Source organism: Gouania willdenowi, chromosome 20 (genome assembly GCF_900634775.1).
Source record: "Gouania willdenowi chromosome 20, fGouWil2.1, whole genome shotgun sequence".
NCBI lineage: Eukaryota > Metazoa > Chordata > Actinopteri > Blenniiformes > Gobiesocidae > Gouania > Gouania willdenowi.
The window spans coordinates 11,097,421-11,204,521 of NC_041063.1; the positions used below are offsets into that span (position 1 = coordinate 11,097,421).

General features: G+C 36.9%; 6 protein-coding genes across 6 annotated transcripts; 5 read left to right on the top strand and 1 right to left on the bottom strand.

Moving 5' to 3' along the window:
• Positions 1-1,345: 1,345 nt before the first annotated feature.
• On the bottom strand, positions 1,346-40,967 carry dnajc13 (DnaJ heat shock protein family (Hsp40) member C13). The gene is given in 57 exon segments (XM_028434221.1): positions 1,346-2,415; positions 4,570-4,669; positions 4,736-4,879; positions 4,960-5,100; positions 6,346-6,525; positions 6,602-6,775; positions 7,307-7,349; positions 8,381-8,550; positions 8,627-8,739; positions 8,827-8,901; positions 8,997-9,096; positions 9,174-9,265; positions 9,345-9,522; positions 10,328-10,444; positions 10,520-10,633; positions 11,282-11,677; positions 12,434-12,553; positions 12,635-12,709; positions 12,800-12,984; positions 13,081-13,216; positions 13,293-13,371; positions 13,497-13,612; positions 13,693-13,894; positions 14,001-14,155; positions 14,241-14,286; positions 15,568-15,722; positions 15,819-15,903; positions 16,002-16,204; positions 16,356-16,460; positions 16,780-16,881; positions 16,963-17,025; positions 17,101-17,257; positions 17,340-17,443; positions 19,140-19,293; positions 19,413-19,495; positions 20,309-20,326; positions 21,009-21,149; positions 21,909-22,004; positions 22,092-22,167; positions 22,293-22,414; positions 22,502-22,558; positions 22,639-22,794; positions 22,879-22,986; positions 23,085-23,184; positions 24,104-24,273; positions 24,355-24,434; positions 25,039-25,205; positions 25,298-25,389; positions 25,558-25,653; positions 26,611-26,786; positions 26,789-26,816; positions 26,922-27,122; positions 27,207-27,248; positions 28,036-28,185; positions 28,778-28,853; positions 36,795-36,875; positions 40,635-40,967. Coding segments are annotated over 56 exon segments (6,780 nt in total). The 5' UTR covers positions 36,863-36,875; positions 40,635-40,967; the 3' UTR covers positions 1,346-2,317.
• Positions 40,968-45,536: 4,569 nt separating this feature from the next.
• lztfl1 (leucine zipper transcription factor-like 1) lies at positions 45,537-61,785 on the top strand. Its single transcript, XM_028434559.1, is given in 13 exon segments — positions 45,537-45,794; positions 47,913-48,037; positions 50,187-50,381; positions 53,354-53,404; positions 55,243-55,249; positions 56,649-56,720; positions 56,823-56,888; positions 57,857-57,934; positions 58,165-58,291; positions 58,294-58,343; positions 59,277-59,348; positions 59,350-59,369; positions 60,046-61,785. Coding segments are annotated over 13 exon segments (885 nt in total). The 5' UTR covers positions 45,537-45,791; the 3' UTR covers positions 60,065-61,785.
• Positions 61,786-68,474: 6,689 nt separating this feature from the next.
• On the top strand, positions 68,475-71,305 carry LOC114454546 (homeodomain-interacting protein kinase 3-like). The gene is made up of 9 exons (XM_028435094.1): positions 68,475-68,602; positions 69,144-69,319; positions 69,429-69,564; positions 69,739-69,919; positions 70,041-70,164; positions 70,292-70,408; positions 70,496-70,588; positions 70,781-70,955; positions 71,052-71,305. The coding sequence occupies exons 1-9, from the start codon at positions 68,590-68,592 to the stop codon at positions 71,303-71,305; spliced, it is 1,269 nt and encodes a 422-aa protein (XP_028290895.1). The 5' UTR covers positions 68,475-68,589.
• Positions 71,306-85,001: 13,696 nt separating this feature from the next.
• Positions 85,002-92,531, top strand: LOC114454547 (homeodomain-interacting protein kinase 3-like). Its single transcript, XM_028435095.1, has 9 exons — positions 85,002-85,101; positions 85,224-85,347; positions 85,474-85,599; positions 85,677-85,769; positions 85,961-86,135; positions 86,232-86,466; positions 91,779-91,953; positions 92,063-92,239; positions 92,373-92,531. The coding sequence occupies exons 1-9, from the start codon at positions 85,043-85,045 to the stop codon at positions 92,529-92,531; spliced, it is 1,323 nt and encodes a 440-aa protein (XP_028290896.1). The 5' UTR covers positions 85,002-85,042.
• A 6,563-nt stretch (positions 92,532-99,094) lies between these two features.
• On the top strand, positions 99,095-100,373 carry LOC114454548 (homeodomain-interacting protein kinase 1-like). The gene is made up of 4 exons (XM_028435096.1): positions 99,095-99,126; positions 99,667-99,842; positions 99,950-100,126; positions 100,260-100,373. Exons 1-4 carry the CDS (start codon positions 99,114-99,116, stop codon positions 100,371-100,373), a joined length of 480 nt encoding a protein of 159 aa, XP_028290897.1. The 5' UTR covers positions 99,095-99,113.
• A 40-nt stretch (positions 100,374-100,413) lies between these two features.
• On the top strand, positions 100,414-101,905 carry LOC114454549 (homeodomain-interacting protein kinase 3-like). The gene is made up of 6 exons (XM_028435097.1): positions 100,414-100,439; positions 100,562-100,685; positions 100,812-100,928; positions 101,016-101,108; positions 101,298-101,472; positions 101,571-101,905. The coding sequence occupies exons 1-6, from the start codon at positions 100,414-100,416 to the stop codon at positions 101,903-101,905; spliced, it is 870 nt and encodes a 289-aa protein (XP_028290898.1).
• Positions 101,906-107,101: the final 5,196 nt, after the last annotated feature.

Genomic DNA, 107,101 nt, shown 5'->3' on the forward strand with positions numbered 1-107,101 from the left:
GGCGTGAGACTGCGTCAAATTGCGTGACTGTCACACTCAAAGGGTGAGGCTTGGCCGCTCCGCTTAAAACCTGATTTAAAAACAGACCGACACAAAACCCCATGCTTATAAATGATACCATATTTAGGGTACATCATGTTTAGTGCTAATGATTAAGTAGAAGTATCAGATGAGAATAATGAAAACATGACTCACCCTGTGCTATGCGGTCCATGGTCTCCTCCTGGTCTGGTCCGGGTCTGAAGTTCTTCACTGGTTCTGGTAAAAAAAATTAATAACGCGCAGGTTTCCCACGGACCCTGAACCTATCACCATGATCAAAAATGATCCTCAGAAAATTAACAGTCAAAATTAATACGAAACATTGTGTTGAATATTAATTAACTACAGATGTGTAAGCCAAAGAACTGTAACATGGTCCCTCACGCTTGCGTTTAATCACATTGTAATTGACCATTTTTTTTAGCTCGTTCAAGGCAATTACAATTAAAAGTCAATTATCGGTACTAAATTACAATTCAATTATGATTGCAACAGCATAATATTTTTTCAATTATGATTACAATTATAATTACGTCATAATAGTAATTAATTAGCAATTACAATTATAAATGACCCCAACCCTGGTATGCGTTCATGAATAGCAGAATTCAAAGATAAAACACATTATAGTGTCATTTTATAAGACTGTTTTAAGCAGCAAATGATAATTCTAGTTGAAATTAGTGGGACCAGAGCAGTCTACTGAGAAGATACAAAATGCAATAAAATAACCATTATTGACACCCATTGACAATCAATGATTTTGTGTTGTCTGGATAAATAAAACTTTCATTCTTTATTTTAAAATATTATTGTAATTATGTCATTCACAGCTAAGATGAATTATTTTATAATCAGTAAAGCATGTTATTGTTTGTATGGGTCAAGATAACGGGTCATTTCCAAGTTTGTTTCATTTGAGAAAAAAATCTTGTTTTTTTCAACACACACAAATAAGTCATAGCCCACAATACAAGTGGTACCACATTTAAGTTATAGCGTAAATTAATTAGCACATATTTTCCATATTCTATGTGATCCCTATTGATTTGATTCTTGTGGGCTAAATGTCCGGTATTATTTGACGGGGTTACAGGGTAAAAAACAAAAGGAGAAAGTATTAATGTTGGATTTATAAGTAGGCTAAAAAAAAATACTAATTAAAAATGTATTTCAAAAATCCTTTATAATGGTTTGTCATTTACAAAATTATCCCTTTAAAAAAGGGTCAAACCAGTGTTTTCTCGAATGCGCCACACAAATACAGCACAATTCTTTCAAATAACAGTCATGAATACAAAAGGACAACACTGTGGATTCCCTTTTATTCTTAAAATTTTATGTACAAGTGAAACTGATTTTCTACTTTTTTTTCTTTCAATATACATTCATAATAGAAAGTTTATATACGTAATATAACATTGAACAGTTCACAAATTGCACTAGTCTTTCACGTAGATCCGTAATCAGAGCTATGTCATGTCATGTCATGTCAGCAGGAGCTCATTCCTGGTGATGATTATTCACTTGTATAAATATTCTAGTGCTTTTTGCATCCTGACAAGAAGGGAATTGTTTTTAAAAATGGAGGCAGAAAAAGACTGCCTTCACAGAAGGAGGCAAAGAGAAAAAGTGAAGGTGGAAATGGAATAGAGGGGAATTAGAAGAGCTGATTCTGGACAGAAACAGGATAGTAGGTCAGCAACAAACTGACACTTAAAGTGACTATGCTATTGTTTTGAAATGGATCAATGGGATTTAATGGCAGACTAGCTTTTATTACTTTTATTTTGGAGGTGAAGAGGTACAGTGCACAGATGTGTCCCAAACAAGGTCAAACTCTGTTAGATGTGAGGAGGGGGGGGTCAAGTATAGCCAATTATAACAAGATGAACTGTAAAGTTTTTAAATGAGTCTCAGCCCATTCAGTAATGTGAAAAAAAAAAAAAAATCAAGTAGAAAAAATATGTCCATACAAAAAGTAAACATTTTTTTTTTGAGTGGCAGAAAACCAAAGACAAATTTTCAGACAAAAAAAATAAATTTGATCATTTGTTAAAACGAAGTGATTTTGAAGACTCGAGTGCTATTTTAGAGAAGGGGAGTGATGCCACAGGTGGTGTTGGTCACAGTCAACCACAGTTCACTCCTCCACCTTTGATTCTACTTTTCCTCTCCCTCTGCCCACTTTGTGGGTATCTGAACCATCACTCTGAGCTGTGGCTGTGAAGCTCCGGGGGGAGGCCGGGGGTCAGAGTGTGACTGCCACAGTGACTCAGCCTTGTTCTCCGCTGTCGTTGTCCACGGGGGGTGGGACGCTGGGCATCATGGTGGTGCTTTTTCCTGCTGTGAGGTAACCTGCTACTCCTGGGCCTGCAAACGGAGGAGAGGACAGGCTCGGGTGTGACACTCAAAGATGGAGATCAGCAACAGAAAAACTAGTGTGAAACTAGCATGAAGACAGGGTGATGACAATGGTTGGATTTAAGAAATTTCGTTTTTGCACACGAGGAGGTGTTGCTTTATTTTACCATTTCTTTAAAAGAAAATGTAACTAATGTGTAAACAATCACATCTAAAAAATTAAAATACAAAGACGTGTCATCTGCTGGCAAATAGAGGCCCAAAGTATCTAGTGTCAGGGTTAAGCACTTTTATTAAGTTTTGTTTATTTCATATCATACAATACACCATGCATAGGAATGTGTATGAATTTTGTTTTGCTTCAAAATAACAAAAAACTGTTAAATGACAAAAAATAGTTCTCTTTCTTAACTCATTCACTGCTATTGACGCATATATGCGTCAATTGTGTTGTTTTTCAGCTGGGGTTGCTAGGAGACAGTGTGACGGAGTTCTCCTGTGAATATCAGGCTTGTACTATGGTGTAGTGACCAACTGGATGCATGTACAGTAGGTGGCAGCAGCGCACCTTTGGATGAGAGATTATCCGTGATTAACACCATCGATGGGGAGGCACACACAGGGATGAAGCAAAAAATGGCACTATGAAGGAAGACGGTGAAGCTCCCAGCAGCTCACACTCGACCAGAGCATGTGTGAAACTAACTGGACTATTGACAGTGTTGCAATCAGGAGACAAAACGATCTACAAACGGGTCGACTTTGCATGTCCGGGCAGAGGAGGAAATGGCGTATGGGTGAACCGGGGGGGGGAACAAATCCATACGATTCCGACCCAGATAACATAATGATAATATTGCCATCAAAAGCATCAAAAGCCTGGTCTCAGTGTTGTTTTTGTTGTTTTATAGAAGGAAACCAATGTTGAGGTGTCACTAAAGTAAAAAAAAAAAAAAAAAAAAAGTTTCAAATTCACTGACAGGTTTTCCCAAAAAAACCTTTTCTGAGCTTTTTGTCAGAAACTGGCAATTTGTGTGAAACTTGCCTCTATTCAACTGCTGATTACAGAAGAACGAAACGAGCTATAAACAAAAGATTTTTTTGATGAAAGTCTTTCAGAATCTGTTTTCCAATTGTCATAGTACAAAATATTCTGTGGGTCTTTAAAAAACAGTCAAAATGCTTAAAAATGGCTTTCAGTGAATGAGTTAATCCCTTGCTGCTGTTCTTTAGGATTTGCTTAAAACACTTAACACATGAAACACTTTTACGGCCCGGGCCATCAGAACCAAAACCGAACCGTGACCAAAAATCCGAGGTGCGCATTGAACCGTGGGCTGATTGTTCTGTTGCATCCCTACTTTATATCAACCATGTTTGCTGAGCGCGCAGCTACTGACGTCATTAAGCTCGTATGTGTGCAATGCTGTGTTCAAGTCTGGCATTTAAAATCACCTACTCTTCCACTCGCTCACGGTCACAAGGATGCGTTTAGGTACCGAAACATAGCACCATTTCACTTTTGGTGAATCGGTACCCGGTAGTACCAAGGATTGTGGTAGGTACCTATAAAAGTAGTGAATTTTGTACAAATCCCTGTTACACCTTTTTTCTTTTTTTAGATACGAGTGCTGATCTGCGTTAAAATTGAAACTATCAAACACAAAAATGTGACAGTGTTAGTGAATATGGACGAGGACTGCATGAAATGAGGTGTCATGTTTAGAGCAAAAGGGAAAAATGAAAGGGAAATGTGAGACAAGGATGGAGGTAAAGCAGTGAGGAATGATGGTGAGATCCAGGTTATCGTCTACCTGTGTCAGAGCAAGAGAAAGGAGGGCAGCGGGGGCCCTGCTCAGGAGTCTAAAGCCCACCTCGCAGTGGGCTGCTGGCGGCCAGGAGAGAGGGAGTGGAAACCCCTGAGGAGGAGGAGGAGGTGGAGGAAGAGGAAAGAGGAGCAGAGAGCAGAGCTGGGAGGTTACAGAAAACTAAATGCCTGCTGGGATTGCACAAGAACAGGAATCAGCCATGAGGTGGTTTTTAGAGTAAAGCAAAGCTTTGAGATTCTTCACATGTTCGGAGATGTGAGGCGGCTTTTTTTTTTTTTTTTTTAAAGGTTTAGCTTTTCAAATAAATGAAATAGACGGTCGGGGTTGAGCTCACCTGTCAGGTATCCTGCAGTCTGAGACTCTGAGATGAACAGATCATGTTTCTGGTCTTTGAAGGCACTCCACACTGAGGACCGCGCTAGAATTTCATTTACCTGCAAAAGGCAATTGGTTAAATAGTTTCAAGTCAGCTCATCAAACAGCGCGTCATTCCCACAAACCTGCTCTCCGTACTGAAGGCTGCGAGTCATGGATTTGAGAGCTTTGACTATCTGAGCCTTGATGGCTGAGGGATTATCTAACGTCTCCAGACCGATTCCTTCCAGAAGCTTCAGCAGGTAAGGAACCAGCTCCACTCTCAGAGCCTGTGGAGGTGAGGCGGAGCTTTAATGGGTCACAGCCGGGTAGGTAAAGATAGAAAATAAACAAAACAAAAATGATGTACCTGGGCGACCAGCTCCGTCTGCTCTTTTTGGAACATGCGGTTGAGAGCTTCACATGCTAAACCAGCCATGTCCGTCCGTGATTTCATTCCAGCCATCAAGGGGCCGATCGTCTCCACGGCGGACATGGAACGCACACATAGCTATTGAAAAAAAACATAGATTTAGTCATTACAAACACTAATAAATACAGTGATTTATAAAAGTGAGCTATCAAACACAGCCTTGTTAGACTCATGGTATTCTCATGTTAGGTTAATTCAACAAAAAGGCCAAATAATCGATAAAAAATGTTTTTCTACTCAGAAAATGAATATTGGCAAATGTTAATCCACATCACTGAATAACTTCAAACAAATATTTCCTGGATTTACCAAGATCAAGAAAAGTACTGAGTAGACTTTTTCAGCTGCACTATTACTAGAGGTGGCCTCTGCTGTGCATTCACTATGTGTAATTTAGGTTTAGTTATTTATTTATTTATTTTTTTAATATGATGAGATCTTCACCCTTCATGGTTGTGCAGCCATTTGTGTCTCCCTTTAGGACCATGAAAGGAAACAGCTAAGCAGAAATGTAATATACACTGCCAGAAAACATCAGAAACTGTGGCAATTACCCAACCTTCAATGCAACTGTCAAACACTAGTTGAAAACAAACCAGTCATGCACCAAAAGATGAGATTGTACTTTTATCTTGGCCTCTTTTAACTCGTGACTGTTGTTTTTTTTTAATGTAAATACTATATGTGATATCATATTTTCTGTCATCAGTCAGTTTAATGTTTGTCTCATTGTGTGAAGTTGTTTAACTGTATGTTAAATGTTATTGTTCAACTGTCATTTATACCACATGTACCAGCCTTAGGACAACAGATGGAATTTAGCTATTGTGCCAACACTGGCATATTTATGTCGACGCTGTTTGCTGACACATTAATTATTATATAATGTCTTAATTCAAATAAATAAATAAATACATGAAATAAATGAAGCCTTCCAGGTCACTCAGTGAAGGAAAAGTGCAATGTCTAAGAATGGGAAACAGGCAGTTCAGACAAGAAGAAACGGGTTCAAATTAAATGTTATTTAAATAGTGAAATGGGAATTCCAATTCGTTGGCTGATTTAGACTTTTTAATGTCAGCGGCTAAGTTAGAAAAATATACAGTAATAATCCCTTTGCTCTAATTGATTGATAAGAAGGTATATTTACAGTAAAAAGCACAAAAGCTAATAGAGACCAGAGTTAATTACACCACAAGAGCAAATTTAAAAATGAAGCTTAAAACAATATTGAATATTAAAACATCACTGAGCTAAGGTTTTAGTTTTTAATCTAAGTAAAAAAAAATTTTTTTTTTTAAATGACAGGTTTGAAATCCGAACCTCATTGTCTGAAAGCACGTGGATGAGACGTATGGAGCTCTTGGGCACAGCGTTGTTCTTGTGTTTTAACGCTGCAATGATGCGAGGCAGGTGGCCCAGAGGAGGCACCTGGTCAGCCAGCTGGCTCTGAGTGCTGAACAGACACACTGCTGCTGTGGTGACGGTCTCCAGTGCCTCACCCTGCAAGAAGTCCCACATCTTTATCAGGGAACGTTCATATGGTTTGTGTATTTTAATGGGTTTATAAGCAGCTCACATTGGGGTTGTTCTTCTCCAGCAGCTCCGTCATTGTTTCCAGAAGAGAAACCAGGAACTCTCGTGGTTTCCGTAGCACCCAGCCAGGCTGAGCAATAAAGATACGTAGGAAGACTCCGCCCACTTCCAGCTCGCCTTGCCCGGCTCCATACGCCATTGTGAAGTCCTCTGGCAACTGAGAACACAGATCATAACTCATTCCACTCTAAACAATGTTAAATTGTTAAATGCAACTTTATAACATCTTACATTTGAAAAAAAATCAATTTGAATCATTTTTGGGAAGAAATTCTGAAATTTATTTGGTAACACTTTACTTGAAGTTTTATACATAAGGCTGACATTACGCTGTCATTAGCATTAATAAGGTGTCATGGAGGCTGTCTTTAAGTGTCATTTGCTAAATTATGACACCTTTGGAGCTATGTTGGTATTTTTTGGGTTAGGTGAAGGGATCTAGTGGGTTAGGTAGGGTTATGTTAACGAATAACACTTAATAATAGCCTTCATGACACCTTATTCATGCTAATGACAGGTGACATGTTATAACAATGATAGCGTAATGTTAGCCTTATGTATAAAACTTAAAGTAAAGTGTTACCATTTATTTAGTCTCTTAGGGTAAACTTTGTTTTCATTTTAAAAAATATTGGTTTTAAAACAAATTTTCATCACCCATTAAGTAAGATCAGGGTTTCATACTTACTTTCCAGTTGACATCAGGATTATCCTTCTGCTGTTTAAAGTGCCTAAAAAAAGATTTTACAATATCTCATTAAAATCAGAATAATCCCAAAAAATAAATAAATAATAATAATAAAATAAAACAGATTGTCTTCAAGGTTTCTTTGCCCTTAACTCATTGACTGCCAAAGACGTCTAAAGACGTCAATTGTGTTTTTCGCCTGGGGTTGCTAGTAGACAGTGAATATCCTGTGAATATCTAACTTGCACCATGATGCAGTGACCAACTGGTGCCATGTAGGTGGCAGCAGCGCACCTTTGGATGAGCGATCACCCATTGTGGGCAGAGCTCAGAGGAAGAGGAAAGGACTTTACGAGACAGAAAATGGCGCTACAAGAGTTGATGCTGAAGTTCCCAGCAGCTCACACTCGACCAGAGCATGTGTGGAACTAAGTGGACTATTGAGAGTGTCGTGATAGTGAGAGAAAACAATCAAAAAACGGGGCAAGCGGTGAGACTCCGCATGTCCAGGGTGAGGAAGTTGTTGTGTGTGGAGAATGACGGGGGGAGAGACTTGGAGGACGGCCAAAATACAGTAAGAAATCCATTCAACTCTGACCTAGATAGCAAAATAATAATAATGTTACCATCAAAAGCCCTGTCTCAGTGTTGTTTTTGTAGTTTTATAGAAGGAAACCAATGTTGAGGTGTCACTAAAGCAAAAAAAATTGTGTCAAAGTCACTAATAGGTTTTTTCAGAAAAAGACGTTTTTCTCAGCTTTTTGTCACAAACTGGTGATTTGTGTGAAACTTGCCTCTATTCAACTGCTGATTATGGAAGAACCAAACAAGCTAGAAACACTTTTTTCTGATGAAACTGGAGAGTCAAATCTTTCACCTGGTCAGATTTCAGATTGTCATAGTACACAATGTTTAAAAACAAATCAGTGAAAATCATCTAAAACGCCTGGCAATGTGGGGTTGGCTGCTCTGAAAAAAGCTGGCAGTGAATGAGTTCAATTTAAGTCAGCAAGTCAAGTGAGGCATTCTTGGTTTGTAAAGCTGAATATCAAAAGATGGTTTTGTGAGACATACTCAAGCATCATCTCCCGGACAGTGGTGGACACCTTTTCCCGAGAGCTGTCATTCCAGATGAGCTCTGGGTTTTCGTGTGTGCCTTCGAATATGTGAACTGCTGCCTCTGCGTTGTCTCGCATGGCGTCCATAAACACACCGGGCAGGAAGCGCATCAGTGTCAGACGCACCTAGAGTAAAAAAGGAGAGGTGGTGATGCTTTAGAGCTTTACTCACAAATAGATGAAAGATTTAGTTTGTGCTTACCTTTGGTCCAACTAGCTTGTCTGATGTCATCTTGGAGAAGAGCTCTGCTGTCTGTGTGCGAACCTGCGGGTGTGTGCAGTTACAGAAAAGGTCCAGCAAATAGATGAGAGCACCTGTGACACAACAGACAACATCAGCATGTGTTCATCTAAGACCAAATCAGCAAAAACAAACTTCACTTATTATACTGCATCACTGACCTTTGGTCATAGCCTCTTTGACAATCTTTGTGTTGGAGGTCAGTGCATAGAGGGTTTCCAGAACCATTTGCCTACCTAAAAAAATAGTGTGATATTTCAGTCCATAGATTCACATATGCAACAAAAAAAAAAAAAACCCAGAAGGATCGTATTTCTGAGTGATTACTCACTGGAGGGGAGCGAGTGCAGCAGCAACAAAAGGTTGGACAACACCAAGGATTCTGCTATGTTGCCTACACATTCTTGGTTTGAAGTCACTGTATTTACAACCTGCAGAGGGACAGAAAATGAGGATCTGAAAGGCAGAAACTTAGAACTCTAGATTTATACGTGTCAGGTGTGTTTACCTCTAAAACCAGCTGCTGCACTCGACCAGCACCGTTAACTCGCAGCAAGGAGAAAAGCAGCTTGAAATGGCCGATGCACTCGGACTCCGAGCCTGTTGAGCCATTAATAAGGACTGCTTAGATAAACACATGCATTAAACAAAACCAGTGAGAGAGGAGTGGAAATCTCACCAGGGTTATTCTTAATAACATTGCGCAGAGCCTCTAAAGCCATTTCAGCAAAGCGGAGCCTCTCCACGTGCTGCTGGGACTCCACCTTGTTGCTCTGACTCATGGCCAGCAGAGTGTGCAGGTATTGAGCCTGAGAGCCCACGTAGTCCAGCAGACTGGCTGCAAATGCTTTGGGATACTAAACACAATCATAAGTGCTTTAATAAAACTACTGAGTTTGGGGAAACATTTTTATAATTGAAGCTTTATTAGACCAGATTTATTAAAGTTTATTAAAGACTAGAATACAACTGTTAAATTAAACTGAATGTTAGGAAGCTATTTCATCTTATGTTTAAGGAATGCCAATTAAGTGAAGATAGTTAATTTGCTTATCCTTCTATTTAAATTTTGATTAGTCTTGAAGCTTAAATAAACTAATGCATTTTAAAAGCAAATATGTGAGAAAAGAATGGGTAACTAAAATGTTTAAGGGCTGACATTTGTTTGTTTTCTGTTACAATTTAAGGTTTTTCACCTGAGAACCCTCGACTTTTCAATGTTAAAATCAACAAATTCATCAACTCAGAAATAAAGCAACTTTAATGAAAATCAACTGCTTCATTTCTTGAGTGGAAGATAGTTTTGAAACTCCGGTAGATGCTGAAAAAATTTTCAAGCTGGGATTTAAATCAATAGGTTGACAAAACCATTCAGCCTTTCTTTATACTGCAATACTATAAAGATAAAGGTCATTAAACCACAACAATGTGCATCACATATTCGTTAAGTATGAAATAATGCAAGCAGTCGGTGTGTAATGATTATATTAAAATGGTGCTTTACAGGTAACGTATTTGTGTTATTTATTTAGTCATGATAAGTTTCCTTTTTCTACATAATTTGTTAAACTAAAACCCAACATTTTTTCTCTCCCAGAAAAGAAGAAAACAATAAGTCACATAAAAGGAGCGACTGAAATACGGTGTGATACAAACACCCACCTCCAATGGGAAGGACGGTTGCTCATTGTAGACTCGAACAAAAATCTCCCCCACGATCAGCTCTTTGCTGTGATCTTCAAACACAAACTCAGCACCGAAGCTTTCGTCGTTCTCTCCCTGAAAGGAAAGAAGGAGAGAGAAGTTGTTCTGTGCTCACTCACAATCTGAAAAAAGTTTAAAATCCTGCCTTACCCGTTTAATGCTTCCTTCCTGCTGACACTCCAAGAACTCCATAAGTTCTGCTCTTGTCCCATTGTTCCAGATCAGGTAGGGGTTCTCCGAGTTACTATTGAGCAGCTTGAGGACCTGAACACACACAAACACATAACAGGTTAATGTGAGTGCAGCTGGGATACTCACGTTACATTAATTGTGTTGCTTTTATGGGTACTTGTACTTTTTTGAGTATATTTCTAAATCAGTAATTTAACTTGTACTTAAGTTATGAGAAACTTGATGTATAAATGTATCTGTCGATTATCCAGCTGTTGACCAATCCCTGTCAAAGCTCTTTTTGTTACCAGTCGTCTTTGTGGAGACATTGGTATAGTTATAATAACGGTTTTCATCTGTTTTGTGTTTTTATCTTGTGAATTGTCTATGTTTTAAAATGGACTCCAGAGCCTGAAATAAAATATGATGATTAAGTGCATTTTAAAAGAAGCAATTTGTTACAATTCTACACCCAACTGTTACTGATTAAATTAAACCAAAAATAAACATAGGGGGTGAAAGTAACTTTTACTTTGAGTACTATTTAATTAAGCTACAATTTACTTGTACTTGAGTATTTTATGTAAGACTTACTTGGTTGCGATTGTACTCAACTACAAGTACAAGTAACAGGACTTCTACTTGAGTAGGATATATCAGTAATTTCCCACTGGGATAAATAAAGTACTTCTGATTCTGATTGCTCTTTAACACCTCTGGTGGTGAGTCATGTCAGCTAACCTCAGCAGGAGATCCTATTCCGAGCTTCCTGGAGATGTACGGCGTCAGCATGGCGGCAAGACTCTTCCTGATGGTGGGATTTTCTGGAGGCGTGCTCTCTGTGCCATTGATCTCAGACATTGGGTTTTTTCCATCGGGTGTGTGTGGTATTTGCGCGTAGCCTCCCAGGCGGTTGAGGGCTATCACACTCAGCTTGGCCAAACTGTTAGCAACCTCCTGCTGGTTGGTGTCCTGGCTGGTCTGCACTCCACTCTCCTCCAACGTGTAATCATAATTAAAGAGGTAGACCAGTAAGTGCCAGAGCACGCCGGCGTGGTAGAGGTGTGTCTGGAGGAAGAAATCGATGGCGAAGGAGCTGATGCACTGAACTGCCAGGGCCGCAGTCTTTGGAAGACCCTGAGAGAGTGAGGACGGATGGAAACTGTGAGGAAATTTGTTCTACTTTGGCATTTGGTGTTTCATTTATAATTAAAACAAACATTTAAGATGTTAACGCTGATTTTACATTCCTTTAATCATGTGGCTGAAAGCTATCCAAATTTCAAAAATCACTTTTGAATAGAAGTGAACATTTTAATGTTGATTTATGAAAGGGAGAGCAACTGAACCATGGAACAGTATAATATTCAACTAGATAAAGATACATTCAAAACTTGTGAATACATTCTTTTAAAACATGTTTTCTAATGAAAAGGTACATGTAGCCCACTTTTTACACAATTCTAAATAAATCTGCATATCCCTCTGTCAATTAATCAACTTGAACCCTCTTCAATAAATATATGAATGTATATTTTTCCATCATTGAATCATTTATTTATGTATATGATGGAATTTTCATCCAAAAACTTATTAACACTTCTAATTCTTAAAGATGAGTGAATTAAAGATGGTTGGCTCCAATTGCAAATGATAAAACAACAACATTTGAATCATTAGAATCTTTTTAGGTAAAAATCACGGTTATGGTCAAATTAAATTAAAAAAAGCCTTTATCCATCAAGCTTTGAAGTGCACTGCAAGTCAATTATACAATTTGCAAAAAGACAAATTTGGTTTGAATATTTTCTACACGCAGCAAAGCCAAACTGGTTGAAAACAGCACAGGAGAAACGTTAACACATAACAGCAAAAATGACAATGTATTCTCACCTTCCCATAGAACAGGATGTGGCAGAGATCTCTGATGATGTTGGGCATCTCAGTGATCTTTTCCCTGCACTCCTCAAACTGGGCTGCAACACTGTAGCATTTACAGATATGCCCGCACACCTGTGAAAGAATGTAATGTCAACTTATGCTTTTATTCATAAGAAGCACTACTGTATCCATAAATGTGTATATAATTCTTACCTGTACAGCCATGTCGTCAGGCTTGCTGGATGCATTTAACACAGTAACGCATCGAGAAAGTGCTTCCAGAAGGACCTGAAAATCATGCAGAAAACAAAGTGAACTTCATATTTTTACTGGTGGCTCAAATGTTAAATAATCTGGAGCTCATGATAAGAGATGCACCTCAATGCCGTTCTCGCGTCGCAGCTCCTCTGCATTAAGAGCAGAACAGTTGACTGTGTGGAAGGCCAGCTCAGCTGCAGCCGGAAGGAGGGGGGAGGTTTTGGAGAACAGCTGACTATCCTCGGTCTCCATGGTAATTGTTTTGATGAGCATGGGGTACCCGGCGTATTTGTATGGTTCCAGTTCTGTTAAAGTGACAAAAGGAGTGGAATTCAAACCAAGAAGTCTTTTTAAAAATGTAAAAAATAAAAATTGTTCTGAGAGCTCGCCTGCACACTCACCTAGTTTATGTCTGTTGAAGAGGATGCTCTGGGTTTTGAGGATGAGGATGATGTTTTCTGGATCCGGACCGTCCACAATCCGGGCAGATTTTGTGCAGAGGAACTCGTACGCCTTGTTGACTTTCTCAAACATTTCCTGAAAAACAAAGAAGCAGCCAAATTCACCTCTGCACTAATTCTGAGCCTTAACATATATTTTACTGCAAACTTACCCTGCCCTCTGGGTTCTTGTCAGGATGATACTTCTGAGCCAGGCGGAAATAAGCTTTCCTGATCTTACTCTCATCCTGCCTGAAAAACATAATGACACAGGAGGAATATTTAAAAAAACAAAAATTCACAATCTTTTGACACTTTTATCACATTGTTCTGATTTAACTGTGAGGAAACAAAATGTCTAAATATCTGTTACTTACTGCCCTTGTCCTTTAGGCAGGTTTAAAACCTCATAGGCATCGTCCACAGACATGGACGGGGGCTTTTTCTCCACCTCCTTCTTCCAGGCTTCAAGTGTATCTTTAAGCAGCTTTACCTGCAGGATCATTAGTCCAGAAACATAATGAGTGAAATAAAAAAGACATCCATTACAGGTGGTGTAAATCAAAGACATACAGCATCGCGAATGGGCCAGTTCGGGAAGCGGGTGGTGTCACACAGATGTCTGAGGTAGTAGATGTTGCAGAAAAGTTCGTTTTCCAGCTGAGGAAAGCTGATGACTGGGATGGGGCAATACTGGTACAGAGCCCGGGTGTTGCTCTGCAGGCGAGGACTGAAGTCTGCTACGTGAGCTGCGATCTTCTCAATCATCATCCGCCTTTAGCACAGTGAAGATTACAGAACCCAGACATGAGATGTGATGTAATACAGCACCTCTGGAACTCACAAACAGAGCAAATCCATTAAAATAAACAATCTCTGACCTCATCTCACTGCTCCAGATGGCTTCAGGTGTGTCAAACTCTCCGAGGAAAATCTCAGAAAAGCGCTCAGCGTCGTAGTTCTCCAGGTAACACACCATGGCCTCAGGCAGCACGGGCCCCAAAGTGCTACGCTGCACAATATCCTGACCCTTCGACTGTGGTGACAGGATAATGTCAGTTTCAAAACACACACAATTATTTCAACACAAATAAGAAATTAGACAAACAAAGCATCTTTACCTCCTCTGATTTGAATGCTTGTTTTAAGTGTGTGTACTTCAGAAACCTGAAAAAAAACCAAACACGTATAAACACAGTATATTCTGATGAAACTTCCAAGCAGCCTTTGATGTCTAACAGGGTTCTCACCAGGAATTTTTCACAGTGTAGAGGCATTGCAAGGTGCACTGTTGTAGGGGAGTCCAGGTGCATCCCTCCCGAGAAATTTTTTAAATTCATAACCCTCTGACGCCAAATTTTGCAAAGTAAAGCAAAATGTTTGTTTCTTTTAATCTTTGTTGCTGCCTTACTTTAAAGCAAAACATTATTTGTAGTATTGGTGAAGGGTGATGATGAATGTAGTCATGCTTGGTATAGGTCCTCCACTAATAAATACTCTCAGACACTGTATAGACAAAAAATAACATTTGATTCAAAAGACTGAGTCAAAGACACGCTTTTCAAATTTAAATGAAGGTAATATGTGGGATGTGCAGTAATATTGGGACTGTTATGGACACGGGCACGACTGGAAGTCCAAGTGTGCAGCAATTATTACAACGATACTATTTAAAAAGAAAAAAAAACATAGAAAACCCCGACGCTGGTCGAAACACACCGTAGGGGGCGACAATCACACCTTTTTTGGACCCTTATGAAAACGTTCATTGTTATCTGGAGAAAATTAATAAATAAATATCAATGTTGACCCACAACTTTGTCAAAGTTTTACATTTTGGCACACTGTCTATTTAAGTTTGACACCCCTGCTTTAGAACATCCAATTTGGTTTGTAGGAGAAAATAAAAATTACATTTATTGTGTAAATTACCAAATAATCCAGTTATAGATATCGCAAATTCACCAATTTGATGAAACTCTATAATATTTTTAGGGGCTTTTATTTTTCCTTTGTTTATATCACATGCATTCAGTCATTTTTTATTGTAAATTGTAGAAAAAACTCAACTTTTCCAACAAGTCTTACAATTTCTCACAAACTTTTTCAAAAAATTCCTCTAAATTACACAAAAATGGGTAAAATAAATAATTTTCTGAAGTGAATTGAAATGATATTGAAAACTAGGGCACAATGTTGTTAAAATTGCTCTTTTCCTGCCTAAAATCTATGGCCCACTAGAGGTCAAACTGCTCCGTATTTGGCCCCTGAACTAAAAAGAGTTTGACACTCCTGCCGTAGGGGATCAAAATTACACCGCAGGGGGCCCCTACGCTCAACAGCGCTGGCGAGAACCCTGTCTAACATTTATGAGGACAGAGATGTACTCATTTAGCAGGAAAACAGATCTGTCATGGTTTAAATTTTGCACAATTACTTTTTTTTTACCTCGCTACAGGCAGCACGTTGGAGCCAGTGTACATCATGATGAAGAAGAAGATGCCAGTTAAATAGAGCCGCTGCAGGTTTGGGTTGTCCTGCATCACCAGGTACAGCACATTGGCCACCTTTTCCACCAAAATGGGGTCAAAGGTCAACAGCAACTTGAGAGAACAAGAGAGAACACTTGTAGTCAACGTCATTTAACAATTTTAATTCCCATGTTTGTGACAATAAAGAAGTTAAAACATGATCGTTACCTGGACGATGTGTGGGAGACATGCATTATCAGTGATCATCCTTTTGATCTTAGGCAAAGGTCGAATGATGGCATTATCAGGATCCCTGTTTAAAAGATAAATAATACAATAATAGATGTAGAGTTTATTTAATACATACTGGGGAGAAAACTTGAAAATAACAAAGACTTGATTGGTTCGCACCTGCTGGGGTAGTAGGAGCACATAGTGATGAGCATATTGAGAATTAGAGTGGCCAGATCAGACTCATTCATCACTGCCTGCCCCGTCGCTAACAGGCACCACTTCAGCTGAGGAATGGCCTGCAGAGGACGCCAACCGTCCATACCCTGAGCCCAGCAGCGGGTCTTTGCTGTTAGAACACCTGTGGTCCAAAACTCCTGCATCTAAGGAGAGAAAAGAGCCAATTTGAGATGGCATTAGTTGCATTAAGTAATAATATTCAAAAGATTTCTAGATGTGTGACTGAGAGAGCATGGCTTTTTGGTGTTATTTTTTTTTTTTTTTAAAAATGGATGTTATGTGGTTATCAATTACCTCTTCAAAACCAAAAGGTCCTCTTCTTTCTTTGTCTGCGTTCCCAAAGTACCACTCCTTCTCACTCTCCCTCTTCATGTCTGGTGCTGCCTCCAACACATTGGTCTGTGGATGTTGGGAACATTTTTGTTAAACACTGCAAAGGTTTAAAGTTGGTGTCGTTAAAAAAGTGAGCTATACATCGAGTGCATGAGGCTAGGTGTTGATTTTGTATGAAATTATTAAATCATCTTAATTATTTCCAGGCAAAGGGACATTTCAGAAAGGCTGGTGGCAAAATGCAGTATTATACTTTGTTTAAATCTGGATTCCATATATATAAGGAAGCCTAAATGCATTCCAATGCTAACTAAAGTCCAACCAGTGACTGTGGGATGGATTTAATCACCAGAACCTCCATCTTCAGACTGTAACTTGCTCTTACCTGCAGTGGAACAGTAGCTCTGCTTGTATGAAGATGGGCCAAAGTCAGAAGGTCCACCAAGATGCGAACTCCATTTGAGTCCATTACATCCTTCACATTTTTCTAGCAGACAAAAAAGAACATAAAAGAGAGCTAAAAATTGTGCACTGACAACGCAGCATGTGCTCGATTCTCACTACTCACTCTGTTGAGAATGAGCTTGTTGAGGAATAGGATCAGCCTGTCTCTTTCCAGTTTGTCTGTGCACTGGATTAAAAAACAAGTTTCTTTTAGATTTCTAGGTAAAAAAAAATCTATCAATAAAGCTTCATTTTTACGTACTCGGTCTAGCATGCCTATGATGTTTGTGTCCGAAAAGGGCCCGATCTCCTCAAAGCACTTCCCGTAGACTATGGCGAGCGCCTGTAGGCACAGGCACTTCATCGTCACTTTGGGTGTCAGCAGAAAGCGATGGTAGAGCTCATTGAAGAACTCATACCTAAAAAGAAGGAGAAGAGGATTAAATACCGAATAGAAATAATAATGAAATTGCTGGATTAAGAACTTATTTGTGATCCTACGATCTCTTGATGGCACTGGACTCTTCATTCTCGTCCTCCTCCAGCAGCAGGCGCAGGTAATAATCCCCGATCTTAATCTCATCTGAAAGGCACTCGTACCTCACCTACAAAGCAGCAGCACAACACAACTCATTTAACAGACAGTTTTACACGAGCATCCCTTATTTCCAGTGTTGGGGTGCCGAGTTACAAAGTAACAGATTACAGTAACAATCAGGGTTGGGGTCAATTACATTCTTCAGATACAATTAAGTTTTCAATTACCCATGTACAATTACAATTAAATTCCAATTACAGTGAACAGTATTTTTTACAGTTACATATAAATAAAAAATGTTTTTATCCTCAAAGTAAATTACAATTACATTCTCAATTAGTAAAGTTAAATTACAATTAATCAATTCCTCTTGTGATAGCTTTCTGTTAGCATCGCTAGTGTTAATGGGTCCTAAATCAGCTGTGAAATACACTAAAAACAAATGTCATCTAATTTCTTTACCATCTATTTTTTGAAAATAAAGGTTTTAATATTTTTGGTTGCGTCAGTATACCCCGAGGTGAAATTATTTTTTTAATGGTAAAATGTGGGAAAGCTTAATATGAAACATATTTTAACAATAATAACACGGTTCCCCAGTTTTGTGTTAAATTATACTTTCCATGAAAATTCTATAAAAATTGTCAAAGTCAATTATCTGAAGTCAATTACAATTCAATTACAATTGCGACAGCAACAGATTTTTTAAATTACAATCACTCCATATTTGTAATTAATTATCAATTACGTGATTACAATTCTAATTAACCCCAACCCTGGTAACAATATTACTTTTTATGGGTAATGAAGGAACCTATTAGACTTTTATCTATAATGAAACGACTTCACTAAACAATAGGAATGTGCTTTTCTGCATCAGCCCAGCTGTGTTTGCTTGTGTGTAAAGTTCATACGTGTTTTCAGCCAGTCAGCACACACTTGTCCAGTGAAATCAGCTGTCAGGAGAAAGAACTGTGTACCAACCGTCATCCCAACAGGAATAATAGTTGGTAAACAGTTCTGCTTCCTGACAGCTGAAACTTTACTGAGGGAGGGTAAAACACACACAGCAAACTGTTTTTTTTTTTTTTTTTACTTAATCAACTATTCTAAATTATAGTTGAAACAGTGAACTCCCATTAATCTTTGTCAAAATATTTTTTTTTTATTCCCCTTTTGCAACACATTATATACACTGTCCTACATTAAATATCATACCTCTTGCCCGAATTGGATTCAAATAACTTGTATTATCTTTTTTGTGATCATCTGTTTAACTTTGCTTATCATCTACTATGCTTGTACTTAATCCATATTTTAATTTTTATTATAAATTTTAAATAATACATCTTAAATCTAAGTGACTCTTTGAACTTTAATTCAACAAATGTGGCATTCCCTGGTGCTCTCTTTTAATATTAATTAATATTAATACAGGTAATAATTTATATATTCACTATTACCCCTAAAACCCATATATGGTCATTCTCTGAAAAGTAGAGTGGAAAACGTGCAAAAATCAACATTCAAATGCAAAGTATTACATTAAGATGGACATAATGTCAAATAATTAGTGGATGCACTATTTACAGTAGGGTGTGTTGTTGCATTTATCATTTTAAAAAAGTGCCAAACATCATTGGACCGAGCCTATTAAAGGCTACATTACACACATATACAAATACACTGTATATATACAAGCTATGATTTTCATGCATCTATACAGTAAATCAAGATAAAGGAAAAATTCTTCTGATTCAAACCTCAAACTCCTGATGATTCCAGGAGATGACGGTGGCATTGCCGAGCTCACGGTCCACGCCGAAGGCCCGCATCTCCCCCTCCAGAGCATCCCGTAGCTCCTCCCTTGTTTTCAGATTCCAGATGAGATTGGAGCGTGCATGATCGAGCTGAAACCTTAGAAAAGCAGTAAAAAAAATGTTAAAGGTTTTAGTACACCACAACACTGACTGTTTTCTTATCTAGGAACTCCCAGTGAAATGACATTCTATTTTAGAACAGTGACAATTGTTCACCTGTAGTAGAAAAGCTCCCAGTTTGATTCAATCTTAATCCTCTGCCTTCTTTTTCTCAGGATGACAGGTTTTTGGTTTGGATTCTGAAATCAAACGAGACAATAACTGGATGAAATATAGAGTGAAAGGTATTAAAAAAAAACAATCAATATGACAAAGGGACTGCAACGCAGATAGAGGACAAAATGAATAACATTATGGACACATGAAATAATGGCATGAATAGATGAAATAAAGTAAAAAAATAAAATAAAAAAAAAGTTATGTAGTTAAGCAAGAACCCCAAACCATCAACGTAACATACAGAAGCACTAAAAAAACAACGAAACTGCAAATTTGCCCGTGCTTTCTCAGCAGGCTGGTCTTTGTTGGGCAGTTTAAAAAGAAACGTGATACTTTTTGTCATTTTAGAAACCTTGAAAACATAAATTGACATGATAGTTAAAAAGAAAAATCCTTTTCATTCATGGTTATGAAATGCTTCACTTTATAATTTCTTTATTTTTATTTATTCATCTTTTTTCTTAACAAGGTCCACTGTTAAGTCCAAAAGCCTTTCTTTATAGTTCTGAGTCCATAGTATCAATCACACAAAGCACGTTGCTCACCGAAGACCACCACAGCTGTAAGCCACTTATAACAAAATATAAAAACATTTTTACAAGTTAAAGGCTTCAAAACAATGCAGTAAAGATAAAACATCGAAAAAAAACCCACAAAGGCAGCTTTTAAATTCATTACAAGTCGTGCAAACATAAATTATGGATGCCGACATGTCACCATCAGCCTCAAAAGAACAAGAGCACGCGCCCAAAAATAAAGGTGTTAAATGATTTGGTCGTGTGGAAGAATATGGAAAGAGCACAATATGGATCCTGTTGGTCAGTTTGACTTACCAGGTTATTTCTGTCCTGCTGCATTGTTTGACAGCAGAAAGAAAAACAGAGAGGATAAAGGGAGGGCATGGTGGAGACACACAGAGAGGTTATTGTTTCTCTGATCAGACACGGAGGAATTACAACAGAAGGGTCACAGTTGAGTGATACACATCATTACAGCCAAGTTATTCATATTTTACAAACTAGGTAATAAGATACACACCAAAATTTTTTCAAGAGAGAATTGATTGGGTAAGAGTCTGCAAAAGCAAGCATTAAGTCAGTCTGGAGGATGCAGCTTTAAATGAAAGTAAGACAAAAGGAAGATGGAGGCATAAACATCATGTGTTAAGGTCTAGTTTCATGAATTCAAACAGAAGTTTTTTCTGTAGAGATTTAAAAGACAATTATAACGTATTTTGAAATACATCGTCATCATTGGTTGTGACACAGACAGAAAGGAAAAAAAATACTGAAAAACACAAAATAGAAAAACAAAGAAGGCCGACTGAAATCACAATCAAGAAAAACACCGACAAGTGCATGGCATGTGGTGGCAACGCTCTCCATGCACAACAGCACATGAAAGATGCAGTATTTAGTTTCAGCAGCAAAGCATTGACCAGGGGTCATAATGGTCAGAGACCTGAGCAGAGATGTTCAGCTGCAGAAGGGAAAAGCAAATCAGTAGCACAGTTTCATCTTCAGAACAACGTACCTCCTTTTGAGCAATGCCCATCTTGTCCCTCCAGTGCATCAGCACCAGATCAGCTTTCTCCTTTGCAAACTTTTCTACTTCTTTGGCTGCTTTGCCAGCGATTCGCTGCCACTCAGGCACCTTGTTTCGATTAAGCTGGTCCTGTGGGAAACAAAGGGAAAACAATTTTGACAAACGATGTAGGCTATTTATGCTATTCCAGGGGTCACCAATAGATTCAGAAAACTTTATTTATCAGCCTAGGGACAATTCAGCTCGCAGTTGTGGGTTGGTGCCCAATATGGTAGCCAACATGGACCATGTAAGGTGCCCTCAGGCCTGTTCTAGAGCTCTCGTCACCAATGAGCTCCTATTAAAATCAGATTTACCTGCCAGGCTTCAAACCAACACAGATAAATACAGATGTAGTCTGTGCCTTAGTAGAGTTAAATACTGCTGCACTTTATACGTTTTTGTATTAAATTAACATCTTTAAATGTTTATTTTCACAAAAACATTGTGGCAAATGTTTTTAGGTGTCAGATTTGGTGTAAGGGTTGTGATATGTTTAAATAAAAATGCAAAGTGGATCTTCAAAAAAATATTACACAACGGTGGTTAAACACACATGTTTTATTTTACGATTAGTTAAAATTTTTAGTGGCTAGTGAAATAGGAACATGAGTATTTTCTGTGAAACAGAATGAAAATGAAACAATTGCGTAAATTAGGAGAAATGTAGTGTTGCATTTTGAAACTCAAAGTGAAAACGTGAACATTTAGTCTTAAAAAAGTGCTTTTTTATAATGGTAGCACCTTTGGACTATTCACTAGCTTTGAAGTTGCTCACAGTTTCAGAAAGGTTGGTGACCCCTGTGCTATTCATTAAAAACAAAGATAAACTAAAACATGCATAGGTACCGATGCAATTTTTAAGTTGTCACGTATGTGCATTCTGTCCATATCTTTCTCTGGGACAGCGTCAGGACTGTCCAGATACCCCAACAAACCCATCGGCTAAAAGAGAAAAACACAACAAGAGAGAATAAATATTTTTTTATGTAATTTTAAAAAAATAACTTAATTCACAAGATTGGAATTTACCAGTATCCTCTTCAAAAGGTTCATGGCCACAGGATTCTCTGCAGTCCACAACCCCACTAGATGACGACTCAGCTGTCTGATAAACAAAAGGTGACAAGGTTCAGAGACTTTGCACAGACTAGATGTCGATAAATCTCCGTTACTGAGAAGAAAACATTTAAAGTGACAAAAACTGCTACAATATGGTGGGTGAGGTTGGACCTGTTGGTCAGCATCCGCTGGTCTGTGCTGATGGTGAATAAAGACGTGTGCAGATGTCTTGGGAGAGCTCCTTCACTCAGGGCCAGCTCCTGCATTTTAGTGGCAATTTCTTTGTCTCCCTCCTAAATAAAAGATCATCAGAAAACCTCAACTTATGTGGTTTCTTTTTAGATTACCATCAGACATCACAGTCAAGTAGAAAGGTTTACCTCAATAATGGCCTTCATTACCAGCCCTGCTCCTTTTACTATTGCCATAGAGGGATGCTATGGATCAGGACAAATCAATGCATGTTTACTGTATAAATCAGTGGACGTTTGTTTGCTTTTTGGTTTGTTTTGACTACCTGAAAGAGTTTGAAAAGTGTCCGTCCATCAGAGGCTACCATCTCCAGCAGCATATCAAACTGCTGCCCCTCTGTGGTTTCACTGTAGGGGGCGCACAGGGCAAATGTAAGGAAATCTAATAGAGCGCTGATGACCAACGCTCCAGTTCCATGATCCTGGGAAGGAAACAATAGAAATAATAAACAACAAGTTTGTCAAATAGTTCCTGCACTTGTGTAAACCAATATAAAAACACGTACAACATTAGTGATGAATTTTTCAAGTAGGTTTTCTAGGAATTTCTTGGAGGAGAGTAGGGAGGCTTTGTTCAGCTGCTCTTGTCTCAGATCATAATCATCATGCATTGGCTGGAGGGAGAAACAAGGAGAACATGTTCAGATCAGGAGAAACATTTTCACAGAACTCAAACATAAACAATGTAAATTTGTTTGCTGAAGTTACTTACACACATTAGGGCACAGAGCATATCGATAGCAGCATGGGTCACACTGTTGTTGTTCCTTTTCAAAGCTTTTACCGTTTTCACACCTAACTTTTCTCGGAACCTGAAACACAGATGCGCACACACACATTTGAATAAAAAAAAAAGGAAAAACAAAGACAGAAAATGGGACCGAGAAACATCTTAAATTAAACAGAATACAAACCATAAAAATATAAAACAGGTCGGGGGTTGAGTACACAAAGATTTCATTGCTTTTGAAGTGGCTTGTATTTTTAACCCATTAGTTGTGCAGATGTCATTTAAAGATTAGCTCAACATTAGGACCTTTTAACCACTTTTTCTCCAAAATTTCTCCACGCCTTTGTACAAAATATTTCACCCTAAAAATGTAGATAAGATTCGCTCCAAGCCCCGTCTTCGAATAAAACACAAAGCCACTCTAGCAATGAATCTTTTGGGAAACCAATTCTGGCTCATTTGTGTAACAAAAAACAGGAGAACGAGGAAGAAATGGTAAATATACTTCCTCTCATACATCTCAGTGATCCCCACAGACTAGTAAAGGTCGACAAGTTAAATTTTTCTTAATAAATTTAGAGCACAGAGTGGCTAAAGCAGGTAATGGGAGAAAGATGAAGGAACAACAAGGAGAAGATGGCTTGGTGGTCGAGGTGGGCCAAGACAGACTGAGGCAGCTGGACTGAACAAAATGACACCACCTGCTTTCAGAAGAGCCTGTCTTAAAGCTGGAGAAAGCAGAACAAAGATAAAAAGAAAGCTGACAAACAGCTGGGGTATATTCTGGAAAAAAGACTGAGGAAAATATGATAAACAGAGAGTGAGTGCGCTAAAAGGGTAGACTGAGATGTATGGATTCATATTTACGTTGCATCAGTGTGTCCAGACCCTTGACCAGACCTTGGAATGACAGAGCATGCCTGTTACAAGCAGCTCATCAAAAACGCTTCCCAGGATTTAGAGGCAACGTAGCTCAAGGTAAGTGTGTGTTGCTGTCTTACTTTGGCAGCTGGGTGAAAGCCTGGAAGCCGGCCTTGGAGGCCACCAAGCGACGGATGGCTTGAAAATGACTTTCTAACTCAGCATTGAGAGCTGGCAGCTCGGCTTCCTGGGTTAAAAGAGCCAGGATGGCATTGTTGATAAGCTTCTCTTTATTTTCTGAGAAAAGTCCCTGAAGAAAAAAGTACACAAAAGAGAAAATTACAATCATAATATCCAATGTAGACACAAACTGAAAAAAAAGCACACTTACATCTTGTGTTACAGCATGTAACACTCCACTATAGGATATGTTGGCGTTGAATCTGAATACAGCATCTGCAAAGTTTCCATCTGAATGGAGGAAAAAATAATGAAACAACATAAAATAGTTATCAAAGCTGAACTTTGATCATTAAAGTCAACAAGTTCATAAATGCATCTGATAATAGTTTTTTTTTTCTTTCACCATAATTTCTTAACTTTTTACTCATGAAGGTCAAAAACATGCAATAATTTGGGTTAATGTCAACATATGGATGAAATACGATCTGTTTTACACGTGCAAACTGCGTCTACATCCGTTCAGGCCTATTTTACGGCAGTTACGGATCATGCACGCTATCACTGTCACCATGGTGCAGTCGACAATCACTGCATGATCCGGAAACACAAATGTAGTAACGCAAGCTTGGCATGACATGCTATTGTAATCACACATAAAGCTCACATTTACAGAGCAACCCTTTCAATATTTATTCATTCCTATTAATTGATCATTTAATTAACCTTGTTAGATGTAATATATTTATAGAAGTTGTTTTGACTCAAGACACAATGCAAATTGCCACAATTACTCTCATTCCAGAGTTTTTCAAAATAAATATTATTTGTCCTGATTTCAGTGGCATAGCATGAAAAGTTAAATCCTATTAAATAAGACACTGCTTTTACTCACTTGGAGGTGCTGCCAGAAATTTGAGGTGCAAACTCTCCACCTCCTCATCCACTGGCATGCTCAGTAAACCCCACCGCTGTCCTCGACGGGTGGGCGCCATTTTGACACACACGTCCCTGTTGCCCGATGCACGGACACCATCAAGTAGGCTGGCTAACAGGGAGTCCCTGCACGTGAACGTTCAGATAGATACAGACTATTTCATTTGTGGTGAAATTAGATGCGTACTCTGATCAAGGGTATTATTTGTGTCGCGTACCTTTCAGTGGAGGAATATTTCCTGATTTGACCCCTGATGAATTCTAGACTGAACTGCTGAGGGTTGTCCACATCACAAATGAGAGCAAAAACCTGAAGGTAAAAGGGTAAAAGTGGACAAATTAAAATACATCTGGGAGCAGATGTTGAGAGTTAATTCACATTAAGTAGTTCCTACATCTGAGCTATTACAAATTGGCCACTAATATGATTTAAACCAAGACAGTCTTTAATCCTAAAGTTTAAGTTGTAGAGGCTCACCTCTCCAAAGGGTTTAATAGTAACTATGTTGTAGGAAGCAGGGTCTCTCTCCACTAGACACGTCTCCGTCAGGGCCAGGATACGCTTAACAGGCTCCTGAAAGGAACAAATGCGAATAGACTTTAGCTCCATATCCAACGGCATCCTACTGAACAGCTTTTCTCCTCAAATAATACACTCAAATAACTTTGAAATCAAAAAAAGTAAATTGCAGCAACCGAAACAGAAAAATAACATTGTTCAATTAATTCTTTGAACTTAGCAAAGGGTTTTTGCACAAATAATATATTTTAAACTCCTACTGAAAATACTATTACTGACACTTTTAAAAGTCATTATTTTATTCAACATCTCACTTATTTGAAATGAGTCAAAAAATCTTGTACTCAGATAATATTGACAAAAAGCATGCTTATACTCTTGGTTAAAAACATTAATTCCCTGAAATGGAAAGTAGTTATATATGCATTTGCTGAAGAGAGCATTAACGATGGAGGATGAGAAGTGCCACAATTGAATAAATAAATTCACCATTCATTAAATGTGCCAACATTTAATTAAATCCATTTTACATTGCATTTTGAAAAGTATGAAGCATAGATATTTGACTATTTTTTTTTTTTTTACCCATTTCATTCATCGTCAAAGTCTGTGGAAATAATACCATGAAAAGAATAAATTAATCGTGAAATATTTATACTTCATACTTTTCAGAATGAAAATTAAATGTAAAATTAATTTAATTAATTATAGACACTTTTAATTAATGAATAAATGATGTATTTATTTATTTATTTAATTGTGGCACTCCTCGTCCTCCATAACTAATACTGTAAAGTTATTGTAAAGTCAAACATTTCAGTTTAATTGAAACAATTAAAAAAATTATTTTATCAAAACAAGCCATAAAAATATGTTTCAACTCTAGGTTAATTTATAGGTGATATACAACGTAAATAAAATAAAATAAAAAGGGGGGGGCTCTGGGGTTATTTTGGAACTTGACATGCACTGGAAATGTAAAGGTCTAATAGGAAGGCTGAGTGCCCTGACCAGGTGTCTGGGTGTGATCTTCTGCACCACAAACTCAGCCAGAGAAGTGATGCTCTCGTCTGAGCTGTATTTCCCCAACCTGTCCGTCATAAATCCTTCAAAGGTCAAAGTTTCCTTCCTCAGCCGTAGCGTGATACCGATGAAGTTCCCAGCGTGCTCGATGGCACTGCGGATGATTCATCTCGATGCTCCGAGGCAAACAAATGCTGAGTGAGGAGAAAGGAACATGTAAATGTTGTCATGCAAATCCAAATCAAAACAGGAACCTCAGTTGATGCAAAACCATAAAGGTGAACTGTATGATGTCATACCAGCCTGCTGAAGCCTCCAGACAGTATGCAGAACCCTCCCTGGTAGTCTGAGACCTCGGCGAAACCTTCTATGTTTCGATAGTCGTACGAGCACACCACTCGGTTGGTGTGAGGGTCGATTTGATCAATGCCACCTGGCGTCACCTCTAAACTCACAGGCTTTCTTGTGTCGCTCCAATGATGCTTGTAGCAGTCGAAACGCTACGTCACAGGAGGCACATGTGAAAAGGACATTTAGTAAACCAAACTCATGATCTTTTCTTTAGAAAAGAGGTTGGTACTTACCCTGCCTCTTATCTTCCCCTCTGAAAACTCTGTTCTGAATCTCTGCATAGGAGAACAAGGAAACAAATATGAGATCAAATAGAAATTCATCACATGCCAACACCATATTGACAAGTCATAAAGGAGATAATGGCAAAATGTCTTTTAATGACGATACATTTCCTATTCAACAAGTAGTGTGTGGTGCTTTATTTTTATTTAGTTTTACAATGTCTGCAGAAATAGTCCAAGGTTAACACTAGATTTAGTGCATCATTTTCAAAAAATCTATGCATGTTTATTATATTGTGGAATCATGACTGTCTGCAGCCCTCCCGAAAGAAGGGCAAAATAAACTTCACACCTACAACTGAGTGAGGGGGGGAGATACAGAAGAAAATGAGTTAGGGTGGACACTAAAAAAAAAGGGCGAGTGGATCTGCAGTTGGAAAAAGTATCTCGCTACTATTGTAGAGAGAGCTTTCATTTTGTAATATAGAACAAAATACAGAACAAACAGGGGACTAGGATGTACAAAAAGGCACAAAAATGTATAAAAAGATAAAATAAATATAAAAGTGAGGTATCGCATTTTGGTACAGGTATTGTGTGTCTTTCTTTATAGTAATCCCATTTATTCCAGTATTCCCCTCCTTTACATTGTCGTGACTTTTGAAGAGAAAATGGTGGGGAAAACATCCCCTGCTCACACATTTGATATCCAGCTATAAATGTGACTTTTTTTGCAATCAAACATCTCTAAGCCAGCACATCCACAACAACTGTGTCAGAGCCACTTATTGGAATCCATTGAGCCAACTACACCCCTCCTCAGTGTCTTCTTTCTTACCAGTGCTTCTGTAAGCAGCTCTGTGCGGTGCTCTGTTGAAAACTTGAGCGTTTCTGACTTTTTGTTGCTGCCTTTGCGGAATGTGAGGTTAAACTCCGTCCCCTGACCTTTTCCAACTGGACTGATGCCACAGATGTCACCATAAGGCCACTGCAAGCAGGGGACAGCAAACAAACATGTTAACAAACAGGAAAGAAAGCAGCTGTCCATCACACAGGGTCAGTTTAGTTTTACTACTATTTTATTATAGCTAAACTCTTTACTTATTAATAAAACATTATTAAAAAGGGACTGGAACTTGTAAATCTTTATCATTTGATATATAGTGAAGTGTGCCTGCTCTTTTGAATGGATGGTCTGATTAAAAGTCTGTTATAGTTTTGAATTATTAAACTTGGTAGTATAATATCATGCTTGAAGGAAAACTGGATTGTATGAGCGTCACAATTTTTTACTTAGCACTAAATACATTCATATAATATATGCTGCTTATAAGTGATCAGTGTTCCATTTCAATCTTTATTATAATTGATAAGTGTATTTATACATCCCCCGTCTGATGATAGATGCAGACCAATGATGAAATGATTAGGATATAATACACACACCTAATGGTTGTATAGAATTATCAATTTGACAGTGAATGAAACTGCTACTGGACGTATTGCATTTAACGTTCTGTGAAAAACACTGCAGCCCATCTATAGGTTCATTAATGACGACATGCTGCTCACACACTGACCTGATTTGTGACTTCTAACGTGGTGGGATTGTAGGTGGTGATACCATGCGTCCCCACAGAGAAGACTCTTTTGTACCTGAAACATTTAATAAATAAACAGTACAAATCAGACAATTCCTCATCACAAGACTAAAGCAATGTATGAAACAGCACAAGTGTACCAGACTTTGTAACAGTTTGGATTTAGAATTGGTTACTATGACAAACTATTTAATTGTGTAAACAAGTATATTTAATGCAAGAGCTTGGCGGTAGATAAGCAATTTGATGTGTCTTATGTACGATAATGAGTATAAAATAACTACACAGTGTTTATGTTTGGTTAGTTCCTTTCTGAGTGCTCATGTATGTTAATGACTCATTCATACGAGGAAAAAACAGGAGAATTACAAGACTGACGGGTCAGTAGGAGCCTATCTCAGCTGACTCAGGGCGTAGGGAGGGGTACACCCTGAATAGGACGCTGGCTTATCAATCTCACAGATATGACAAAGTGACAGTCTGCGTGTTCTTTTGTGCAGTTTGCTCAGTCTTTTAACCGAAAACCAAATGAAGGGTCACAACTTCTTGTCTGCAAGCAGTAAAGTAATAAGTTACTTTCTGAGGTTGCAGCGCAAAGAGCTGCCTGAGAGTTTTCACAATGGGAAGGAAGTGTCAAATTCTCTTTTGTTTCCCTTTCTATGTTATATACAGAAAGAAAGCATGTGCATATGAACCAGTGGGTAGACACTGTAGCTGTTCCCACTCAATGTTCATGAAGCCAAAATACAGCGCTTAGGGGCATTTCCATCTTGCAATTTTGGAGCCAGAGTCTGCGCTGTAGGGTCCGGCGGGAGGAGCCCTGGTAACATGCCCCGCCCATTTAGCATACTGCCCTGATGAGTTACGCAGCTCAGCTACGCCAAGAACATAGAAGTATCTTTCCACTGGAAATTCTACCAATGGCTTGTTCAGATCAAAGAGGTTAGTACAAAACCACGATATATTTCAACTCAAATATTTAAACGTACTCTATTTAAAAATGTAGAAAATCACACGTCTTGGCTTTCCTCCATGACGTAACTGCTATTCACACGGAGAGCTACGCAAGATCCGCGGCTGTCAATCATTGTCATATATGACGTAAAATCCTGTTTGTCAACCTCAAATAACTTATTTAAAACACACTTCACAGAAAAATGAGCACTTGAACACAATGTAGGGTGATAATAACTAATGATCACAGCAGAGTTTAGGTTTGGAAACAAATTATGTGACGAGTATTTTAACTTTACAGTTTGACCCACATTTCATCTGTTAACATTGAGGAGGCGGGGTTTTACCTATACTGCAGCCAGTCAACAGGGGGTGCTCTAAAAATAAAAGCTTCACTCCCCACCAGGACCTTGTCCCATCCATTCTTTTTTAGTCTATGTATGATATGAACCCACAAGCATTAACCAAAAAAAAATGTGCTCAGTGTATCAGAATCAGTGTAGTGTGGTTTAACAAAGACTTCAGTTGTCCTTATCCTTTTGGCTAAAGTAGAATCTGTGAAACTAAATATAAAAGTTTATAAAAACACAGTTTTTAATATTTGGGAGAAAACATTCCTGTATAGCCTTTCTTAAAGATTAACCAAACCCCTGCATTCTCCTGACCTGCCACTAGGAGGGAAATTCCAAAAATGCCTTGAAAATGGGAGGGGCTACGGGAGCAGTTATGACACGCCCCCCTCTACACTATAAAATCTCCAATGAACAATCTACGCTGTTAACTAGATACTCATTACAGCTCTCTATTCACTCTTCTCTCAATCCACCCTACTCACCACAGATTGTAGAGCCCACAGGTGCTAGTTTTTATAAAAGGGGCGGGGCTAACAGTGCTCGCTTGTGACACATGATGGTCCCAAAACATCACATGATCTTGTTCTCAGCCAGCCAAGCAAAAATCTATTGTTTAAACCCATATATGGCAGTCACTCTGACATTTTACACAAAATATGCCAAATTGAAATAGTTTGACTAAAATGTTGAGAATTGGACCTGGATCAATCAACAGCTCGACTTCATACACAAATACATTTGTATTCAGCAAGAAAAAAGTGGTTTTTGGGGTTTAGTTACTCTTTAAGCTATTTACAGTATGTCTATGTACACAATGTTCTCTCAGCAACCCGGCACTCAACAACTGTTGGCCTTTGTGCAGAAAATTGCTGAATCGGCTCCTTTCCTTTTTTGCACATCCTCATGAGGGTCTTTCTTGATAGCAAGTTTCTACTATGGGAACTAATCATCTCAAAAGAAGCAGAGCAACGGGAACTATAGATGAGAGGTGGTTTCAACAAAAGCATTTTCTCTGTTTGTGAGAGTCATGACGAACACAAGCAGACACAGGACAAAGCATGGCCACCGGCAAGGCCAGAGTGGGACACACAGCCCAGGCTCATCATCCCTCTGTTGGGATGTGTCATTTCATAAGTGGCCCCTTTAGGGTATTAGAATGACCTTGCAAACAAAAATACTACACGTCGTTTCATCCATATATTATTAAGAATCCAGATAAATTGGCCAGCTCCTGGGATGCAAAGCTCGTACACAATGGATGTGTTGCTGTCCAAAGATCACATGAACAAGCAATTTTCAGATATCTTTAAGCACCAGTGCTTCTGCAACTGCTGTATTCACCTTTGTGTTAAGTGGGCTAATGTTTTTATACATATAGCATATTTTTTTAAAAACATTTTTAACTCCTTTTATACGAGCAGAGCGGCAGACGCCTGACGTGCCATCAACATTATCTGTGAATACTTGATTGGCTGATACCTCTAAAATTAAAATTGCTATGTCGACTATAAAGGGATTTGACATGTATTTGAAGTTTTGTTTGTTTTGTATTTTTACCCAAAATCTATTATATTTTCCCTGTTCAGAATCACATATTTATTTATTACACTATTTAAAACAGGTCAGCGCTGTTCAAAATAACATTTGTTAAGTTATTGATTTATCTATTTTTACTAAATCTACACACTAAGTTGAAATTGATGTTGATATTTTCACAATTACAAGGTACACTTAAGTTAAAGGAAATATGAAATTGTAAAATCTTCCCATTCATGAGGTTTCATAATTATCACGTTAAGCAATATCCTGCAACTCTCTTCATAACTGCCACTTCAACAGGATATGCAGCAATATGACGCCTCTCACAATAAAGAGCTAACCTAGCATATATCCGACTCTGATAAAACCTAAATAGAATATAGATGCATGGGCCTACCTTGGAAAGAGATTAAAGCAAGACATCAAACACATTTAAAACAAATAATGTGTGATAGAGTATAACATGCTGTATATGAATAGCCTGCAGCAAATTCAATGAAGCTGAATGCTGAAGTGAAGGAATAGGTTTGCCTCCTCATTGTTAAATAAGATATAAATAGGAAAATATCTTCTTTAATTTAATTTTGCACTGTGTGATTTTCTTCTATCCTGCTTTGCTGCTGTAACACTGTAAATTTCTCCTTTTGCGAGATGAATAAAGGATCATCTTATCTTATCTTCTCATTGGAGATGACAGACACATATCTATCCAATAGCTGCAAGAGCTGTATGAGACACTGCAGGCCATAACTTTCATAAATCATCTCTCTCTAAACTCGAAACACCCTGCAGGTCAGATGACCATTGAGCTTCCTGTGTCATCAACTATACAGTCCTGTGTATAAAAAGCCTTGAACTACATACTAAAACTGAAACCTGACGGAAAGTACGCTTTGCATGTTTAATGTTTGAGAAAATAACAGTTTTTTTTTAATGCAAATATGTTTTTTGTTGTTCTCATATTGTTTCAGGCTTATACCCAATGTATCTATCAATGACAGGGGTGTCAAACTAATTTAGTTCAGGGGCCAAATATGAGCCAGTTTGATCTCAAGTGGCTACAGATCATAGGTGATGGAAAAAGAACAATTTTAACATCATTGTGCCCTGGTTTCTCATATCAGTCCCTGCTGGATCTTGACTTCAAAATTTCTTAATCTTGTAACCAATTTTTGTGTAATTCCACAATTTGCAATTAAAAGTGACTGCATTCATGTGATATCAATAAAGAAAAAGGCACGCCCCTAAAAACATTGTAGAGTTTCATTAAATGACTGAATTTGAGATATCTACAACTGGATTATTTAATAATTTACACAATTATTCATGTTCTTGCTCTTAGGGGCCAGATTTGGCCCCCGGACGTTGAGTTTGACTTAATGATCTATGATCACTAATCCATCTGAAAACCTAATCAAAGTTTAGAAACCTCTCAATGGGCAATCTTCAAAAGATGATCTTAGTTAAGATTTTAACTTTTTGTCTCCATAAGCATACGGTTTGTACAAAACATAGAGGAACTAACTCTTATGAGTTCGTAATGAAAGATACAAAAAAAAAAGTAAACTAAAATCTCTTATGGCTGATTAACACTCTGTCAGAATAAAAAAAAATGTTTATTATGAGCCGTCTCCTCTAGATCAGTGGTTGCCAGGATTCATACTAAACTGTCCTTAAATAGCAGTGATAAACCACACAACAGCCTTAAAGGGAGCCTCCACTGTTTATACAACCTTAGAAATGTCATTATTAAAAGATATACGTCTGACAAAACGCATTCTTTTTCACCATATTTGTTTTATTAACTTTATTTAGCAGCTTTTTCAGTCAAAATGACAACTTGCGCTGCTTTGGGTGTGCTCTAAAAATCAGTAAAAGTTAAAAAAAAAAAAAAAGTCGATGTAAAGCCGTAATTGATAAACAAAATCTGTGACCCAAAAAAAATCTGTGAACGCAGGGGGCAACAGTTCCAACTCTGCTGTTTCGTTAACGACATGAAGAAGAGAAAAGGAACAAGATTTTTTTCGGTTCACGGTTTTTCAAATTTTGTTAAACAAAAGAGGTTTTCATCGACTTTTTTTTTTAAACTTTTACTGATTTTTAAAGCAACTCAAAGCAGCACAAGTTGTATTTTTGGCTGAAAAAGCTGCTAAATGATTCTGAATACATCACCTCCTATAGAACTCAATGGGGCGATTGGCATCATCAATGAAGTAATTTCAATATGGCGGTGCACAGGCTCTCAAACGGTAAACTAGTATCATTTTTAAAAGTTAATAAAATGAATATAGTACAAAATAATGCGTTTTGTTAGACAAAGATCTTCTAATCAGGACATTTCAAAGGTTTTAGGCCACATTTGTAAAAACAGTGGAGGATCCCTTTAAACAAGCACTGAATGTAGATTAGTCTTTTATCTTTTTCTTTTTGATCATGTCTCATGCTGTGCTTTCGCCTTACTCAGCATACAGTATCACTTTCTTCTTAGTCACTGAAAGGATTTTTCAGCAGAGTTTCATTAATTCAATCCGGGCCGTCACAACATGAAAGTCAACACCTATGTGGCCTGATGGAGGTTACTCAGTCTGACAGACTTTATCCTTCAACACTTGGCTTTGCTGGTCAACATGGAAAGCATTAGCACGATGAGGCTTTGATGATGGCTAATGCTCTGCAGTCCTGCTTGAGTTACCCAAGTCAATGGGGGTGCTTTAATGGGACAAAGACATTAAGAGGGTCAGTACTGGTAATATGATCCCAGAGCACATTGCTCAAATAGAGCTTCTTCATGCTATTCACTTTGAGGGTCTGTGGGTATATCTACACAAGGCAGCGAGTAGATTTGTGACAAAAGCTTAAGCATGCAATTCAACAAAAACAAAAAAACACTACAGTACAGCATACGTTATGTAGACATGTAATAAACCATGTTCTCTCAATTTATTGATAGTTTCCAAAGCACTGGATGTAGCATATCCAATTATAACACTGCTTAAACCCAAATTGCCAAACACTGAATTTGATCGACAGACATATTTATTTACTGCAAGGGTTTTCCCTTTTATCCCTATGATAATGACAGAAGTAATAAAACTGAATAAAAGATTTTCATCTGTGAAATGGAATTAATAAAATGAAATTACAAAACAGGGCCAGGTTGCTTCTTTTGCTTGGAGCTACATAAGCCACTGATCGCAGAACTGCTGATGTGGAACTGGAGTGCGGTCTGCAGGCATCCGGTCCTTGTTTGAAACTATAAACCTTTCAGGATTAGATTGTTTTGTAAACCAATTTGATACTAGGCCAAGCAATACATCGATTTTGGTGATATTTTTGAGTTTTCCATTATTGGCCAGAGAGAAAATCAGTGTGTCAAGAGATTTAAAAAAAAATGAGTAATTAATTAATCGTGCTCTGTAATTAATGTCTTTTTTAAGCTGACCTAAAAATTGCTGAGAAAAGCCCTCGATTTGAGGTATTTTCATTTAAAGGAATGATATTATTTTGGCAAATCAAAAGGTTGATATATATATAACAAAGTAGCTTTATAAAGTAATTTATTGTTTTTAACAGACTCAAACAGATACAGATGCAGATCTTTACATTCTTCTGAATTTGAAACTAGTCCCAAGGGCTGCTGCCACCTTTAGTTTAGACCACCAGGGGGAATATTGATGTTAACTTTTGTCAATCTCCAAATAATACAAAACACAAATAAAATAAAACATCAGGTCCATAAAATCAAAAACTGTAACACAATTAGCAACAATTATTGAACACCAAACTTGTTGTTTTTTCTCTCCTTCAGATAATATAAAATAATATAAAACAGACCCATCAATCACAGTGCTGTAAATTAGCAAATCAAAAATAACACTGTTCATCACAAAATAAAGTACTGAAATAAGTTGGTAACTTGGGTCAGACGACGCTAGCTGTAACACTGCTTCTAGCCCCGCCCACATCCTGACTGTCCACTACAATCATTTATCCACTGACTTTGTTCATTTATCACTCATTGACTTATTCATTTTGGATCTGAACCCTGTCATCTTGTCCAGTGCGTGCAGATTAGAGACACTTCCTGCTCGCAGCATGTTGCAGCTAGCACTGTCTGAGTGTCTGGTGTTTTTATTTAAATTAAAATTATCACCCACGAAACACGGCAACGACTTCTCCTCAGAGTCTCCCGTCTTGTGTTGTAGTCTGTGCATCAGTATTATGGGAATAGCAGGAACTTGAGAAATAACAAAGGTTCCACGGTGTTTGGAGTGTATAAAAAAGAATTAACTGTGATTAACTGTTTTTTTTTTTTGCGCGTTTTTTTCCTGTAATTAATCATCACAAATAACGCATTTAAGTCCCAGCCCTAGAGAAAATGATGGTACTGTATCACCTAAAATAATATTTTATTTTAACGATTTTTTTTTGCATTTCACTTAGTTTGCAGCGTCTCTCAAGTGTCTGCTACTGCGCTCCGCTCTCACTCAACTTCCCTCCATGTGTAAAGGCACGAGGAAACTTCCTCTGTGTTAACGGCTGACTGTATGAGACAGAGTACAGATGTCCGTTTGTCCTCTTTAAGACTCTTTCAGTTATGATTGTTAGAAGTAGTGGGAGACGTTTGAGGAACCAGTGCATGTATTACTCTTCCGTAACACCACAAACTCACTGTGTTCAAAGCTGTTCTACAGATTCACAAGGAGCTCCATTTACACACCTCTCACATGGCCCATGCTACTTCTGTCTTAAAGGGGCCCCGTACTGAATGGGTCAGTACTCTAAAAATTGCTTTCAGCAACTCAAACCTGCCCTGAAAGAAGCCACACTTCAGAAGAGAAAACTGAAAATGTTGATATTGTGCCGCTGGTGATTCATTTTATTTTTTTTCATTCGAACAAGTTAAAAGAAAAAAAATATATAAAAGGAAAAATCTAAAATACAAAGTGCCCTCGCAAAAAATTAGACAACCTAACAACAACATAGATAATACCTTGTTTGAAAAGCATGCAGTATCAAGTAAAAAATAAATAAATAAATGTGTGTGGCCTTTTTATTTGGTCCAGTATCATTTTTCTTGTAAAACCGTATTGAGAGAAAAATATTGAGTTAATATGAACTTAAGGGAACAATAAAAACATTAGTCTTACTTTCCCCTCCAAGAGTGCTTGGTGGTGTAGAAGCAAGCAAGGTCTTTGTTTTCTTTGACGACATTCATCTTTTCACAGGACCTACAAAAGAGAAACCAAATAGCATCAGTGGAATGAATGAATAACAGGAAAATGAAACGTAAAAAAAAAAAAGCTGAATAATTTGGTGTATCAGCTTCAACATTGGTAGAATATTAAGTTGCATTTTTCTGAGCAGGTTCAAGTAGCACACTTAGACCTAAAGAAAAACAGTTCACACACCCATTCAACATTTTTCAGCTATAAGTGAAACACTCCCACGACACTCAGTCTTGTGTAGAGTTAGTGCTCTGCAAACAGTGATTATGCAGCACTAAACAAGAATGCTCATCAGACTGATGCTGATTTTTATAAGCCATGACTTTTCTGCAAGACGAGAACTGCACGACCTTACTTTGAACACTCCATTCAGGTAGAACTAAGATTAATGAAAGGTTATTTAAATAAAATCATATAATGAACCAGGGGAGTCAACATGGAGGGTCTTACTTGGGTAAAAAAAATAACAAAATCACTATGGGGACAGGAAAAGTGGTAGAAAATAATGTTATTAACCATAAGGTTGGGTTTCCCAAATGTTGTTGAATCATCTTGCCATGTATGTTACATAAATATATGAATGAATTTGAAGGTTCTTAGAGGATCCATTATGTGCAGATTAGAAAGCTGGCCTATCCGATAGACTGCTACTAGGAGCTGTGGCTACAGATGTAGCTTATACCCATCCGTATGACTAAGATAATAGGTTTTGTCTTTTTGGTATAAAACATGCTGACTGAAAAAAAAAAAAAAAACCAAGCTGTTATTACAAATATTTTTTTTCTTCAGAATTTTGAGTGTTTGTTTCATGTCAAAAACATAGTGAAAAGCTTAAGACAAAGTTTTAGAATTGGTCTAGCACAAAAATCTAAAACTGTTTTAATCAGCACATGTACTAAACACATATGTAGTGAGTTGTCCAATAATTAAATAATGATAAGTATTCAGCAGGCATTGAGAATACTGTACATGTTTGTCCATCAACATTATTTTTAAAATATTTACTAATCTTTTTGGCTTTTGCATTGTCTTTAACAAAAAACAAATAAATAAAGAACGCCAAGTCAGCATTACCTTAAGCACAAGAGTGGATTTGGATTTGTTCTTAGACTGAAGATAGCAAACAACACAAACCAATAACACATGAGTCCTAAGTTGTTGTCAAAACGTGGATGTTGCTTGTATCAGTGGGTAAAGAGCAATTCTAATCCTACCAGACAGAAGCTTATGATAAAGCACGGGTTTTAAACTACTGGCTGCTGAACAAACAATGACTATTTGAGGATTAGCAATGGAAAAAGTGCAATAAATAAATGAAATAAAAATCGCAGGGAAAATGATGTTTGGCCAAGCTTCTAAATAATAGCATAAGGATAAAGACGAGGTACAGATTTTGACTCCCTACTTGTCCTTGGTGCAGTGTTTGCCTGGCGATTGCACTGGGAAAGAGGGAATCTGTGTCAGCACTCTGCCAGGATCCTGGAAAAGCCTGACTTCAGTTTTCCTTCCTCTCTACATACAACGACCAAATGAAATAAAGAACTAAACATGTGCAGAAAAAAAAACCTACTTCTGTAAAAAGAAAAATAAACTATTAATAGTAATACAAATAATGAGTGTAACATTTATTATTATTATTTTTGCCTGCTATCAAACTGATTAGTAGATGAAACCAGTACATTTAGATGGCGTGCAGGCTCAAAGCAAATATTTTCTGCACCATACTGTTCAAAACAGATCTCACAAACTTCAAACCAATAATTGTTATATTAACCACTAGGTCAGATTATATAAAACAAGATTAAATAACACAGGAAATCAGAACAGCTGAAACAAGAAGACAGTCATCAACATCCCCCATCAGATTGGTGTCATAACTCACAACCTTTTTCTAAATGTCCTAAATCTAAAAACTTAAATGTATACATAATAAAACATTATCACATCAGAATATAAATTGGACTAACTATCTTAAACGTTTTCTAAGAAAAGCTGTCCCCTTTGAAGATACCTCGAACAGAGTAAAAAGAACGGCACAAGGACAATAACTCCAGAAAAAATATTTGTGCACTTCTCATTTTCGAACTCATCAAGGTATTGATAATCCTGAAGCCACACACCGATTTTGGTTATCCTATCTTAAACAGTTTCTGAGGAAAGCTGTCCCCTTTGAAGATACCACGAACAGAGTAAAAAAAAAACAGAAAAGGGCAATAACTCGAAAAAAAATATAGCGCTTCTTATTTTTGAACTCCATCAAGGTATTGATACCTGAAGCCACATATCAAATGGTGGTTATCCCATCTTAACAGTTTCTGAGGAAAGCTGTCCCCTTTAACTCCGACGCACGGATGGAGCTCCAACCTATCTCCCTCCCTTCCACACTTTGAAGCGGGGAATAATAAAGTGTCAACTGCACACATCAGCTACAGTGCTGCCTCAGGTATTGCATCACAAAAATTAGGTCTGCTAGCTATTAATTGGATGGATTTGGGGTTTTACCTGTGCACAATGCATACTAAATAAAAAAGTTTACACCATCACGTCAAAATGGTGAACAGATCAGCAGTTTTCTTTAAAGAAGCCCCTGTTAATTAAAAAACTGCTCGAGTAGTTTGGGTACAAGGGTCGATCTATCATGTGTCACAGTCATTACGTAATGAATATATAGCCCTCACCAATATTTAACTCCCCAGCTAAGTTTAGCATCATTCCACAACTTTATACTATTCAATATTACAGGGTTGACAACACACTAAATCTGCCTAAGTTCTAGATCAACATAGTTAATAGAATTATGCTGAAAATGAAAAATCAACTGAGTCGAGCACTGTACTGGTTAGGATCGAGGAACTCCAGTTCATGACTTCAGGCTATCAAGCGCTTTTCTTAATTCAAACAACTCTCAAACAAAACAAACATAGCTTTTTTGTTTATTAATCCAAGAACTATTATGAATACACAAAAGCACGAATGATTAATTGGGCCGATCTTAGCGCTCACCGATTACTCAAATCGGTCTACAGCAGGCCTATAAAATATAACTAAAAAACCATAAAGAAACCTGGACAAAAATAGCATCAAGTGAATCACTGTCTTCCTTGTCTGGCGAAGAAATCACAGTTAAAAAAAAAAGAAATTCTTCAAGAAACTTTTGTGTTCTGGTGCCATCTTTGCATTCTTCTATGGGACTCTAAATCCCACAATGCAATGGGCGAAACTGAAGTTTTAATTCACATAGCTGTTTGTCAACAAACCGATTGTTTATGAATTAGTCACATACAATATTTCGGCGGCAATTTCAACCTAGGTGAATAAATTGTCCAGTTTTTCAGAAGAAATAAATTTGAATGTAATGATCGATGATTCGTACACTATACATTTAACAGTAATATATGTATGTGTTACGTTTGTTATTGTCCCTAGCAGCTTTAAATCTTTTGACATATAACAAATTAAAGCTCCAGAAATTACTAGTTTTATTGTAAAAACTAAAATATACTGGTTTGCATTAGATATAAGAGAGCTCTATAAATAATCCAATAACTAATGGTAATGGGTGGCTCAGGCAGAAGATGTTCACTGGACCTGTCAAAAAATAAATCCATGTCCACCAGTATTGACGTTTCCTCCTGATCAGTGCAGTTAGCCACATCTGTGCTTCACTGCAGCAGCCAGGCCTTAGCGCTGGAACAGTGTGCATAAATCAACAACCACAGCAACACACGTTCTGCTAAACATAAAGAGAGGAGGAACACAAACCTGCACACTTCAGCGTCAGATGTACGGGACTGTACCAGGCCAGGGTTAGCAACAGGCTAAGCTGCTAACTCACGCCGCACGGCTGAACTAGCTCGTCGCATTAGCTGTAAGGTCCACTCAAGCAAACATGGAAAGGAACAAAGTGGCAGCAGCACACGGAGACTTTTACCTCCAACTGTGTTATCGGGTGATACTCGTGCCAGTCCCTGAACCCCCCACCCTCCTCCAAGTGCTGGCCGGGTGCCTCTCGGTTCTCCCACAGTGATGCTGAAGGTGCTCAGCTGCGCCGTTCTTCTTCCCCCGACAGAACTCAGGACGCTGCCATATTCCTCATACAGGGAAATCGCTGCTGCGCATGCGCGGGGCCTGCCTGTCATGCGGCTGTCAGCTGATTGGGTTTGTCAGGAAGTGGATTGGCTGAGGGAGCTAACGTGACGTCCAAAATCTACAACACCGTTTTCTAAATAAAGGTTTTTAAAAGACATTTAACACTTTTTTTAAGGTTTTACTCTATGTGTAATATTGTTCAAAACATTCCCCTAATCAATAGCTACAAACTAAGACAATAATATTTAGCCTTTGTTAATATTATATTCACAAATATTATATTAATATTTATAAATCAAATACTTCTAAAATTTACTAAACAAAAAACAAACGTTTTGTACATAGATCTGTCCAGCCTTCTTTAACACATTTGCCATTTAAGTAATTGATTGTACTAGGTATTTTATTTATTCGTTATTTAGTTGAGGTTTTCCTAATGAACAACTGATATTGTTGTATTTTTTTTTTTTTTTGCAGTCTTCATTTCGTGTGAAAAACAAAATGATTATAAATCCAAAATCTGAACTTTTTAAATGTTATTATAGGGTACGGGGACCAAATGCGAAAAACTGAGGATTTCGTAATTCACTTGACCGTCTGTATTTATGTTCCTTGTTTTGTTGCATAAAAATCCTAATTGTGAGTGGCAAAATATGTACCAGTGTATGTTTGTCTGAAAGTGTGCACTGTATTTTAATGCTCACACAAAATGAAAAAAAAAAAAAAAAATGTTGAGGAAAATAAATAAATATATAATAAAAATGAAAGGATTTCACTTTGTCACTTACTGAAAGTATTTTTCATGGATCCCAAAAATGTAATACTGTGGGAGACATTTTTCAAAGTAACCAAGCTTGTTTTTGTCAAAAATAAAAATAAAAATAAATAAATAAATAAACAAAAGAATGAGCTCATATGAGGCTTTATAGATATGTTGAACAAACGGTATTACACATGAATCCATGGAAGTATACTGCCTTCTATGGACCAGTTTTTTTCAATGCACCAATGAGAATTTTGAAGATCACTAATAAAACCAGCTTTTGTCTGTCCACAACTAAGTAACTTCCTCTTCCTTTATCCATATTCCTGACCTTATCTTTTATAGCTAAGGGGAGACCAACATCATATCGGTGGGCTCAAGTTTTACAATGTTTCAACTCCAAATGCTGATTAAGTTTTTGTGCTTTTATAGTCTATATGACTTCAGTGTTGCCATTATACAATGAACTACCACATGCATTTATGTGTAGTACAGTAAACATATCCACATGCATCAATACATATATGCATATGCATACATTTTTGTCATCCGTGCATAAAATACATTTTATCTGCTACATGAAAATGCATCAAATCAATCTGTTGGTTTTGTTTTTGGTTTTGTCAGGGTAGGAGATAGAATTTTACACATTGTAAGCCAGTCTTTCCCAAACTATATTGCCCCATGTACCCCTTAGCATTTATTTCTTATCGCAAGTACCCCTTAGTTCATGTTATAATTATTTATTGTGTCTGCAGGCTCGTCTAAACTCTTTCCCGTGACTCGTCCAACATTAACCTTGAATTTAGGCCTTTTTTTTCCCCTATTTATTTCTGATATTTTGCTCGTTTTAGAATTTGAACTTCCCCTTTGATGTTTTTTAAAGAGTTATGCCACAAATAATTTTTGATTGACGAGAGAAAAAAGTCTGTATGCATGTAAAAAAAAAAAAAAAAATTCCGCTAAGGTTAAAAAATAAACTGACACATTTCTGCGTACCCCCTGAGAGGTATTGAAGTACCCTAGGGTACACGTACCCCAGTTTGGGAACTACTGTTGTAAGCTATACAAATACATCATATTGAAAATATGATACATGTCAAATGAATACAAATCTAGTCACAGTTAAAGCCCATCATAACATATGGTACGGTTGCCTATCAGACAACTCTATTTAAAAATGATCCTGATGGGAGAGTTCATGCTTGGAGCTGATTGGCTTACGCCATTCAAATTAATGATGATCATTTGAATAGTACATTTCACAAAATGTATTGAGCCAAAAACTATACAACCAATGACTTTTAAGATTTCAGAATATAGCTTGAACACTTTAGATGTAAAGTCTTGAATTGAAAGTGACTCACCGCGATTGAAGGTAGAGCGGAAACATCTTGGCCTCTGATACTGACTGAAGTTACACACAAAACTTGTGAGTGGTTGTGCTGAAGGGTCACGTTATTAGACATCTGATTAGGTGACCAACCATGTGCTGCCTGTTAGTCTAATCCAGTTACGGCTAGACATGAGGAGGGGAAGATCATCTCCCCTTGCCTCAAAAATGTCAGTCAATAAATAAAAGGACTGTGCAAACAGTAGTTTTCTTCTATGTTTGATGCTTGCTTCATTAGTTTACTGAGTTTTGAATAAAGAGGAAACATCACTATGAGACATGTATTCTGGTAGCTGATATCATTAATAATATATCTGCATGGAAAGTTATTGAGTAATGCTTTTTTTTTTTTTTTTTTTTTTTTTTTTGCATCAGTTTTTGCATGAACTATTTAAATAAAGAGCCTTGAGTGGGATTACTGAGTTTATAGATCCCTGCACTTTCACCAGGGACTGAAAGATATGAAAAGTAGCAATTGTGCTTTTTCTTTTACTTTGAAATTTCCTATACAGTACTCCAAAGGCCATCTACTGTTGTACATGACACATTAACACATCCCTGAATACAGACATAGACAGTATTAACAGTTTAAACAATGTCGTAGCAAAACATGTATTATGATTTTCATACTTTTATCTCAGGAATATTAAACATTTGGCCAGAAACTGTCCTAAATATAGCAGATTGTTCTGATTAAATAGAATTACAGTGAGTTGTATTGGGACTGTATTCATTAGTAAGTTATACATATTAAAAATCTATCATATGCATGTAACAAAGCTTATTGTGGGAGTAAATAATTGAAAAATAATTAATAAACAGTTGTGACGGTTTGGTAGTTGGTGAATTGTTATTGTTGCTAGTATTGTTAATATTATTATTTTTTCTTAATTATGGTTAGGTTATTTTCTATGGGTGCCAGCCAGGTTTCCCTCCTGATGTATAGGATAAATGTATAAGTAGATAGTTAGTGTTCTATTACGTTTCATTTTGTCCGTACAGTCGGTGAGTTTTCCTTTAAAATGTCAAAACCCTCACAAGGACATGCGCTTCTAGGCATACACCCTGTTTACAGATGCCATAGAGACTGAACAAAACCAAAACACTCAGAAAATGTAGTTGTTTGCAATTATATTGAAAATAAACACAGAAAATATATTCACAGAAGTGTGTGTGATTTTTTACCCCCAATACACACAATAACGCTAGGACTCAAAAATGTCCAAAAAAAAAGTCCAGAGGAGTCAGAAGATCTCCTCCAATTTCCTTTCTCCACAGCATATGGTTAGAGTCTAGCCATTATTTATGAACATTAGGATTAAAAATGACCCACACTATATATATATATATATATATATATATATATATATATATATATATATATATATATATATATATATATATATATATATATATATATATATATATATATATCTGTCTTTTTGGGATAATTTAATTGTTTGGGCTTTGTTTGTAAATTCAAAATAATATAAGTAAATTCAAATACTTTTTAAAAACAAGGTTTCATTTCCTGCCAGAGACTGGTGTCCTGACCGGCACACTCCAATCTTGTATAAGGGAATAAAAAGATACACAACATGAATGAATGGGATATTCATACAAGTCAATACACAAAACAGAAACCACTGCTCTCTATCATGGAAAATGAAGTCAAACAATATATGAAAACCATTAAATGCTCTACTAATATGAAATCCATTAAAACGTTTTATTTATGTGTTCTTTTCAATATTTTTGTATATTGTGATACTTTGAATATTTGCCTCTGTATTTTTGTTTCCCCCTGGCGGTCTTTATTGTTTTGTATTTTTGAATAAAGAGTCAATAAAGAAAAAAAAAACCCGCGAATGAATGAAGTTAACTAATAATAAAATAAAGTGTCTTTTTATGGATGTTTATTAAATGTAAGTTCTTACTTAGGGGATAATATTTTATTTTTTCTCTAAAAAAAAAGAGGGAAAAGCCATTTGTGATACATTTTCAAAGAATTGCCAGCCTTTTGAATTAGAATTTTGAATTATATATGTAATAAATATTTTTTTCAGAATACGTGAGTTGGGTTTAATTTCAAACGAGCACAAAAGGCTACAGTGAGGCAGTGCAAACAAGGGATAGGCCTCTCAAAATACATGTAAAATATAAATAAATAAATAAATAAATAAATAAATAAATAAATAAATAAATAAATAAATAAATAAATAAATAAATAAACAAATAAATGCCACAAACTGTCACTACGCTTTTCAACCACATCTGAAAAAGTCTGTAACCCATTATTTTTAAATATTTGTCAAGGTTTGACCGTATTTCGTCATTTTGACAAAATCTGTACGTGATGTTCCTGAACGCATCAGCTCTCGTAACCAAGGCAATGACGCTCTTTTCCGTTGCCAGGCACTCTTACGGCAAACTGTGGCTCCTCTATTAACAACACACTAGCAAATCGTCTAGATAATCTTATAGCTATGGTCTGACTCTCTGTTGCCTCCTGACTTAGCGATATTATTGTAGAAAGATAATTTAGGTATATTTCATACTTTCTAATCTGCTCTCTGATAGACCTCCAGTCCGAACCCAGTCTCAGTTCTTCCCTTTAGGATCAGTCTGTTGGAAAGCTAACTTGGATTTTGCTAACGCTGACTACGGAGCCATTATGGTGAGTACCGGTAACTACCACGGATATTTATTCAGACCACTTTGAGCTTAAGCATTTTATATTTTCTCCATTTTATGAACGTGGCTGACCCATTGAGGAGAGAAAGACTGGAAGCTAACGTTAGCAGCTACATACACAGCTCATGTGACGAAAGGCCTAGCTAATCAAACAGGATATCAAAATCCTGAACAAGTTAGTTGATAGCCTAGTTTATAAAGCCTTTTTTTTTTTTTTTTTTTTTTTAAAATTTCATCATATTTGAGCACATTGTTAATACGAGTAAAATAGATAATAAATAGCAAGTTATATTTAAATAATAATAATGACTATTTATAATTGTGATGATAAGAAAACAGTTTTATATATACAGTTTATCCATTAACATCAAACGTATATACATACAGTACGTACACACATATACGTATTAATTACATACACATGAATGTATATGACATGTACATAATATTAATATTATACTATTTCATGTTTATGACACACATTTCATCAATTCCATTTAGAGTGGCAATATATAAATGAACAAAAACCTTTTATTATGTTTAAGTATTAATATGTTTATACATTATATACATATTATATATTGTACTTAACAAATATGGTGAAAAAAAATCTAAATTATGACATGGAAGCATCATATAAAACCTGAAAATAGAAATTATGACAGCATGTATCTAAAAGTGAAAATGCTGAAAATATTATTATCATACAAAATAATGATATGCAGAGTGAAAAAGTTGTAAAATCTTTAGGTAGTGGAAAATGTCATAGTTTAAGAGTCCAATCTATCTATCTTCTATACTTGAACTACTTAGGGGCCATGTGGTGTTGTAACTGAGAGATGTAAAGTAAACACACTCAAACATGCAAACATGTGTCAAACTCAAGGCCCGGGGGCCATATCCGGCCCCTTTAGAGCATCAAATTGGGCCCTCTCGAGAGAGTGAAAAATGATAGAAAAAAACATGAAATGTTGTAAATCACTAACTAATTCAGTATCTCAATCCCCTTCAAATACAAAAAAAAATCAATTCAAATCCACAATATTTTGCAGAGCTCAGATCTTATATCACATGACGGCAGTCATTTTTTATCTCAAAATTGTTGAACGAACTCTCAGTTTTTCCAAAATCTGGCAAATTTCCCTCAAATCATTTACAAAATTTCCCCAAAATCAGGGAAATTTAAGTGAAGATCCTGCAGGGACCAATATACTCACATACCGTTACGTTATCATTTATATAATGAAAAATCTGTGGCCCACTTCAGGTCAAACTGGTCCATATTTGAACTAAAATGAGTTTGACGTCCCTGCTTCAGTGCAATCAAAACATCAGACTTAATGATTTAAAAATGTTACGCATCCAAAAAAAAAAAAGAACAAAGAAAAGGTGAAACATTTTTACATTGTGATGATTCAAAAAGGCCAAGAATTGTTGAAACAATGCTTTAATTCAGGTCAAATATGGTTCACAAAGAAAGACATGTGGAAGTGAAAAATATGTAAATACTTACACCTTTAGGCATATGAAGTCTATCAAAATGTGTTTTATGGATCAATGTTTCTCAAATGGGGGTACGTGTACCCCTAGGGGTGCGTGGTGGTGCTACAAGGGGTACTTGAGAGAGTGGGAAATTAACAAATAAAATCATTATAAATATGGGGTTTTATTGTGCGTATTTTTAGTTAAAAATGATGATCATAATAATAATGATGGAAATGATGTTGATTAGAACATGAACTGAAAATACAAAGGCCAGTCGTGGTCCCACACCAAGACGGAGATGAACGGAAATGATGAAAACTATAGAAATACATTTATTTAGGAAGCACTAAATACGTTTTTTTTTCCCACTTATTTACAAAATGAGATAATTTAATCATTATAGTTGTTTTTACATAGTATTCTGAGGGAAATGTTGCTATATAAAAGTGATTTTATACAAGAGAACCGTACGTTTTTAGAGTTAATACTAATTCAGTCAGTTTTCATTCGAGTAATATTGAACCTTTTTCTTTCAGTGGTTTGATGCAATGTATGAGTACTAGTAGTAGTCAAATGAGTGACAGACTTATTCTGTATATTTATCTTCCTGGTGAAGGCTGAATTGGGGTTCAGTGATCACCATGAGAATGAAGTCATCAACTACATGAGATTTGCTCGTTCAAAAAGAGTCATGAGTCTCAAGACTATTGACTCGTGCTTCGAGGAGCTCAAAGAAAGCAGGTAAGATGTCATTTCTTTTTTAATGGCATGCTGTGTGTGTGTGGGTGTGTGTGTGGGGGGGAGTGTGTGCGTGCGTTTGTGCCAATCCATTGATGTTGTATAATAACAGTGGTGTGCACTGATGACTTTTTTCCACTAGGGGTGTAAATCGCCTTTTTCGATTTCATTCTGTGTTTGATATCGGACAATATTTTGAACCCATTTACCACTGTCTGTTTTTTTTTTCACATTAAAGAATAAAAACTAGGGATGTCCCAATACAACGTTTTTATTTCCGATATGATACCGATATTGCGGCCTTGCGTATCGGCCAATACCGATATTGATCTGATATCAGCATGAATTATATTATTATTTTTTATTTTTTTTCTAATAAAAAAATAACAATGACTTATTTTGTAGTGTGGAATGTTAGAAAAGTATTGATCAAGTGATGTTACTCAATCAGAGAACAATAGGTATGAGAAAAACTGACCCATTTATTATTAACCAATTTTAACCTTCAACATAATATCTACAGTATTCTACAATTGAATTAAATAAATAAAAAATGAATTTGGGGAAGAAAAAAAAAATCCAAAATAGGGAAATTTGAATCCGATATTCGTTTTCAGGTTATTATCGGACCGATATCCGTAACCGATATCGGATTGGGACACCCCTATTAAAAACACAATCTTGATACATTTTGAGAATTTTGTTACCTGACTGTTTAAGGCACACGTGTCAAACTCAAGGCCCGGGGGCCAAATCCGGCCCTAGAGCATCATATTTGGCCAGCAAACAGAAAGCAAAAAAAAATAAATAAGAGAAACCATAAATCATTTTGTAAATCAGCAACTAATTCAGTTTTATAATAAGTTAAAATTAATACACAAATTCAATGAAACTCCACAATATTAGCAGGGCTCACATTTTCCCCACGCTTTTATCACGTGATGGAAGTCAAACGTTTTCCAAAATCCAGCATTTTTCTTCAATTTCTTTCACAAAATTTCCCCAAATTAAATAAGGTTATATATAAAGTTTTTCTTAAAACAACAACTGATCAATTTAGGAGACACAACACTGCGTTCTGATGGAACAATGTCGTCAAGCGTTAAGGGGACTTTCAAAATAAAAGCAGCAGGCCGAATGGTGATTGATATCATTGTTTACCTCAGATCGATTTGACTAAATCATTGATCAAACAGTCGATTAATCGATCCAGATTGATCAATCTTTACACCCCTAGTTTCCACATGGTTGTTTTAGATTAGATTAGATTTCCTTTATATTATCCCAGAGTGGGGAAATTCACATGTTACAGCAGCCAAGACATAAAAAGGAAGCAAAACAGAAAGCTAAATACAAACACAGAAAGGCAAACATAAAATGAACATTAAAAATAAAACAAGTAATAAAAAATAAAATAGATAATAGATATTGGTCGAGATAACTTTAGTTTAGGGAAAACCTATTAACCAGTAATTAGTGGCTTATTAGCATGCAAATTACTTAATTAGTCGTTATTAAGTACTTATTAATGCCTTATTCTGCATGGCCTTAATATACAACCAGTAAGCCATTAACTAAGAGTTTTCCCTCAATAACCTCAGAATTATTACTTATTATTAATAAGTAATTAAGTTGTTGTATATGAATTACAATCTCAAGCTGTAACTGGGGTTTTACAAAGAGTATGAGTGATATTGCACATTAGTAAAGCTATGGAGGAACATAATAATTTACAGCAGCGATTCTCAACTGGTGGGTCGGGACCCAAAACTGGGTCGCGGGCCTGTACTGAGTGGGTCACGGACAGCTGGTCAAAAATAAATGAAGACTTAATGTCTTCTATGTTGGACATGTCTTTGATTTGACAGGCATGTTGTGAAATGCGTTTTGCACAGGAAAATACAGTATTTATGTTTTAAAAAAGACTATATGTGTGTTTTCAAAAACTAAATTTGGTTTTTGAATTCTAAAAAGAAAAGTGGGTCGTGATTTAATAATCGTGGTAAAATGCGGGTCCCAGGGTGAGACCAGTTGAGAACCCCTGATTTACAGATGAGAAAAAAAAAGGCTATGCTAGTGTTGTACATTCTGATGACGGACGGGAGGAATGAGCTGCTTTTTTACAACCGCTGTGGGTATGTTTCCTCCTAAGGTTGGTGGAGGAGACGTTCACAGTGGATGAAGTGAGGGAGATGCTGGACGGGCTGCAGGTGGTGGTCCGCGGTGAGGTGGAGATGGAGCTCATTAACACGGCTCACACCAACGTGCTGCTGCTCCGACAGCTCTTCTCCCAGGCTGAGAAGTTTTACCTCCGTCTGCAGAGCGACATCTCAGAGCTGGAGAACAGGTGAGCAATTAAAAAATGGCAAAACTCGACTTTCTACAAGGGAGAATACAAACTTTTTTTTTTTTTTATCAAAGCACTTTTTGGATCAGCTGTTTCTTTTAATTTTGTACGGATCACTTTCTGTTTTATTTTTCGAAACCTGCTTTTATTCCTCTGAATAACTTGGGCGGGACGATTTTGGAATACAATCTAATTGCGATTTTTTTTTCTTCCTCAATATTGCTTTCGCGATTTAATTTGCAATTATTTTTTCACGGGACTCTTGTCATGTATTTTTCAATAAACACAAGCAATAAATCAATCTGTTTCATAATAAACAATTTCAGATTTATTTAAAACTTTAAAAAAATATAAAATATACATTTTAAAGCACAGATTACAACAATAAAGCAAACAAATCTGTGGCTTTACCTCTTCAACATACTTCTTAAATTCTCTGAACTTAACAGGACAGTACAAGACAGGACAAAAATAAATAAATAAATAAATAAAATAAAATTGCAGCCTTTGCGATTAGAAAATTGTGTTTTATGATATTGTGATAATATCACAAATGTAAATAATTCTCCAACTCTACTATGAACCCATTGTTGCACTTTGAGATTTGTTTTAAATGTAAAGTGCATTATAAATACTATTATTGTTATAATTATTGTTGTTGTTATTATTAGTATTGCTATTGTTCTTCTTCTTCTTCTTCTTCTTCTTCTTCTTCTTCTTCTTCTTCTTCTTCTTCTTCTTCTTCTTCTTCTTCTTCTTCTTCTTCTTTCTTTTCTTCTTCTTCTTCTTCTTCTTCTTTCTTCTTCTTCTTTCTTTCGTCTTCTTCTTCTTCTTCTTCTTCTTCTTCTTCTTCTTCTTCTTCTTCTTCTTCTTCTTCTTCTTCTTCTTCTTCTTCTTCTTCTTGTTATTATATGCAGTGTATCCAATCAAACCTGCTGGTAATTGTAAAAAATTACAGCATAGACATTACAATTTTTAAAACTCTTGTTTCTTATCTGCACACAGGGAGTTTTACTGTTTTTTATGAGTAACAGACATGATACAAAACCAGATAGAAGAACTGAACAGCAGATGGCAGCAAAACACCATTGATCGTAAACTATTGAACCTGTTTTTTATTTTTTAAAAACTATGCATTTAATATATTTACAACCTTGTTCCTTAATTGCTCCCTCTTGACTTTATATTAATACGGAGTAGTTCAATCTCAGGTAGGCCACAGATTTGATGCTGGAAAACCAGTAATTTCAACATTTTTGTGCCCTATTTGCACTTCTATGTATCTATAAGATACAAAATATGTAAGAAACGGACAATATCCAAGCAATAGGTGACAGATATCAGTCCCAACAGGAAATTCACTTTGAGTTTTCTTGATTTTTGTGACCAATTTTGCTGTAATTAAAGGAAATATTCTATCATAATTTGAGGATTTTGTAAGAACTTTTAGTTTTTTCATCTGTTTAACATGAAAAATGACTGCAATCATGCTATAATTTAAGCACCAAGGAAAATTGTGTGCCTCTGCAAATATTGTTGAGTTCAATTTACACAGTGATTCATGTTTTCTCATGTCATTTTGACTTTTTTGGTTTTTTGACACTGAAAGGGAAAAAGCTGTAATGTACTGTATGTTGTTATTTATAGGTTATTAATCCATTGCTTCACTGGTCCGAGCACACCTGGGATTAAAGTGGGACAAACGGTTAATTAACTAAAACAACCCCCATGCTACAGGTTACACTCTTCTTTCATCAGGGGACGGATCTCAAATGTGTTTTTTTTTTTTTTTGGGGGAGGGGGGGGGGGGGGGGGGGGGGGGGGGGGGGGGGGGGGGGGGGGGTGGGGGGTGTGGGGGGGTGGGGGGGGGGGGGGTCAGATGCATCAGAATTGTGCAATCAGCAAACCTGATGGCAGTGTTAGAATAAGGTAGTTTTTTCAGTTGTGGTTGTGAAGGTGTTGGGGGGCCGTGGGGGGCCCCAGTGTTCAGAGGAAGTAAAGAAGACACTATAGTGCTACACCTGTGCTACATGTGGTCTGTCTTTAGAGTAATTGAGGATGCACCTGCACAGGGAGGGGGATAGGCTGCTCATTTCCGTCTAGAAATAGTAAACAACTTAAGGTCCCATTGTAGTCAAAGAGTGGGTTCGTGTTACACTATGATTCAAGTCTTAAAGATAAATCTGTGTCAGAATGTTTCTGCTTTTGACTATTTACAATGTGCACATTGTCCCTGCATTCTAGACCAACTGATGTCTTCAAGTAAAACTCATTATAATTTTTATTTATTAAGCCAGAGTAGACATAATATATTCTCATTTTCTCTGTTGCAGTAAATGTAAAATGTATTGCTATTTGCTAACCTGAAATTTTCACACACGATTAAAAGAAAAATGGTTCATAATGCATTGTCACACTGCTGCTGTGTACATTGTTGCATAGTCACAGACTATGTTTACTAGGGCTGTGCAATTAATTGAAATTCGATTACGATTTTCAATAATACTCCCAACGGTTACAAAAATAACATAATCGTGATAAAAAGATTATATCTATATATTTTTTTCTTTTTATTCACTTGTTTTATTTAACAAATAACATAAAAACATATGTAAACGCTTGGTAAACAACCAAGGCAAGTCAAATGATCTCGTATGGGAACACGTTGGGTTTGATGTTAAAGACGTATAGAGCAAAGACACATCACATGCAAGAACTGATTTTTTGGTTTTTTTTGGGTGCAAAAGTGAACATTTTTGATTTTAGGTTTTGATGGATTTTATTCACGTTTAAAGAATATATTTTACATTGTTTTGTACAAAAAATAAATGACTTTTTTTGACAAATAATGGTTTGAATAATCGTGACTTCAGTTATGCCTAAAATAATCGTGATGATTATTTTTTTCTATAATCGAGCAGCCCTAATGTTTCCTATTATTATTGTTTTCTCTCTCTCCTCTCTTCGTGTAGGGAGCTGTTAGAGAAAGTGGCTCATTTTGAGAAGACTGATTTTAAAAACCCGTGATAAGGTGAGTTGAATGTGGCAGCTCCGTCTTTAAACACTACCATAAGTGCCGTTGTCGTTATTCTACCCACAATCCTTAGAACTGTACTTGCTTGCAGTTGAGCAGACACTTGATGCCTATTAAACCAGGCTGCATGAGATTGAGAATAACTTAAACTTTATTTTTTACAAGAAGTGATAATATTGATGAACGTGTACATGCGGATATGATGATTATTAGTGCTGATTTACATCCTCAATCTCTTAACAGGTTCACCTAACTGATCACATTATGTATTATGGCTATAAAGGAAAAACAAAAATGGATGAAAATGTTTCAAAAAGACCATGTTCAGAAGGGAAAAAAGTTGTAAATATTATTAATAATAGTAAAATACTAGGGGTGTGCATTGCCTGGTATCTGGCGATACCATTCGTATCCTGATACATACAGTAGGTCACGATACGACATATCCCGATATTAAAGTATAAGGCGATTATTGCGATTTTTATATATATATTTATATATAAGAAACAACTAATCTGTAATAAAAAAATAACATACAATCTGCCTGTGGCTTTTAAACCAACTTTGACTTTAGTGCAACATGACTTTAGTGCATCTTAACTGAGGTATATGCCTAGAACAACAAATAAATGCAGAAAGTTCGTATTTTTTTTAGATTTTATTGAAAAAACACAAGCTGGTCAACACGCCCAGGTTTCAGAACACTTCTTTGTGCAGTTACAATGTCTCCTGCAGTGGAAAAGACTTTCCTGGTTAAAAAAAAAAAAAATCGACGCAACATCGCGATAAATCGGCGAATCGATTTTTTTCCCCGACACCCCTAGTAAATACCATCAATCAGCTTCAAGTAGCTTACACAAGGTAGGGTACACCCTAAAAAGATTAACAGTCCATTGTAGGACGGGTTGGGGTCAATTACATTTTTCAATTACAATTACGTCTTCCATTATCCATGTTTAATTGCAGGTCAATTCCGATAACAATGACCAGATTTTTTTCCAATTCAACAAAAATCACAATTATTTTGTTTTTCCCCTGAAAGTCAACTACAATTACGTGCTCAATTACTGTAGTGCAATTAAAATTAATGAACCTTTAATAAATAACCTCATACAACTTTTAGTTCTTCGTGTTAGCTTTCTGTTTCCATCTATTATGATGATAATGGCTCCGTTTTGACCCATGTCTTTAATTAGCTGTAAAAAACATAAAAAAAATATTATGTATTATCAAATTAGTTTTTCATTTCTTGGTTACCTTGTTTAGCTTCTTATCCATGTATCCATATACTGTATCCAGATTGTGTCAGTAAGTCTACTTGATTTAAAATTATTTTAAAATGATAAAATGATCCTCAAGAAAACTCACAGGTATTGAAAAGTTGATCTGAAACACATTTTAATAATTATTAACTACATATGCATTTGCATTTAATGAAATTGTAAATTATAGTTTTTTATAGAATTTCTATGCCAATTACCATGACAAAGTCAATGATCTGAACTCAATTACAATTAAATCATGATTACAACAGCACCAGATTGTTTTTAATTACGTCATGCTTGTAATAAATGATAAATTATGCGATTACAATTATAATCGACCCCAACCCTGATTGTAGGTGTAACACACAAGGGTCTGATTTACTAAGATCCTAAATAAAGATTGCTGCATGTGCAACGCATTTTGTTCAGCTGTTGTCGATGATTTACAAGGAGTCCAGGATAGTTTTGGACAAATGACAACAGGTGCAATAGTGGTGGAGACTGCCCTATTTAAACAAGGCTTTTATGCACATTATGGTGTTCAACATGGAGAATGTGGGAGAAGCAGAGTGGCTGCAAATGCAAAAGGGAAAAGGAAATGAAGCCATTTAATTTGAGGTGTTAATAAAATAGTTTGGGAAAAACATATTCTTGATGTATAGAAAACAAATGTGAATAAAAGCAGGAGAACACAATATGGTAGGTTATCTGAGAAAGTGCTCACTGCTGAGTGGAAAACAACAACATCTGATGAAGACAAGAATATTTAAAGAGGAAAGACAAAGTAAAAAAAAAAAAATTTAGTTGAGAATAAATGTTTAAATGACTTTTGATTTATTGGAAAGAGGAAAAAAAAAAAAGTTAAATTTTCTCCATCACCTTTCCATTTACCTACACTAGTACAGTGCCCATCGGAAGTATGTATTCATGTGGGAGCTTAAGTAGAGTTGTGAATTATGGCCAAATGAGTATGTGTTTGAAGGTTGGATGTATAAAGAAGGTGTACATACTCTGTACTCTGTAGTGTTACAAATGGTATATTGTATTTGCGGGTGCAAAGTAAAATAGCGTGTGCAATTTTTCCTGGTTTAATTCTATGGGACATGCTCTTGAATAAATGTGTTGTTTTTTTAAACTAATTTTTATATATATATTTTGTTTGGTGTATTTTTCTGTAATGTATGTTTTTTAGAATCATTATGTATGTTTTTGTATCTTTGAGTTGTGTTTTTGTGCATTTTTGTATAATTAATGGTTTTTTTGTTGACATTGTAGTGTGATTCTGGAGTCATTATGTGTATTTTTGTATCTTTAAGTTGTGTTTTTGTGCATTTTTGTATAATTACTGTTTATTGTTGCCATTGTAGTGTGATTCTGGAGTCATTTTGTGTATTTTTGTATCTTTTTGTTGTAGTTTTGTGCATTTCTGTGTCATTTTGTGTATTTTTTGTGTACATATTAGTTTAACACACACACGCACACATTTTAGATAGATATATAGATAGATAGATAGATAGATAGATAGATAGATAGATAGATGTCCTTAACAAACCAATAACTTTACAACCATCTGTGAGTAAAGCTGTGGCTTTTAGGACCTTCCTGTCAAACGTGTTAAATACATACATATAAACTAAATTGAAGTATGTGCATCTCCTCCCTTTCCAAAGTTGTCAACTTTGATGCAGCCTGCCCTATTGCATATTCATTTGGAGGCAAAACAGACTAAAGTAAATGTGCATTTTTGACATAAATACCTCTGTGTGTCCTGTTTATAGATCAACAGCAACATGTGTGCTGTCAAGTTATTACAACATTACTCACACTAACATCCTGTGATGGGCTCTTTACACGTTGTTTTTCCTCTAACACACAAAATAGATACAGTAAAAGCGTTTTTGACGCCGCCTCACACTAAGAAGTTCAAATGCACTTATTTAAACTACAACGTGGTTCCTTCATTTGCAGATGAACCAGGAAACAAGTAAACCTAAGCTAGCACCATTGAATGAAGGAGGAATATCTGAACTTCTTCAAAAGGTAGGAAATAGAGCTTTTTACATGGATTTAATGTCACGGTTTTTAAATATATGATTGCACTTAACTTGATGTACGATTTCAGCAAATGTTATTGTTCCTTAGGAAATCTCAAGGCTACAGGAAGAAAACGGAAACTGAAATCCAGACTCCCGCACCTTAGAAAGCCAGGTACTAAATAATGTAATAAAGCACTATGGGGTGGATTAACTAAGATTTTAGATTAAGAGTGGTAAACCAGTTGCGTCTCTAAATCCTTTGGTGATGCAGTTTCCTCACCTGCTGCGAGGAATTCACTAAGATTGCAGCAGATAATTAGTGCGCGTGCAGAAGTGGTGGAGACCGCCCTATTTAAATGAGCATTTCGCACGTTTTATTTTGAATGTGGAGGGCAAAGGAGAGCCAAGTGCGCAGAAGCAAAAAATAAAATTTGAAGTAGCAGAATTGAAGGTGTTGGTAGAAGAAGTTAATAAACTCATGATTGAATACAGCAAAGATACGTCAGCGTTAGCAGGAGAAACGCCATTTGGGAGGAAAAGTAGGAAAACAGCAGTTGAAGTAAAGAGAAGTTGGCACGATATAAAGCACTATATAAGGAATATAGTTGCTTTAATAATATAATAAGATACGGCAACCGTACAAATAGCCACTGCCTAAGAAATACAAAAAGTAGTCTCAAAAGTTTATAGGATGACCCTAAGTCCAAACATGTGGAGCACAGAGCTAATGCGTGCGCTGAGGCGTGAGCTCCACACGTTCTTATTGTGGATTCGTTCATTTCAAAATGTCTACTCGAGGTCTGAAAATGCGATCCCTCGGTCGCCTTTCCTTTGCCTGCGTCGTCTCCTCACAAACATCACTGCTGCCACCACTACGCAAAAAGCTTTGATAGTTACCACCTGGTTGCATTGCGTCCACTGCATTAATTTATTTGCATCCCCTCCTCCCATTTTTTTGCACCCCGCCTACATTACATATTCATCAGAGCATAACGCGCTGATTCCCTGGGGTTTGTACCCCTTATCAGCGCGAGGAGTTTACACACGTTTTATCAACCGGAAAGCTTTAGTGAATCCACCCCTATGACTTTACAATCAGTGATTGTTTTTCTTAATCCTCTTCCTGCTTGATTTCATCAGGCCATGAGTGCACTAGATGAGAAAACGAGGGCAGAAAGAGCTCTGAAGGACCTCAGAAAGGTTCAAGATGAACAACAGGTATTTTTATTACTCTTTATTTCTCGTTTTTGAAAAAAAAAAAAAAAAGAAACTTTTAATTTTCTACTTCTGACAAACTTATCATTCACATTCATCTGCTATTGGGACCTAACGGGTATGTATCAACATAAAAGAGCTGCTTTAGTCGATCACTATTAGGCATACGTTGATGTTATGGCTTTGTTTCGGATTGGATAATAAACTTTGATTAATATTATTTGTGCTTTAAGATTGTCACTCATCAATCCCAGGAGCTAAACAGTCTGGAGGACACAGTGGCAGCTCTCAGGGAAGACTACGAAAGATCTCTCTGTGCCAACGCTGCATCCCAGAAGGATCTGCAGGAGAACTTGATCTCTGCCAACACGAGCTTTTACGAGTGCGTGAGCAGCTGGCCTTAGCCGAGAAGGTATTCACTACTCAGTGACGTTTCTTTAGAAAAAAAACAACATTGACCACATTGGTACTCACTGTTGTACTTTAATTTCATTCTTTGTCTAATCCATTTTATTATTTTCCATTCCTGACTTCATACTAGCTTTGCAGACTTTCCTAGTTTTACTTTGAGCACAAAGCACATCACACCTTGGATAGCTTGCCAGAAATTTCATAAAATAATAATTTTTTTTTCTACCATCTTTTTAACTGACAAAAACAAGACTAGGACCAAATGAAATAAAAGCAGAATGCCTAAATTGCATGATGTAAATGCAAAAAAAAATAGAAAATTAAATTCAACTATATTCATATAGCGCAAATTACAACATAGTAAATGTAAAATTCTTAAGAAAAAAACCAACAAACCAACATGAATGCGTATCAGCTACAGTGGGGATAGAAATATATAATATTAATATAAACAGAAAAAATATAAATAAAATAAAGAACTACAATGAATTAGTATGTTGCTAATTCTAAGGTTGGGGGCAACTTATTTTGAAAGGACAAGAAAAGTAATTGCCGTAACAGCCGTTAATTACAGGTTAAGTACAAATAAAATTTATTCGTATAAATTCAGCAAAGAATTTGCTGTCAAAGAGACACATTTTTTTTCTGCTGTTAAATAAGAGAAATGAACTTAAATAAATACACATGTTGATTTTTTATTCTTTATTTATTTTATATTAACAGCTGACTATTTATGCAAACATGCGTGTGTGTGTGTATATTTGCGTGTACTGTAAGTATGTGGGTTAAACTGCTCTTAACCCTTTTCAGTCAACCACAGATCAAGCACTAAAATTTGTTGGAATGAAAAAAAAAAAATGAAGAAATGATTTTGAGTTTCTGTATTTTTTAATGTTGGGATGCATGTGTGTTTGTTCACGCAGGAGTTAGATAGGAATTCCAGCAAACTGCAGCCTATCGTAACATGGAAGAGATCCTGACCAGAAGAACGAGGCACATCAAAGACCGATCAGAAAACGGTGCAGCGGTGGAGTATTTATTATATTATATATTAGTCTAATTATTATTATTATTATTCTTATTATATTCTATATATTAATACTAAAAGAAATAATTAATAATAATATAAATATAATATTCATAATATCATAATAATAATAATAATAATAACAACAACAACACCATTGTTTAGGGAAAAAATCAGAAGAGCCCTTTTTTTAGCAACTAATTTGCATTTATTACCTCTACATCAACAGATCGTAAGGTACCTATCATTTTGTAAACAATTACAATAAATTAATAATGTTCTATGTTCAATGTTCAAATCTATGTTTCTGTAGAAAAACAACAATGCTTTTACACACACTCTATGTTTTCTAAAACTTATTGAATTAAAAATTACAACTAAACCATATTTGATACTGGTCCAATGTCTCAGATTTGGGTGCTTGTTTGTTGCAAATACATTTATTATCTAATACAGATCATTTTAAAGTGAATTGATTGATTTTTGTTGTATTTACCCTTATTTACCAACAATGCAATAGTGACTGTGTACATGCAGCTCACAGAAAGTTCATAGCTATATGATGAACTTTTGTGTGTTTTTTTTTAAATAGTTTAACACGAAACATTACCTTTTAATATTTGCAGTTGTGTTGTTAATGTGTCTTATTACATGAAATTATCATCTTTTGTTTCAGGTATGAGCCCAACGAATGATTCTACCAGTATCAACTGTTTTTAACAGAATGAGACCGGACCAAAAAACACACATTCGTCCAACTTTCACAAGACAAGAGAGATGGGAACATAAACACACATGGTGGAATTGTTTAAAATAGGCAGTGGCCGTATCAATATACCGACATTCTCTCCGCCCCTCATTAGCCAGTTTAGGTCACGTGATAGGTCAGTCATTGACCAGTTTAGGTCACATGACTAATGGCACGTTCACACCAAATGCGTCCAAAGCGTCAACAGCGTCAGATTTACATAGACAATATATGTTGGACGTGCCTCTAGGAGCGTCGAGAGGTCCCGCTACGCGTTCCGGGCCTCCTGTGGGGTACGTTTTCAAGCTTTCAGATTTCAAGCTTTTATGGTGCGTCCGGCGCCTCCAGCGCGGCCGACTCGAGAGTTGGGATTGTTGAACGTTTGGAGCATATCGCGGCGTGTCCACCAATCAGGAGCTTTCTCCAACCGTGACAAATTCAGAATAATGAAAAAAAAAACACTAACCGGAGACAAATGGACAGGCGCTCTTCTGCTGGAATAGAGCGCCTGTAGTTGGTGTCCTGGTAGGAGATGCGAGCGCCGATGCATGTCAGCAGGTCATCAAACTAGGCACAGGAGAGACAGAAATAGCGCTGAAAGCAACTCTCATCCAAGCGCAGCTCTGGTGAATCAGGCGCAAATAAAGCCAAGCAACTTTCTCGATAACGTAGAGCCAATGAACGGCAGTCGGAGGCGGCATGTTCAGCAAGGGAACTCCAAACTTTATTCTCCATTCAACCACACTTTCCCTACAGCCCTCTAACGTTACAGTGCACACCAAAATACATCTGACCAGAAACACAGCCTTCTCAACATAATGTTCCCCAACATATCACAGTCACTGGGTGAATTATGAACGTAACTGATTGCCACAATATCATCCATTGTAAGAACACCACCGGCAACAGAGAAGCCCCTCCCCTAAACGTGCTCAACGCGTTTTCTTCCCACTTGTTTGGACGCACGTCCAGAGTGTCTTCGACGCTGGTGACAAGCGTACTGATTCAATGAGCGCAAGTGTCCAACTAGGGGCATGAGGCACGATTTTGACGCCCGAAACGCGTTTGGTGTGAACGTACCATAAGACTAAACCTAACCGTAAACCTAACCTTAACCCTAACCCTAAAAATTGTTGCAATATAGAGTTATAACCGAACCGTACGAATAGACACTTTCTTTAAAACAAGACCTAAAGTGGTCAGTTGTTATTGGCTTCAGAACAGACACATTTATCTGTGGTACTTCTTCAGCTTTGCGTAAAACAGCTTCTTGCTAATTTCCCTTTTTTGGCACTCTATGCAATCGGTAACACACTATTTAGAAGAGGTGCGTGCTATCTGTGACGATTGTAGCTCATACAGTTCTTATTTCATTTTTGTTCAGAATATCCAATCAAAAACTCTGAACACCTCAGTGACAATAAAAAAAACTGCATTTCAAATCAAAGCTTTAATTTGTCATGCATACTTTTAAATTGCTCTTCAACGCTAAAATAGAAATGTATGATCACTAGCAATGTTGCAAATAAATTCCTATTTTTCCCTTTATTTTAATTACTGACAGTTATTCCAAGTAATTTAATGTAGAATACTTTTTCTTCTTCACTCTTTAAATGAAATAGAGTATTTTTGTTTGTAAAATTCACTGTGTACTTTTTTGTATTGCTGTAAGAGAGATCAAAAATATTTACATGATGTTCATGAAGTAATGCTCTTGTAGAGTATGCAGCAACCCTGTATTACATTAGATGTGCAGTTGTTTGTATTGTATAAAATATGGGTAATAAAAGCTGGGACCAATATTTGGTGTGTTTTTCTAAATCTGTCACATCACCACTGAAAAGTTTAGAATGTTCCTTTAAGAGATTTGAGGTTGCTGGTATTTAGCTCTCCTCGCCGACTCACACACCTGAATAATATAATGAGTTTATGTTCTGTTATTGGTTGTGTATGGTTTTCATTTAGCCAATCAGAAGTCAGTTTGTAGCAGAGTCATTGCCACACAATGTACACTGTGATTGCCAGAGGGAGTGCGTCAGATTCAAACAGCGATATTAAAGGATGTATTGAACTCAAGTAGTTAGTGAAAACTCTACAACAATCATTGCTTTTCTTTAAGGTTAACTGTTATTTTTCCGTTTAAAGGTCACATATCATGCTATTTTTCACCCATCTCCATTTGTTCTAAGAACCACAAAACATAGTATTTGAGTTTATTTTCCCAAACGCCTGTTTTCCAGAGTTTTAGCCTCTGAAAAGTCACTTTCTGATCAACTCTACACAAACGGGCTGATTTGCGGCCAAGTTATGCATATTCATCAGTGGGCGTGCCGCCCTCCTCCCTCCTCCTCCCACTCCGTAGCCGAACTCATTCTCAATACGCACATTCGTGGGCGTGTCTGTTTACATGTCAATCACGGCAGAGAGCTTCCTGGAGGCGTGGCTTCTCCAGCTCAGTGCCCCGTCAAATTCGTCATCAAAGTAAGAACGCGTCATCATATTGGAGCGAGGTGTTTGGACTCGCCCTGCAGTAAGAAAAGAGCAAATCACCCTCTAACTAACGATTGAGGGAATCAATAAAAAAAACACTTTGGGCATGTGTATGAAGCCCAAATAGCACTTTTATGATGTTTAAAGCACAGAAAAGTCAATTCAGCGTAACATGGGCCCTTTAAAATTGGCCTTTCAATGCATTAACATCCTAGCAATACTTGACATATGCTCTCATAATTTAATTAACAAAGAACTTGTCTGAAATATTGATTCTTCAACTGTCCAAATAATAATGCACTGGATTTTATATAGTGCTTTTCATAGACATTCAAAGCACTTTACATTGATGTGCATTATTCTTTCACTCCAGTGGTGGTAAGACACTATTGTAGCACCAACACTCACTCACCACATTCATGCTAAGCAATGGGGAGTGGTGGCCTAGTGGTTAAGGAAGCGGGCTTGTTATTGGAGGGTCACCGGTTTGAGTCTCACCTGGGCCATCACTGTGGGGATGGAGCAAATAGTGCAGTTTGGGCGTCCAGAAGTGCAGTCTTCATTTACATATATGGCAATAAAATATAACATATATTCTATAATAAACTGCAGTGTTTAGCTGTTTGAGAGGAAAGAGCTCACATTCTAGGAGGCTTGTATTATGTCCATGGTTGGAGGAGAGAGGATTGTCAGCAGGAGGAGCTTCCGGTAGGTGATGTCACCTGCCGGGCAAAATCTAACTTGCTCTTTTGGAGCTGACTTTTCACTAAATGTGGAATAACAAGGGAGGGAGGAAACGATTTTTTTTTCAACTTTGACCCTCTGAATGAGGCTAAAGGGATGTATATCACTGTAGCAAAACCATTATAAAGTGATTTTTTTTCATCATACTTCCCCTTTAACCCCAATCCAACTGCTAGTTTGCGAGAATAATTTCACTATGGTGATTGATAAAGGTTACATTACGACAATGACTTGACTGGAGCGGGATTTTAACCCCACTCAACACCTGAGATAGACTATATGGACTTGGCCACACTGGTTTTCAGGGTTTAGACTTGGTCCCCTATCCCTCGTAAAGGTCACTCATCAACGTCTCCAAGACATTTTGGATAATCCTTTACTTTGAACTTTTTAGGAAAAGTTTGCTGAAAACGCTTAGGTCCAACATGATAGTGCCACAGCGCACAAAACCAGAACCATAAAGAACATGGTGCGATGAGTTTGGATTTGCTCACACAGAGACCTGACCTCAGCCCCATCGAGCATCTTTGAGAAGAACTGGAATAGAATTTTATTGGCCAAGCACGTCAACAGTGGAAACTATCATAGCAGCAATATAGTGTAAAGAAGTACCTCCTTCATAGGTAGTAGTGACACAGTAGCACTTATTCCACCAAAGATCTTTTGCAGCACAGTAATGTAGGGTTCAAGACCTTTTTCTGTGGAGTTTGCATGTTCTCCCTGTACTTTTACGGGTTTGCTCAGGGTACTACGGTCTCCTCCCACCATTATTAGAGTCTCCAGATTGCCTGGAGTGTAAATTATCTATGTTTGCCCTGCAATGGACTGGCACCTTTTCCAGGGTGCCCCCCCCCACCCACCAACACCCCGCCCGGCCTAAAAAAGGCATCCGTATCACCCCCGCGACCCTGAAAAGTGGGTCAGTTGATGAGCGTACAACACAGTTACATAATAAAAAAGCAAAGCAAAAAAATAAAAACAAAAGGACAGACAATGCAATTATGGTTTTAAAACGGTAAACAAGATGATAAATCTGAGCAGCGTCAGTGTTTTGCTGTTGTTGAGGAGCATTGGTAATTGTTTTTTAACACGAAAGAAATCTCAACACCGGTCACCAGATAAAAATAAACAATGCCTGTATCAAAAATGAATATCTACATTTGGATATCATTGCTTGACAGTCCTCATTTAATTCCCAGTGTTGTGTGATTTAAAGCATGTTCCCATTTGCTTACAACTTTTGCAAAATGTTTGTAACAAAAATGCATCAAACAATACACTGAGCATGTCCCCCTGTCACTCCCAATCATAAACAGATTAAAAAGTACTTAAGGGGATGTGTTTCATATATTTGCACACAAATGAAAACTTTAAACTGAGGAGAAACTAAATTCTTATAGAAAAGCAATACTCCACCTGTCAGTTTAACCTGTGTGTAATAAATCACAGCCTGCCTACACAGGAAGTGGTGACGATAAAAGAGTTTCAGCAGGAAAATCAGCGAGTGCAACACGAGTAAAGCTACTGTATTTGAGAGCAGCTCTGTCACACATTTTTTTTTTTTTTTTCCGTTAAACTACTTTGTTAGATTCTTGCCAAACATAACAGACAAATACTGTATAATGCAGTTACAGGTGCAGGTATGAAACCTTTTTGTCTGAGACTTTCTACAAAGCCCTTTTCCCAGATCACAAAGATAGATAGCCATAGCAGAATCTTTCCCTCAAAGTGATGCTGGTAATTGAACATGAGAGAGCAACACATGTCTATACTTTATAAAGATCATTTTCACATAAGCCAAAGATTATCATATAGGTACACTCACCAAAGCTACAGAACATATCAGAACTAATGCAGATATGCTTGCAAATACAGAGCAATGATGATGATTATTGGCAGATAATTTGAGTCTCATATTGTGCTAAAATTGTCAAACTCTCAAACCTTCTGGAAAGCCCCCAAGAGGCCTTAAAGCTGTTTGAGCAGGAGGCCCACTCTCTGTTAACTCACTATTTTCATCTTGACATGACTTCACACAAATATGGGGCACCGATTGTAAAGTTGCTCATGCTATAATAAACAGCAACTTTTTGCAGCAAACCACGTTTAAAAAACACATGTGATTTTTTGTAATGTTACTTTTCAGGAATATTTGAAAAAATTGTGATTTAAAAAAAAACCATATTGTCAATGTTCAATCTAAATCTAACTGTTAAATCTAATCTGAATTGTTAAATCTAAATCTAATGTTAAATATTACATCTAAATATAATGTTAAATCTAAATCTTAAAGTTAAATCTAATTTAAATGTTGAATCTAATCTAAATGTTCAATCTAAATCTAAATGTTACATTTAAGAATAAATGTTCAATCTAAATGTCACGGTAAAGTTATAATATTAAATCGAAATGCTAAATGCTTAATCTAAATGTTAACTCAAATGCTAATGTTAAATCTAGATGTTAAATGTTGAGAAACTAAACATTTAGCTAATATGCAAATTCACCAGAAGACCTAATAAAAGCTTAACGCAATTTGGATTTAACATTTAAGATTTATATTTAACATTTAGATTTACATTTAACATTTAGATTTAAATGTGTTATTTCAATTTAACATTTAGATTTAATATTTAACATTAACATTATATTTTTAGGAGAAAAAATATCACAAATTTCATAAATATTCTGTAAATCTGGTCAAAAGTAACATGAACAAAATTCACATACGTTTTTTAAATTGGTTTGTTGCTAAATGTTTCTAAAAAGTTGCTTTCTATTTTAATATGCACAACTTTACAATGGCGCCCCATACACAAACAGGTTTTTTTGCTATTTTTTTAAGTAACATAAACATAAACATGAGGCATGACCGGAACATTATGAAATGCTCGGTAGCAGCGTGGTCAGCCCCATGACATCTCCCCTCAGATGTATTTCCCTCTGACCTCAAACATTGCAGTTGACCTAACACTTCCCCTTGCAATCACAAAAATCACAGTGACTCACCATGTGAGAGAGGGTTTTTATCCTCACATGAAAATAATATTTGCTAGTTTATGGAGGAAACGCATGATTACTAGATCTATCCTAACCCATACAAAACACGTAAGACTTTAATGTAAAATTCAAATTTTGTACAGACCAGGAAAAAATGATTGATTTTTTTTCTAAGAGGTTGTTTGGTAGGTACATACATTAAAATAAATAAGCAAATCATAATATGTTGCATGTATTTATTATTCAAACAACATATTGTCATGTAATTATTATTCAAAGTTTTAAAATAGAGTAAAATACAGGAAAGGGTTCAAAACAACTTATATCTTGAGCTAAGATACAGCTTTAGGAAAGGCCTAAGGTAACTAAATGGGATCTGTGTGTTTTAGTTCAACTAAAACAATATATATTATATTATTATTTTACATTGATAAATTGTCTCGCCATGGCACAATTTGTATTTGTATATAACAGTATATTGTCATTAAACACTGTAGACATCTCTAACAGGATTTGTATGGATTTTAGATATGTTGGCGTTATACATACAGTATATGTACCACATAAGTACCACCAGATTTTTTATATTGATATTTTAATTAGGAAAAAACATGTGATTGTAAAGGGTGTGTTTCATATTTACTATACATTTTTTAAATTATTATTGTTTTTTTTTTTCTTGGGGGGGGTTGCAATGTGCACCCTCCAGCAAATGGCACCCTAGCAGCCGCCTGGTTTGCCTGCGGCAGGACCGCCCTGAATATAGGAAACACTTTCAATGATGTGTTTACTTGAAAGCCAATGGTTGCCATGGTTGCAAGATGAGAAGAGATGAAGAGATGAAAGCGAACCAGAACTGCAGTAACTACTCTCAGCACTAGTGGTTAGGTTGGGAACTGTCCTCTCTTCTGAGTATCAGATAGTAAAACTAGCATTTTTGTAAAGTTTTGAAAGCTTAAATTGTGAAGACCTGAGTGAGGAATGGCTGCAGCAGGTAAGACAGACTATACAGACAAAATATGAGGATGAAATTTAATCTGCTCAGATGAAAAAAAATGTACAGTAGTCATGAAAGGAATCAATATAGTTATTTATTTTTAAAATGCAGATTAAAGTGGATTTGCAGGCCTGATTTCTTAAACTCAACTTTAAAATAACAGGACAGGATGAGATTTCTATGTTTATGTGAGTCTTAATGATAATGTTACAAAAGAGACAAAAGCATGTTGTGGTTTGCCATATTCATCAAGAAAAGCTTGATGAGATAAACAAAACAACAATCTGTCAACAATTTCTTTCATTTTCAGACAGACGGAAAAAAAACTTTTGGAACATTTGTGTATTCCTGGGTTTTGTGGAGCGTTAAAAAGCATTAAAAGTCATTTAATGAAGTGCCAAAATCTAGGCCTTAATTGTTATTTAAAAAGCATTAAGTTGGATTCAAACTGGCATTAAATCTAAATTTTTAGGAAATTATGACATTTATTAACAGGTCTTGCTGTATAAGTTAATTAAATATACCATAATCATGATCTAAAACATATTCAGCTGCATTTTTTGGATGTAATTTAACACATTTTTTGCTGAAAACGTTTTGTTTTCACCAATTGTATTTCCTCTGTTTGATGAAATCAAATCTTAAATTTTTGCCAATTTTTTTCTGCATTTGTGGCATCAAAATGTAGTATTTGGGCATAAAATGGTATTAAGAATCACAATTTGACTTGCTTCAGCCTGTATCAACCCTGTAATTCTGTGATTTATTTGTTGCAACATGAAATAAAAAGTAAAGAAATACACAGTTTGTTAATTAATTACGCACTGTTGTGACAGAAGTGTGACTGAGTTCAGTAAGATTATTGTAAAAACAAATTCATACAGATTTTTTACTTGTTCATGAGGCTAAAGAGGACCAGAATGCAGGAAAATGAGAGCATTTGTTGAAAATTTTCTGGGGGAGGACCACCAGACCCCCGCAATAACCCCCCCCCCAAAACCCGGAAGGACTCATTCGCGACCTACCAATTTTCAAACAGATGTTACGCCCTTGTTGATGCTATTAGTTGAAAGTCAACGGTTGCCGTGGTTGCAAGATGAAAGAGAACCAGAATTTCAGTAGCTACTCTCATTGCTAGTGGTTCAGTTGGAACCTGTCTCTCTTTGTATCTGAATATCAAGTAGTAAAACTAGCATTTTTGTAAAGTTTGAAAGCTTAAACTGTGAAAACCTAAATGAGGAATGGCTGCAACAGGTAAGACAGACTTTACAGACAAAATATGAGGATGAAAATGTCATGAAGGGAATCACTAGATTTATATAAATTTAAAAACATGCAGATTATTATTAGAAAATATTTACTCGGGTTTCAAATCATGAAAAATATTTTTCCTTGAAAAAAAAAAAAACAGTTTAATATTTGATATAGCTAATACTGTTAGGAACAGTTTGAGAGAGCTTCCAGAGCCAAAGGTGTGTACTTGTAATACATAAAATAAGAGTGTTTGACTTCAATGTTTACAGAATGGATGTCATATAGCATGAGGAGCTCTTGAAAACTGAGACCATGTATTACTACCTACTACTACTATACCTTTTAACTGTGAAAAGTAGCATGGCTCATACTCTGAGTGTATCAACAAAAATGAGGAGGTCCTACACATGCAGTCAATGCTGAGACAGGACTTCTTATATGAAGTAATTTTCCAGGACAGGATGAGATTTCCTTGTTTGTGTGATTCTTAATGTTTGAATTCTGAATACTAACCATGTGCTCTGTCTGTCCACTTTAACAGCACATCCTCTAATGGTTGGGCAGGTCCTCCAGAGCAACTCCACTCATTACACCATCCTTCAATTTATTGGAGAAGGCGGCTTCGGAGAAGTGGCAAAGTGCTGGGCTGATAACAGCAGCAGCGCAGTGGCGGTAAAAATCCTGAAGAATGAGTATTTGCAAGACATAGAGGATGAGGTAGGTGCTTGGATCTCTCCTAGTTATTGGGCCTCCAACAGGACTTTAACTATGAACTGTTGAGGTACAGCGATATAAAGGTGATCTAATAGTGCTTCTTTCCTTTCAGGTGTCCATGCTGAAGACCATCGGCTCATTGAATGCAGACAACATCAATGTGGTTAAATTCTACGAACAATTTCAATACTTGGGCTATAACTGCCTGGTCTTTGAGTTGTTGGACGTGGATTTATCCCATCTAGTCTGTTCAATTAAAGTACACAATATCCGCCCCATTGCAGAGCAGGTATGAATCGTTTTAATCCCATGGTAATGCTTGCTGATTGATTTTAGAAAGCTTGAAGTGCAAACCTGATCTTAAACATCTAAATAAGAGAAACTTTATTCTTATCATGTCTTTTCTAATTGTGTCTCTATAGCTGTTGGTGGCATTGCAGGGACTAAGTCTGTAAGGGTCTTGCATGGCGACATCAAGCCCGACAATGTTATGTTGGCCGACATAGACGAGGATCCAGTCAGAGTGAAGCTGGTTGACTTTGGAATGGCTTCTTCATTATCTTCCATCTGTCCCGGGATGATTCTTCAGCCCATCGGCTACAGGTATGAGGGTGTCACCCTGAATACTTCTGTGTTTTTGTAACAAACCTCTGTCATTATAGTGTTGGTAGTTAATGCTAAGCAACATTTTTCTAAAGTGTATTTCATTCATTTTGCGTCGCAGAGCCCCAGAGGTTTGTCTTGGACTTCCATTCTCAGGGGCCATTGACATGTGGGGAGTGGGCTGTACGCTGGCCTTTCTCTACCTCAATGATCATCTCTTTCCATTCCACTGTGAATACCTCATGGTAGGTCTTTTCTTTTTTTATATACATCATCCCTCCATCCATTTAATACACATGTGCTTTTTTCCACATGTATAGTAAGTCTTGAGTAACTGCCCCTAATGTGTGTAATTGTGTGTTCTTTCTGCAGATGAAGTGCATGGTGGAGATGCTGGGCATGCCGTCGAAATACCACCTCCGCTTTGGCATGTACAGCCAGAGATTCTTTTGTAAAGAGGATGAAACTGGCACACAATGGAGGCTGCTGGTAAAACATAGTTTTCATTGTTGTTGAACCTTGATTGTTGCCCTAAACTTCTCATAAACCCTTTTCATTGTTGTTGTGTTTCCACAGACCCCAGAAGAATACTCATCTAGAAACAAAAAGAAAGCTGAGGAGTGGCCCAAATCTCGTCCTCATTTCTCATCATTGGATGACCTGCTCTATGTAAGTGTTCTCTACGGTATTTGAGTTCAAATACTTAGTAGAGATTTCTTCTTTAAAATGCAACCCACCTTAAAAATGCGTTATTAAGCTGAATTTATTCACGGTTTCTTTTTTTTGTTATGTCATGAGCAAGATAGGTGTGAACTTGTGTATTGACCTAACTCTTTTTTTTTTTTTTTTTTTTAAATCTAGATCTCTGAAGTAGAGGATGCTGAAGAAATGGAAGACAGGAAGGTGTTCATCAACTTCCTAAAAGAGTTGTTACATCTGGATGGGGATCTGAGAATCTCTCCTGTTGAGGCTCTTCAGCATCCCTTTATCACAGGGTCATACCTGAGCCAGCCCAGGAGCCAGACAGCAGAGAATAGTGAGTGACTGCACTGTGGAGACAATCACGCACATGGTGATCATCTAGTTGTTCTATTGAATTTCTAACTAATCTTTTTTTTTCCTCTTACTGAAGAATGGATGACATTACTCTTGCATCTGGCCAAGATGGGCACACTAAGACACATGAAACAGAAAATGGGGATGATGAGTCCCCACTGTCTCCTGCAAATGACAAATGTGGACATTGTGAGACACATGTACCAGAAGATTGGATTGAGGATGTCCCACGTTCTCCTGTGGAATTGTTTCCCTCTTCCAATGGACCTAATGCCGAAGACGTCTCCTTCCCCGCCTCCAACTCTAGGAGGTTCTCGGGCAGATTCCTGAAACGAGTTCAGAAGTTCTTCTCTCGACTTTGGACAGGGCGTGCTGAACTTTTAAGAGAGGGAGTGAGAGAAAAAGTGAGAAAGAGAGAGAAAGCCAAAGAGAGAAAGCAAGAGAGTGAGAAAGAGAGAAAAAGCCAGAGAGAGAGAGGGAGAGGGAGTGTGTCAGCTAGGAAGTTCTTCTCTCGACTTCAAAAAACTGTTTCAGGTTGCTTGTTTTCCTCTGTGAAGGAGTAATTCGTTTTTATTCTTTGTTTGTTTAGTTCTTTGTATAATTGCACGGTACATGTATATTTGTAAATAAATGTATTGAATGAATAATCTAGATCTCAAACCTTCTTTATTTCCACACTACTTTTCATCATTTTGACTTTTTTCAAAATATATTTAGCCACTGATACTATAATAGATCATATATTTCATATATTTAGAATTGGTAAAACATTTGTGATGGTAGAAAATCTGAAGTTTTATTAACAGTAATAATAATAATAATAATAATAATAATAATAATAATAATAATAATAATATATTATTATTATTATTATTATTATTTTATTATTATTATTATTATTATGTTAATATCAGAATCAGAAAAGTTTTATATTTTAGTTGACATGGTAGTCGGTGCGTGGAACTAAAAACAAAGAAACAAGCCAGCAACAAAAATAATAATAATGATAAATATAAAGGATGAGGGATAAATAAAGGATAGATGGAAAAAAAAGGTTGGGTCCTGATGGACCGAAACTTCCTTCCTGAGAGATTGAAACAGTTTATGACCGGGGTGGGAGGGGTCGGCAACAATCTTTCTTTCACGCCTCAGAATCCTGGAGGCGTACAGATCCTGGAGGGAGGGCAGATTGCAGCCGATTATCTTCTCTGCAGAGTGGATGATACTCTGCAGTATGGCCTTGTCTTTGGCCGTATCTGCAGCGTACCAGATGGTGATGGAGGAGCAGAGGATGGACTGGATGATGGAGCTTTGGAAGTTCACCATCATCTTTGTAGGCAGACTGAACTTCTTCAGCTGCCGCAGGAAGTACATCCTCTGCTGAGCTTTTTTGACAAGGGAGCTGATGTTCAGCTCCCACTTGAGGTTCTTTGTGATGATGGTCCCCAGGAAGCAGAAGTACTCCACAGAGCTCACTGTAGAGTCTCCCAGGGTGAGGGGGGTGAGGGGGGCTGGGTTCTTCTTGAAGTCTGCTATCATCTCCACTGTCTTTAAAGCGTTGAGCTCCAAGTTTTTTTTTGGTGGGGGGGGGGGGGCACTTTGGCACCCTTACAGCAGATGGCACCCTCGGTAGCCGCCTGGTTTTCCTGGCTGCAGGCCCGGCCCTTTTTTACAAAAGATGCACAATGCAGTGGCTCGCATATCTCTGTCTTTAGTTTACAGCCTTTTTACTCACTTGCCTGAGACATTTTCACAGTACGTTATTATTATATAGTGCAAACACAATCACTGCATATATAGGGGATTTTTTAAAAATGTAGTCAAAGTATCAGACGAAATCAAGCAGGATAAGCAGGTAAAAGAGATTTGGAATTACATTGCTGCCTTAGATTATTATTAGATAATTAAGTGTTATTTTAAGTTTGCTATGAACTTCATTGTTGTCTTTGAAATATAAATATTTGACAATCAAGATAATCAGTTAACTTTTGAAATAAGGATCATTTTAAATTGATAGGCAAGCCAACCAACCAACAAACAACCAACCAACCAACCAACCAACCAACCAACCAACCAACCAACCAACCAACCAACCAAAATCACACCATCATTTCCCAATATGTTTGAAAACTAACACAACCTACAGCTTTTCTGCCACCAAAATGAATAATTTGAGGATACCACCCAATACCAGTGGTATAGGATTTAAAACAAACTTTAAATGAGTTATCTCTTTTTGCTTCTCAGTCAATCAATTTGCAACCAATCATGATTGAATGTGGCAGGATTTATTGTAAATCAGTAGTTGGCACTTTTGTTTCACAGCAGGAAGGCGCTGGGTTTGACTCCTGGACTGAAGCTGTGATCTTTCTACATGTAGTGTGCACATTTTCCCTGTGTTCAGGATTCAAGATTCAAGATTTGTATTTGTCACATGCTCATACAGATGTGCAGTGAAATGTAAAAGACTGTCCCGCAAGGCCATGCAACAACAAACACTCAATTTAGTAATACACATATTTGCAGAAAAAATATAACACAAAGCAAAAAATAAAAAGCGTTATTTGAATGCACAAAACATAAAACACAGAATAGAATACTGTAAACAGTGCAAAGTGTCAACATGTAAAATATGCAAAGTGCAAAGTGACCAGGGTCCAGTTAAAAAGCAATGTAAAATAGTTTAAAAACGATAATTGAATGTATAGAATATAAAAAAATATAAAAATGTTACAGTGTCCAGAGGTGTCAAAGTGCAATGTGCAGATCTATGTTTTTTAACTGAGGACAGCATGAGGAAAGAAGCTCTTCCTGAGTCTTTCTGTGTTCACTGTGATGTGTCGGAGGTGCCTGTCAGAGGCTAGAATTGTTTGCGTCAAACTCATTTTAGTTCAAGGATCAAATATGGTAACCTTGCCTGCAAGATGGATTCTCCTGGTGTCTACAAACACCAGGGCTGCGTCTGAACAGTCCCTCCATTCTCCTTTATTATCCACTGTTCCTTCATCCCCGGAATTGTTTAACTCATTGAGTGGGAGTAGAAATTTTGAAAATGGCTGGCACTGAATGAGTTAAATGGGGACCATGATAAAGAGCGTCCAAGTTCTCTTTAAGCTCAGGAATAGAGGCTCAATATTTCCTTTTTAGCCAAGGAAACACTGATGCATCCTTTACCAAAGGAGACGAAATAATTCTGACCCACAATTCCTTGTGGCGACAACATTTAAAGAGAAATGCACACCCAAGCTCTGATAAGTAATGGAGATCATTCAAGTTCAATGCAACAATATGTGTTGAACAACTTTAAATAATCTAGAACCCATATATTACTATTTGTAAGATATGAAAATCCAAGCAGTCAGAAAAACTGTCTGGACTTGATGATAGCTCAGTGAATTATCAATAAAAATGTTTAATAATGTAATAATAATAATAATAATAATAATAATAATAATAATAATAATAATAATAATAATAATAATAATTTTAGACTGAAGTGTACAAATGCTCAACTTAGTAAATTATATCAAGACTCATTGTATTCAGTCAAAATAGATACATGCATAATAATATGAGTCATTAGAGTTTTGTTTATAATCTTGTATTTGCTGGTTTGGAGTCACCATGGTGTGTGTGTGAGAGAGAGAGAATTGAATATATCTATATATTATTATTATTTTACATTGATAAATGGTTTCACCATGGGCACAATTGTGTATTTGTATATAAACAGTATATTTCATTAAACACTGTAGACATCTCTAACAGGATTTGTATGGATTTAGATATGTTGGCGTTATACATACAGTATATGTACCACATAAGTACCACCAGATTTTTTATATTGATATTTTAATTAGGAAAAAACATGTGATTGTAAAGGGTGTGTTTCATAGTTACTATACATTTTTAAATTATTCTTGTTTTTTTTTTTCTTGGGGGGGGTTGCAATGTGGCACCCCTCCAGCAAATGGCACCCTAGGCGGCCGCCTGGTTTGCCTGGCGGCAGGGCCGGCCCTGAATATAGGAAACACTTTCATGATGTGTTTACTTGAAAGCCAATGGTTGCCATGGTTGCAAGATGAAAGAGAATGAAGAGATGAAAGCGAACCAGAACTGCAGTAGCTACTCTCAGCACTAGTGGTTAGGTTGGGAACTGTCTCTCTTCTGAGTATCAGATAGTAAAACTAGCATTTTTGTAAAGTTTGAAAGCTAAATTGTGAAGACCTGAGTGAGGAATGGCTGCAGCAGGTAAGACAGACTTTACAGATAAAATATGAGGATGAAAATTAATCTGCTCAGATGAAAGAAAACTGTACAGTAGTCATGAAAGGAATCAATATAGTTATTTATTTTTAAAATGCAGATTAAAGTGGATTTGCAGGCCTGATTTCTTAAACTCAAACTTTAAAATAACAGGACAGGATGAGATTTCTATGTTTATGTGAGTCTTGATGATAATGTTGCAAAAGAGACAAAACCATGTTGTGGTTTGCCATATTCATCAAGAAAAGCTTGATGAGATAAACAAAACAACAATCTGTCAACAATTTCTTTCATTTTCAGACAGACGGAAAAAAACTTTTGGAACATTTGTGTATTCCTGGGTTTTCATGGAGCGTTAAAAAGCATTAAAAGTCATTAATGAAGTGTGCCAAAATCTAGGCCTTAATTGTTACTTAAAAAGCATTAAGTTGGATTCAAACTGACATTAAATCAAATTTTTTTAGGAAATTATGACATTTATTAACAGGTCTTACTGTATAAGTTAATTAAATATACCATAATCATGATCTAAAACATATTCAGCTGCATTTTTTGATGTAATTTAACACATTTTTTGCTGAAAACGTTTTGTTTTCACCAATTGTATTTCTTCTGTTTGATGAAATCAAATCTTAAATTTTTGCCAATTTTTTTCTGCATTTGTGGCATCAAAATGTAGTATTTGGGCATTAAATGGTATTAAGAATCACAATTTGACTTGCTTCAGCCTGTATCAACCCTGTAATTCTGTGATTTATTTGTTGCAACATGAAATAAAAAGTAAAGAAATACAGTTTGTTAATTAATTACGCACTGTTGTGACAGAAGTGTGACTGAGTTCAGTAAGATTATTGTAAAAATGAATTTATACAATTTTTTACTTGTTCATGAGGCTAAAGAGGACCAGAATGCAGGAAAATGAAAGCATTTGTTGAAAATTTTCTGGGGGAGGACCACCAGACCCCCGCAATAACCCCCCCCCAACCCCGGAGGGATTCATTGCGACCTACCCAATTTTCAAACAGATGTTACGCCCTTGTTGATGCTATTAGTTGAAAGTCAACGGTTGCCGTGGTTGCAAGATGAAAGAGAACCAGAATTTCAGTAGCTACTCTCATTGCTAGTGGTTCAGTTGGAACCTGTCTCTCTTTGTATCTGAATATCAAGTAGTAAAACTAGCATTTTTGTAAAGTTTGAAAGCTTAAACTGTGAAAACCTAAATGAGGAATGGCTGCAACAGGTAAGACAGACTTTACAGACAAAATATGAGGATGAAAATGTCATGAAGGGAATCACTAGATTTATATAAATTTAAAAACATGCAGATTATTATTAGAAAATATTTACTCGGGTTTCAAATCCTGAAAAATATTTTTCCTTGAAAAAAAAAAAACAGTTCAATATTTGATATAGCTAATACTGTTAGGAACAGTTTGAGAGAGCTTCCAGAGCCAAAGGTGTGTACTTGTAATACATAAAATAAGAGTGTTTGACTTCAATGTTTACAGAATGGATGTCATATAGCATGAGGGCTCTTGAAAACTGAGACCATGTATTACTACCTACTACTACTATACCTTTTAACTGTGAAAAGTAGCATGGCTCATACTCTGAGTGTATCAACAAAAATGAGGAGGTCCTACACATGCAGTCAATGCTGAGACAGGACTTCTTATATGAAGTAATTTTCCAGGACAGGATGAGATTTCCTTGTTTGTGTGAGTCTTAATGTTTGAATTCTGAATACTAACCATGTGCTCTGTCTGTCCACTTTAACAGCACATCCTCTAATGGTAGGGCAGGTCCTCCAGAGCAACTCCACTCATTACACCATCCTTCAATTATTGGAGAAGGCGGCTTCGGAGAAGTGGCAAAGTGCTGGGCTGATAACAGCAGCAGCGCAGTGGCGGTAAAAATCCTGAAGAATGAGTATTTGCAAGACATAGAGGATGAGGTAGGTGCTTGGATCTCTCCTAGTTTTTGGGCCTCCAACAGGACTTTAACTATGAACTGTTGAGGTACAGCGATATAAAGGTGATCTAATAGGGCTTCTTTCCTTTCAGGTGTCCATGCTGAAGACGATCGGCTCATTGAATGCAGACAACATCAATGTGGTTAAATTCTACGAACAATTTCAATACTTGGGCTATAACTGCCTGGTCTTTGAGTTGTTGGACGTGGATTTATCCCATCTAGTCTGTTCAATTAAAGTACACAATATCCGCCCCATTGCAGAGCAGGTATGAATCGTTTTAATCCCATGGTAATGCGTGCTGATTGATTTAAGAAAGCTTGAAGTGCAAACCTGATCTTAAACATCTAAATAAGAGAAACTCTATTCTAATCATGTCTTTTCTAATTGTGTCTCTATAGCTGTTGGTGGCATTGCAGGACTTAAGTCTGTAAGGGTCATGCATGGCGACATCAAGCCCGACAATGTTATGTTGGCCGACATAGACGAGGATCCAGTCAGAGTGAAGCTGGTTGACTTTGGAATGGCTTCTTCATTCTCTGCCATCCTGTCCCGGATGATTCTTCAGCCCATCGCTTACAGGTATGAAGGTGTCACCCTGAATTACTTCTGTGTTTTTGTAACAAACCTCTGTCATTATAGTGTTGGTAGTTAATGCTAAGCAACATTTTTCTAAAGTGTATTTCATTCATTTTGCGTCGCAGAGCCCCAGAGGTTTGTCTTGGACTTCCATTCTCAGGGGCCATTGACATGTGGGGAGTGGGCTGTACGCTGGCCTTTCTCTACCTCAATGATCATCTCTTTCCATTCCACTGTGAATACCTCATGGTAGGTCTTTTCTTTTTTATATACATCATCCCTCCATCCATTTAATACACATGTGCTTTTTTCCACATGTATAGTAAGTCTTGAGTAACTGCCCCTAATGTGTGTAATTGTGTGTTCTTTCTGCAGATGAAGTGCATGGTGGAGATGCTGGGCATGCCGTCGAAATACCACCTCCGCTTTGGAATGTACAGCCAGAGATTCTTTTGTAAAGAGGATGAAACTGGCACACAATGGAGGCTGCTGGTAAAACATAGTTTTCATTGTTGTTGAACCTTGATTGTTGCCCTAAACTTCTCATAAACCCTTTTCATTGTTGTTGTGTTTCCACAGACCCCAGAAGAATACTCATCTAGAAACAAAAAGAAAGCTGAGCAGTGGCCCAAATCTCGTGCTCATTTCTCATCATTGGATGACCTGCTCTATGTAAGTGTTCTCTACGGTATTTGAGTTCAAATACTTAGTAGAGATTTCTTCTTTAAAATGCAACCCACCTTAAAAATGCGTTAATAAGCTGAATTTATTCACGGTTTCTTTTTTTTGTTATGTCATGAGCAAGATAGGTGTGAACTTGTGTATTGACCTAACTCTTTTTTTTTTTTTTTTTTTAAATCTAGATCTCTGAAGTAGAGGATGCTGAAGAAATGGAAGACAGGAAGGTGTTCATCAACTTCCTAAAAGAGTTGTTACATCTGGATGGGGATCTGAGAATCTCTCCTGTTGAGGCTCTTCAGCATCCCTTTATCACAGGGTCATACCTGAGCCAGCCCAGGAGCCAGACAGCAGAGAATAGTGAGTGACTGCACTGTGGACAATCACGCACATGGTGATCAACTAGTTGTTCTATTGAATTTCTAACTAATCTTTTTTTTTTCCTCTTACTGAAGAAATGGATGACATTACTCTTGCATCTGGCCAAGATGGGCACACTAAGACACATGAAACAGAAAATGGGGATGATGAGTCCCCACTGTCTCCTGCAAATGACAAATGTGGACATTGTGAGACACATGTACCAGAAGATTGGATTGAGGATGTCCCACGTTCTCCTGTGGAATTGTTTCCCTCTTCCAATGGACCTAATGCCGAAGACGTCTCCTTCCCCGCCTCCAACTCTATGAGGTTCTCGGGCAGATTCCTGAAACGAGTTCAGAAGTTCTTCTCTCGACTTTGGACAGGGCGTGCTGAACTTTTAAGAGAGGGAGTGAGAGAAAAAGTGAGAAAGAGAGAGAAAGCCAAAGAGAGAAAGCAAGAGAGTGACAAAGAGAGAAAAAGCCAGAGAGAGAGGGAGAGGGAGTGTGTCAGCTAGGAAGTTCTTCTCTCGACTTCAAAAAACTGTTTCAGGTTGCTTGTTTTCCTCTGTGAAGGAGTAATTGATTTCCTTCTTTGTTTGTTTAGTTCTTTGTATAATTGCACGGTACATGTATATTTGTAAATAAATGTATTGAATGAATAATCTAGATCTCAAACCTTCTTTATTTCCACACTACTTTTCATCATTTTGACTTATTTCAAAATATATTTAGCCACTGATACTATAATAGATCATATATTTCATATATTTAGAATTGGTAAAACATTTGTGATGGTAGAAAATCTGATGTTTTATTAACAGTAAAATAATAATAATAATAATAATATAATAATAATAATAATAATAATAATAATAATATATAATAATAATTATTATTATTATTATTATTATTATTATGTTAATATCAGAATCAGAAAAGTTTTATTTTAGTTGACATGGTAGTCGGTGCGTGGAACTAAAAACAAAGAAACAAGCCAGCAACAAAAATAATAATGATAAATATAAAGGATGAGGGATAAATAAAGGATAGATAGAGAAAAAAGGTCTGGTCCTGATGGACCGAAACTTCCTTCCTGAGAGATTGAAACAGTTTATGACGGGGGTGGGAGGGGTCGGCAACAATCTTTCTTTCACGCCTCAGAATTCTGGAGGCGTACAGATCCTGGAGGGAGGGCAGATTGCAGCCGATTATCTTCTCTGCAGAGTGGATGATACTCTGCAGTATGGCCTTGTCTTTGGCCGTATCTGCAGCGTACCAGATGGTGATGGAGGAGCAGAGGATGGACTGGATGATGGAGCTTTGGAAGTTCACCATCATCTTTGTAGGCAGACTGAACTTCTTCAGCTGCCGCAGGAAGTACATCTTCTGCTGAGCTTTTTTGACAAGGGAGCTGATGTTCAGCTCCCACTTGAGGTCCTTTGTGATGATTGTCCCCAGGAAGCAGAAGTACTCCACAGAGCTCACTGTAGAGTCTCCCAGGGTGAGGGAGGTGAGGGGGGCTGGGTTCTTCTTGAAGTCTGCTATCATCTCCACTGTCTTTAAAGCGTTGAGCTCCAAGTTTTTTTTTTTGGTGGGGGGGGGGTGCACTTTGGCACCCTTACAGCAGATGGCACCCTCGGTAGCCGCCTGGTTTTCCTGGCTGCAGGCCCGGCCCTTTTTTACAAAAGATGCACAATGCAGTGGCTCGCATATCTCTGTCTTTAGTTTACAGCCTTTTTACTCACTTGCCTGAGACATTTTCACAGTACGTTATTATTATATAGTGCAAACACAATCACTGCATATATAGGGGATTTTTTAAAAATGTAGTCAAAGTATCAGACGAAATCAAGCAGGATCAGCAGGTAAAAGAGATTTGGAATTACATTGCTGCCTTAGATTATTATTAGATAATTAAGTGTTATTTTAAGTTTGCTATAAACTTCATTGTTTCTTTGAAATATAAATATTTGACAATCAAGATAATCAGTTAACTTTTGAAATAAGGATCATTTTAAATTGATAGGCAAGCCAACCAACCAACAAACAACAACCAACAAACCACCAACCAACCAACCAACCAACCAACCAACCAACCAACCAAATCACACCATCATTTCCCAATATGTTTGAAAACTAACACAACCTACAGCTTTTCTGCCTCCAAAATGAATAATTTGAGGATACCACCCAATACCAGTGGTATAGGATTTAAAACACACTTTAAATGAGTTATCTCCTTTTGCTTCTCAGTCAATCAATTTGCAACCAATCATGATTGAATGTGGCAGGATTTATTGTAAATCAGTAGTTGGCACTTTTGTTTCACAGCAGGAAGGTGCTGGGTTTGACTCCTGGACTGAAGCTGTGATCTTTCTGCATGTAGTGTGCACGTTTTCCCTGTGTTCAGGATTCAAGATTCAAGATTTGTATTTGTCACATGCTCATACAGATGTGAGGTGAAATGTAAAAGACTGTCCCGCAAGGCCATGCAACAACAAACACTCAATTTAGTAATACACATATTGGCTGGCACTGAATGAGTTAAATGGGGACCATGATAAAGAGCGTCCAAGTTCTCTTTAAGCTCAGGAATAGAGGCTCAATGTTTCCTTTTTACGTCCTTTAGCCTAGGAAACACTGATGCATCCTTTACCAAAGGAGACGAAATAATTCTGACCCACAATTCCTTGTGGCGACAACATTTAAAGAGAAATGCACACCCAAGCTCTGATAAGTAATGGAGATCATTCAAGTTCAATGCAACAATATGTCTTGAACAACTTTAAATAATCTAGAACCCATATATTACTATTTGTAAGATATGAAAATCCAAGCAGTCAGAAAAACTGTCTGGACTTGATGATAGCTCAGTGAATTATCAATAAAAATGTTTGATAATGTAATATAATAATAATAATAATTTTAGACTAAATTGTACAAATGCTCAACTTAGTAAATTATATCAAGACTCATTGTATTCAGTCAAACTCAATACATGCATAATAATATGAGTCATTAGAGTTTTGTTTATAATCTTGTATTTGCTGGTTTGGAGTCACCATGGTGTGTGTGTGAAAGAGAGAGAATTGAATATATCTACATATTATATTATTATTTTACATTGATAAATGGTCTCACCATGGGCACAATTGTGTATTTGTATATAAACAGTATATTTCATTAATCACTGTAGACATCTAACAGGATTTGTATGGATTTAGATATGTTGGCATTATACATACAGTATATGTACCACATAAGTACCACCAGATTTTTTATATTGATATTTTAATTAGGAAAAAACATGTGATTGTAAAGGGTGTGTTTCATATTTACTATACATTTTTAAATATTATTGTTTTTTTTTTCTTGGGGGGGGTTGCAATGTGGCACCCCTCCAGCAAATGGCACCCTAGGCGGCCGCCTGGTTTGCCTGGCGGCAGGGCCGGCCCTGAATATAGGAAAATCTTTCATGATGTGTTTACTTGAAAGCCAATGGTTGCCATGGTTGCAAGATGAAAGAGAATGAAGAGATGAAAGAGAACCAGAACTGCAGTAGCTACTCTCAGCACTAGTGGTTAGGTTGGGAACTGTCTCTCTTCTGAGTATCAGATAGTAAAACTAGCATTTTTGTAAAGTTTGAAAGCTTAAATTGTGAAGACCTGAGTGAGGAATGACTGCAGCAGGTAAGACAGACTTTACAGACAAAATATGAGGATGAAATTTAATCTGCTCAGATGAAAGAAAACTGTACAGTAGTCATGAAAGGAATCAATATAGTTATTTATTTTAAAATGCAGAATTAAAGTGGATTTGCAGGCCTGATTTCTTAAACTCAAACTTTAAAATAACAGGACAGGATGAGATTTCTATGTTTATGTGAGTCTTAATGATAATGTTACAAAAGAGACAAAACCATGTTGTGTTTGCCATATTCATCAAGAAAAGCTTGATGAGATAAACAAAACAACAATCTGTCAACAATTTCTTTCATTTCAGACAGACGGAAAAAAAACTTTTGGAACATTTGTGTATTCCTGGGTTTTCATTGAGCGTTAAAAAGCATTAAAAGTCATTATAATGAAGTGTGCCAAAATCTAGGCCTTAATTGTTATTTAAAAGCATTAAGTTGGATTCAAACTGGCATTAAATCTAAATTTCTTAGGAAATTATGACATTTATTAACAGGTCTTACTGCATAAGTTAATTAAATATACCATAATCATGATCTAAAACATATTCAGCTGCAATTTTTGGATGTAATTTAACACATTTTTTGCTGAAAACGTTTTGTTTTCACCAATTTTATTTACTCTGTTTGATGAAATCAAATCTTAAATTTGTGCCAATTTTTTTCTGCATTTGTGGCATCAAAATGTAGTATTTGGGCATAAAATGGTATTAAGAATCACAATTTGACTTGCTTCAGCCTGTATCAACCCTGTAATTCTGTGATTTATTTGTTGCAACATGAAATAAAAAGTAAAGAAATACAGTTTGTTAATTAATTACGCACTGTTGTGACAGAAGTGTGACTGAGTTCAGTAAGATTATTGTAAAAACGAATTTATACAGATTTTTTACTTGTTCATGAGGCTAAAGAGGACCAGAATGCAGGAAAATGAGAGCATTTGTTGAAAATTTTCTAGGGGAGGACCACCAGACCCCCGCAATAACCCCCCCCCAAAACCCGGAAGGACTCATTCGCGACCTACCTAATTTTCAAACAGATGTTACGCCCTTGTTGATGCTATTAGTTGAAAGTCAACGGTTGCCGTGGTTGCAAGATGAAAGAGAACCAGATTTCAGTAGCTACTCTCATTGCTAGTGGTTTCAGTTGGAACCTGTCTCTCTTTGTATCTGAAAATCAAGTAGTAAAACTAGCATTTTGTAAGGTTTGAAAGCTTAAACTGTGAAAACCTAAATGAGGAATGGCTGCAAACAGGTAAGACAGACTTTACAGACAAAATATGAGGATGAAAATGTCATGAAGGGAATCACTAGATTTATATAAATTAAAAACATGCAGATTATTATTAGAAAATATTTACTACTCGGGTTTCAAATCATGAAAATATTTTTCCTTGAAAAAAAAAAAAAAAACAGTTAAGATGTGATATAGCTAATACTGTTAGGAACAGTTTGAGAGAGCTTCCAGAGCCAAAGGTGTGTACTTGTTATACATAAAATAAGAGTGTTTGACTTCAATGTTTACAGAATGGATGTCATATAGCATGAGGAGCTCTTGAAAACTGAGACCATGTATTACTACCTACTACTACTATACCTTTTAACTGTGAAAAGTAGCATGGCTCATACTCTGAGCGTATCAACAAAAATGAGGAGGTCCTACACATGCAGTCAATGCTGAGACAGGACTTCTTATATGAAGTAATTTTCCAGGACAGGATGAGATTTCCTTGTTTGTGTGAGTCTTAATGTTTGAATTCTGAATACTAACCATGTGCTCTGTCTGTCCACTTTAACAGCACATCCTCTAATGGTAGGGCAGGTCCTCCAGAGCAACCTCACTCATTACACCAATCCTTCAATTTATTGGAGAAGGCGGCTTCGGAGAAGTGGCAAAGTGCTGGGCTGATAACAGCAGCAGCACAGTGGCGGTAAAAATCCTGAAGAATGAGTATTTGCAAGACATAGAGGATGAGGTAGGTGCTTGGATCTCTCCTAGTTTTTGGGCCTCCAACAGGAATTTAACTATGAACGGTTGAGGTACAGCGATATAAAGGTGATCTAATAGTGCTTCTTTCCTTCAGGTGTCCATGCTGAAGACCATCGGCTCATTGAATGCAGACAACATCAATGTGGTTAAATTCTACGAACAATTTCAATACTTGGGCTATAACTGCCTTGTCTTTGAGTTGTTGGACGTGGATTTATCCCATCTAGTCTGTTCAATTAAAGTACACAATATCCGCCCCATTGCAGAGCAGGTATGAATCGTTTTAATCCCATGGTAATGCTTGCTGATTGATTTAAGAAAGCTTGAAGTGCAAACCTGATCTTAAACATCTAAATAAGAGAAACTTTATTCTTATCATGTCTTTTCTAATTGTGTCCCTATAGCTGTTGGTGGCATTGCAGGGACTTAAGTCTGTAAGGGTCTTGCATGGCGACATCAAGCCCGACAATGTTATGTTGGCCGACATAGACGAGGATCCAGTCAGAGTGAAACTGGTTGACTTTGGAATGGCTTCTTCATTCTCTTCCATCTGTCCCGGGATGATTCTTCAGCCCATCGGCTACAGGTATGAGGGTGTCACCCTGAATTACTTCTGTGTTTTTGTAACAAACCTCTGTCATTATAGTGTTGGTAGTTAATGCTAAGCAACATTTTTCTAAAGTGTATTTCATTCATTTTGCGTCGCAGAGCCCCAGAGGTTTGTCTTGGACTTCCATTCTCAGGGGCCATTGACATGTGGGGAGTGGGCTGTACGCTGGCCTTTCTCTACCTCAATGATCATCTCTTTCCATTCCACTGTGAATACCTCATGGTAGGTCTTTTCTTTTTTTATATACATCATCCCTCCATCCATTTAATAACATGTGCTTTTTTCCACATGTATAGTAAGTCTTGAGTAACTGCCCCTAATGTGTGTAATTGTGTGTTCTTTCTGCAGATGAAGTGCATGGTGGAGATGCTGGGCATGCCGTCGAAATACCACCTCCGCTTTGGCATGTACAGCCAGAGATTCTTTTGTAAAGAGGATGAAACTGGCACACAATGGAGGCTGCTGGAAAACATAGTTTTCATTGTTGTTGAACCTTGATTGTTGCCCTAAACTTCTCATAAACCCTTTTCATTGTTGTTGTGTTTCCACAGACCCCAGAAGAATACTCATCTAGAAACGAAAAGAAAGCTAAGGAGTGGCCCAAATCTCGTGCTCATTTCTCATCATTGGATGACCTGCTCTATGTAAGTGTTCTCTACGGTATTTGAGTTCAAATACTTAGTAGAGATTTCTTCTTTAAAATGCAACCCACCTTAAAAATGCGTTATTAAGCTGAATTTATTCACGGTTTCTTTTTTTTGTTATGTCATGAGCAAGATAGGTGTGAACTTGTGTATTGACCTAACTCTTTTTTTTTTTTTTTTTTTAAATCTAGATCTCTGAAGTAGAGGATGCTGAAGAAATGGAAGACAGGAAGGTGTTCATCAACTTCCTAAAAGAGTTGTTACATCTGGATGGGGATCTGAGAATCTCTCCTGTTGAGGCTCTTCAGCATCCCTTTATCACAGGGTCATACCTGAGCCAGCCCAGGAGCCAGACAGCAGAGAATAGTGAGTGACTGCACTGTGGAGACAATCACGCACATGGTGATCAACTAGTTGTTCGATTGAATTTCTAACTAATCTTTTTTTTTCCTCTTACTGAAGAAATGGATGACATTACTCTTGCATCTGACCAAGATGGGCACACTAAGACACATGAAACAGGAAATGGGGATGATGAGTCCCCACTGTCTCCTGCAAATGACAAATGTGGACATTGTGAGACACATGTACCAGAAGATTGGATTGAGGATGTCCCACGTTCTCCTGTGGAATTGTTTCCCTCTTCCAATGGACCTAATGCCGAAGACGTCTCCTTCCCCGCCTCCAACTCTATGAGGTCTCGGGCAGATTCCTGAAACGAGTTCAGAAGTTCTTCTCTCGACTTTGGACAGGGCGTGCTGAACTTTTAAGAGAGAGAGTGAGAGAAAAAGTGAGAAAGAGAGAGAAAGCCAAAGAGAAAGCAAGAGAGTGAGAAAGAGAGAAAAGCCAAAGAAAGAGAGGGAGAGGGAGTGTGTCAGCTAGGAAGTTCTTCTCTCGACTTCAAAAAACTGTTTCAGGTTGCTTGTTTTCCTCTGTGAAGGAGTAATTGATTTCCTTCTTTGTTTGTTTAGTTCTTTGTATAATTGCATGGTACATGTATATTTGTAAATAAATGTATTGAATGAATAATCTAGATCTCAAACCTTCTTTATTTCCACACTACTTTTCATCATTTTGACTCTTTTCAAAATATATTTAGCCACTGATACTATAATAGATCATATATTTCATATATTTAGAATTGGTAAAACATTTGTGATGGTAGAAAATCTGATGTTTTATTAACAGTAATATAATAATAATAATATAATAATAATAATAATAATAATAATAATAATAATATAATAATAATAATATAATAATAATTATTATTATTATTATTATTATTATTATTATTATTATTATTATTATTGTAATATCAGAATCAGAAAAGTTTTTTTTTTTATTTGACATGGTAGTCGGTGCGTGGAACTAAAAACAAAGAAACAAGCCAGCAACAATAATAATAATAATGATAAATACAAAGGATGAGGGATAAATAAAGGATAGATAGAGAAAAAAGGATAACTATGATAAATATATATATATATATATATATGTGTGTTGGGGCTATGTTCATGTGAATGATGTCAGAGGGAAAGAGGCTGTTTTTGTGTCTGGAGGTTCTGGTCCTGATGGACCGAAACTTCCTTCCTGAGAGATTGAAACAGTTTATGCGGGGTGGGTGGGAGGCGTCGGCAACAATCTTTCCTTCACGCCTCAGAATCCTGGAGGCGTACAGGTCCTGGAGGGAGGGCAGATTGCAGCCGATTATCTTCTCTGCAGAGTGGATGATACTCTGCAGTATGGCCTTGTCTTTGGCCGTATCTGCAGCGTACTAGATGGTGATGGAGCAGAGGATGGACTGGATGAAGGAGCTTTGGAAGTTCACCATCATCTTTGTAGGCAGACTGAACTTCTTCAGCTGCCGCAGGAAGTACATCCTCTGCTGAACTTTTTTGACAAGGGAGCTGATGTTCAGCTCCCACTTGAGGTCCTTTGTGATGATTGTCCCCAGGAAGCAGAAGTACTCCACAGAGCTCACTGTAGAGTCTCCCAGGGTGAGGGGGGTGAGGGGGATGGGTTCTTCCTGAAGTCTGCTATCATCTCCACTGTCTTTAAAGCGTTGAGCTCCAAGTTTTTTTTTTGGTGGGGGGGGTGCACTTTGGCACCCTTACAGCAGATGGCACCCTCGGTAGCCGCCTGGTTTTCCTGGCTGCAGGCCCGGCCCTTTTTTACAAAAGATGCACAATGCAGTGGCTCGCATATCTCTGTCTTTAGTTTACAGCCTTTTTACTCACTTGCCTGAGACATTTTCACAGTACGTTATTATTATATAGTGCAAACACAATCACTGCATATATAGGGGATTTTTTAAAAATGTAGTCAAAGTATCAGACGAAATCAAGCAGGATAAGCAGGTAAAAGTGATTTGGAATTACATTGCTGCCTTAGATTATTATTAGATAATTAAGTGTTATTTTAAGTTTGCTATAAACTTCATTATTTTCTTTGAATTATAAATATTTGACAATCAAGATAATCAGTTAACTTTTGAAATAAGGATCATTTTAAATTGATAGGCAAGCCAACCAACCAACCAACCAACCAACCAACAACCAACCAACCAACCAACCATAATCACACCATCATTTCCCAATATTTGAAAACTAACACAACCTAGAGCTTTTCTGCCACCAAAATGAATAATTTGAGGATACCACCCAATACCAGTGGTATAGGATTTAAAACACACTTTAAATGAGTTATCTCCTTTTGCTTCTCAGTCAATCAATTTGCAACCAATCATGATTGAATGTGGCAGGATTTATTCTAAATCAGTAGTTGGCACTTTTGTTTCACAGCAGGAAGGCGCTGGGTTTGACTCCTGGACTGAAGCTGTCATCTTTCTGCATGTAGTGTGCACGTTTTCCCTGTGTTCAGGATTCAAGATTCAAGATTTGTATTTGTCACATGCTCATACAGATGTGCAGTGAAATGTAAAAGACTGTCCCGCAAGGCCATGCAACAACAAACACTCAATTTAGTAATACACATATTGGCTGGCACTGAATGAGTTAAATGGGGACCATGATAAAGAGCGTCCAAGTTCTCTTTAAGCTCAGGAATAGAGGCTCAATGTTTCCTTTTTTACCTCCTTTAGCCTAGAAAACACTGATGCATCCTTTACCAAAGGAGACGAAATAATTCTGACCCACAATTCCTTGTGGCGAAAACATTTAAAGAGAAATGCACACCCAAGCTCTGATAAGTAATGGAGATCATTCAAGTTCAATGCAACAATATGTCTTGAACAACTTTAAATAATCTAGAACCCATATATTACTATTTGTAAGATATAAAAATCCAAGCAGTCAGAAAAACTGTCTGGACTTGATGATAGCTCAGTGAATTATTAATAAAAATGTTTAATAATGAATAATAATAATAATATAATAAAATAAAATAATAATAATAATAATAATAATAATAATAAAATAATAATAATTTTAGACTAAAGTGTACAAATGCTCAACTTAGTAAATTATATCAAGACTCATTGTATTCAGTCAAACTCAATACATGCATAATAATTGAGTCATTAGAGTTTTGTTTATAATCTTGTATTTGCTGGTTTGAGGTCACCATGGTGTGTGTGTGAAAGAGAGAGAATTGAATATATCTACATATTATATTATTTTTACATTGATAAATGGTCTCACCATGGGCACAATTGTGTATTTGTATATAAACATATATTTCATTAAACACTGTAGACATCTCTAACAGGATTTGTATGGATTTAGATATGTTGGCGTTATACATACAGTATATGTACCACATAAGTACCACCAGATTTTTTATATTGATATTTTAATTAGGAAAAAACATGTGATTGTAAAGGGTGTTTTTCATATTTACTATACATTTTTAAATTATTATTGTTTTTTTTTTCTTGGGGGGGGTTGCAATGTGGCACCCCTCCAGCAAATGGCACCCTAGGCGGCCGCCTGGTTTGCCTGGCGGCAGGGCCGGCCCTGAATATAGGAAACACTTTCATGATGTGTTTACTTGAAAGCCTATGGTTGCCATGGTTGCAAGATGAAAGAGAATGAGGAGATGAAAGCGAACCAGAACTGCAGTAGCTACTCTCAGCACTAGTGGTTAGGTTGGGAACTGTCTCTCTTCTGAGTATCAGATAGTAAAACTAGCATTTTTGTAAAGTTTGAAAGCTTAAATTGTGAAGACCTGAGTGAGGAATGGCTGCAGCAGGTAAGACAGACTATACAGACAAAATATGAGGATGAAAATTAATCTGCTCAGATGAAAGAAAACTGTACAGTAGTCATGAAAGGAATCAATATAGTTATTTATTTTTAAAATGCAGATGAAAGTGGATTTGCAGGCCTGATTTCTTAAACTCAAACTTTAAAATAACAGGACAGGATGAGATTTCTATGTTTATGTGAGTCTTAATGATAATGTTACAAAAGAGACAAAACCATGTTGTGGTTTGCCATATTCATCAAGAAAAGCTTGATGAGATAAACAAAACAACAATCTGTCAACAATTTCTTTCATTTTCAGACAGACGGAAAAAAAACTTTTGGAACATTTGTGTATTCCTGGGTTTTCATGGAGCGTTAAAAAGCATTAAAAGTCATTTAATGAAGTGTGCCAAAATCTAGGCCTTAATTGTTATTTAAAAAGCATTAAGTTGGATTCAAACTGGCATTAAATCTAAATTTTTTAGGAAATTATGACATTTATTAACAGGTCTTACTGTATAAGTTAATTAAATATACCATAATCATGATCTAAAACATATTCAGCTGCATTTTTTGGATGTAATTTAACACATTTTTTGCTGAAAACGTTTTGTTTTCACCAATTGTATTTCTTCTGTTTGATGAAATCAAATCTTAAATTTTTGCCAATTTTTTTCTGCATTTGTGGCATCAAAATGTAGTATTTGGGCATAAAATGGTATTAAGAATCACAATTTGACTTGCTTCAGCCTGTATCAACCCTGTAATTCTGTGATTTATTTGTTGCAACATGAAATAAAAAGTAAAGAAATACAGTTTGTTAATTAATTACGCACTGTTGTGACAGAAGTGTGACTGAGTTCAGTAAGATTATTGTAAAAACAAATTCATACAGATTTTTTACTTGTTCATGAGGCTAAAGAGGACCAGAATGCAGGAAAAGCAAGCATTTGTTGAAATTTTCTGGGGGAGGACCACCAGACCCCCGCAATAACCCCCCCCAAAACCCGGAAGGACTCATTCGCGACCTACCCAATTTTCAAACAGATGTTACGCCCTTGTTGATGTATTAGTTGAAAGTCAACGGTTGCCGTGGTTGCAAGATGAAAGAGAACCAGAATTTCAGTAGCTACTCTCATTGCTAGTGGTTCAGTTGGAACCTGTCTCTCTTTGTATCTGAATATCAAGTAGTAAAACTAGCATTTTTGTAAAGTTTGAAAGCTTAAACTGTGAAAACCTAAATGAGGAATGGCTGCAACAGGTAAGACAGACTTTACAGACAAAATATGAGGATGAAAATGTCATGAAGGGAATCACTAGATTTATATAAATTTAAAAACATGCAGATTATTATTAGAAAATATTTACTCGGGTTTCAAATCATGAAAAATATTTTTCCTTGAAAAAAAAAAAACAGTTTATTATTTGATATAGCTAATATTGTTAGGAACAGTTTGAGAGAGCTTCCAGAGCCAAAGGTGTGTACTTGTAATACATAAAATAAGAGTGTTTGACTTCAATGTTTACAGAATGGATGTCATATAGCATGAGGAGCTCTTGAAAACTGAGACCATGTATTACTACCTACTACTACTATACCTTTTAACTGTGAAAAGTAGCATGGCTCATACTCTGAGTGTATCAACAAAAATGAGGAGGTCCTACACATGCAGTCAATGCTGAGACAGGACTTCTTATATGAAGTAATTTTCCAGGACAGGATGAGATTTCCTTGTTTGTGTGAGTCTTAATGTTTGAATTCTGAATACTAACCATGTGCTCTGTCTGTCCACTTTAACAGCATCCTCCTAATGGTAGGGCAGGTCCTCCAGAGCAACTCCACTCATTACACCATCCTTCAATTTATTGGAGAAGGCGGCTTCGGAGAAGTGGCAAAGTGCTGGGCTGATAACAGCAGCAGCGCAGTGGCGGTAAAAATCCTGAAGAATGAGTATTTGCAAGACATAGAGGATGAGGTAGGTGCTTGGATCTCTCCTAGTTATTGGGCCTCCAACAGGACTTTAACTATGAACTGTTGAGGTACAGCGATATAAAGGTGATCTAATAGTGCTTCTTTCCTTTCAGGTGTCCATGCTGAAGACCATCGGCTCATTGAATGCAGACAACATCAATGTGGTTAAATTCTACGAACAATTTCAATACTTGGGCTATAACTGCCTTGTCTTTGAGTTGTTGGACGTGGATTTATCCCATCTAGTCTGTTCAATTAAAGTACACAATATCCGCCCCATTGCAGAGCAGGTATGAATCGTTTTAATCCCATGGTAATGCTTGCTGATTGATTTTAGAAAGCTTGAAGTGCAAACCTGATCTTAAACATCTAAATAAGAGAAACTTTATTCTTATCATGTCTTTTCTAATTGTGTCTCTATAGCTGTTGGTGGCATTGCAGGGACTTAAGTCTGTAAGGGTCTTGCATGGCGACATCAAGCCCGACAATGTTATGTTGGCCGACATAGACGAGGATCCAGTCAGAGTGAAGCTGGTTGACTTTGGAATGGCTTCTTTTTCTCTTCCATCTGTCCCGGGATGATTCTTCAGCCCATCGGCTACAGGTATGAGGGTGTCACCCTGAATTACTTCTGTGTTTTTGTAACAAACCTCTGTCATTATAGTGTTGGTAGTTAATGCTAAGCAACATTTTTCTAAAGTGTATTTCATTCATTTTGCGTCGCAGAGCCCCAGAGGTTTGTCTTGGACTTCCATTCTCAGGGGCCATTGACATGTGGGGAGCGGGCTGTACGCTGGCCTTTCTCTACCTCAATGATCATCTCTTTCCATTCCACTGTGAATACCTCATGGTAGGTCTTTTCTTTTTTTATATACATCATCCCTCCATCCATTTAATAACATGTGCTTTTTTTCCACATGTATAGTAAGTCTTGAGTAACTGCCCCTAATGTGTGTAATTGTGTGTTCTTTCTGCAGATGAAGTGCATGGTGGAGATGCTGGGCATGCCGTCGAAATACCACCTCCGCTTTGGCATGTACAGCCAGAGATTCTTTTGTAAAGAGGATGAAACTGGCACACAATGGAGGCTGCTGGTAAAACATAGTTTTCATTGTTGTTGAACCTTGATTGTTGCCCTAAAACTCTTAAACCCTTTCATTGTTGTTGTGTTTCCACAGACCCCAGAAGAATACTCTTCTAGAAACGAAAAGAAAGCTGAGGAGTGGCCCAAATCTCGTCCTCATTTCTCATCATTGGATGACCTGCTCTATGTAAGTGTTCTCTACGGTATTTGAGTTCAAATACTTAGTAGAGATTTCTTCTTTAAAATGCAACCCACCTTAAAAATGCGTTATAAGCTGAATTTATTCACGGTTTCTTTTTTTGTTATGTCATGAGCAAGATAGGTGTGAACTTGTGTATTGACCTAACTCTTTTTTTTTTTTTTTTTCAAATCTAGATCTCTGAAGTAGAGGATGCTGAAGAAATGGAAGACAGGAAGGTGTTCATCGACTTCCTAAAAGAGTTGTTACATCTGGATGGGGATCTGAGAATCTTCCTGTTGAGGCTCTTCAGCATCCCTTTATCACAGGGTCATACCTGAGCCAGCCCAGGAGCCAGACAGCAGAGAATAGTGAGTGACTGCACTGTGGAGACAATCACGCACATGGTGATCATCTAGTTGTTCTATTGAATTTCTAACTAATCTTTTTTTTTCCTCTTACTGAAGAAATGGATGACATTACTCTTGCATCTGACCAAGATGGGCACACTAAGACACATGAAACAGAAAATGGGGATGATGAGTCCCCACTGTCTCCTGCAAATGACAAATGTGGACATTGTGAGACACATGTACCAGAAGATTGGATTGAGGATGTCCCACGTTCTCCTGTGGAATTGTTTCCCTCTTCCAATGGACCTAATGCCGAAGACGTCTCCTTCCCCGCCTCCAACTCTATGAGGTTCTCGGGCAGATTCCTGAAACGAGTTCAGAAGTTCTTCTCTCGACTTTGGACAGGGCGTGCTGAACTTTTAAGAGAGGGAGTGAGAGAAAAAGTGAGAGAGAGAGAGAGAAAGCCAAAGAGAGAAAGCGAAGAGAGTGACAAAGAGAGAAAAAGCCAGAGAGAGAGAGGGAGAGGGAGTGTGTCAGCTAGGAAGTTCTTCTCTCGACTTCAAAAAACTGTTTCAGGTTGCTTGTTTTCCTCTGTGAAGGAGTAATTGATTTCCTTCTTTGTTTGTTTAGTTCTTTGTATAATTGCACGGTACATGTATATTTGTAAATAAATGTATTGAATGAATAATCTAGATCTCAAACCTTCTTTATTTCCACACTACTTTTCATCATTTTGACTTATTTCAAAATATATTTAGCCACTGATACTATAATAGATCATATATTTCATATATTTAGAATTGGTAAAACATTTGTGATGGTAGAAAATCTGATGTTTTATTAACAGTAATAATAATAATAATAATAATAATAATATAATAATAATATAAAATAATAATAATATAATAATATAATTATTATATTATTATTATTATTATTATGTTAATATCAGAATCAGAAAAGTTTTTATTTTAGTTGACATGGTAGTCGGTGCGTGGAACTAAAAACAAAGAAACAAGCCAGCAACAAAAATAATAATAATGATAAATATAAAGGATGAGGGATAAATAAAGGATAGATAGAGAAAAAAGGTCTGGTCCTGATGGACCGAAACTTCCTTCCTGAGAGATTGAAACAGTTTATGACGGGGTGGGAGGGGTCGGCAACAATCTTTCTTTCACGCCTCAGAATTCTGGAGGCGTACAGATCCTGGAGGGAGGGCAGATTGCAGCCGATTATCTTCTCTGCAGAGTGGATGATACTCTGCAGTATGGCCTTGTCTTTGGCCGTACCTGCAGCGTACCAGATGGTGATGGAGGAGCAGAGGATGGACTGGATGATGGAGCTTTGGAAGTTCACCATCATCTTTGTAGGCAGACTGAACTTCTTCAGCTGCCGCAGGAAGTACATCCTCTGCTGAGCTTTTTGACAAGGGAGCTGATGTTCAGCTCCCACTTGAGGTCCTTTGTGATGATTGTCCCCAGGAAGCAGAAGTACTCCACAGAGCTCACTGTAGAGTCTCCCAGGGTGAGGGGGGTGAGGGGGGCTGGGTTCTTTTGAAGTCTGCTATCATCTCCACTGTCTTTAAAGCGTTGAGCTCCAAGTTTTTTTTTTGGTGGGGGGGGGGGGGGGGCACTTTGGCACCCTTACAGCAGATGGCACCCTCGGTAGCCGCCTGGTTTTCCTGGCTGCAGGCCCGGCCCTTTTTTACAAAAGATGCACAATGCAGTGGCTCGCATATCTCTGTCTTTAGTTTACAGCCTTTTTACTCACTTGCCTGAGACATTTTCACAGTACGTTATTATTATATAGTGCAAACACAATCACTGCATATATAGGGGATTTTTTAAAAATGTAGTCAAAGTATCAGACGAAATCAAGCAGGATAAGCAGGTAAAAGAGATTTGGAATTACATTGCTGCCTTAGATTATTATTAGATAATTAAGTGTTATTTTAAGTTTGCTATGAACTTCATTGTTGTCTTTGAAATATAAATATTTGACAATCAAGATAATCAGTTAACTTTTGAAATAAGGATCATTTTAAATTGATAGGCAAGCCAACCAACCAACAAACAACCAACCAACCAACCAACCAACCAACCAACAACCAACCAACCAACCAACCAACCAACCAAAATCACACCATCATTTCCCAATATATTTGAAAACTAACACAACCTACAGCTTTTCTGCCACCAAAATGAATAATTTGAGGATACCACCCAATACCAGTGGTATAGGATTTAAAACAAACTTTAAATGAGTTATCTCTTTTTGCTTCTCAGTCAATCAATTTGCAACCAATCATGATTGAATGTGGCAGGATTTATTGTAAATCAGTAGTTGGCACTTTTGTTTCACAGCAGGAAGGCGCTGGGTTTGACTCCTGGACTGAAGCTGTGATCTTTCTGCATGTAGTGTGCACATTTTCCCTGTGTTCAGGATTCAAGATTCAAGATTTGTATTTGTCACATGCTCATACAGATGTGCAGTGAAATGTAAAAGACTGTCCCGCAAGGCCATGCTACAACAAACACTCAATTTAGTAATACACATATTTGCAGAAAAAATATAACACAAAGCAAAAAATAAAAAGCGTTATTTGAATGCACAAAACATAAAACACAGAATAGAATACTGTAAACAGTGCAAAGTGTCAACATGTAAAATATGCAAAGTGCAAAGTGACCAGGGTCCAGTTAAAAAGCAATGTAAAATAGTTTAAAAACGATAATTGAATGTATAGAATATAAAAAAATATAAAAATGTTACAGTGTCCAGAGGTGTCAAAGTGCAATGTGCAGATCTATGTTTTTTAACTGAGGACAGCATGAGGAAAGAAGCTCTTCCTGAGTCTTTCTGTGTTCACTGTGATGTGTCGGAGGTGCCTGTCAGAGGCTAGAATTGTTTGCGTAAAACTCATTTTAGTTCAAGGATCAAATATGGTAACCTTGCCTGCAAGATGGATTCTCCTGGTGTCTACAAACACCAGGGCTGCGTCTGAACAGTCCCTCCATTCTCCTTTATTATCCACTGTTCCTTCATCCCCGGAATTGTTTAACTCATTGAGTGGGAGTAGAAATTTTGAAAATGGCTGGCACTGAATGAGTTAAATGGGGACCATGATAAAGAGCGTCCAAGTTCTCTTTAAGCTCAGGAATAGAGGCTCAATGTTTCCTTTTTTACCTCCTTTAGCCTAGGAAACACTGATGCATCCTTTACCAAAGGAGACGAAATCATTCTGACCCACAATTCCTTGTGGCGACAACATTTAAAGAGAAATGCACACCCAAGCTCTGATAAGTAATGGAGATCATTCAAGTTCAATGCAACAATATGTGTTGAACAACTTTAAATAATCTAGAACCCATATATTACTATTTGTAAGATATGAAAATCCAAGCAGTCAGAAAAACTGTCTGGACTTGATAACAGCTCAGTGAATTATCAATAAAAATGTTTAATAATGTAATAATAATAATAATAATAATAATAATAATAATAATAATAATAATAATAATAATAATAATAATAATTTTAGACTGAAGTGTACAAATGCTCAACTTAGTAAATTATATCAAGACTCATTGTATTCAGTCAAAATAGATACATGCATAATAATATGAGTCATTAGAGTTTTGTTTATAATCTTGTATTTGCTGGTTTGGAGTCACCATGGTGTGTGTGTGAGAGAGAGAGAATTGAATATATCTATATATTATATTATTATTTTACATTGATAAATGGTTTCACCATGGGCACAATTGTGTATTTGTATAAAACAGTATATTTCATTAAACACTGTAGACATCTCTAACAGGATTTGTATGGATTTAGATATGTTGGCGTTATACATACAGTATATGTACATAAGTACCACCAGATTTTTTATATTGATATTTTAATTAGGAAAAAACATGTGATTGTAAAGGGTGTGTTTCATAGTTACTATACATTTTTAAATTATTCTTGTTTTTTTTTTTCTTGGGGGGGGTTGCAATGTGGCACCCCTCCAGCAAATGGCACCCTAGGTGGCCGCCTGGTTTGCCTGGCGGCAGGGCCGGCCCTGAATATAGGAAACACTTTCATGATGTGTTTACTTGAAAGCCAATGGTTGCCATGGTTGCAAGATGAAAGAGAATGAAGAGATGAAAGCGAACCAGAACTGCAGTAGCTACTCTCAGCACTAGTGGTTAGGTTGGGAACTGTCTCTCTTCTGAGTATCAGATAGTAAAACTAGCATTTTTGTAAAGTTTGAAAGCCTAAATTGTGAAGACCTGAGTGAGGAATGGCTGCAGCAGGTAAGACAGACTTTACAGATAAAATATGAGGATGAAATTTAATCTGCTCAGATGAAAGAAAACTGTACAGTAGTCATGAAAGGAATCAATATAGTTATTTATTTTTAAAATGCAGATTAAAGTGGATTTGCAGGCCTGATTTCTTAAACTCAAACTTTAAAATAACAGGACAGGATGAGATTTCTATGTTTATGTGAGTCTTAATGATAATGTTACAAAAGAGACAAAACCATGTTGTGGTTTGCCATATTCATCAAGAAAAGCTTGATGAGATAAACAAAACAACAATCTGTCAACAATTTCTTTCATTTTCAGACAGACGGAGAAAAAACTTTTGGAACATTTGTGTATTCCTGGGTTTTCATGGAGCGTTAAAAAGCATTAAAAGTCATTAAATGAAGTGTGCCAAAATCTAGGCCTTAATTGTTACTTAAAAAGCATTAAGTTGGATTCAAACTGACATTAAATCAAATTTTTTAGGAAATTATGACATTTATTAACAGGTCTTACTGTATAAGTTAATTAAATATACCATAATCATGATCTAAAACATATTCAGCTGCATTTTTTTGATGTAATTTAACACATTTTTGCTGAAAACGTTTTGTTTTCACCAATTGTATTTCTTCTGTTTGATGAAATCAAATCTTAAATTTTTGCCAATTTTTTTCTGCATTTGTGGCATCAAAATGTAGTATTTGGGCATAAAATGGTATTAAGAATCACAATTTGACTTGCTTCAGCCTGTATCAACCCTGTAATTCTGTGATTTATTTGTTGCAACATGAAATAAAAAGTAAAGAAATACAGTTTGTTAATTAATTACGCACTGTTGTGACAGAAGTGTGACTGAGTTCAGTAAGATTATTGTAAAAATGAATTTATACAAATTTTTTACTTGTTCATGAGGCTAAAGAGGACCAGAATGCAGGAAAATGAAAGCATTTGTTGAAAATTTTCTGGGGGAGGACCACCAGACCCCCGCAATAACCCCCCCCCACCCCCGGAGGGATTCATTTGCGACCTACCCAATTTTCAAACAGATGTTACGCCCTTGTTGATGCTATTAGTTGAAAGTCAACGGTTGCCGTGGTTGCAAGATGAAAGAGAACCAGAATTTCAGTAGCTACTCTCATTGCTAGTGGTTCAGTTGGAACCTGTCTCTCTTTGTATCTGAATATCAAGTAGTAAAACTAGCATTTTTGTAAAGTTTGAAAGCTTAAACTGTGAAAACCTAAATGAGGAATGGCTGCAACAGGTAAGACAGACTTTACAGACAAAATATGAGGATGAAAATGTCATGAAGGGAATCACTAGATTTATATAAATTTAAAAACATGCAGATTATTATTAGAAAATATTTACTCGGGTTTCAAATCCTGAAAAATATTTTTCCTTGAAAAAATAAAAACAGTTCAATATTTGATATAGCTAATACTGTTAGGAACAGTTTGAGAGAGCTTCCAGAGCCAAAGGTGTGTACTTGTAATACATAAAATAAGAGTGTTTGACTTCAATGTTTACAGAATGGATGTCATATAGCATGAGGGGCTCTTGAAAACTGAGACCATGTATTACTACCTACTACTACTATACCTTTTAACTGTGAAAAGTAGCATGGCTCATACTCTGAGTGTATCAACAAAAATGAGGAGGTCCTACACATGCAGTCAATGCTGAGACAGGACTTCTTATATGAAGTAATTTTCCAGGACAGGATGAGATTTCCTTGTTTGTGTGAGTCTTAATGTTTGAATTCTGAATACTAACCATGTGCTCTGTCTGTCCACTTTAACAGCACATCCTCTAATGGTAGGGCAGGTCCTCCAGAGCAACTCCACTCATTACACCATCCTTCAATTTATTGGAGAAGGCGGCTTCGGAGAAGTGGCAAAGTGCTGGGCTGATAACAGCAGCAGCGCAGTGGCGGTAAAAATCCTGAAGAATGAGTATTTGCAAGACATAGAGGATGAGGTAGGTGCTTGGATCTCTCCTAGTTTTTGGGCCTCCAACAGGACTTTAACTATGAACTGTTGAGGTACAGCGATAAAAGGTGATCTAATAGGCTTCTTTCCTTTCAGGTGTCCATGCTGAAGACGATCGGCTCATTGAATGCAGACAACATCAATGTGGTTAAATTCTACGAACAATTTCAATACTTGGGCTATAACTGCCTGGTCTTTGAGTTGTTGGACGTGGATTTATCCCATCTAGTCTGTTCAATTAAAGTACACAATATCCGCCCCATTGCAGAGCAGGTATGAATCGTTTTAATCCCATGGTAATGCTTGCTGATTGATTTTAGAAAGCTTGAAGTGCAAACCTGATCTTAAACATCTAAATAAGAGAAACTCTATTCTAATCATGTCTTTTCTAATTGTGTCTCTATAGCTGTTGGTGGCATTGCAAGGACTTAAGTCTGTAAGGGTCATGCATGGCGACATCAAGCCCGACAATGTTATGTTGGCCGACATAGACGAGGATCCAGTCAGAGTGAAGGGTTGACTTTGGAATGGCTTCTTCATTCTCTGCCATCTGTCCCGGGATGATTCTTCAGCCCATCGGCTACAGGTATGAAGGTGTCACCCTGAATTACTTCTGTGTTTTTGTAACAAACCTCTGTCATTATAGTGTTGGTAGTTAATGCTAAGCAACATTTTTCTAAAGTGTATTTCATTCATTTTGCGTCGCAGAGCCCCAGAGGTTTGTCTTGGACTTCCATTCTCAGGGGCCATTGACATGTGGGGAGTGGGCTGTACGCTGGCCTTTCTCTACCTCAATGATCATCTCTTTCCATTCCACTGTGAATACCTCATGGTAGGTCTTTTCTTTTTTTATATACATCATCCCTCCATCCATTTAATTACACGTGCTTTTTTCCACATGTATAGTAAGTCTTGAGTAACTGCCCCTAATGTGTGTAATTGTGTGTTCTTTCTGCAGATGAAGTGCATGGTGGAGATGCTGGGCATGCCGTCAAAATACCACCTCCGCTTTGGCATGTACAGCCAGAGATTCTTTTGTAAAGAGGATGAAACTGGCACACAATGGAGGCTGCTGGTAAAACATAGTTTTCATTGTTGTTGAACCTTGATTGTTGCCCTAAACTTCTCATAAACCCTTTTCATTGTTGTTGTGTTTCCACAGACCCCAGAAGAATACTCATCTAGAAACAAAAAGAAAGCTGAGGAGTGGCCCAAATCTCGTGCTCATTTCTCATCATTGGATGACCTGCTCTATGTAAGTGTTCTCTACGGTATTTGAGTTCAAATACTTAGTAGAGATTTCTTCTTTAAAATGCAACCCACCTTAAAAATGCGTTAATAAGCTGAATTTATTCACGGTTTCTTTTTTTTGTTATGTCATGAGCAAGATAGGTGTGAACTTGTGTATTGACCTAATTTTTTTTTTTTTTTTTTTTAAATCTAGATCTCTGAAGTAGAGGATGCTGAAGAAATGGAAGACAGGAAGGTGTTCATCAACTTCCTAAAAGAGTTGTTACATCTGGATGGGGATCTGAGAATCTCTCCTGTTGAGGCTCTTCAGCATCCCTTTATCACAGGGTCATACCTGAGCCAGCCCAGGAGCCAGACAGCAGAGAATAGTGAGTGACTGCACTGTGGACACAATCACGCACATGGTGATCAACTAGTTGTTCTATTGAATTTCTAACTAATCTTTTTTTTTTTCCTCTTACTGAAGAAATGGATGACATTACTCTTGCATCTGGCCAAGATGGGCACACTAAGACACATGAAACAGAAAATGGGGATGATGAGTCCCCACTGTCTCCTGCAAATGACAAATGTGGACATTGTGAGACACATGTACCAGAAGATTGGATTGAGGATGTCCCACGTTCTCCTGTGGAATTGTTTCCCTCTTCCAATGGACCTAATGCCGAAGACGTCTCCTTCCCCGCCTCCAACTCTAGGAGGTTCTCGGGCAGATTCCTGAAACGAGTTCAGAAGTTCTTCTCTCGACTTTGGACAGGGCGTGCTGAACTTTTAAGAGAGGGAGTGAGAGAGAAAAAGTGAGAAAGAGAGAGAAAGCCAAAGAGAGAAAGCAAGAGAGTGAGAAAGAGAGAAAAAGCCAGAGAGAGAGAGGGAGAGGGAGTGTGTCAGCTAGGAAGTTCTTCTCTCGACTTCAAAAAACTGTTTCAGGTTGCTTGTTTTCCTCTGTGAAGGAGTAATTGATTTCCTTCTTTGTTTGTTTAGTTCTTTGTATAATTGCACGGTACATGTATATTGTAAATAAATGTATTGAATGAATAATCTAGATCTCAAACCTTCTTTATTTCCACACTACTTTTCATCATTTTGACTTATTTCAAAATATATTTAGCCACTGATACTATAATAGATCATATATTTCATATATTTAGAATTGGTAAAACATTTGTGATGGTAGAAAATCTGATGTTTTTTAACAGTAATAATAATATAATAATAATAATATAATAATAATAATAATAATAATAATAATATATATATTATTATTATTATTATTATTATTATTATTATTATTATTATTATGTTAATATCAGAATCAGAAAAGTTTTATATTTTAGTTGACATGGTAGTCGGTGCGTGGAACTAAAAACAAAGAAACAAGCCAGCAACAAAAATAATAATAATGATAAATATAAAGGATGAGGGATAAATAAAGGATAGATAGAGAAAAAAGGTCTGGTCCTGATGGACCGAAACTTCCTTCCTGAGAGATTGAAACAGTTTATGACGGGGGTGGGAGGGGTCGGCAACAATCTTTCTTTCACGCCTCAGAATTCTGGAGGCGTACAGATCCTGGAGGGAGGGCAGATTGCAGCCGATTATCTTCTCTGCAGAGTGGATGATACTCTGCAGTATGGCCTTGTCTTTGGCCGTATCTGCAGCGTACCAGATGGTGATGGAGGAGCAGAGGATGGACTGGATGATGGAGCTTTGGAAGTTCACCATCATCTTTGTAGGCAGACTGAACTTCTTCAGCTGCCGCAGGAAGTACATCCTCTGCTGAGCTTTTTTGACATGGGAGCTGATGTTCAGCTCCCACTTGAGGTCCTTTGTGATGATTGTCCCCAGGAAGCAGAAGTACTCCACAGAGCTCACTGTAGAGTCTCCCAGGGTGAGGGAGGTGAGGGGGGCTGGGTTCTTCTTGAAGTCTGCTATCATCTCCACTGTCTTTAAAGCGTTGAGCTCCAAGTTTTTTTTTTTGGTGGGGGGGGGGTGCACTTTGGCACCCTTACAGCAGATGGCACCCTCGGTAGCCGCCTGGTTTTCCTGGCTGCAGGCCCGGCCCTTTTTTACAAAAGATGCACAATGCAGTGGCTCGCATATCTCTGTCTTTAGTTTACAGCCTTTTTACTCACTTGCCTGAGACATTTTCACAGTACGTTATTATTATATAGTGCAAACACAATCACTGCATATATAGGGGATTTTTTAAAAATGTAGTCAAAGTATCAGACGAAATCAAGCAGGATAAGCAGGTAAAAGAGATTTGGAATTACATTGCTGCCTTAGATTATTATTAGATAATTAAGTGTTATTTTAAGTTTGCTATAAACTTCATTGTTTTCTTTGAAATATAAATATTTGACAATCAAGATAATCAGTTAACTTTTGAAATAAGGATCATTTTAAATTGATAGGCAAGCCAACCAACCAAAAACAACCAACCAACCAACCAACCAACCAACCAACCAACCAACCAACCAAAAATCACACCATCATTTCCCAATATGTTTGAAAACTAACACAACCTACAGCTTTTCTGCCTCCAAAATGAATAATTTGAGGATACCACCCAATACCAGTGGTATAGGATTTAAAACACACTTTAAATGAGTTATCTCCTTTTGCTTCTCAGTCAATCAATTTGCAACCAATCATGATTGAATGTGGCAGGATTTATTGTAAATCAGTAGTTGGCACTTTTGTTTCACAGCAGGAAGGTGCTGGGTTTGACTCCTGGACTGAAGCTGTGATCTTTCTGCATGTAGTGTGCACGTTTTCCCTGTGTTCAGGATTCAAGATTCAAGATTTGTATTTGTCACATGCTCATACAGATGTGAGGTGAAATGTAAAAGACTGTCCCGCAAGGCCATGCAACAACAAACACTCAATTTAGTAATACACATATTGGCTGGCACTGAATGAGTTAAATGGGGACCATGATAAAGAGCGTCCAAGTTCTCTTTAAGCTCAGGAATAGAGGCTCAATGTTTCCTTTTTACGTCCTTTAGCCTAGGAAACACTGATGCATCCTTTACCAAAGGAGACGAAATAATTCTGACCCACAATTCCTTGTGGCGACAACATTTAAAGAGAAATGCACACCCAAGCTCTGATAAGTAATGGAGATCATTCAAGTTCAATGCAACAATATGTCTTGAACAACTTTAAATAATCTAGAACCCATATATTACTATTTGTAAGATATGAAAATCCAAGCAGTCAGAAAAACTGTCTGGACTTGATGATAGCTCAGTGAATTATCAATAAAAATGTTTGATAATGTAATAATAATAAAAATAATAATAATTTTAGACTAAATTGTACAAATGCTCAACTTAGTAAATTATATCAAGACTCATTGTATTCAGTCAAACTCAATACATGCATAATAATATGAGTCATTAGAGTTTTGTTTATAATCTTGTATTTGCTGGTTTGGAGTCACCATGGTGTGTGTGAAAGAGAGAGAATTGAATATATCTACATATTATATTATTATTTTACATTGATAAATGGTCTCACCATGGGCACAATTGTGTATTTGTATATAAACAGTATATTTCATTAATCACTGTAGACATATCTAACAGGATTTGTATGGATTTAGATATGTTGGCATTATACATACAGTATATGTACCACATAAGTACCACCAGATTTTTTATATTGATATTTTAATTAGGAAAAAACATGTGATTGTAAAGGGTGTGTTTCATATTTACTATACATTTTTAAATTATTATTGTTTTTTTTTTCTTGGGGGGGGTTGCAATGTAGCACCCCTCCAGCAAATGGCACCCTAGGCGGCCGCCTGGTTTGCCTGGCGGCAGGGCCGGCCCTGAATATAGGAAAATCTTTCATGATGTGTTTACTTGAAAGCCAATGGTTGCCATGGTTGCAAGATGAAAGAGAATGAAGAGATGAAAGAGAACCAGAACTGCAGTAGCTACTCTCAGCACTAGTGGTTAGGTTGGGAACTGTCTCTCTTCTGAGTATCAGATAGTAAAACTAGCATTTTTGTAAAATTTGAAAGCTTAAATTGTGAAGACCTGAGTGAGGAATGGCTGCAGCAGGTAAGACAGACTATACAGACAAAATATGAGGATGAAATTTAATCTGCTCAGATGAAAGAAAACTGTACAGTAGTCATGAAAGGAATCAATATAGTTATTTATTTTTAAAATGCAGATTAAAGTGGATTTGCAGGCCTGATTTCTTAAACTCAAACTTTAAAATAACAGGACAGGATGAGATTTCTATGTTTATGTGAGTCTTAATGATAATGTTACAAAAGAGACAAAACCATGTTGTGGTTTGCCATATTCATCAAGAAAAGCTTGATGAGATAAACAAAACAACAATCTGTCAACAATTTCTTTCATTTTCAGACAGACGGAAAAAAAACTTTTGGAACATTTGTGTATTCCTGGGTTTTCATGGAGCGTTAAAAAGCATTAAATGTCATTTAATGAAGTGTGCCAAAATCTAGGCCTTAATTGTTATTTAAAAAGCATTAAGTTGGATTCAAACTGGCATTAAATCTAAATTTCTTAGGAAATTATGACATTTATTAACAGGTCTTACTGTATAAGTTAATTAAATATACCATAATCATGATCTAAAACATATTCAGCTGCATTTTTTTGGATGTAATTTAACACATTTTTTGCTGAAAACGTTTTGTTTTCACCAATTTTATTTCCTCTTTTTGATAAATCAAATCTTAAATTTGTGCCAATTTTTTTCTGCATTTGTGGCATCAAAATGTAGTATTTGGGCATAAAATGGTATTAAGAATCACAATTTGACTTGCTTCAGCCTGTATCAACCCTGTAATTCTGTGATTTATTTGTTGCAACATCAAATAAAAAGTAAAGAAATACAGTTTGTTAATTAATTACGCACTGTTGTGACAGAAGTGTGACTGACTTCAGTAAGATTATTGTAAAAACGAATTCATACAGATTTTTTACTTGTTCATGAGGCTAAAGAGGACCAGAATGCAGGAAAATGCAAGCATTTGTTGAAAATTTTCTGGGGGAGGACCACCAGACCCCCGCAATAACCCCCCCCCCAAAACCCGGAAGGACTCATTCGCGACCTACCTAATTTTCAAACAGATGTTACGCCCTTGTTGATGCTATTAGTTGAAAGTCAACGGTTGCCGTGGTTGCAAGATGAAAGAGAACCAGAATTTCAGTAGCTACTCTCATTGCTAGTGGTTCAGTTGGAACCTGTCTCTCTTTGTATCTGAATATCAAGTAGTAAAACTAGCATTTTTGTAAAGTTTGAAAGCTTAAACTGTGAAAACCTAAATGAGGAATGGCTGCAACAGGTAAGACAGACTTTACAGACAAAATATGAGGATGAAAATGTCATGAAGGGAATCACTAGATTTATATATATTTAAAAACATGCAGATTATTATTAGAAAATATTTACTCGGGTTTCAAATCATTGAAAATATTTTTCCTTGAAAAAAAAAAAAAACAGTTTAATATTTGATATAGCTAATACTGTTAGGAACAGTTTGAGAGAGCTTCCAGAGCCAAAGGTGTGTACTTGTTATACATAAAATAAGAGTGTTTGACTTCAATGTTTACAGAATGGATGTCATATAGCATGAGGAGCTCTTGAAAACTGAGACCATGTATTACTACCTACTACTACTATACCTTTTAACTGTGAAAAGTAGCATGGCTCATACTCTGAGTGTATCAACAAAAATGAGGAGGTCCTACACATGCAGTCAATGCTGAGACAGGACTTCTTATATGAAGTAATTTTCCAGGACAGGATGAGATTTCCTTGTTTGTGTGATTCTTAATGTTTGAATTCTGAATACTAACCATGTGCTCTGTCTGTCCACTTTAACAGCACATCCTCTAATGGTTGGGCAGGTCCTCCAGAGCAACTCCACTCATTACACCATCCTTCAATTTATTGGAGAAGGCGGCTTCGGAGAAGTGGCAAAGTGCTGGGCTGATAACAGCAGCA

Coding starts and splice junctions, on each gene's coding strand:
- LOC114454546 (XM_028435094.1), top strand. Junction 69,320..69,428: donor TGCAAGACATAGAGGATGAG/GTAGGTGCTTGG, acceptor CTTTCCTTTCAG/GTGTCCATGCTGAAGACCAT. Junction 70,589..70,780: donor CATTGGATGACCTGCTCTAT/GTAAGTGTTCTC, acceptor TTTTAAATCTAG/ATCTCTGAAGTAGAGGATGC.
- LOC114454547 (XM_028435095.1), top strand. CDS start 85,043: ATGGCTTCTTCATTCTCTTCCATCTGTCCCGGGATGATTCTTCAGCCC. Junction 85,348..85,473: donor TCCACTGTGAATACCTCATG/GTAGGTCTTTTC, acceptor TTCTTTCTGCAG/ATGAAGTGCATGGTGGAGAT. Junction 86,467..91,778: donor CCCGCCTCCAACTCTATGAG/GTCTCGGGCAGA, acceptor CCACTTTAACAG/CATCCTCCTAATGGTAGGGC.
- LOC114454548 (XM_028435096.1), top strand. Junction 99,843..99,949: donor TGCAAGACATAGAGGATGAG/GTAGGTGCTTGG, acceptor CTTTCCTTTCAG/GTGTCCATGCTGAAGACGAT. Junction 100,127..100,259: donor TCCGCCCCATTGCAGAGCAG/GTATGAATCGTT, acceptor GTGTCTCTATAG/CTGTTGGTGGCATTGCAAGG.
- LOC114454549 (XM_028435097.1), top strand. CDS start 100,414: ATGATTCTTCAGCCCATCGGCTACAG. Junction 100,440..100,561: donor CTTCAGCCCATCGGCTACAG/GTATGAAGGTGT, acceptor TTTGCGTCGCAG/AGCCCCAGAGGTTTGTCTTG. Junction 100,929..101,015: donor GCACACAATGGAGGCTGCTG/GTAAAACATAGT, acceptor GTGTTTCCACAG/ACCCCAGAAGAATACTCATC.